The sequence below is a fragment of the Pieris rapae genome, chromosome 18 (genome assembly GCF_905147795.1).
Source record: "Pieris rapae chromosome 18, ilPieRapa1.1, whole genome shotgun sequence".
In the NCBI taxonomy this organism is placed as follows: domain Eukaryota; kingdom Metazoa; phylum Arthropoda; class Insecta; order Lepidoptera; family Pieridae; genus Pieris; species Pieris rapae.
The window spans coordinates 4866839-5011017 of NC_059526.1; the positions used below are offsets into that span (position 1 = coordinate 4866839).

A 144179-nucleotide genomic window follows, 5' to 3' on the forward strand; every position below is an offset into this window, starting at 1 on the left:
CATGAACACTCGGACTGCCAGAACACTCGCAAGTGCGCTGCCGGCTTTTTAAAAATTGGTACGCTCTTTTCTTGAAGGGTGTTTTTTTTAATAAGTTTAACGTTACGGGTCGGTATTACAATATACCATCATTATTAATTAATATGTTAGAATGTACCTACTTACTTAAATACGTTTTTGGCGGTCTATCGATAATTCTTGTTACTCGAAAACACATAATGCTCTGTTTACATGAGAATTTATTAGCTATAATTCACACTTGGTTACACTATTTCCTTTAATTTATATCCCAATCGCGCAGCATATGCGGATTTCCACTTACGAAGATCTGGGTCAAATAATCAATTACATATATACAGAAATGTGTATTTATAGTCTACTTTGGTTTCCGTTAATTTCTAAGTTGGTTTCTCTGTGATGTATTTGGTTTTTTTATTATTATTTTGCTACGTAGGTTTTTAGCCACAGAGGTGCAAATTTTCTTACCTTAATATATTTTTAAAAAGACTCAAACAACTTTGGAAGAACGGATAAAGGGGTGCTGCAAGTAGAAGTCTGCCTTGTTGTTCAATAATTAAAATAAGACGTAGGCAGCTGTGTTATTAATCCAACCATTCCATAAGCTCGCTGGAATTTTTTGTACAAATATGAAATGGTTTAAATCTATACGATCCAATATAAAGTGTAACAGTTATCAACGAATACATGTTGATTTATTTAAAATGTTTGTAAACGACAAGATTATAGTGCAAATATACCAGATGTGGAAATGGACACCAATTATGTTACCATATAATATTTGTATCGCAATATGAAATGTAGTATGTATATTATGAGAGGATGCAATTTCAAGTTCATTTATTGATGAGAAAAGAAATATTGAAAATAATTATTTTTGTTGTTTTGTTCGTTGCCTAGTCGTCAGTGACGTCATTCTTTTTAGATTATCACCACTATCGTACGTCTCGAAAGAACAAGAACAAGAAGAACAAGACTCAGAAATGTGTCTTCCCTGTACCTCATTGGATGGGGCAAATATACCATCATGTTTAAAAGTAATAGTACTGAAATATTCAAATGATAAATGCATCAGTTTATATAAAGTATTTTGCTCCTAAAGTATTGTAATTTAAACATCTTTAAAAATGAAGTTAAAAGGTTCCACGATGTAGTTCAGAGAAGCTGGACGCACATTGAGCTCCCCTCCCAACCACTCTATTTCAAAGTTTTCTATGGTCTTCGAGAGAAAGGTTTCTATTTCTAACTCCGCTATACGCCGACCTAGAAAAATCAATTAAGCCATAAATAAAACGAAAACATCTTTTATAGTTCAATTGGTATGCAAATTATATAAAGCAGGTGTTATACATATTAATAATAATTAAATTATATAAAGATACTGAATTTAAAAAAAAATAAGCTAAACTAGACAAAGAAAAGAAACAAGGAAAGACAAAGTTGTGTAAGCCAATCATGAAAATACGAAGAATATGTATATATACATATAATATTTAATAATATATGTTATGGTGTTCTTGCACTTCTTACAAAGTTAAAAATAATTTAATAAGGTGCTTATTTATTTATTTTTTCATTTAAAGGTTGCCTGGAAGAGATCGCTCGAAAGTAGTAAGGCCACCCTTATTTTATAACTATTATACATATTTTATACCAATTTTTGCATTAAAATCGTAAGTACGTAATATGTACGTACGTAAATATATTATTTCACAAAACACCACCCGTAATTAAAGGTGACAAATAAAAATTTTAGATACCTATACAACTTCTGACTCCAAAGCCGAATGGGTTATATGCAAACGGATGGGCGTTTCTATAGTGAAGTGGGTCTGTCTTATCAACAAGCCAACGTTCTGGAATGTATTCCTTCGCTCTCGGGAAATGATCCTCAGATATTGATAGGAATTGGTGTCCAAATGTCACATACATCTGGAAGTTAAAGATATAATTCTTTTTTGCTATCCTTTTTAGGTCTGGAACTCAAAACTTATGTATCATTTGTCATGATAAATAGCACAAGCTAAATAGATTATCATAGTCAAATAATATCCGATTCCAATGTCAAAATATCGCGTGCACATTGGTCAATTTGATAATAATTTACAAATCAGGTAAAAGGACAAAGTAACCAGAAATGCAAAAAAAGTGGATTGGGAAGCCAATGGGCCAACCTAATGTAAAGTGATACACTCGAGTTGGACACTCTAAATACCATAGGGCCTGAGAGTGCGTTGCCGGCCGTTAAAGAATTGGTCCGATCTTTTCTGGAAGGCCCCTAAGCCGAAAACTGCCTTAGAGCGAAGCTCAGTTGCGAATCGATGGACGTCGAGGTGATACGGATGGTATTTGAATATAATATTTAATATAATAATATAATATTTTAATACTCTCTCTCTTTAGTTGGCAGCTCATGTCTGAGCGTCGTGGTCAGCAACGAAGCATCTAGAGCGGACTATCTGCTTCCATCGGATTCTGTCCAACGCTTCCCTTACGCATACTAATACTAATTTAAATCTATTAAATATGTAATGTATCTTTAGGAATTCTATATCCCAAAATATCATACTCCTTTGATGTTGCCCTCAAATTTCCAGAAACTACGGGCTTAACTCTGAGCGATTCTTTAATGCAAGCTTTCAAGTATGGTTTTTGTTCTGAACGGGATAAAATTTCTTCTCTTAATTTGCTTTGCTTCTCGGGATTTTTCGCAAGTAGATAGAACGTCGCTAGCATTGTGTTCGCGGCCTTTTATAGAAAAAATTGAGGGTATTTTTAAAATGCAATAACAAATTCAATTCAATAATTGATAAACACACTCCAAGGAATAAAAAAAGGCCAAATGCAAAATGGAGGAATTCTATTGTGTTCTAAGTACAATTTATTTTTATATTTACAAGAGATTTTTTTACCCATTTTGAGGCATATCTGAAAGTTCTGCGGAATACGCGAAAAGCGGGCCTCGCCACTTATCCGATAATATTAAATATTTACAGGCAAATTCACAATTTCTCGCCGCTCTCGTTTCACCCTACTATTAATACATTTTACGAATTTAACCATTTTTTTTGGCAAAAACCTTCAACATGCGTACCTGGACGTCTTTAAAAATCAAATAGCAAGTTATCCTTGTTATTAATAAAATCTACCTTCTCCCCACACTTACCGTATCAACACCAGCGAGTAACATGTCACCCGCCATTATAGTAGCAACATTCTCGTCAATTTCTAGAAGCTTCTCAAGAATTCCTTTTTCATCATTCGATTTATGGTCCTTAGTTTTATATTGTTCTCGTGCTTGATTGATAAAGTATCGACTCAAACTGAAATCATTAATATATTGAACAAGTTTGTCGAAATCATATTTCGTCATGAAGGTGGATGAAGCGAGAGTGGTTTGTTAGGAGAAAGGAGAGCACGCGAACCTCGGGACCAAGTGAATCTTCCTATAATTGAATAGAACTATTTTGTTTTTTGCTACACTGAAAAGATTGCTTAAAACGGTAAATAATCTCATTGTAAGTAATGCAATGAATTGAAAGATTGCAATCTTACTAAGTACCTAATATAAAATTGCGCGATTTAAAGTATAAACAAGGGTTTTTCGTAAATTACGTGATTAAAGGTCACTAAACATTAACAGTATCTCTTCAAAGGAATCCGAAGAATGCTCGTGTGCTCCTTTTTTGTAGGGAAACTGGCTGAAGGACAGCATTGACAGCTCAGCTCTGGCTGTTTTGGTGAGCGCAGGCCAGCCGCAATGGACTTTTTCCAGCGACAAGGGCAAGGACGTCTCCTGCGAGACTCGGACCTCAGTTTGGGCCGTTGCGCGGTGGAGGACAGGACGGAGCTCACTGGAGTGAGCGAAGTACGAACCCTTACGGTCCCGGTGAAAGCTGTTTTTTACCCAAATCTGGCTTGGATTCACCGCGCAGGTGGCTTTTGATTTGTCATTAGCTATCGTTATTCGGTCATACGGATCCGATTTTTGTTGGGATGTATTACCCTTTTTAGCATTCATTATTGGCATATGGTAGGAACCTCGTGCGCAAGTGCGACATCTAGCTGTATCCTATTTCCTACTCCCGCTAAACCACTTCGAAAACCTACCAAAGTTTAGATATATAATTAGATGATTTTTTAATTTTGTATCAAAGACTCTATAGAACAACGTCTGTCAATTCTAATAGCATTAGTATAAAAATACACGAAAACTTACTTTGTTTGATCTTCATAGCACTTCATGGCTTTATAGTAGTTTGGAGTACCAATGTACCGCCACAAACTTGGCTTAAAGTCTAATTTGTCAGCCATTTTGAAAATATCATGAACAGTCTGTATGAGTCTTCTTGCTGGTGAGTCTTCAGGTAAATTTGGATCGAAGCAATTTAGCCGACCTCCTAAAGCAACCACGCCAATAGATTCTAATGCCCAAAGATTCATTTCAATATCGAGTTTTCCATCTATAGTATTATCTGGTTTACGTAAGTGTTTCATTCTGTAAGACGAAGAAAATATAATAAATATTGTTAGAGTCTTTTGTATGAGCTATATCTTTTGTTTAAGCGTTAATTTGGTAGGAAATATATCCTAAGGTAAAAAACAGTATTTTTAAAGATACAATAAAGAACAGACCTGGTGACCATGTCTTCAGCGACTTCTTCTAGAATTTTGCTATACAATTTTATTGTTTTTGTATGCAGCAAAATCGGATTCACCGTTGTTCGGAACTTCCTCCAAGCCTCTCCGTGACTAAAAGAAATATTTATCAAGCGCCTTGTACTGTACATATTTTCGTATTGATTGACTGATAAGTCGACATTCGTTGGAATGTTTTCTTTCTCTCAACAAAAAAAAGCATTATTTTGCAGTTTTAGGGTGATAAGAAAAATAGAAAATTACGTCAATCTTAAGGTTCATAAATGCATTAAATAAATAGGTGAATTGTCATTTGTTAAATGTATGATGAATTTAGTAAATACTCTGTCAAAAGGCCGGTCGGCTCGTCCGGATTATTCTTGTTCTTCCGCTTTCTGTAGTGTTCAAAACTGGCAAACCCCGGGCGAGCAGGCATCCAATTTTCATTCCGTAAAATCTGTTTAAGAAAGTCTTAATTGTAATTGTATAAATATTTGAATAAGTTAATCATCACTACATAGTATAAAACAAAGTCGCTTTCTCTGGCCCTATGTCCCTTTGTATGCTTAAATCTTTGAAACTACGATTTTAATGCAGTTTTTTAATAGATAGAGTGATTCAAGAGAAAGGTTTATATATATAATAACATCCATTAAATAGTGGAGAAGTACTATTATTTTTGAGGATTCTAATGTGATGTCGTAAATAATTTCATTTTTACGCTTACATTGCAAACGCAGGCTGAACCCTACGAGTTTTATAAAAATAATGTACTAAGTATTGTACACATTGAAAAGGTCTACAGAAAAGTACGTGATGGTATATGTCTATCTCTTATGGAAAACCCACAATAACTTTTTTGTCATTTACTTTTTACGACAAATAAGGCTAATTTTCGAAGCGATTTTAACCAATACAGCATCAATCCTTAACCAATTAAATACCTTGAATACATTGTTCATTTAATATAGATCTATACAGCCTATTACAGCTCATTTAGCAGCGATCGAACGCGTATATTATCGGAGCTTTCCAGCGACGGAAATAATAATACATAATAAAAACCTGCTTTTCATCAGCATTGCACCCGTGCGAAGCTGGTGCGGGTCAGTAGTTGATTTATAAGTAACAACTATTGCGACTTAAGGCAATTACGCCCTCTACACTTTAGGTTTAATAATTACTAGCGACCCGCCCCGGCTTCGCACGGGTGCAATGCTGATACTAAATACACTACAGAAAATCTGTGAACGTTGTATATAAAAATGTGGGTTATCCATAAGAGATAGACATATATCATCACGGACTTTTCTGTAGACCTTTTCAATGTGTACAATACTTAGTACATTATTTTGATAAAACTCGTAGGATTCAGCCTGCGTTTGCAATGTAAGCGGAAAAAATGTAATTATTTACGACATCACATTAGAAACCTCAAAAATAACAGTACTTCTCCACTATTTAATGGATGTTATTATATATATAAGCCTTCCTCTTGAATCACTCTATCTATAAAAAAAAACCGCATGAAAATCCGTTGCGTAGTTTCAAAGATGTAAGTATAAATGTCTGTGATCAGCCATCATCGAAGATACCTAAACATCATCACCATCACCATCACCACCACCAACAATTTTTTTTTACAAAAATAAAAGAAGATGAGAATACTAGATGGCACATTTCGTAAGGAATAGTTGTCCTTTTGTGTTTTTTAAAGAACTCTTCTCGTGTCTTCGAGTCGAATTGGTTCGGAAACACTTTAACGGGTATTCATGTCATATTTATCGTACATTATGTTGTTAAAAAAAGCTTATCGATAACGTCTGTTATCTGAAAGTGTGTGTATCAGGATAATAAATGTATTTATGTAAATAAATAAATAAATAAAATATAAGATGACATTTGCATGCCTATTTATATGTGGCGGATTTTTGTAATTTATGTAACTAATTGTAAGACTATTCTAGCAAATAAACGATTTGATTTGATTTGTATTCTTTGAAGTAGTTGTATTCACTATGATACGCTCTACGCCTTTGACTTGCGAACTGGTAGTGAACGTAAATTTACAATTTTTTTTGACGTTTACAAGTGTACTTGTTTACCTATAAGAATAAATATTTTTTGATTTGATTTGATATAATTCAGTTAGAAGTTTAAAATATGGTTTACTAGGAAATATAACGTGGGGAATAAATGCTTGCTTGTACATATCGTTAGGAAACTTTCATGTCTAACACAAAAAATGTGTCATTCAGCTAAACAATGGACGGGACAAAAATTCTTGACAACCCTATTTCTAGAATGTTTTTTTTTTTGGTTTTATGTAGAACAATCTGCAAATTGAAGTAAATACGATCCTTTTCAACTTAGGGTCCCTGAAGAAAACAGAGTACCAATTCTTAAAAGGCCGGCCACAGACTCGCAAGCCTGTGGGTATCGCTTAAAATCAGGTGACCCTCCTGCCAGTTTGCCTTCTGTTCTATTAGTATTAAAAAACTCAATCACTAGAAAATCTTTTAACCGACTATGCAGTCGTAATCGTTATATTGGTACAAACATTACAATACAATAATACCTGGGCAGAAGCTTCGGCATCCAGTAAGAAAATGAGGGTTGGTGAACCAAATTTTCCTTCGAACTTCACAATTGGACCGAACTTTTCGTAAAGCACCTCTGGCATTTTTATTGGATCAGCGAGCATTCCTGAAAAGGATGAATATGGGTTTTATAGAGATTATCATTAGTGAGCACTTATTTGGATAAAATGTGGTATGGAGGTAACAGCACTGAGGACATAAAAGTTTCTAGGATTGTTTTATTTGGATTAGTAAGCCTTTAGATAAGTAATAAAGTGTATCGCGCTAGACAGTTGTTATATATATAGTTATATTCAATAATCAAATCAAAATGTTTAAGCAAAATATTTTTTCTATGTAAGCCTACAAAGTTTTCAGCTCACTTTAAAATAATACTTAAAATGTACTTATTTTTTGTATGTATGATATAAGACCATACAGTGACACAAAGTAATTAATTATATCAAAGAATGAGGTAATGAGTTAAATATTAACGTAATAATGCATTAACATACGGTATAAAAGTATCGTGTTGTACTTTATGTTGTATAAATAGATAAAAATATTTAGTAAAATGCTAATTCAATGGCAAAAGTTCACGATATTTCCAACGCCTGCAACAAATCAAACAATCACTCGCTTCGCAGTAACTTTTCTTTTCCCATATTGTATTGTACGGGAATATCTTTATAAATAAAAATGAATCGTAAACTATGTTGCTAAGCGTGAACCACGAAGAAGGGAATTCAACTTTAAGTATTAACAAAATTATTCCTTGAACTCTGACGGATTTTTGTGAATTAAAAAATAATATATATAAAAAATATGAAAACTTTAATTTTATCTAGTAGTTGCAGTCTCTTTGGGGTAGCATCGCAAAATGTTCCATATATTGGTACCAGGCTACTTAAGCCTACCTCGGCTAAGTAAAAAAAATATATAAGGGCGAAACGAAGTTCGCAGCTAGTATTAAAATAAAATAAGATATGGTCATATCAGGTACGGTAGCAGGGCCTCTTTATGCTCAAGGACTGACGTCACGCACATACACTTGTAAATAGTAATTATGCATAATTGAAATGATACCTAATAATCTGCGCAACAGGATATACAGTCGGACAACTATTATCATTATTATCTAAGTACAGGTGATCTTGATAATAGATAGCAAAAGTAATATGTTGATTAAATTATAAACATACTTTATTAGGATTTATTACTGGACTAATTTTGATACATAATACTATCGTGTAAACAACAAAGATTGTTGACAGAAATATAGTCTTCGCAGTATGTAAGACGTATTTGTTGGTACCACTTTCATCAAATCCAAATAAAATAATGGCATCGGCCAGCCAGTACCTTTAAAAAATTGTTTATGACCTACAAAAAACACAGAAATTTCATGCAGATTATATATCTATCAAATTAATTGACCGTTCAATATATAATAAATCGATCTAGAGGCAAAATGTAATAATCAATAAAGAGTTTTACCTCCAGGCAAGAAATGGGGTAGTTGCCCCACAATGGGCCAAGGTTTTGGCCCCGGTATTGACGTCCATGGCTTTGATTGCGCATTCTCTGTACTTATCGCACTGTTAACTGTCACTGTCCTGAAATCAGTAAAATTATATTGTTTTCGTAATGGATAAATGTACCACGGAAGAACTGTCTTGTTAGTACATACAGCATGGTGTGGGGATTATCAGATGAATTTCGTCTCAGGCATATTCTGTTATTAATTAATATAAAATAAATAATTGGTACAATCTTTTTAGGTCTGGAACTCAGACTTATGAATGTGTACACAATCATTTGTCTTATGAGCAAGTAGGTGATCAGACTCCCGTGCCTGACACAGGCCGTCGACTTTTTGGGTTAAGGCAAACTGGTTTTCTCACGTTGTTTAATGAAAGGAATGATTTTTATCCACCGTTCGGGTGAATGTGAAATTAAAATCCACTGGTGCATAGCAGAGGATCGAATCTGCGACCTCAGAGATGCGAGTCGTACGCTGAAGCCGCTAGACCAACACTGATTTTTTCTGTTATGAATGTTGAAGTAAAAAATCCATCATTTATTGTTCCATTTAGTTAACATGGCAGAATACATAATGCTACAAAAAACATTATATTTTAATATATATTTTTAATTTTTTTTGACTCAACCACACACAACATATTCATGTTCGTTCAATATTTTTCCTTGTGTAGTTTCTGAGTAACAATAAATTAAATAAACACTATATGCAGAAAAAGACTAATATATTTTAATATTTTTTTCTATGAGATTGTTTTTTCTGTTACGCATAAAATTAATCTTTTTGATATCTATTAACATAAAGATGACGCTGGGCATAAAGTTAAAAGTATTGCCATTAAAAATATCTAATGCTGACAGTTATCCTTACTAGTAAGAATAAAAAAAACCATACCTGTTGAAATTCTTTGTAACAGCGACACACGCAGATTTTCGTATAGACTGCATGTTTACATCACAATTCACAACTGACGCGCAATTCACTTCACTTATCAACTTTATCTGATATCTGACAAAAAACTCACAGATTATAAACAAATCGGTATTTTAGTGGATAATTTTTATATATTTCATTCACAAATGTAAAATCACGTATTAGAACCTATTTTAAATTATTGAACTTACCTTTTCGAACAATGTTATGCTCCTTCCTCTAACTCCGAACTAACTCTGAGGCGCTCCTAAATAAAATGACCTTCACTCATAGGAATTTAAATAAAGCTGTTTATCGCAATATCGCATTTGATTACATTCGTTTAAACTATTAAAAAGGTATATCTGTTCATAGATAATTTATTTTTCACTCAAAATATATCAAAAAATCAATATAAACAATATTATAATCATGATTGAAATTATTATTCTGTTACAATATACCAAATGCCGTTTTTCAAGCGTTAGTAATTAAAGATATCGAATCATTGAGAAACAAAAGACAAACGTTTAATAAACAATAACTTATAGACGCAGACTTCATTTTAAAAATGGAACTATATTATAATGCTTGCATTTCAAATGCACGCTTTTGTATTTTTAATGGTAATGTGTTCATAGAAGAGTTCCATTTTCGAATTTTACAAAATATGAATATAGCTACAAGTCTTCGAAAAGAAAATAGTATGGTCCAACGACGTAGTTGATCCCGTATACTTTGGTTTTAGCAGGTGGTCCTATCCAATCCACTCTGAAGTTCTTTAGTATATTTGAAATTAGAATCTCCAGTTCTAACTCAGCAATTCGGCGACCTTAAACATCAACTAATATATACGTCTGTAGCTCGTAAAAACTATGAAGCGCAAATAGTCACGGATAATTTTAGAATAAAACATAGAGTGTGTTTTTTTCGTTTCATTATATGTAAATTGTTATAACTGTAATTTTATGTGTGACTGAATACTGTTGAATTGTTTCTCGCGTAGCTTATGTTGTGTATTTATATTTTTTCTTTTTTGCTTATAGATCTGGATATCGTTAGCCGATAAAAATAAAAACATCACCTTAACGGTTGCACGTCATATTTCTGTATTAAACATCTTAAATTGTACTCACCTAAGCAGCTCCTAACACCGAAGCCAAACGGGTTACACGCAAATGGGTGTGCCCTTCCATAATGTAAGGGATCAGTTTTATCAACCAGCCAACGTTCAGGAATAAATTCTTTTGAACGTAAAAAATGTTGCTCACTAGTTGACAAAAATTGGTGAGCAAATGTTACTAATGTCTGTAATATTAGACAACTATATTAAAAAAAATTCTGACTTCTACGAAATAAATGTGATTTAAATTTGGAACTTCGATCACCAAAGAGATCAATTACTAAATTGTATGAATACGTTACTGGCTGAAAACTATAATCTGTGCAAACCAAAAAAAACTAAAAAGAATGCGCGAAAGGCATTCTTTTGTTCTGCTTGGTTCATACATTTAAGTGGTAGTGATAACTGATAAGTATTGTATTAATGTCAGAGAAATTAGTATCTTTTTTTTAGTTCCAGTAGGGTATAAAAAACTATTTCAAGTCATTATCATTAATAATATTATAAAAGTATCTACGTGCGATGACGTACAAAATACAAAGGTAGAACAACAGACATTGCAAGGTATATTTGTAAACAAAGCAAATATGTTAATGTACTGTATATACTATTTAAACGAGTTAATTTATCAAATTCTAAATCAACGATCCCTCTCTTATTGCAACTCTCCTCGTTATTTCAAATTCTTTGCATTAAGTTTAATAAGCTTATGTGCCAATTATAGGCATACTTACGTTCTTCGGTAAATTATAACCTAAAATATTGTAATCTTTGGTGGTCATTCTTAGATTTCCAGCTACAATAGGCATTACACGTAAGGATTCTTTAATACAGGCTTTCAAGTAGGGTTTCTTCTCATCCTGAGACAATATTTCCTCTCTTAGTTTTTCTTGCTTTTCTTTATTTTTTGCTAGTAAGTATAATGTTGCTAACATAGTGTGTGCAGACTGGAAATAAAAAAAGGTCGTAATAAATGATAAGTGTATGGAAATTAATCAGGTGCTATGGAAAGCATCAAGTAAAGATGAAATATATGATGGCCTCATGTACCTTTTATTTACTATACTTTAACACTTTGGAACTCTTATATAAACATGTCGAAAGAAAAGCCTGCCCTAAAGAATGCGGTCAATATTTTATATTTAAAATATCGTCTGGTTACTATCATTCCACTAGCAAGATACGCCAGGCCAAAAAGTGATAGGCATTGCAAGGATTAATATGTATGTGGGTATAATATTGTTACGAAGACGGGTCAACTGCAATGTTTTTAGATTTTTCCACTACTTAGAGAACTTTTCAGCAGGCTGAAATATGATTTATGACCGTTTCAGGAGAGGGTCAATCACATATTAGAAAATCGAAATTTACATAATGTTGCCGTAGTTTTCAGGAGGCTGAAACATTTTTCCAGTCGGTTTCAGAACACGTATAGATGAATGGTACACTTTTCAGCAGACCCGTTTTCAGGCGTTTTCAGGCCTGGTTATAACCCTTTGATGAAGGAATATTCTAGAACGAATTTTCTAGGTGTGGGACAAGCACTGTTTGATACGCGAAAGAGAGAAAAGATAAGAACCTTCTCGAAGCTAGACCGAGAACTCTAGAACGTCGTACGACAAGCACGTAGCAATGTGCGAAAGAGATAGCAAGTACGCGCGTTCTAGAATTAGGCGATCGCTACTCAGTAGCGCTCCCGCCTAGAAAGTTCTCGTAAACATCGGAAACATCGTTCGAGATTCTTCCCAGGGATATATAAGCGAGCCAAAACGCGATCACTCAGTTCAGTTTTGAATGCGATTCCAAGCGATAAACAGCGAAGAGAAAAAGTGCGAACAAGTGCGATACCAGTGATAAAGTACTGAGTGATTTAAGTGATTAGTGCTTTTCTGTGCGTAATTTCCAGATATTAGTGTATACGAATTCCTCGTAGATTTTATTGAAATAAACCCTTGAAGAAATCGACGGCAGTTCCTATCCGATCCCCTAGCTCGTAACATTTTGGTGTCAGAATTGGGGATAGAAAAATGCCAATTACTCCAAGGGAGAATCCAGAGGAGTTTGTAGCAGAGTCTCCAGCTGCGGAGGGAGTGCAGACAAGGGCACAAGCAGCACGTGACGCCGCCCGGAGACAGAGTTTTGATGCGAACCGCGGAATGGGCGAAAGCAGCGACGCCAACATCCTCCTTGCTCTGCGCCAAATGATGGAAGAACAGGCAAGACGACAAGAGGAACAGGCACGACAAATGATGGATGAACAGGCACAGGCACGCCGATTGATAGAGGAACAGGCCCGTCGCCAGGAAGAACAAGTTCGGCGATTGATGGAGGAACAGGCACGCCGTCAGGAGGAACAGGCACGCCGTCAGGAGGAACAGGCCCGGCATCAGGAGGAACAAGTTCGACAAATGGTGGAAGAACAGACACGACGTCAAGAGGAACAGACACGCCAAATGGTGGAAGAACAGGCTCAGACACGTCGTATGATGGAGGAACAGGCTCGTCATATAGGAGAAAAATTAGGAGATCTTAAACAAGAAGTTGATAAAAAAATTGAAAATTTGGAATCTGACGTGGATAGCAAGCTATCGAAACAGGACAAACGGATTCTCGGATTGGAACATGAAATGCAGTGCTTGAAGACCACGGGTGTCGTAACGTCTGTAGCACCATCTGGAAATCTAAAAGTGCCTCCCTTTGATGGTAAATCTTCTTGGGGCGCGTACAAGGTACAGTTTGAGACTGTAGTAGAGTCAAACGGGTGGAATGACGATCAAGCTGTCACCGCCCTTATTATGGGACTGCGAGATGAAGCCCTCACCATACTAGATACCAAGACAGGTAAAGTGACGTTGAAGCAACTGCTGGATGCCCTGGAATCACGGTACGGAGATGCACACTTGGAGCACGTCTATAGGGCTCAATTAAAGGATAGGATACAGCAATCAAATGAAAGCTTGCAAAAATGGGGAGTAGAAATAGAGACGCTGGTTAGGAAAGCCTACGCATCCTCACCAGACGTTGCAGACAAGATGCTGGTTCAAGCTTTCGTCGACGGTATTCGTGACCGTGAAATTCGAATGGCTGTGAACCTAGGACATCATAAGGACCTCAAGAATGCTCTTGCCCATGCGTTGGAAGTGGAAACATTTTGCAAGGATTCTCGACCTAACCGTATTAGGGTTGTCACGGAAAGACGTACTTCCCAACGTGGACCCACTTGTTACCTCTGTGGAGAAGTAGGGCATATGAGGTTTTCATGCCCTAAGAGAAATCTCCAAAGTGAAATGAAGACAAGACGTGGGGAGCCCGAAGAAGTGGATGTGACTGCCGCTGAACAGCGGCAGGGAAACGAATAGAAGCCAGGACCACGGGGCGGGTGCTGGCCGGATCTGTAAGGAAGGCCCCAAAAGTTATGATCTCTCAAACTCAGGATGGGAATACCATTGTCATCGACGGAGAAGTTAACGGAACTAGGTGTGAGTTAACCCTTGATACTGGAGCTTCCCGGACAGTTATCAGATACCAACTTCTGAAATCATTTTACAAAAGTCTTTCTGGTGGAAATGTACAGCTCCTTACAGCTACTGGCCAGCACATAACCGTTCGAGGAGAAGGTATCGCTACCTTCAAGATTGGTGGGAGATCATACAGACACAAGGTGGTAATTGCTGACATTGTGGATGACTGTATTATCGGCTTAGACTTCATGAAGCATTACAACTGTAAGATTGATCTGAAGAACGGCACATTCAAGTGTAGAGATGAGGTAGTTTCTCTAAAGGGCAACACGTTGAAAAGTGGGTACGACGTCTATAGAGCTATCACTGCAGATGATACAGTCAGTAAACAACGCGAGATAGTTCAAGCAGTATTGGAGGACTGTAAGGAAACTTTGACGAAAGAAGAAATTGCGAAAGCAAAGAAACTATTGAATACATTTTCAAACATGTTTGCTACACACGATGGAGATTTAGGAAGAACAGGGGTAGTCAAACATCAAATTGAGACTGGAAGTGAATCACCAATACGTTTGCGACCGCGACGAGTACCTGTCGCATATGAAAAGAATATAGACAAGATGATTGCGGAAATGTCAAACCATAATGTCATTGAATCATCTTCTAGCCCTTGGTGTTCTCCAGTAGTTTTAGTCAAGAAAAAGGATAACAGTTTAAGGTTCTGCGTCGACTACCGTCGTCTTAATGATATCACGAAGAAGGACAGTTATCCCTTACCTAGAATAGATGACACCTTGGATACTTTAAGTGGGGCCAAATGGTTTACAACTTTAGACTTGAAAAGTGGCTACTGGCAAGTGGAGATAGACCCAAGTCATAAAGAGAAGACAGCGTTCTCAACTGGAAAAGGACTATGGCAATTTAAAGTTATGCCGTTTGGGCTTTGCAATGCACCTGCCACTTTCGAAAGACTAATGGAGAAAGTACTGTCAGGGCTGATAGGAGAAGCCTGCTTGGTGTACTTGGATGATGTAGTCATCGTTGGGAAAGACTTCGATGATCACATACGGAATCTTCAACGGGTGCTCACCAGACTGCAGGGAGCCAACCTGAAACTTAGTGCTAAGAAATGTTTATTTTTCAAAAGAGAAGTCAGCTACTTGGGTCACATTATATCGCAGGATGGTGTTCGAACAGACCCCAATAAGATAGTTGCGGTAAAGGAGTGGCCAGTACCTAAAGATAAAACTGAAGTCCGCGCTTTCTTAGGCTTATGTTCTTACTACCGACGATTCGTGAAAAATTTCGCGGATATTGCAAAACCACTTCACAGACTCACCGAAGAAAAGAGGCGATTCACATGGGACAAAGAGTGCGAAGATGCGTTCAATGAGCTCAAGAACCACCTATGTGAGACTCCGATACTAGGCTACCCGGATCCAGATGGCGAATTTGTGGTAGATACAGATGCCAGTGGAATTGGCATTGGAGGTGTACTATCACAAGTAAAAGGTGAGCACGAGCAAGTAATAGCCTACTTCAGCAAGTCGTTGTCGAAACCAGAACGGAACTACTGTGTCACTCGGAGGGAACTACTGGCTGTTGTGAAGACGCTGCAGCACTTCAGCAAATACTTGTTAGGTCGGAAGTTCCGTCTTAGAACAGATCATGCTGCATTAAAATGGCTACTTCAGTTCAAGAATCCGGAAGGACAAGTGGCTCGATGGATCGAACAACTGCAAGAGTATGACTTTGCTACCGAACATCGCAAGGGCAGAGCCCACGGAAACGCAGATGCATTGTCTCGAAGGCCATGTGAGGACGATTGCAAACATTGTACAAGACACGAAGGTAGAGAGGTTGCCCATATAAGGATACTAAGGACAGACACCATTAGTCCAGATTGGTGTGGGAAATTAATTCAGGAAGAGCAACAACAAGATTCTGACATTAAACCAATTCTGGACTGGATGCAATCTTCAACTATCAAGCCGCGATGGAATGACATTGCATCTACTAGCACCACGACCAAGAGTTACTGGGCTCAATGGGATAGCTTAGTTCTTCACAATGGAGTATTATGTCGCAAATGGGAAAATACTCGAGGGGATGCATCTCATCTGCAGTTAGTTGTGCCAAGATCCAAGGTTCGCAACATATTGGAAATGTATCATGATGGCTCATCAGGCGGGCACTTAGGAGTGAAAAGGACTCTTCTGAAAATTAAAGAGAGATTTTATTGGATACATTGCCGCGAAGATGTAGAAGACTGGATTCGGAAATGTAAAGCTTGTGCAGCTGTTAAAGGCCCACAGACGAGAACTAGAGCGAGTATGAAGCAATACAATGTCGGAGCACCATGGGAGAGGATAGCAGTTGACATAGCCGGACCATTTCCATTAACAGAAAAAGGAAATAAGTACATCATGGTTGTTATGGATTATTTTACAAAGTGGCCCGAAGTATTCGCTATTCCTAATCAAGAGGCAGCTACAGTAGCTGAGATACTTGTAAATGACGTATTCTCTAGATTTGGAGTACCCTTGGAGATGCACAGTGATCAGGGTAGAAATTTTGAGTCTCAACTGTTTCAAGAAGTATGCCGGTTAATGGGAATTCATAAGACGCGGACTACTCCATATCACCCACAGTCAGATGGAATGGTGGAACGTTTTAATCAAACCTTGGAAAGGCATTTGGCAAAATTGGTGGACAGCCAACAAAAGGACTGGGACAAGTATATTCCGTTATTTCTAATGTCATACCGGTCTGCGGTTCATGAAACAACGAACGTTACACCTGCTTTAGCCATGTTTGGGAGACAACTTAGATTACCAGCTGATATTGTAACTGGACGACCACCTGACACCCCGGAGAGTGTTACAGAATATGCGGCGGATCTGCGTAATAGACTGTATGAAATCCATGAACACGTACGAGCATCACAGAGCAAAATAAGTGAGACTACGAAGATAAGGTATGACAGGAAGACGAATCACATAGAATTTAAAGAAGGCTCGCAGGTATGGCTCCATAACCCGACAAAACGCAAAGGAAAATCACCAAAGCTTCAAGCCGACTGGGACGGTCCATACACGATAGTCACGAAGATTAATGACGTTACTTACCGGATAAAGAAAATGAGTGGTTTAAGGAGCAAACCGAAAGTCGTTCACATAAATCGATTGGCGCCCTATAAAGGAAGTAATGATGCTCGGGACGAGCATGTCTAAGGAGAGGGTAGTGTTACGAAGACGGGTCAACTGCAATGTTTTTAGATTTTTCCACTACTTAGAGAACTTTTCAGCAGGCTGAAATATGATTTATGACCGTTTCAGGAGAGGGTCAATCACATATTAGAAAATCGAAATTTACATAATGTTGCCGTAGTTTTCAGGAGGCTGAAACATTTTTCCAGTCGGTTTCAGAACACGTATAGATGAATGGTACACTTTTCAGCAGACCCGTTTTCAGGCGTTTTCAGGCCTGGTTATAACCCTTTGATGAAGGAATATTCTAGAACGAATTTTCTAGGTGTGGGACAAGCACTGTTTGATACGCGAAAGAGAGAAAAGATAAGAACCTTCTCGAAGCTAGACCGAGAACTCTAGAACGTCGTACGACAAGCACGTAGCAATGTGCGAAAGAGATAGCAAGTACGCGCGTTCTAGAATTAGGCGATCGCTACTCAGTAGCGCTCCCGCCTAGAAAGTTCTCGTAAACATCGGAAACATCGTTCGAGATTCTTCCCAGGGATATATAAGCGAGCCAAAACGCGATCACTCAGTTCAGTTTTGAATGCGATTCCAAGCGATAAACAGCGAAGAGAAAAAGTGCGAACAAGTGCGATACCAGTGATAAAGTACTGAGTGATTTAAGTGATTAGTGACAGTGTTTCATTGTGTGTGTTATTAGTGCTTTTCTGTGCGTAATTTCCAGATATTAGTGTATACGAATTCCTCGTAGATTTTATTGAAATAAACCCTTGAAGAAATCGACGGCAGTTCCTATCCGATCCCCTAGCTCGTAACAATATAATGAAAGACACACAAAACGAAACCATGCATTTGATTGTGATTGGACAAACGGACGTTCTTGATGTATACACGTGTAGAAGTAGGTAAGACTAAAGCTATTGACCAATCAGAATCAAAAAGAGCGCTCCGTATGAAACTCTCAAGAAAAGTGGAAGCGATGACTTTTAGATTATGGTTGGTTTGTTAAAAATATATAATAGAAGGAACCGATTTAATAATCGAAATAAAAAATATCTAATATCAGCTAGAAAACAAGAGAAAAATGATTTGAGTGAGTTAGACAACGGTTTATAGTTGTGTCTTGCTTTCATTCATCAACAAGATTTATAACATATTATGTTTTCAAATTTATTTTCTGTTCGAAACTTTAGCCACCATCAGCATACCATATTAGCATATTAATCATAATACATACTGTGTCCACACCAGCAAATAGCAAGTCCGTGGCCATGATGACGGCCACTTTCTCATCTATTTCTAAAAGTTTCTCAAGAACGCTTTTCTCTTCATCATCTTTCCTTTCCTTCGATTTATATTCTTCCATCGCCTTTTTAATGAAGTACTCGCTGATGCTGAAACATTTTTATATTTTGGTATAATAGCGAATATAAAAAACTTAAATCTTCATCACTCAGACTTATATGTCGTGTATGCGGTGATATTAGTTGTTTATACTACGTATTTGCGTGTTGTTCTCACGAGTATGTAAGTGCGTGCTCCTATTTCACTATGCCTCCTGCTGATAGAGGACAAATCTTTGTTTTTAATTTATTTTTTTATTCTTTATTACTCAATATGTCATATGGAACATGGTGTAGTGGTTGCAGCTCCTTACAAGCATTGTGTAAAAAAACTTGGGGATTAAAAAGAGTGGCGGAGAGTTTATTGCTAGTTCTTCTCTTCCGTTCTACGCCCTTGATTTGAGAACTGGCAGTAAATGTAAAATTAAATTCATTTAATATTTCTTTTTTTGACGTTCATAAGTGTACATTGTTACCTACATGAATAAATAAATTTTGAATTTGAATTTGAATATAATCCGTATTCTAGAACGCCGAACTAGTTTCCACAGCATTCAAAACATTTTTCTGTATGAAGTTTGCCATACTTAAAAACCAGACCAACCATACTAAAACTGAAGACCAGATTGCGATTTTAGATACGTATTGGAATGCAGGGCTAAATAAGAAATTGATTAGGTACATTATTTAAAAATAACTTTTTGAATGTATTTTTAGCCCCTGACTATTCACATGTTTTGACAATCTTCAGCTTGAGCATATACCAAGTCAAAATGAGACTTAATAGTGAAATGGGTCAGCCAACACATTTTAGATTTACACAGTAACTTACATATTTAATCATGCTTTGTTATATAAGGACTAGATGCAGACCAAATTATACGCTGACACAGCCTGTGATATACGAATAGATATAATACATTATTTTGGACACCAGTAATGGTCGATTTACTGCAGCCGAACTTTGAATGAGCGTCTGTAAGCACCCAGACTTAGCACGGTGTAGTCCGCCCCAAAGACCATGAAAATTCTGTTGGACTCTTGACGTAATCTAAATGCGATGTTAAAATTTTATGAAAGATAGAAACATAAAAGTGTAATAATAATAAAAAGAGATCCAAATAAATGTTACTGTACCTTTTTTGCTCAGCATAACAATTCATTAGCTTTCTATAGTTCCGTGTTGAAATGTATCGCCATAAACTAGGTCTAAAGTCCAATTTGTTTATCAGAACAAATATATCATGGGCAATTTGAATGAGTCTTCGGGCGGGAGAATCTTCTGGTAGATTTAGATCAAGACAGTTTATTCGACCACCCAGAGCCACTACACCAATCGTTTCCAAAGCCCATAACGAAATTACATCATCGATATTTTCAATAGCATTTTTGTCATTACGTTCGTATTTCATTCTAAAAATATTCAATAACTTATTTTAATATTTGTCGTTTAGGTCAATTGCTACATATTTATGGTATTATTTTAAGACTTCTCTATAGTTTTATTGAATTTTATTATTATTTAATTTATCGGTTAAAGAAAGAGAGGTATGAACATTTTTGAGAAATTTTAGATCATCAGATTTTAATTCATCAGGTGTCATTTGGAGTGATTTTTAATTATTAGTTTTAACTTATGAATTTTGATACTATTTATTACTTGTTTTTACTAATGAATTCTGATATAATTTTTTATTTATTATTATTTATTTATGTTCAATTGATAACTAGATGAATCCACATCTTGAAAGGAAAATATTACCTTGTAACTGTATCATCTGACACTTCGTTTAATATTTTGCTGTAGAGTTTAATAGTTTTCGAATGCATCATTATTGGGTTTACTATTGACCGGAATTTTTTCCATGGTTCACCATGACTGCAAAATTGTTCATTATTATTTTTTTGTCTCCCAGTGGGCGGCGATTCAATTCTAGATTTAATTCAACGTGGTAAATAATGTGTTTTCAATTTAGAACTTTAAATTGCTTCCTAAGGTCTTGCATTCGAATCTAGGCAATGCAAAAATGGGATCTACGAAACAAACTAATGTAGGAATCGTACGGTGAAGAAATTCAGTATCCCTACCTAACTACTACTAGTTAACTCTCAAATGGAAACAATTTTAAAGTTATTAATTGACTTAATTATATATCGTCTTAGCTGCTTAAATAGATGGAGACAGACAACGCTGACATGTGTCACGTTAGCATTAGCTATGTATAGATAATTAACAAGATTCAGCAGAAATTAATAATTTTATGTCATACCCGCATACCCTCTAGGTAACGGGACTATGAATAAAATATTAATCTTGTACTTTAATTAAGCTAGGTTACATCAGTATCTGGTTATATATACAAGTGCAGACAAACTTCATGTCCAATGAAGTTTAAGCTGTAAAGAATTGTAACTATTTATGGTTCTTACTCAGTTAAAAGGCCCGTTAATTGATCAGGACTGTAGGGAATAACTTTCTTTCTGTAGTACTCCAAACTCTTAAATCCAGGACGAACGGGCATCCAGTTTTCGCTTCGTAGAATCTATAAAATATTTCAAATGTAAATTTTGTCGGTCTTCAATAAACGTGTAACCCGACAACAATAATTTAAACTTGTATTGTTGTTTTTATTTATTTAATAATAAGTAATCCAACAGCTATTTAACACATATTATTATACAAAACACAAATACAATACACAAAGCCAAAACAGATTACACAGATTAAATAAAAAACAGAAAACAAGCATTAAAAGACAAAGTGTCATTTAAAAGAAAAACAAAAGAATAAAATTCTTAAACATTATGCACATCTCTCTTCTTGTGGTAGAAAAGATCAATGTCTTGAAAATGGTTGTCATAGTTCGACAAAACCCTAAACATTGGAGAATTACGCAGATAATTCGACTTCGTACGAGGCATACTGTTTTGTTGTTGTTAAGTTTGGTAAAAATATATCAAACATTATTGCGCCACTTTCTAAGCCAAATTTCGCGTCATCGCATTTAATAAGTTTTTATTAAATTTAGATTTATTAAAAAGGCTTTACTGTGGTTTTTTTTTTTATTATTATACTTTCTAGCTGTAGGCTTTAGGGGTGTACACCTGTATACTATGTTATGGAGGCTAAAATTGTAACTAATGATTTCAAAACAGTTCACCATTAAATGTGTCACAAATATTAATTATAAGAGTAGATATAAGTAAGAATTAAATGGAGGAGGTTTTTTTATTTATATATGTTTTTGTATATAAATTCCAATTGAGCTGAACTTACATGCGCAGCGGCATCTGCATCTAAAATGAATATCAGTGTTGGCGCACCCAATTTTCCTTCTAATCGTACAATAGGTCCAAATTTATCATAAAGTGTATTCAACATTTTTTCACGATTAGCGAGTGATCCTACAATTATGTTATTTTGTTAGTATGTTACCTATTCATGACGATTCGATAAGCTCGTCTTTCTTTATGTAGGGGGTAACAGAACAAAATTTGGATTATTTCTCATTACAAACCAATACTGTGTCTTTAAAATATTAAATGAAAGGCTTGTTGCTTTTATGAAGTAATATTTCCATTAAAATTGATAATTAAGACTACGATATTAAGAGTAGAAATTATGTCCGTCATATCTGCTATTCTAGAATAAGTTTAAAATCACATCTGACAGTTCATCACACAGTTCTGGACCAAATTCATACATTAACAATGAGGTCCAGAACTTAACAGTTATTGAAAAAATATATTACAATTAAAAAAAAATCCTTTAAAAATAGGCAACAATTATTGCTTACCTCCAGGCAAAAAATGCAAAGTCTGTCCAATAATTGGTAATGAGTAAGGTCCAGGAATCTGTTTCCATGATTTAAAATTTGAATGAACAGTCTCATTTCCCTTTAATGAACAAAATCTGGAAATACTTTTACTGTATTTTGTTTAATTAGAAAAAATCTATCCAGCTTAAAATTATTACTGTTTTATCGGCAATAGAACCAGTGGCTATTTAATAACCAAGCTTATAGCCAAGCGCCATAATGGCGATCTTCAAATATTAAGAACTATATTATATACTAGTAAAAATAAAACTTGTAAAAGTAACAATAAAATGGCTTAAAACTATTAAATAACATGTTAATTATGAGTTTCAAAGCCATATTTAATAGACTAAAAAAGCCATTGTCAGCTTTTAAAATATATGTGAAAAGGACATAAAAAGTGACTTTCGATTTCATTTAAATTATCTATTGGGCAATTTGTGTAATGTTCATATTTGATTATGCCATTTGTAGAACTATAATGTAAGAACTTGAAAGAGACTGGCTTAGACATACCCGTAATATGCATTACAATTAAATTTTAAACGTTTTACAGCACAAAGAGCGTTGTGTTACTTAACATTAATACGTATCAATAATATTTTTAAAAGTAAACTTAAACCTAGTCTTATAGGTAATATTTCATAATCTGTATAAATACTTTAAAATACACTACGTGTTTACATTTAGGTGAAGAATATCTAATCATAACAATCAGAGATAACACTTTAAAAATTGATAGCGTTTTGTATCAGCTGTTCACCTTGACATTGAAAACTACTATGTGCGTGACCTTTGAAATATGTCGCCATTGAAATACGTGTTGGTGTATTATTCTCATTGTCTGTGCGTACTTCTATATCGACAGCTAATGCTAAGCGTTTCCTACTTTATTATTAAAATATAGGTGATAGTTGGGGTAATAATTGCAGTTCCTTATGTTTTCCTTGTGATTAAAAAGGGTATTATTGTTTCTTAATACAAACGAATGCTGGTAAGCGCAAAACTCGAAGATGGCTGGACTAATTCGAGTAATTTTTTGCTATTCACTCCTACTGAGAACTCTTCTCTTGTTATGAAAGTAAATATGAAAATAAATTGCAGGTAGTCTTAGTAAAAAAGGCGTAAAAAGGGTAGAAGTTTGCGGGGGCTGTTGTGAAGAATGGAGTAGATAAAATATAAACGTATATATCATATATAAACGTATAATGTATATAGGTATCGGTAGCCCAATGTTCATCTCGCTTCGTTCTTTATTACATTCATAAGTGTATATAGTTACTCATATGATTTAAAAGTTTTGATTGGATTACGCGATGAAACAAACATCTAATGTTTAACCGCGTTTCAATTCTATGTGTATTTTTTAACAATATAAATCAATAACTCATATCGGTAAAATCATTAATTTTTACATCATATAAACCGTACTGAAGGACTTTGCGGAGTATAGTTATAATTGAAATTTGTCACGACTATTATTATTAAGTACCACGTTGGCTTCCATGCTTATTAATAATAAAGCTGTTACAGTAGGAAGGCCTATTTAAAAACACAGAGAATTTTAATTACTTAATATTTTGTAGCAAAACATAAGTTAGCGGTCATACTATTGCACCATTGTCATCATATTGCAGCCCTGTTTTTTTTAATTGCTAATAATTTATTGAAATGCTAAGAGAGAGTCTATACGTATCCTATTATTTATACTAAATATGTATACAGAAGTATTTGATCGAATCATTTAGCATGAATTGTAATGTAGTATGAATTGAAAATAACATACCTGCAAATTACTTGCCTAGCTTTAAATTTTTTGCTACAATAGATTTATTTATACACAATGTGTAAAAAGAAATATAATACTGTAATGCTATGCTTCTAAAATAAGTATTCTTACCTTAAACAATTTTTAGATGAACGTAAGACTTCCGATAATTTTCCTAAAGGATGCATATTTTTAACAACTATAATGTGTTTTAATTAATATAGTTTCTTGCTGATACTTAAAACTACACGTAAACAATAAAATATATTCCAATACTTTCAGCGAATAATAGACAATGTAGGGCTTAAGTTGTTAAGTACGTGTTTTGGCGCGCTTACAGATTTATGGATGACAGTACTGTTCTCAATAGACAATTCTGTTGTCTATGGGTTCCTCTGTCGGTAGACGATCTCTCACCTATATTCTTTATACTGTTTTCTTTTATATCTAGATTTTTTTACTTTTAAATTAATTTGGCATTCGACGCTTGTAAACTAAATCGATATATGCACAGAGCATGCTTTTCTTGTAACGCGCGAAATATAAAAAAATAAATTGTATTTGGTATGTTAGATTCTAACACTGCTATATAGTTTAATTACACTTTTAGCTAACTTTTGATGTAAACAGACAGCAAACTGTGATTTGATAAGATAAGAAAAGGAAGGTAGTAATAAAATATGTTTACTTTACCTAACTTCGGTTTCGATTAGTTTCAAGCGAGAAATATTATACAGCTTTTGTCTAAGACAAAATTTAAAATATTTGTTACCTCAATAACGTAATTAAAAAAAAATACGTAAAGTTCATTTAAGGGGTTCATAGTGATCATCTAAAATAAAACTGTTGTTTAGAGAATAAATTTAATTCATGTAAACATTTTTAAAAACAAATGGCAAGTCCCCTTTAATGTATATACTTATGGCAACTTCTACTTCAGCTGGAGGTCCATCCCAGGACACTTCGAAGTTTTTTATCATTTGTGATGTAAATGACTCCAGTTGTAACTGGGCTATTCTTCTTCCTGAAAATATTTTTTTTTACTAGAGATACTAAAGTTCGTAAGTTTGATTACTGGCGAAAAAATGCTTACGTGGTAAACAGATTATGTGCATATACCCACCCCACGCGGAGGAAACCGTCAAACATACTAACGCCATTAAAATGATTTTAGGTAAGTAAAAAAATAACTTATTAAATTATTTCTAAATACGATATTTAATTTATTAATAAATTTAATCCACAGTTGTCTAATTTGTTTCGTTATTAATTAATTATAACTTATTCTTAAATAATCTTTTAATATAATACAGCTTTAAAATACGTAATGTCGAATTATTAAACACAAGTTTAAGACAATTTCATTGAGGCTTAAAAGGCATTTAAAATTTAGATTATGTGGAAAAGTGTAATTTAAATGACAGTGCTAATCTAATATAGCGTATGCGCTAATTTCGCATATATCTACGACATCGTGTAAAATTATTTTCAATGTATTTGCTTATTTACTAGGATTATGAAACTTACCAATACAACTTCTAGTTCCAAAACCAAATGGATTATATACAAATGGATGAGCATTTCCATAATACAGGGGGTCAGTCTTATCAACAATCCATCTTTCTGGAATAAACTCGTTCGGTCTTGGGAAATGTTGCTCAGTCTTACCGAGAACTTCATGGTTTAATATTACAAAACTCTGGAAACGATTTTAATTTTAACAGTACGTAGCACGCATTATTAATCAATACACGATAACAATATTCGCGAATCTGTCCCCTGGTATTTTATATTAATCATGGCCTTAGTTGAACGGGGGCCGGACAAAATATTTTTTTATTTAAGTACTATTTGATATTTTAATTTCGAGGTCGATTCATTCAAAATATTAAAAAAATAACATTATGCATTTCAAGACAGATCTTAAAATCTGTAAGAATAAAGATAAAAATATTATACAAAGATAATTAAATGGTTTATTGGCGTACGAACCTCAGCTCAATTCACGGCTACACCAATAAAGTGATATATTATATGTATTAGTTATTTCTGTGTGTTTTTAGCACTTGCTTCTAAGGAGAAGGCAAGTATTGTGAAGTACGCATATCGCAAACAAAAATCCGAAAGACATAGAAAGCTGATCACTTACTTGTCTAGAAAATAAAAATCTTCAAAGAAACGTATGAAATCTGAGGACAAGACTCAAATATGACTGTAACACTGGATTTTTACTATTACTTACATCTTTAGGTATCCTGTATCCAAGTACATCATAATCTTTCGAAACTTTTCTTAGATTCGCTGGTACTACTGGTATAATTCTTAATGTTTCTTTTATGCAAGCTTTTAGGTAAGTTTCTTTTGGGTTTTCCGATAACAGCTCCTCTCTTAGCTTTTTCTGTTTATCTGGATTTCGAGCTAAGAGGTACAAAATTGAAGTCACTACGTTTGCCGCCTGAGGTAAAAATTAATAAATAAAATTATGATTATGAAGTAAAATTATGTAATTACCACATCACAGCTTTGTTTAGGAAGTACTGTATATACCAATATGTCCCATTATATCATAGGTCGAAGTGATCCTACGAAAAACTTTTATGAAACAATCTGTATGCAAACAATCTACTTGCTTACGACTTTGTTCGCACGAAAAATGACCTATTCCAGAGAACAATCTACCATAACGTTGAATAGTATAGTTTCACCTTGAATGTATATACGTTTAAATGGAATTTAATGACTATATTGTTATGATGTGTGTATCATTGGCCTTAGTATAGAGTTAATTATTTAAGTCTGCTCGACGTTCTGGTGGACAGAAAAACTGTGTCCAGTTTGTTTCCACCACATTGTTATAAAATTACACACACAACAAATTAGAGTAATTTTGTCATACTTTGACAAACAAACGCCTAGAACTTGTTTGACTCAATTATTTCAACTATCCGAATTATTATTACCGTATCTACTCCAGCAAATAGAGAATCACCAGCCATAAGAACGGCAGTTCGTTCATCAATGTTCACCAGTTTCTCCAGAATACTTTTTTCGTCATCAGGTCTATTTGTTTCCTTTTTAAGCTTTTCCATACTTTGTTGCACAAAATATTTGCTAAGTCTGTAAGTTTTGAAAACAGTTTTACTACTGCGGGGAGCCATTGCATTTCTAGTAGAATGTCAAACACATCGATAAAGAAATCAATCATTTGTAGGGCCTCGGCCGTTAGTTTTAATCCTCAAACAAATAGAATGCGTATCTTTACTCACTCCCATTGTTCAGCATAGGTCTTCATTGCCTTTTTAAACAGCGGCGTAGAGATGTATCTCCACAGACTTGGTTTCAAGTCCAAGTTTTCCGCTAAATAAAAAACGTCATGTATATTCTTCGTGAGTTTTCGTGCTGGGGAATCCTCGGGTAAATTAGGGTCGAAAAGGTTCAATCGTTGTCCTAGAGAAACTACCGCTACCGATTCTAAAGACCACATCGTAATTTCATGCCTTACATTATTGACCATATGTTTTTCATCAAGTAGAAATTGTATTCTAAAACAACAGCAAAATGTCAATGGCAAGTTTGTATAGGCAAAAACCTACCTCGTTGCAGTGAGATAACCCTAATTGTAATATGTTTAATAAAAAAACAATAGTTTCACTCTATTATTATTAAATCAACACCACCTGCTCGTTGGATTCAATGTAATGGTAATTTGGGTTCCTAGATATTAAGACTGCATGCATTACATTATGCAAGTGAATTCTATGGCGGTTCACATCGCCATATATATTAATCATTAAAATACGAGTTACCTGGAAACCATATCTTCCGCTACTTGATATAATGGTTTACTATAAACTTTTACGCCCTTAGGCTGCAGCATTATTGAATTGACTTTAGATCTTAAACTCTTCCAATTCTGTCCATATCTAGAAAGTTATTAAAACATTGTTAATAATACATATTATGGTATTTAATTATGTTTTATTATTGAATTTGAAACCACGGGCTTCAAAGTTTTAGTCTTATTAAGTTTATTTGTTTCCAACAAAACTTTGTTATATAGCCATTTAAGTATAATATTTTGTGAATTTTGTGTATGAAAGCAGCTTCATCATTTCCTTTAAGAAATTAAAGTATATTAAAAGGACAATTTTTAAAAAGTCGGCAACGATCAGATGAGCCTCTGGCCCGTATTTTCTAGAATAAAAGACAAATATTATTATATACATATTTGAAAATAGATTTTTACTTAATTATTGTGTATTTACTCTGTAATAAGGCCAGTAGACTCAGATTCAGAATTTGGATTATCACTTTTAAGGTAATTCTTTCTATAATATTGTAGGGATTGAAAAGCTGGTCGGTCAGGAAGAATATCTTCCTCACGTAGAATCTGGAAAATAGATCTGGCATTTATATAACGAATCTTTAAAAATTATAATAGGATTTGTAATTTGTTTACGGGCCTTAAAATACAAACATTATAAAAAGGATTTGATTTTATTGTAACAATAACAGCGAAAATCTTATTAATACATCTTTAGGTATTTTTAAGTGTGTCAGTGTCGAGACTTACTGCGAATTATGGTTAATCCCGTATACAAAAAATTAATTTATTGGTCAGATAACAGGAGATACTTACTACATTAACATGAAAATACTAAAGCTAACAAAACTTTGAAAAAACTTCATAGTTTCATAAAACATCGACGAATGTGCGACAAGGAAAGAGGACATAATATGTAAGCATTTTGTTAATTGTGTTGCTCTAATATTATATCTGTCTTACAAACTACCACTTTCCTAAGAAATTAGTTTTTAGTTACAGTAGAAAGCGAAAACATTACCTTTTCTATAGCGCTAGGATCGTATAGATTTATTATTAGAAATGGAACACCTAATATCTTCATTTTCACTATTGGACCGTACTTTTTATACAGTGTTTCGTATAAAGCATGTTTCACGTTATACAAGGAGCCTGAAAAACTGTATTTCTTAAGTTACCTACTACCACACACTATCTACACTTTACAAGAAATTTTATTACTAGTTGTTTTAATTGGTTATTATTACATATAAACAACAGTTAATAGAAAGTCCACTTCCTATTTATTAATTATTTTAGTACTGTTATTTCGTTTCTTAGCAAACATATATTATTTTTAAATGCAACGATAATAATAAAACTACGGCGTGACTTCGACACAGAATGGAAACATATTTAAAAAATACCGAAAAGTGGCTACATATATGTATGTATATAAGGCCAAATATTTATTACAGACCAAATATTTATTATTTTTGCACACCACGAAAAAATAAAACAAATTATGATTTTTTTACAAAAACATTCGCTGGATAAAACATAAATTAAATACGAACGGTAATAAAAGACTAGTCGTCCTTAAATACCGGCTTTTAATAAAATCATAGATAAGTTTTAAATAAATAAACGACCTGGTTGAAGGACGATGCTGTTCAAACGAATCAGATATTTAAGTATATACGTACCACCAGGTAGAAAGTGATGCAGTTGTCCTATGATAGGTAATGAAGATGGACCTGGTATTTCTTGCCATGTTTTGATATAGTTTCTTTTATCGACGAGAGTCGAACTCACACCTAACAACCTGATAAGCAAATAATAATGGCTTAAAACTATTTGGTATCCATATCTAGGTTTATTCGATTCCAAATTTAAATTTTGAAGTATATTATAGACAACAGTAGTAATAAACAAGAACTAAAGTGTCTCACGTTTTAACAAAGTAATTGAATATTAATCCTTAACACTTAGAACAAATATTAAAACAAAAGAAATTCTAACCGATAATGATGTTTTCGTTTTTAGTATTCAAAACAAAAGAATAACCCAACTTTTGTCTTTAAACTAATACCTTAATAATTCTATCTAATAATATTTTGCTCTTAAAGATAAATTAAAATTGATTACCTTGTGCTTCTTGCATTGAAAATGTAAATTGTATTTATCCCTCTTCGCAGAGATAGCATTTTATATTTTATAGTCTACTGCACGACCGCTCACACACAATTTACTTCGTAAATGATAAAATTCCGAGGCCAATTTATTTTCAGTCGAAATCTTTGATATGAGTCATAACCGTATATTAAAAGGTTTTTATTCGCACTCGCATCTAAATTCACATATAAACACATTACAATATTTAATTAATAATTAAATTAAATATTAATTTAATCTTAATTTATGTATATAAGTAAAATTATTAATTATGTGTGCCAAGTCCTAAAGCAATTTAGTCGGTAAGATCGAAAAATATTATTCATATTTCATCATTTTATTACTATGTAATTCGTACTTTTTTATAGATATATTGAACAAAAATACTATTTAAGATCTAACAACGGCTGAGATGTAAGGAAATAGTTGGTGGTACAAGTTAGAAAGTGCAGTGCAGACAGGAATGCCGGGATATGGAGGAGGATTTTGCCAAAAAATTATTGTACATTTAATTTCTTTATCACATTGTTGTATGTTGTAAAAATATTTCCCTCTTGAAAATATAACCACATTACTAGGTAATAACTTATTATTGGCGCTTTGTTTGGTGTATATATTTTAAAATGTATGCATTTATTCAATAATTAATTCACGGGCATTCCTCTGCGCAGAATAAACATGACTTCATAGACTTACATTTCTGAACCAAGACGCTTTGAACATATGTTAAATTTGTTAAGTATTCAATGTAGCATGTTTGTGTGCGGTGCATATATTAAATGCCTTTAATTTATTTCTTCCGTTCCAATTTCGACTCTAGGCTGGAGATTGGCAGCTGGAAGCAGGCTACTAGTTTTGGTATAAAAACCAAAACTAGGTAATTGTATGCCATTTTTGCCTATAAGTGTTGGTTACATTAAAAATAGTATTTTGTGATTTTTTTAGTGATGTTAGTGTTTGTTATGTTTTTTTATCAATAATAATTACTTTACTTGATATAATGAATTAATTTACATTATATAAAATTCATATAAACAAAGTGAAAATATATTTTTGACATTATCAATAATCCATATTGAATGGGCAAGAGATTATAACAGCATAATATTCACTCAGACTATATAATGTATTTAGTAGATAGTGCTATCAACGATTATGTTGATTTCTGCGAAGGTTAATAGGTATGTTATTTATTAAGGGTATTATGATATAATATGTTTCTAAATATGGTAAAAATAGACAATAAACCTATCATTTCTGTTTATCTTATTGCAATATTTTGTGTACAAATGATAACTAGCAATTTTCAAAATTACCTGTATAAGCCGATGGTGGTATAAAATTCTGGCATCTATGTTTAGATTGTAAATAAGGTGAAACCGGCAAAACTTGGAGTAAGATCACAAGCGAAGTCGAAGCGTTCTTCAGGGAACGTCATATGACAATAAAGTTAAGGCCCTTTAACTATTATTATATTATGTTAATATTTTTTAAAGAACAAGGAGCAAACGGGCAGGAGGCTCATCTGATGATAAGTGGTACCACCGCCCACCGACACTCAATGCCAGAGGGGTTGCGAGTGCTTTGCCGGCCTTTTAAGAATTGGTACGCTCTTTTCTTGAAGGACCCTAAGTCGAATTGGTTCGAAAATAATTTTCCTATTACATTAAATAGCTTTATAATAGTAGATAAGTTTTGATGTGAAACATCTATAGCCGCACGTAAACCCGATTTCTGGCGTGGCGACGCATGCCGTGGCGACGCGTCGCCACGCTATATGATATACAGTCTAAATGCAGTAGTAAATTTCACATTAAAAATATTTAATGAAAATAATGTTTATTCAACAAATAGTCATCGTTATCTGGAAAAAAATCGTAATATTTTATTTTATCATTATGTCATATTTACCTTTACATACTTTTACTAAAAAACTCAAACAATATCTTGTTAAGCTGTCCTATACTGATACAGAAAACATTCTTATTGTACAAAATTAGTATAGATATAAATTTGTTAAGTAAAATTAATTATTAATGATGTAAAAGGAAGAGACTGGCTGCCCACAACACAGGGAATCCTAGTGTGGGGGCCAGTGCACTCTACTTTATAGAAACATTAATGTATTTTGTGTCTAATAAAGTTCTTTCTTTCTTTCTTCTTTCTTTCTTTCAACTGGTTCCTATCACAGTCTATTCTTTTCTGCATATTACTTTTACAAAATAATGTCGATGTTTCACATCTGCCAGGCGTCCCGTTACGGCTCACATTTTTATTGTAAGTCTTCTCACGTTTAAATCAAGACTCGATTTAATTCGTAACATTTTCCATTTTGCAAATATGTATAATTACATTACTACTGAGTATTAACTTATCATCATTTGTACTTTGTTCTTAAAATGTCATTTTCATTTTAGAAAAGAACACCGGTACAACCACTTTCTGAATTTTCTGTATCTGTTTCAAGATCATTGGTTTTATCAATAGGCAGGTAGGCGATCAGCCTTCGAATCTTTTGGGACATGCCACGTACTCCTTCACCATACGATCGAGTGCTCATTGCACTGTTAGACAGTCTTTTGGGCCACAGCCGGGGTTCGAATCTACGACCTCAAGGATGAGATTCACACGCTCATTTACATTTAGAATGGGAAATCTATTGCACGACAGATATTAAATGCAAATAACTGCGAGCAAACTCAATGTAAACTGAAGAAATAAATAGATAGTACTAATACATATAGTCAGAGATCGTCCGCTAAGATTAATGACGTTCTTTGTCGGGAAAATGTAAGGGATTTACTCCACTAATTAGTTGGACATTTGGAGGTAATCTTTCTAAATCCAGAGAAATGGACTAACCGTTAGTAATGTATATGCGATAAAGGCAAATGTTTATCATTTATCTGTAGTTTCATTACTATAAATTATAATATATATTATAAGTCTAGAAAAAGATGCAATCATACGATACTCAGAAATTCCTATATTTAAGCATTCCAACCTAGACTGGCCACTTCTGCAGAAGCGACACGTTCTGGAAATTTAAGCTGAATTTAGTATGAATATTATCGGGTTTCTTCAAGCATCCCACTAAGTTTCAATACTCGTCTAATTTGAATAGATATGGTTGTGAAATTCATATCCGGTTTCGCAATGGCTTTGTGAAATTGAAATTTAGATATAGCGGAAACCTTTTAGTGATATTGTAAGGGATCTTAGCTTTACGTAAATTTCATAATGTTTCATGTGAATCTGACAGGAAATGTGTGGTTTGGTAATTGGTTAATTGAATAGTTTTTACATTAGATAATTAAACCTGTAGAATAGTTAGCAAATAGGTAGTGGGTTTGTGAGATACATTTAAACATACTTACTTATTTGTTCTTCTACTGAGGTCATAATTTTAACTAGCTGTGCGTAAACTTTATTGAGTGCTAAGAGCGAACATAGAAATGTCAAAGATTCAGAGTTTCATGACATTTCATACCGCTAATCACAGCATAACATAAAAGTTATAATAACAGATTATACCTTGACTTGATTTGTGAAATAAAAAAATCCTGTGTTTTTTATTAAGTATTAAAGAATTTCATTCGCGTTTTTTTCCTTTAGAGTTTGTGTAGTAAAAATATAAAACATCGTGAGTATGCTATGTATGGAAACTTGTTTAATGCTAGTTTATTGATTTTTTGTTCATCTACAAACTTCCACTCCATTCTCACCTTATCGTAAATTTTAATTGAGGCTGTTGATCTCAAGATACTTGATATAGAAAATGCCATTAAATGACTATTACTGTCCGCTGTCGCGAATTACTAAGTTAGTAGTTAGTTAGTAAGTCCCGATAAGTTCCAATTAATAAGCTATTTATTACTTATTGGTAGGATAAACAGTATTTTTGCGTTTCACGACTGTCAGATAGCGCTGTTCGTCATGAAACGCAAAATATCTCATTCGGAACTTTTATCTTTCGAATAATTTATGTGTTGCATAGCTATTTGGTACCATATCCGTAATTAAGTAAATTGTGAAACAGGCCCTCAGACAGACTTTATTAATAATGGGTTTGTTATTCTTCTTTTATATTAAATATTTATTGTAATTATCAATGAATCTCAGAATTTAGAATTTAGAATTTAGTATGAATTTGTGCTTTGTTATATTTTTTTTATTAATAGGTAAAACTGTGCTGTATGGCTATGTTTGAATGTGTATTCCGTTTTTGGCTTTTGAGTATAATATAATTGTTTGAATATTGTTTAATGAGTAGCTGTATACTTTAATGAAATAAATAAATAAAGAAAGATCTGAAATAAAGTTAATAACTTCAAACTTGTTAAGTTTTATTTCATACAGTTTTCATGGAAGCATTCAACTATTCCCTCGAGAAACTGACTCGGGTTTTGATGTGGTGTGGCGCCTGAAGCCTTTTGTTGTGCAGATTTAAACTTTCCTGTTTTGCTCTAGGATTTATTGACATAGATAAAACAAAGATATTAAAGAAGAAAATACAACGATTTTTTTAATTTGATTTCAGTGCAATGGTCTTGATAAAATGTGCTTTGTTTTATACTTTATTGTTCTTTATTTTTTAATTATCTGATCAAATAATTAAAGAAAAAACTTCATCTTAAAGGTTCTTTTTAAATTTATTTATACTCTTACATGTTCGACCTTACTGTTTATAGCCTATATTTATGTAAGCCCAAACATTCAGTCTCCGTGGCTTAGTGATTAACGTACGTGTTATAACGAGGTGTTATATTTATTACTGTAGAAAATAAAGTAGTCAAAGATCATTGATATTATTATACTATTAGGTATACTGGAATCAATACAGCTTGTGTAATAAAGTCCTGCGAAGATCAAACATTTTTTTATTTTGTTTACCATTGTATATTTAACTTTATTTGTTTAAATTTTGAACCGTTTTAAATACTTAGCGTATACTAAATATTTAAAATCTTTAAAGATGACAGTGTATGTACGAAACTGATTTCTTAAGTCTGACCTTGGAGTTCGTCGAATATTAAATGAGCCTGAAACAATTTAAAATCATATTGCCAGAAGGACCGGTTTCCAAATTGTCGTTATTGAAACTTTATGAGCCGTATCTACGATTTAACCCTTTCGCTTTGAACTCGATGAGTATCATTCATATTTCATACTATCAGTTATACAGTATATTTCGTACAGTAGGTAAATTTAAATAAGTATGCCGAAAAAAATATTCGGAAAAAAATATAAAAAGGTTCGGGCACAAGATTGTATTTCGGTACCACAGAATAATCAGTATTCGATAAAAGGGATCCATGGACATTTTCGATGATGCGTTGGAGCCATTCTTGTTTTTGAGTGCTGTTGGACTTTTCTGCAAGCAGTTATATTAACAGATACTATTGCGAATACAAGAATTTAATTCACTGAAGAGTGACTGGTTATATTATACTATGTCAAAACTCATACGCCAGATGTCGTTAGTTCTGCATCGTTACGCGACTCATCCATGTCATTTGCCTTTAATATTTCTAAAATGACATTATTATATGAAGACTTTTAATACTAACTAACTTATATGAAATATTTTGCGCATTTGAATTAAGGAAGCTTTGCTTGTCTTCTATTTAAGGCGTTTACTAGTGCATATCTTTTACAATACGTTACAAATGTATAATGGAGATTTTTTATACCATCATATTTATTTAAGAATTATTTTTCTTAAGACGTCACCATGCTACAAACAGCTTTCAGATAGTATTTTGGATATCCGAAAGTTGTTGATGATACCGTAGTGACCCAATACACACCCTTTTTGGAATGTGCTTAATGGTGTAAGATATATGTAAGATATAAGAGATCATAATCTAATGAAGCTTTCATTTCATAACAAAAGCCTTTATATAATCTCATTCTGTTTCGATATCTGTATGCTCAATTAAATTCTTATTTCTATTTCATAATATTCGTTTAGCTGTGGCCGGAAGTGCTGTAGTCCCACGATTATCATAACATTTTTCACCCATGACCTGTAAACAAACATATTTTACTTTAAAAATTTTCGCCGCCGGACATCTAACAAATAAAGAAGTTCTACAAATTTATTTAATAAAAAATTAAACTTTTAATTTAATTATGAAATGTCGTAAGCACGTTATGGTTCTTACATGTCTACATTACATCAAAATTCTAAGTAAATTACAATAAAGTGTCCCACGGTTTATAATACGCCCAATTGCACAATTTAACACTTGGGAACCTAGAATTGGTACAAACAATTGATGGTTGTTGTTTATACCAAGGTAAACCATTTTCGATTAATATTCTTTATGCATAAGGTAGCAACTTATACTAAATTGACCCATGGTAAGTACGCCGCAAATACACCATTTGAGGGAAATATTGGTACTTAGTATAACTAGGTCTAGACATAACAAACAATTGATTATTGTTGTTGCTGCTTGGTTAATACCAAGGTAAACCATTTTCGATTAATATTCTTTATGCATAAGGTAGCAACTCTTACTAAATTGACCCATGGTTAGCACGCCGAGAATACACAATTTGACACCAGAGAACCACTGGTACTTAGTTTAACTAGGTCTACAGATAAAAAACAATTGATTGTTGTTGTTGCTTGTTGTTAGTAAAAGGCGAATCATTTCGATTAATATTCTTATTGCATGATAAACTGACGAACAACGAATAAATCGATGTATTGATCCCGTTTGATTTATAACAAAGCTTATAGTTATTTGAGTATCGTTCGTAAATCAAGATCATATTCTGTGTATCCGTCCCACATGTAATTTAATATTTGAAAAAAATCTCTTTGAAAAATTTGGCTTTTATAATATGATTTACAAAAGTTAGTAGCACTTAACAAGGTGAAGAGCTTTTAATATTGAATAAGGAGATTTCTTCTAAAAGCTAAAAGTAGATTATTAAATATCTTTTTACTTGACAAATGAAAAATTATTTTTTAGTCTACCTCTACTTTAGCATTGCACGTGTTATGAGGTAATAGTATTTGTTCCATAATTGAGCCTTTGGAGGTATTAATACTTCAATTGTTGCTTTGGCACGCAAACTAGCGTTAATTTGTTGAATCGATACAGCTTGGTAATATAAGCCCTATATTTGAAATAATTGCTATGCAGTAGATTCTGATTATGGGTTCATGTATAAAAAAAGAGTGTGTGTACTTATGTACACGCGTTAGAAGTTATACTTCTTTGGCGTATGGAAAAAATAACAAAAATATATTAAACAATTAAAAATAACAGTAATCATTGACGATAAATCATAATAAATAAATTATACATACCGACAATAAACCTCAAATCTAAATGCAGTCAAAACAAATACACACGATATATACAAATAAATTATGAGTAAATACTATCACCGTCGTATATAAAATTGATTTAATAAAAACACCAAAATAATATTGATTTATTCATACTGTTCAATTGTACTGTTACACGTGTTCTAAATATAAAAATACTAGGATAAAACTTGAACATAGTTATCGATTTTCATGCCACCTAGAACGAACTTTACGATGTTGAATTCGTAAAAATTCGCTCTCATCATTCACGTCATCATGACGATCGCGCTAAAAGAAGTATAACTTCAATAATCTAATAATTATTATAAGTTTCAAGAATATGTAACAATACTATTATATGGTTACAATTTCAACTTATTATATAAACGCAAATTCTGCCATATGCCACGTTCAAATTTGTCTTACATAATTAAAAGTAGTAGTTTTACATGGTAGTTTCTTATCACATTACACTACATTATTACATTATTTAAATGAATAACAATGTTTCACTCAATTAATCTATTCTTATATGTTTTATAAACAGGAAATATTTGTTTGTGATTTGCTTTTTTAAAAGAGTACCGTGAGTTTTTTACGCCGGCTTTTTATCTCGGCCGACACCATCTTTGCTATGCTACATGTTCAAATTTAATTTTTTTGATGTTTATATTGGTATTATAAAATATAAATATAAATAGTACATAATGCCATTTCAAATCGTTTTAGTTAAAACTCCGTATAAGTATTAAATTTAATATTGAAAACACGAATCAAAGATATTTCAAAGTCATCGTTTCTGCGCTCTGCAACATATTCCGAATCAATTGGAAACTTGAAAGCTTTTGTAATACATTTTTCGTAGAACGTGCAATTCCGGGCCAAGAATACTTTTGCATCCAAACTTTGCATTGTTTCAGACAGCGCTATCATTATTTTCCTAACTTTAAACTTGTGATTTAGAGCTTTTCCAATAGTTTGTAGTGTTTTAGTGTAAAAGTATAGTATGAAAGTGTTTTTCTTTTAATATAGAATAATAAAGAGCAAATACTTCTCATGTTTTTTTTAAATTAAATCTTCTTAAGAATTCTTGGTAGACTATATTAACTAGTTTCCCTAAAGTAATAAAATTTTACTCGTATGTTATTACTAAGTAATCAATGGCGAGGTATATCAACGGATATATCAGCAATAACATAAGATACAGCAGCCCAAAATGCAGCACAGTTAACGACATCATCAATATTCTCCACATCCATTGTATCGGCTTCTGAATGATGATAGCGAAAATATTTATCATTTTTATTCATCAACGACGCACCAGGTATACCTTTATTGATAAACAGTACTATATCGGAACCAGGATTTTTAGATACCTTCAACTTATCGATTGGTGTAAATAACTTCAATATCTCAGCAATTATGCACACCGCATCTTTTGACCCACCTACTTCTAAACCTAATGGCTCAAATGTTCCTTCATCAGATTCCATAATAAAATTTATTTTATCCAGTTCTTTAATATGACGTTTTAAATATTGGGCAGCACCTACTAAACCCGGCTCCTCAGCAGTCCATAAAATAGCACGAACAGTTCTTTTGGGACGAAGTTGAAAGTGGTTTAGTATGACCGGAGCAAACCAACTTATCATCATACCACCACCATCGTCCATTGCACCCTGCCCGACATCCCAGCTATCTATATGTCCAGAAACTATAACATACTTATCAGGATCTACAGCCCCTTTCAAATCTATGATCGTATTTCGAGACTTTTGCGTATCATATGTACTTTCCATCTTTAACTTTAAAACAATCTTATTCTTACTAATGAATAATCTTCTAAGTAAGTGCGAATCCTCCACCGTTATAGCTGCTGTTGGTATTCTGGGGACATCATTGTCATAATGTTGGGAACCAGTGTGGGTGGTGTATAAGGAATATGGAGTGACGCTTCGTATGAGGGAAGCAACCGCACCCTTACGGGCGGCTTTTGATGCAGCTTGTACCCTGTAAATAACGGTTTCCCCATATGAAGTATAGTGCTCATCAAACAAAATGATTTTGCCTTGAACGTCTTCTTCATTTAAACTATCCAGTTCTTTGAATGTTTTGACTACCAGTAATTCAGCTGTAATGCCTTTACTTGGTGTAGAAATTGATGGACCTAGGCCGATGATTGCAAGTTTTTTGTAACGAGGTTGTAGCATCTCTAAGGTCTCAATACCTCGCACCCAGTGTGGTACCTGCAAAGTAACGTTATAAGGTTGCTATTAAGAATATTTCTGATTTCCAAGATAGTCCTGTATTTTACCTCTACTTCTTCGGTAGTAACATCGTTAAGTCCGGACCCAATAGTAATGTTAACCATGTGATCTATTGAATCTTCCAAAACCTTACTACCGGATAGTCGTGCTCCGTATTTGTCAATAAATTCTGAAAACCTGTTCCAATGAACACAACACTTTATTTGTTTGTTGTAACACTTATCTATAGTCAAAAAACTTACGAATTATACATTCTTGATCCAAATTCATTCTTAATGTCCTTGATAATTTTGTCTGTAATATTTTTATAACTTGCAATTTCTTTAACTAATGCGTCGTCCAAATCACAATTGTCATTATGTATTAAATAAGAACAAACAGAAGTACAATAAACAATTATTATTATGTAAATTTTATATTTATTCGTCATTGTTGCGCGTTTGTTATTGAGATCACTTGTATTAACTATGACAAATGTGTAATGAGTGTGGCTATTATCTCTTCTTATCTCTAGTCACTCAATTTCGAACCCGTTATGCTTACATAAAAGGTCAAATAGTATTATAACTAGTTGTAATATATTAGTAATGTCAATGCGTTATAGGCATAATGAGAATAAATTTTTTTTTTTTTTTTTTTTTTTCTATATACATGTGTCTTCACTGAGACATCATGGAACATTACGATCTAGCCTAACTTAAGACTAATAAGTAATTTAAGTCTAACCTAATTTACTAAAAAGGATTATTATATAAGTGAGTGTCCAATAACACTACTTACAGTCTCTATTAAAGGGAAGAAGACACTCTGTTCTTGTGTTCTATGTTGCAGACACTCTTTAGCACTTGATATTTACGTACATTATCACTAAATCACTAGTTCAAATGGTTTTGTCCTTTTCAGTCTTCTCACTAAGTCCGTGGTGTCAAGGAGTTGGATAGCCTCGACATTCACGTGATGGTGGAGCCTATGTTCGTGTGCTCCAGCAGTCTTTTTTATTACTGTAGCGACGTCCTCAACATTAAGGTCCCGGTGGAGGTCGTAATTGCGAATGTACCAGGGAGCATTGACTATTCCCCTGAGCACTTTGTTTTGGAAACGTTGGATCACTTGGATGTTACTATTACTGGTGCAGCCCCACAGCTGGCAACCATAAGTCCATACAGGTGTCAGGACTTGTTTGTATATCAATAATTTATTTTGTACTGATAAGGTGGAATGCCTTCCGAGCAACCAGTACAATTTAGTGTAACGGAGATCCAACTCTTCGCGCTTCTTTTTAACATGGACCTTCCATCGTAGTTTAGTGTCCAGCGTCATACCTAGGTACTTAGCTGAATTTTCGAACGGCACTTTGTCGTTATCAATGTATACTGGCAGGTAATTTGATGTCTTGTTGGAAAAGTTAATGTGAACTGATTTCGACTGATTTAGTCTTATCCGCCACTTCTTGGTCCACAAGCCAACAATATTTATAGCTCTTTGTAGTTTTACTACCGCTTCCTTTTCAGTAGCTGCCGTAGACATGATAGCAGTATCATCGGCAAAGGTCGCGATTATGTTATCTTCTAGTTCAGGGATATCGCACGTGTATAAGAGGTACAGGACCGGACCTAATACACTCCCTTGCGGCACCCCAGCTTTTATTTGTTTCAGTTCTGAATAATCATCTTCTTGTCGTACCCTAAACGTTCTTTGTGTTAAATATGACTCGAGGATATTTGAAAATTGACGAGGCAGTAGTTTCTTCAATTTGTAAACAAGTCCTCGGTGCCACACTTTGTCAAAAGCCTGAGCTACATCCAGAAAGACCGTGGAGCAGACTTTTTGTTCTTCTAGTGCTATTTCAATATTATTTGTAATTCTATGGACCTGCTCTATGGTAGAATGTTTATCTCTGAAACCGAATTGGTAATCCGGTATGAGCTGCTTTTTGGCAATAATGGGGTTAAGACGTTTGAGAAAGAGTTTCTCAAATAGTTTTGCTATAACAGGTAACAGTGAGATTGGCCGGTAAGATGTTACTTCGTGTGGTGGTTTTCCTGGCTTGGGAATCATTATAACTTCCGCAACTTTCCACATACTGGGAACATATTGAAGTCGAAATGTGGCATTAATTAAGGTTGTCATTTTAACTACGGCTTTACGGGGGAGATGCTGTAGTATCTCACCCGTAATTAAATCAAAACCTGGCGCCTTTTTCTTAGTTAAACATTTAATTTCTCTTATAACTTCTTTCGGTGTGACTAGACGGATGTTTAACTCTTCTAACGATGTTTCTTCGAAGTCAAGTGAATCTTCTTCATCGATTTGAAATATATTTTCTAGGTGATCAGCAAACCTCCTAACTTTTTGTATGTTACTTGCAGCCCAATTCCCATTAGACTCTCGTAAGGGAGGAATATGTGTTGTAGGTTTTTTGATATTTCTTATCGCTTTCCAGATGGAGTAGTTGGTGGAACCATCAGATGTTAATTGGCTTAGGTATTTATTTATTGAGGTATCTTTATATATTTTTATCTCTCTCCTTAGTTGTTTAGTAAGATTATTCAGATGTTTTTTGTCTTCAGGACATCTTGTGGAATGCCACCTTTTTCTTTGAGCTCGTTTTGTCTGTATGAGATTTATAATCTCTTTTGGAAAGTAGTTGTTTTGTACCTTTTTCTTAAATTTAGGAGTATTGCTCCAAGCAGCTTGTTGGATGTTCTTTGTAAATTTATTTACTTCAAATTCTAATTGTTCCTCAGTCTTTAAAGGTACTCTTAGGTCTATCATATTCTCAAGATAAATTTTGAAGCTGTCCCAGTCCGTATGCGGGTTTACGAGAGATGGATTCTGTTTTCGCTTTATAGGGTCTTCGCCAATTGTGAGTAAGATTGGTGAGTGATCTGAGTTCATATCATTGGCTTCCTCTATTTGGAGAACATTTGGTGATACTTCTCTAAATATGAAGAAATCTATAAGATCTGGTATTTTATTCTTGTCTGTTGGCCAGTAGGTAGGCTTTCCTGTCGAAATAGTATCACATCTCAAATCTTTCATAGCATTGAACAGTTCTTTTCCTTTAGTCGATATTAATCTTGATCCCCAGTAGGTATGTTTTGCATTGAAATCGCCTCCCAACACAAATCTATTTCCAAGACTTTCTAGTAGGCTTTTGTACTGATCATACTTAAGTGCATGTCTAGGTGGGCAGTAGATAGATGAAATTGTTAATGGACACTGTTTCATTGCTACGCTTACAGCCACAGCTTGAATATGCTCTTTTTCATATTTAAATGTCTCATGGTGTTTTAAACTGTCCTTTATTATAACTGTACTTCCCCCACTGGATTTATTACTGGGATGAAGGGCATGGTAGGCTTGATATCCTTTAAGTTGAATGTATGACTCCCTGGTAAAATGTGTTTCCGATACCAAGCAGATGTCAATGTTTTCATGTTTAAGAATAATATGAAGTTCTCTTTGGTGTTTTAATAACCCATTAGCATTCCATGCCATTATTTTTAAAGACATCATTGCTTCAGACGTTTAGAAGCTGCTATTATGGTGCCGCTTTCTAGTTTTTTAAGTCTTTCATCAAAAGATGTCAATAATGAAAGTATGGTGTTAATCTTTTCATCTATGCCTGTGTTAGCTTTCTCATGTTGTTGTGTTGAGGATTTAGCCTTTGGTCCTTTAGTGACCTGAGCAAAAGAAACAGTCTTGGAAACTAGTTTTTCTGGTTTTACAGATTTGACCGGTTCTGTATTTGATTTTGATTTTAAGACGTTTCTCATTTTTTGCAGTTCTTTTGCAACTACACAGCCTCTATAGTTAGCTGGATGTGACTCACCACAGTGAACGCACTTCGGTTTCGCGTCTCGAGGCTTGTTACAGTCTACTGTGAGGTGCTTTGCAGTACATTTTACACACCTCGGCTCCTTGGAGCAGTATTTCTGTGTGTGCCCATATGCCTGACACCTCTTGCATTGAGGAATCAATTTTGGTGATTTCAGTGGCTGTACATCAATTTTGCAGCCAAGTATCGATTTGATTTGATAAATGTTCTTTATGTTTTCCTCATGATGGAAAGAGAGAATGAACATGTTCAGCGGTTCCTTGTTTTTCCAGCTATATTTAACGGCTGCGTCTAAAATTTTAAATCCTTGGAGGATGAGGTCTTCAACTATCCTATCAGGCTTGCAAGAAGCATGCAGATTTTTTGCCATAACTCTTATTGGTCTGTTCTGCTTGTTTTCGTAAGAGAACCACGAGGCTTCTTCTTCTTTTAGATGTTTTGTGATACATCTATAGGTAGCTTCGCTATTGGTATTGATCTTCACCGATCCATTTCTGAGCATTTTTACTGTAAAGGAGTCTTTATTTAATTCTTTTTTCATTAAAGTGTCGTAAAATGATTGGTATTCAATCACATTTTCGACGATAATCGGGGGTGGAAGGGGTTCCTTTTTGGACTTTTGTTTGGCTACTTCACAACAAGTAACTTCTTTCATGGGGGAAGGGGAGGTGTTTAGTTTCCTTTTCTTTCTGCTTTTTTGTCGCACCCATTCCGTTTCTTTAGCCAGTTCTTCTTCGTCCGTCTCATACTGGATAGGTTCAGCGGCTGCCGCATCCCTTTGTGTTAAGGGTTGATTTTGCTCGAGCTGAGCTATCCGTTCCTTTAGTTCATGGACAATAGTTTCCAGGTCTGAGCATCGGGCTCTTTCCTTTTTCAATTCAGCTATTAATAAGTGGGTTTTAATTTCACTGACAATTGGAGATGCCATGATAAATTTAAAATAATTAAAATTATAAAATCAAAACCTTGCCTTAATTCATTACACAGTAACAATTAGGTCAACGATTCATCGTAGCGCGACCGCAGCGCTGCGTCAGCGCGTTGCACTTTTTCGATTACAATAATAAATACGCGTCGTTTCTAACCGAAATGGAAACTACGACTGACATAATGAGAATAAATTGATATAAAAGTCAGACACGTATGAGAAAAGGTAAACAATTTATGTGTTTACATACAAAATGGTTTGTATTCGCGGTTATTTTTATAAAAAATGACATGACAGTTACAGAAATATCGCAAGGAGGTGACCACAAGCACCACCCACAAAACACAAAAGTGGTTCAACCTAAATGTAAATTTGCATTTATATTTAGCATTTATATATTTATTTAAGTTGTACTGACTAAAATGGGTCTGCGTTATTAAAATTCAGTTATTCATTATTATTACCGTTAAACACAAAGCAAGAAAAGAAATAAAAACGGACTCATTACAATTAACAAGAATTTGGTAATATACAGGTTGTCATATTGTAGGATATTTTTCTGAAAGAAGACTTAATTATATTATGAAAAGTAAGAATTCTATACATTTTTTTAAAATCATATGTCTTAAACACCCCTTATTTTTTTGATGCCAATATATATATCGGCGATACATTATTCTTCTTAAGTAACACAGTCTTTAAAAAAAAAAAGATGAGTGTTTCGATGACGATTTGTCAAGTGAATCAGTTTGAAATAGAGGCAGATCATGCCACTATGACATGAAGAACGCGACTAAAGAAGAAAGTGTTAATACTAAACAGTTATTTTCTGGTAAAGTTGAAAACACATAGTGCAGGTGTATTTTTCATTCGTCATATGGGTGAAATTTATATTCAAAACAGATACAGGAATGTACCTGCCATCTGGTTTGATCACTTAACATCCAATGTTATTGGCTCTAAAATATTATTCATATTTCTAGACGATATAGTACACATATAGATACAGATACATTTCAAAGTAGCATTTCCAAGAATTGATCCGTTTTTCGATTAAGATTTTCAAAATTCGTGGCACGTAAGACAAAATAGCATGTATTTGCGAGCAAATTGCGGGTGTTTTAACCTACGATCGATATGTCTATGCTCTCCAGATGATGATAAATTGTGTTTTATATTTCGTCAATATTGCGGTAAAAATATATAACTTAATAGTGAAAACGATACCATGATTTTATTACTATTGCGATTTCAATTTCTTTTAAGTTCATCTAGTTTTATTTACCCCGAATGAAGGATATACATTTAAACATGAAATAAGTGTCTATGTAATGTTTAAATCTAATTTAAGAAATCAAAAGGCACAGTAATATTTAGAAACTATTTTTAACTCAGAATGTGTCCTTGAATGCGGAGCGAAACTAATCACTCGAAACTAAGACTAATTATGATTTATTCGCGTCTGTTATTTTTTATTACTAACCATTCATTAGCCGTAGTCTGTATAATATACGTTAGTTTTTTTAAATGTTACTATTGAAATTAAGATCCTCCTAATAATTCTCCTACCCCGAATCACACCTAGGACTTTCAGGTTTTACACCATAAAGCGTTAGAAGCCCTATACGGAATTCATATTTGATTCTCAACGATAAACTTATTCAGGTTTAACACTAATGGGGTAAATACCCTTGAATGCCTTAACTTATTACAGCTTAATGTTTGTTTGATTGTGTATTCCAAACTCATAGCGAAGAAGGTTACGATTTAAACCTGGAAGAAATGTCTAAAATGTATGATATGTGAGACAAAAAGGTAAACAGAACATAATTAGATTTGTATAGCAATCGGTTTCTAGTATTATTGTAATTTGAAATATATACATTAGAAATAGTTAATATTTCTTGTTAAAACTTGGCGCATGCAACCTGAAGCTAAGATAAATCACCGTTCCTTTTTTAGCTGTAAAAATTGTTTTTCAGTACAATAATACTGAATACCGCTTGCTTATTTATGATACAGCGCACAATCGCAACGGATATACGCGATTCTTCCATTGAATGCTTGAATTAATGTTAACTACGAACCATTGTACGAGCAAATGGAGTTTTTATTGTTATTGCCGTTCATATGACATCGTTTACGCATTGATTTTAATTTCCAATGGCAATGGCCTCGATCGTTTTATATGTAGAGCAGTGGAGTGTTGGCGAGATAAACAAATATTGAAATTGTAAGATTTGATATCATTACATTATAAAATTAACTTCAAAACTACTTTTCAAATTCGTTGCGTCACCTACTTTGATTCAATACGTACGTAGTGACGTCATACCATAAATTTTCTTAGTGTTTCTTAACGCAACATCTCGACATCAGCCTCTAGTTTTTAACAGAGCCGAATAAATGGAGCTTAGCTATTAATGCCTTGCAGGCCAAGAACGAGCCTTCTAAAAAAATCACCCATCAGGGCCTTCGAACCGGCCAGTCACTGGTTAGACTGGTCCAGAATCCTCCCTTTACCGACATTATGTAATAGGATGGATTTAAAATGCAGTTAAATAATCACGATCACATTACCATGCGATAGATTAATTAGATTAAGTGGCAATTGGTATAATACCAGTAAATGGTTCGATTAAATTAGAATTCAGTTTATAATTTACTTTATAATCAAAGGTAAGATGTAATATTAGCTTGGTTAGAATTTGGTAGTAAATATTGTGGGCCCATCATTCTCCTACGCTGCGTCTATCAACACATGCTACGTATCACTTTACTTTTAAATATAATTCAAAGAAAATATTGTTGTAATATATATTTAAAGTCTAACATAAAGTAAAAAGTGCATATAATGTTCAATGCAAATACCTTATGTAAGTAAAAGACTGTATCAACTACATTATAATTATATCAATAAATTAGAACAACAAACAGTTTTTAAATTTATAAATTATCAATTATTATTCTATAACAAGTTAATCTTTATATGAACTACACTTTAATGTATCTTCGTAGAGAAACATCAATTTAAGTAATAATATTTTGAATATGGATCTTGTTAAATAAACAGCTCACACTGTTTTAACAGTCTAATTGAGCAATTCGTTTTGGAATTAATTAACGCAAAATATACAAATTAACACAAAGCCATAATCTTCTTATAAAGAGAACCGGTTCCATCACGAGTACACCGAACAATCGAAATTTCTACGTAAATATATATTATCTTCAATTAACCTATTGTTAAGCGATTTGATCAATTGAGAATTCTTGACCTACGGATAGAGTATTATTTACAACTCAAAGTAAGGACGTGTTTAAAGGTTAAAATGTATTCATTGTGCAAAGTACTGTTTATAATTATCATTAGTCAAGTGCATAGTTCACCAAGGAAAAAATCTTATTCGGAAATAAAATCGTGTAATATTGGCAATTTAGTGGAATAAATTGTTTCTTATGATAGCGTAGTAAGAGATATTATGGACTATGGTGTCCGGCCCGTTCAAAAGGAAGGCCTATGATGAGTCAGTGTCTTCGACTTTCTGTTGAATATTTATTTTTATTCTAAAATTTTTAAATACTAAGATGCTTCATAGATATTAAAACGTTACTGCTATCGCTAGTGCCGCTAATCGCTAAGAAAATATATATCAGGATGCTTATGGATATGTGTAAGGTAGTGACCATAGTGTTTTTTTATTCTAGTCATGAAAGGATAATAGTAGCAAATATTAATGATATAACCCACAAACTTTGCTTGTTATCGTCAGTTACGTATTTTAATTTAGAACACGGAAAAAAGGAAAAAAAAATCGCTATACATGTATTACTCGTATTCCATAGATTATTCTTATCTATTGCGGATTTTATGATATCTTATTATATTAGATCTTATTCCACTCATATCCATCTCAGAATGGCGATATACGGTTCCTTCAAAAACGTCTAGATAACAAATGTCTTTCTATGATAAGATACAGCAACAAAAAGGACTCGACTGTTATCACGATATCACAATATCTTTGGGGCAGCGGCGAAATGTATTCCGTCGGTTGCTTCCTTATACTCTTTATTATAACTATATGTGAGCCAAAATTCCTACCGAAAACTTCTGATAAATGTCGGGCTCTTTTGGGCGATGATTTAATAAACGAGATATCATCTTACCAAAATATAAAGGAAGATATATTCAAATATGTCCTGGAAGGAGAGTTTAAAAGTAAAACTTATGATGAGTAAGTGATTTCTTTCGTTAAACATATTTTAAAGAAAAATTGTAAAAGATCTCTTTTGTTAACACATTTCTCATGGTTTTAAGAAAATGTGTCCGATTTGATAGAACCTCTATTATAAGTTACTTGTACTTGAGTTTTTACGAAGGGTTCGTAACTTTAAAAAGTAGGGATAGATTTCTTGTGTTGTGTGTATGTTGTAAATAAGAATATAATTATTTTTAGACTCGAAGTATTTGTGGACAAGTTTGGATCACGGATGTCGGGGTCGCAGGTTTTGGAAGATTCTATTGATTATATGATCAAGCTGACCCAGGATGAGGATTTGAATGATATAGTTACTGAGGAGCTGGAGGTAAAATATACTCGAAGTTTTACGGTCTTGATTAATATTAATTTGTTTTTCAAAACGAGATAGCTACACAGTTTCTCTATATTTCATTTTGACATCCTTTTTGGCCTTTGACCATGCTATCTAAGGATTATAATTTAATAAGTTTTTTTATATATTTAAAGTGAGAAACAATATAACAAGAACTATGTGTATATGAAACACATCGGTCGCAACAGTTTGACCGTATTCAACGAAGAGCGATTCGAATCGTCGACGAGCCGTGGCGCTGCGTAGAGATGGGGTGACACTCTGCATCTTCTACCACATTTACTATGGAGAGTGTTCAGAGGTTGATCGGATTAATACCTGCAGCTGTGTTACCGGATTTTTAATAATTGGTACGCTCTTTTCTTAAAGGGCCCTAAGTCGAACCACGTCGTTCCACATAGTGGTGGTGCGCGGCAAAAACTACCTTATAAACGCAGTTGTCAACTGCCAGACGTAGAGGTGATACAGGTAAAATTTTGTAATCCCCCTCGACGTCCGCTGATGATGAAACTCAGCACCATGTAATAAACCGAACAATTGCTGTGAATAATCTCCGTGGTACGAATACGGTATAAAATGTGGAGAGGCCCCACATCTAGCAATGAATGTTGCTAAGTTATCACATATCATCAATGGGAACAGCATCAAGGATAGGTTCCCACACGGTGCTATAGGGCCGATTTGTGGGACCCCAGCGTTCGTGGTTAAAGGTCGTAACATGATCCGTCGATGACGACCTTGATGCCCCCATCGTCCGCAAAACTGGAGATCCAAATCCAGAAGAATTTTCAAGAGTAGCACTAAATTCACTTAAAATTTTCCAGTTTTATGCCACTGAAGCCTCGTAAATCAAAGACAATATCAACTCAATTAATAAGTAAAATAAGTGAATAGCAATAATAAGATGTTTATCATTTCAGGTACCTCATTGGGTTAGAGAACAAGAAAAAATTACTATGTTGGAACCCAGGTCAAAGAATATTGCAGTATTAGGGCTTGGGAGAAGCATAAGCACTCCACCCGAAGGCGTAACATCCGAGGTTGTCGTGTTTTCCAGCTTTGAAGAGTTCGATGATGCTCCTATTGAAGATGTTGAAGGAAAAATAGTTCTATTTAATGCAATCTATACCACATATGGCGAAACTGCTTCATACAGAACGCAAGGAGCTGCAAGAGCAGCTGAAAAGGGAGCTGTTGCATCATTAGTTAGATCGATAACTCCATTTTCCATTAATTCACCTCACACTGGTTCACAGTACTATTCTGAAAATGTCACCAAAATCCCTACCGCGGCCATTACGTTAGAAGACGCAGATTTGATAAATAGATTCTATAACAGAGGCGAGAAAGTTGTACTCAATATAAAAATGCAAAGCTCCTTTGAGACCAAAACATCTCGGAATACTCTTATAGACTTAAAAGGAACAAAGAACCCAGAAAAGCTCGTAATTGTTTCGGGTCACATTGATAGTTGGGACGTAGGCCAGGGTGCCATGGATGACGGTGGTGGCCTTTTTGTAAGTTGGGCTGCTCCTATCATTTTGAAAAGACTAAATTTAAGACCAAAAAGAACTGTTAGAGCAATATTTTGGACTGCTGAAGAATTGGGATTAATAGGTGCTTCTGCCTATGCCGAGAAACATAAAAACGAAAGCCACAATATAAACTTTATTATGGAGTCTGATGAAGGAACATTTGCGCCACGAGGGCTTGCTGTAGCTGGAACTCCAGAGGCTCGTTGTATCATTGCTGAAATTTTAAAATTATTTGAATCAATAAATGCATCTACTCTCGTTGAAACTGACAGTCCTGGGTCTGATATAACTGTGATAGTTAAAGATGGTGTCCCAGGAGCCAGTCTCCACAATGCAAATGAAAACTACTTTTGGTTTCATCATACGGAAGGCGATACAATGAACGTAGAGAACCCTGAAGAACTTGATTTATGTACAGCATTTTGGACTACAGTTGCCTACATTATAGCTGACATTTCTGTTGATATACCACGATAAAAATTATTAAGTAAATTTTGATTAAACATTTATGGTCAAATTGATATTAACTTAGTTTTTATTTAGTAAGCCCATGATGACCAAAAAAGGATATCGTGTCTCTCATCACGAGGTATCATGACAAACGTCACTAAAATGTTAGGTAAACTACTGTTAGTATGCAATCTTTTATGGAGATTTTCAATACGTCTCGTGTACGGTACTGAAAATATGATTTTTAAAATTGAAGTTTATTATAATTATTTTTTTAATCAGAAATAAAAAAAAGGAATCAATGAATGAAAGAAAAAATATAGTTTCAATATTTTTTCTAAAGTATCTTTATCTCCATAAAGTGACGTGTGCATATAGTTTTTAGTGCTAATACCTACAAAAAATTTCACATATCTATATATATAAAAGAAAGTCGTGTTAGTTACACCACTTATAACTCAAGAACGAAAGAACAGATTTGAGTGAAAATTGGTATGGAGGTAGCTTAGAGCCAGGAGACGGACATAGGATACTTTTTATCCCGTTCGACAGCGTTCCCGTGGGACTTGACATGAAACGTCAGTCACTATAAAAAGTGGTATAACAAATAAGAATCAGACTTGGAATAATAAAACGCAAATGATAGCTATGTAATTGACGTATAATGACAGCTATGTAATGACGTATATATGACAATTTGATATTTGTAAGAAATCAATATTCAAAATATTTCTATTAAATAAATACGTTTAATTATTTTTACAATTTACAATTTAATTATAATGATAGTGCTATTGCCCATTCGTATAAACAGTGAAGAGAACTATAAAACTCGGTATTGTCGTATGTATACAGTTCATCCAAAGAATGATGAATGTTTCTATTTGTTGTTGTTGTCGAATGACGCATTTAATCGAGTATTGGAACGGGAACGTGAATATGATCACCAGGAATTAGATTTAGTAGTTCAAACGAATGTACCCCTGTTGAAATACCAACAAAAGGAAGTTTATGATACTTTAATGAAGGCAAACGATGATGAAAATGGTGGTTTATATTTCCTAGATGCTCTTGGTGGAACTGGCAAGACATTCCTCATGTCATTAGTTTTAGCAACTGTTCGGGCGAGATCCAACATAGCGGTTGCAGTTGCTTCTTCTGAAATAGCAGCCACATTGTTAGAAGGATGCCGTACGGCTCATTCAGAATTAAAATTACCGTTAAATCTTCAAACTATTGGAGAACCAACGTGTAATATTGCAAAACACTCAGCAATGGCCAAAGTTTTAGCGGCATCGAAAATCATCATCTGGGACGAATGCACAATGGCGCATAAACGTGCATTGGAAGCACTTAACCGAACATTAAAAGATTTACGCAATGAATCGAGATGTTTTGGAGGAGCAATGATTTTACTGTCTGGCGATTTCCGCCAAATACTGCCAGTAATTCCAAGATCTACGGCTGTCGACGAAATAAACGCTTGCCTCAAATCGTCAAATCTATGGCGCTATGTGACGAAACTGCAGCTGACAACAAACATGAGAGTTACATTGCTTACTGATAAAAAAGAAGAAAAAGAATAAAGATGTAGATGACCTGAACTACATAATGGTATGCGTTTGGTGGTTAGAAAATTGAAGAACAATGTAATTTACGCTACGATAATGATAGGAAAATTCAAAGGTGAGGAAGTTCTTATTCCGAGGATCCCGATGATCCCAACCGATATGCCGTTTGAATTTAAAAGACTTCAATTTCCGATACGTCTTGCATTTGCCATGACCATCAACAAATCACAAGGCCAATCCTTAAAAGTTTGTGGTTTAAATCTAGAACATTCATGTTTTTCCCATGGTCAATTATACGTGGCATGTTCACGGGTCGGAAGACCATCAGCGTTGTTTGTTTTTGCGCCTGATAATAAAACAAAAAATGAAAAAATGTGTATCACAAGGTACTTAAGTGAAGAGCAACCTATGTACTAAAATACAGAAATAATAATGAATGATTAATGTAGGTATTTAATTTTTTTGTATTTTTTCCAATAAAAAAACCCAAACTGCTTATTTATTGCCATTAAGGCGGAACAAAGTTCGCCGGGTCAGCTAGTAAATTATAACTATAACAATAAAATGTATAATTTGTAAATTGTTAACTAATATATAATAAGTTAATTTAAATACGAAAACCACAATATAATGGATGTTCAATAACAATAGTTTTTTAATGTTAACAGTCGCGGAAACCAGCTATACAATTTAACAGCGGAATTTAACAATTAGTTTTAAAATTATTTAAACTGACAATTTTTGCGTGAATACACAACTAAAGAAATACAGCTAAGTATATCTCGTTAACAGTACTTGTTCCATAACGAGTACACCAAATAATTGAAGTTTCTACAAAAATATATATTATAAACAATTCTGGACCTACGGATAGAGTATTATTTAAGTGTATAAAGGTTAAAAATGTATTCATTGTGCAAAGTACTGTTTATAATTCTCACAAGTCAAGTGTATGCTTCACCAAGGAAGAAATCTTATTTGGAAATAAAATCGTGTAATATCGGTCATTTAGCGGAAGAAATTGCGTCTTATGATAGCGTAGTACGAGATATAATGGACTACGTTGTGTCCGGCCCGTTCAAAAGGAAAACCTATGATGAGTGAGTTTCCTTAACTTTCTTGTGTTTAATATTCATCCTTAGTTCTTAGCTTTTATTATCTAATATTAAGAGGCTCTTATCTTATTCATCTAGCTATATATAAGATGTATATATCAAAAACGAAATATCTTATCGAAATATAGAAGAAGATATAAAATGTGTCTGGGAAGGATTTAAAAGTAAAACTTATGACGAGTAACTGATTTCGTTCGTTATAAATATATTAAGAAAAATTGTAAGAGGTCTCTAATGTTAAGGCTTTTTCTTGGTTTTAAGAAAATGTGTCCTTAAACGATCAAACTTCATTTAAGTGTATGCTTCGTAACTTACGGCTAGTGTGTATGTTGTAAATAGGAATATAACTATTTTTAGACTCGAGAAATTTGTGGACAAGTTTGGATCTCGGATCTCGGGGTCGCAGGTGTTGGAAGATTCTATTGATTATATGATCAAGTTAACCCAGGATGAGGATTTCAATGATATAGTTACTGAGGAGCTGGAGGTAAAATATACTGAAAATTTTACGGTCTTGATAGATTTGTTTTCCAAAACAAGATTGACAAGGCGTCACGGTTATCCCATATATTTAATGTATTTTGTTCCTTTTATTTAAGAAAGATTTGTTTATTGTAAATTTAAAACATAAATTTCAGTTATACGACCTTTATATGAAATGAACTTTACATGTGTGAATATATGGAAATTTTGATAAATAGGACATTATATTGCACAAAGTATTTCAATGAATAAACCAATAAGTAACTGCAACAAACAACCGTAAAACTAGTAAATTAAAAGCGATATAAGATTAACAACTTAATATGTAAGTTTCTTTCAGGTTCCTTACTGGGTAAGAGAACAAGAAAAAATTACTATGTTGAAACCCAGGCCAAAGAATATTGCAGTATTAGGTCTCGGTAAAAGCATAAGCACTCCCCCCGAAGGTATAACAGCTGACATTGTCGTGTTTTCGAATTTTGAGAGATCGATAATGCTTCTATTGAAGAGGTGAAAGGAAAAATAGTTCTGTTTAATCCAATCTATACAACATATTATGAAACAGCTTCATACAGAAAACATGGAGCTGCGAGGGCAGCGAAAAAGGGAGCTGTTGCGTCATTAGTTAGATCAATAACTCCATTTTCCATTAATTCACCTCATACTGGTATACAGTATTATTCTGATAATGTCACTAAAATCCCTACCGCGGCCATTACGTTAGAAGACGCAGATTTGATAAATAGATTTGTTACGGACAACGAACAATGCAACTTAGAAAGCTGGTAAACGAAGCTGCCAGCCAGATGTTGTTCTACGAAACGGTCGGCGGCTACGCAGGTATCAAAAGGGACGGTCGGCCCCTTTTACCAGCGTGTAGTTTTAAGGCTTAGTTTTAAGTTATTATTTGTAATACTTTAGATAGATTTACGCAGCCGTGCCGGACGGACGTTAGTCATAAGCTTGCTTCGCATTATAATTGTGTTTGACCATCGAAAACGTTCGACCAATATACGGAACAATTAATACTCCATTTCGAGTTTCATTTCCACTATAGAGGCGGTGCTTCAGATCGAGGCGCCGTACGCTTATAGTTTTGGTCCTTCGAGAAGCCGGATAACCAGAAGAAATATACTCAACGCATCGACGCCGAGAAGAAGGAAGATTTTACCTGCGATCCCAGGAAGATTTTCATCGGCAGTACTACCTGCGATCCCAGGAGTACGTGCAGAGGGTTGACTTCATTGCCTGTACAAAGTGACTCACCGCATCGACGCACTGCTGTCGTGGGTCGCCGACGGAAAGCATTATCCACCAGTTCATCGAAGCGAAGAATACAATCGACTTCAAAATGAACACAAGAAGCCGACAAGCGAGGAGGGCAGATGAAATCGATGAAGCTGTACGGACAGAAAACGTGCCGTTACAATCACCATCGAAAGTCCTAGAACGTGGACTAGCTGATGTTACACACGACAGGGAGTCAGTTCAGACCTCTAGAAATAAGATGAGGTCAAAGGCGTCCCGTGTAAAGCAAATTGAGTACGAAGCCCAAGAACGCTTAGTCGCATTGAAAAAAGAATATATAAGGAAACAGTTCGAATTAAAGATGCAGGAGATGGAACAAGAGATGGAGCTTGAAATAAAATTGTTAAATGAGCGATTCGCCATTGACTTAAGCAGAGCCGACGAAGAGAGAATCGTCAAATGCTTGCCAGAACAGCGGAACGGAAACAAGTCCGCTGCAATGGTAGATAGATGGCTAAGAAGTCATAGCGAGGTGAATAATCTATCTCAAGGTGATAGACAAGAAGACACAGCGCTCCCAGAACGCGTGGAGACATTGAAACACAATGTGTGTCGGGAAATAGAGCGTCCCATATCACCTATCGAAGAGGTCTCCGTACCGAAAACGATATCCCAAGGGATAGAACGGCTTATCGGAGCCTTTGAAAAAATAGTTACAGACGAACCCCCTGTACGACATGCTCAAGATCTGACGCAGTTTGATAAAGCGCTGGAAGAAATAAATAGATTACCCAGACCGGGATATACAGCTGTTGAAATAAACCAGTTTGCAATAAAAGTGCCAAACATCACGTGGCCATTGAAAAGTGTAAACGATCGTAGCTATACGAGTAACGGAGCCTTAGTCCAAGAAATAGTGTCTAAACGGAAGCTGCACTATCAGACTAGATGGACAGACTACGGTAAGGCTAATAGTAATGAGAAAGAACCAATTCTCACTACGCTCTCAAAATACCTCTTAGAAGAAGCGAGCTTACAACTCACTTTCAACTATAGCCAAAGAATTAGCGCGGATAATTTGCGCTACAACAATGTGGTTAAGTTACCACTCCAAGAAATGATCGGCGAAGTTAAACCACAATTATTAATTGGAGCAGACAATTGGCATCTCATCGTTTCAAGAAAATTATACTGTGGGAAGAATAATAAACCGTCTGCATCTTTAACACGATTAGGCTGGATTTTACATGGAACAGCGCCTAATCGAAGTTTAATGGAACACAATGAACGTGTCTTGCACTGCATGAAAAAGGCGGCAGAAAACGACGTTTACAAAGAGACAATAAATGAGCGTATAGAGGCAATTTTAAAACAAAGTCTTGCAACAGATGCCTTAGGTATAAATAATAAAAAAAGTTTAACAAGCGCCGACGCACGTGCAGTTCAATTGTTCAATAAAACAATAGAGAAACGAGAATGGCGTTACTACCTGGGATTGCCATGGAAGACCGATAACACGAAATTCCCAGAAAGTTATAATATGGCATTTAAGCGGCTTAAAAGCATTGAACGGAAAATGGATCAGTCGTATGAGTTTAAACAGTCATATACGAGACAAATAAATAACCTGTTGGAGAAGCATTACGCCCGCCCTATTGAAAGACCCGAAATACCGACATCAAAGGATTGGTACTTACCTCATTTTGCTGTTACAAACCCTAATAAGCCGGGAAAAGTTCGTCTAGTATTTGATGCAGCGGCAAGATCAAATGAAGTATGCTTAAACGATGAGTTGCTAGACGAGCCAGACTTATTGCAATCATTGCCTGGTATCTTGTATTATGAGAAGACATTAGGAATAATTTGGGAAGCCACTGAAGACGTACTTTCTTTTAACACAAGCCTCCACAGAGTTCCTCAAGAAGTTAAACAGGGAATTAGGCAGCCAACTAAAAGAGAAGCTATAGGAGCCGTTATGTCGATTTTTGATCCGCTAGGATTAATAAGTTATTATACCGTAACGGCGAAGATAATTCTACAACAGTTATGGAGATTAAAGACAGGGTGGGATGAAGAAATTCCTACTGACCAAGCTACTGAGTTTAAACAGTGGTTGAGCCAGTTAGGAAATCTAAAAACACTGAAGATGCCTAGATGGTATAATTACACGAGGGGAGCTGAGCTACAATTGCATGTGTTTTATGACGCATCTGAACAAGCAAAGGCAAGAGTGGCATATTGGCGAATTGGAACCGATGTAATTGACGTCAGACTCACAGCGAAAGCATGGGTGGCACCTATTAAGCCACAGATTATACCGCGGCTAAAGCAGGCAGCCCTAATCGGAGCGAGATTAGCCCTGGCCATTACAGAAGGTTACAGTATTGAACCAAACAAGATCGTGCTTTGGACGGATTCAACGACGGTATTACAGTGGATCAGAATTGTAAAGAAATCGCATAAAGGTCCTGATGGAGAAACCCGATTAGTAGAACTGGAATTGAAACATCATAAGCTAAGACGACTGGTATGCGCATCGTTGTCCTACCTACGGAAAGCTTCACATCATAGGAAGGTTTCGCTGAGGGGAGACTGTTACGGACAACGAACAATGCAACTTAGAAAGCTGGTAAACGAAGCTGCCAGCCAGATGTTGTTCTACGAAACGGTCGGCGGCTACGCAGGTATCAAAAGGGACGGTCGGCCCCTTTTACCAGCGTGTAGTTTTAAGGCTTAGTTTTAAGTTATTATTTGTAATACTTTAGATAGATTTACGCAGCCGTGCCGGACGGACGTTAGTCATAAGCTTGCTTCGCATTATAATTGTGTTTGACCATCGAAAACGTTCGACCAATATACGGAACAATTAATACTCCATTTCGAGTTTCATTTCCACTATAGCGGCGGTGCTTCAGATCGAGGCGCCGTACGCTTATAAGATTCTATAAAAAAGGCGAGAAAGTTGTACTCAATAGAAAAATGCAAAGCTCCTTAGAGACTAAAAAATCTCGGAATACTCTAATAGATTTAAAAGGAACTAAGAACCCAGAAAAGCTTGTAATTGTTTCCGGGCACATTGATAGTTGGGACGTAGGCCTGGGCGCCATGGACGACGGTGGTGGCCTATTTGTAAGTTGGGCTGCTCCTATCATTTTGAAAAGACTAAATTTAAGACCAAAAAGAACTGTTAGAGCCATATTTTGGACAGCTGAAGAGTTGGGATTTATAGGTGCTTCTGCCTATGCCGAGAAACATAAAAACGAAAGCCACAATATAAACTTTATTATGGAGTCTGATGAAGGAACATTTGCGCCACGAGGGCTTGCTGTAGCTGGAACTCAAGAGGCTCGTTGCATCATAGCTGAAATTTTAAAACTATTTGAATCAATAAATGCTTCTACTCTCGTTGAAAGTGACAGACCTGGGTCTGATGTAGCTTTGATTATTAAAAATGGTGTCCCAGGAGCCAGTCTCCATAATGCAAATGAAAAGTACTTTTGGTTTCATCATACGGAAGGCGATACAATGAACGTCGAGAACCCTGAAGAACTTGATTTATGTACAGCATTTTGGACTGCAGTTGCCTACATTATAGCTGATATTTCTGTTGATATACCTCGTTAGAAATGATTGCTATAACTTATGATTAAATTTTATTGTCAAAATTAGATATTAATTTATGTTTTTTTTTTATAAATTAAGCCCAAGTTCAATCTTTACTTCGGTATATACATACATATATTTCTAATAATCGAACTCAATTCAAAGAATATGAATAATATCATGAACATACTAAAACTCAGTTATCACGTACAATATTTCAAAGTGCCATTTTTCATAACTTGTTCACTTAAAGTGTTCCAGTTACTTTGTAGGATAAAGTTATGATGTATCAATTTCATATCTTGGCGCAGCTGCTGGATAGTTTGCGTAAAACACTGCACATTTACGGAATATTATAACTAAATCTACTAATAGGCAATTAAAATGTGTATAACACAAAATGTCTCTTATTTTTAAAGTAGTTAATAGATATAATTATCGTTAAACGCCTTTTGACAATGTAACTTTTTTAACGAAATTCTAAATCTTTTTAATCTAACATTATTTGAAACGTTATTTTTATTGAAGAGAAAATTACAGTGTGAACATTGCTATGAAGCGCTATCAATAACTATGTGTTCGTATAAGTGTGAGAGTTTTTAGAGGGGTTGTTCGGACTACCGGTATCTGAGTTTCACTATCGGATGTCAAGGCAGAATACAAAATACGTCGTCGTCGTTCCACAATTGAGTGTTTCTATGGGCAGTTTTAGCCGCGCACTATCGAAAGCACGAAGCATTACCAAACTAATTAGAGGTTTTTATTTTCATACAACAGAGCGTACCAATTCTTAAAGGCCCGCAATGCACTTGCGAGCTTCCTGGCAATGTCAGTGTACACATAGGCGGCTGTAGTTCTTAACATCAGATGAGCCTTCTGTCCATGTCCAAATGTGTCCAAATGTGTGTGTACTTATGTACACGCGTTAGAAGTTATACTTCTTTCGCGTAACAAGATAAAAATCTTTTCAAAATTTTATTCTACGTTTGTAGAAAAAACGACACTAACAATAGAGTAAAAGGTAAATACCTTTTTTTGAAACGCATTATCTAGTTAAATAAAGTTTATTTAAATATTACAAAAAAAATAAATGTCGGTTCTGTGTGACTGCGCATACATAAAAATTTACTCTCCTCATTTTTCCCTAATGCACCAAAAGAAGTATAACTTCAAAAAATATATCGAGGAAAAAGCAAAAGTATTTCGTTATTTCATAAAATGGTGTAAGAAAATTTAAGTAAATAAATAAATTTCCTTCTATGGTGCGTTGCAATAACTACAATATTTTAATTTATCTAACCACATACAAGTTCAGAAAAATAAAAACATAATTCAGCATGTAACTTTGTTTTACTCAATATAAAATAAAGCAATTTCTCACAATTTACGACAGTCTTTTTGTATGCATCTTTTTATTTACATTTTCTCTGCAGGACTTACAAAACTTTACTTACTCCAAGGCACTTAGGCAGTACACTCAGCTTTAAGTTTCACACTTTCAGTACGCGAGGAGCTTTCAAGTCGAGAGCGCGTCTCATCGCGAGCCTTTACGACATACGTAACTGAAATATTGAGTGAACTATTGTTAGTATGCAATCTTTTTCGGAGATTTTCAACTCTTCACGTTTAAGGTAAAGGGAATTAAATGTTTACCAATAAGATAGTATTGTTGAAATTTTTAAAGTCAGGAATGAGAAAAAAATATACTGTTATCTATTACTAAATATACTCAAGCGAATAGTAAGTATTTACTTTATTTATAAATTAAACATATTGAGAAGTCATAGTTTTTTTGACGCTGCCTTTTAAATAATAATTGCTTGTTTTAGCATATTTATTGCGTGAATTTCAGTCCTAATTATAATGTTTTTAAAATAATTACTTATGTAATGATAAAAATTTAATACGTCATGGGGCCGTTTAAGTAAAAAGATATTGGAATTTTTTAATTAATATGATAATTACTTTTTTTCCTCCGTAAATTAAAATGTTATTACCTTTTAAAGTATTTTAAAATGAAATAAGTAAGTAAGCAAACAATTTCAAACAGTGTTTAACAAAATAGCATATTATTTAGTTCTTTTAATAATATATTATTTAGTTCTTGTAGATAACTATGCTAGATAAAATTAAGTATTGAGAAAAATTTATGTATATTTACGGAAAACACTTTTGTTAATTAATTGGGTAGGTATAATAAAAATTAATTTAAAATGATCTACTAGTAATTTAAATCTTGTTTGGTGGGATGTACGAGGTTTTCTTAAGAAATACTGGTTCGCATTCAGAACATAATTATTTCAATAATTTTATTGAAGACCGCTATTTAACAATTCTATTACAAACAAGAGCGAAGCATCAATAATTATACTTTATTAAAAGCTGTGTTTCAATGAAACTGTGTGTTAAAAAATGCGTGTTATTCGTAAACGACAAAAATATCAGTTGCCCAAAGTGTATTTGTACCTAAGACCTGAACTTTTATAAACGATAATATCTGGCATTGAGAGTGTCCATGGGCGGCGGTATCATTTAACATCAGGTGAGCCTCCTGCCCGTTTGCCCCCTATTCTATAAAAAAACACAATACTGATATTTTTATAAACAAGATATAAATTCAAATGAATATTCATGTAAATTATTTAATTTCGAACTAAATTGACTTAAACATAATTTGATCTTAGTTTTAAAATAACTTCAAAACCACGCGTACCTTTCTGACATATTTTGTTTAATTGTATGTAAATATACAATCCCTTGAACATAAATTTTTTTTCAATTGTTTTCATAAATTATAGATGAAAGCGTGGACTACTCACGATCAAGATACGACGCTGTTCTGCTGTCGGACATTACATGTCAAGCATGCTGCTTACGCCAGTGCTTTGTATACCTTGGTAAGTATTTTGTGACTTTAATATTAGATTTTTTTTATAGAACAGGGGGCAAACGGGTAGGAGGCTCACCTGATATTAAGTGATATCGATGATAATTAATTAATATAATTTGATGCAAGAAATATGTATTAGTAGAAAGTGTACTACGACGAGTGTTTGGGATGATCCCTCCTGCCTCGTTTCAGCATCGTACGAGCCGCATGAAGGCTGAATTGCACCATCGCCTTGATGGCTGGAAATCTTTCACGGTCCGGTATCGGTTCACAAGGCATTTTCTTTTGCAAACTAGCGAACTGTGGAATCGACTACCGGCGGGGGTCTTCCCTGAGAGATACCACCTCCAACAATTCAAAATACGAGCGTACTCCTCCCTTAATGGCCGGCAACACATACTAAAAATGGGTGTCCATGGGCTGCGACGACAGACTTTTTGGCGTTCCGCAGGCACGTTTTCCCCCCTAGTATATAATTTTTTTTTTAAAGAATTTCTAAAAAAAGTCAATCTTCTTATAAAAAATGTATTATACCTCTTGAGCTGAAGGACCAACAATGTTTTGCAGCTGATTTCCCCATTTAACCCCTACTTGCGTTTGATCCACGACTTTTTGGCCACTCTGTACATATATAAGAAGTATAACATTCAACCATCATCCAGCGCGTATAAAATCATCAAAAAAACACAAAAATTAACGATTTTCGATCTGAAGTACCTCAATATCCCAAAGTTGTACGTTGTGCGACACAATAATTTTACGTAGAACGCTTTTACAAAAAATAAATAGTGTGTAGTTTTACAAAAAAAAACCTTGTATGTATTCTAAGAAACTTGATTTGTAGCGATTCTCGTCAATCATAAATAAAAACTTTTGTCTTCTTCATCAAACTTGGCTCGTTTGCTTCACCTCTGGAGTTTTGTTATTCTTACGAATTGAACAACGCCAAGTCTTAAGAGAACTCAACAAAGTTAAATAAAATTATTTTTGTATGAAAACGGCAAAACAGTGAAAATTTATATTTCCGCTTCTATTGTTTTACAATTTACTTAGGTTTTGTAACTTTGACTTACAGTATTCGATCCTGTGATCGTCAAAATCAGTTTAAAAATTTATTCATTCTTTAAATTCATAGGTTTATTCAAAAGTAACTACTATATTATAGCATATTTGTTTATGCTCAAGAAATAAACACTGAGTGAATCGACAGCTCACAACAGTTGCATTATCCATTAATTATTATAAAAATATTTCAATTCTTAATTGTTCTAATGCATTAGTAAATATAATGCAAAAGTTATGTAAAGTAAAAGTGTGAGATTACTATACTTAAAACTCTTGTAAGTTCAAGGGCCATATAAAAAAGGACGTCCGTCGCCTTTAAAAAACTAGTTATGAGTCAAACTGCCTCAATTCGACGAATTTAATACTCACAATTTCACTCCAGTTTCTAATAGTTTTTTAAGCTAATGTAGTGGTATACTAATTATCATAAAATATTATAAGCAAGCAATATTTTAATTCAAGAAAAGCCTTCGATATCAAAAAGCTTTATTAAACGCGCCGGATAAGTTATTATCAGTTCGTTTTCAATTTATTTCGAATGGGAGTATATTTTGTGAGCAATTTACAAAAACGTTCTGTAAACGTTTTAATAGAATTATTTATTATGATAATTATCTATCTGATAGTAATTTAAATCTATTGTATATTTTATACTTGAAGTAAAATACAGATTAAATATTTATGTTTAGTGATTTTGTGATATTGTAGGATAATTGGCGTAAACCTAGACTTAATGTTTAACTACTAAGTTAAATAGAGATGGAAATTGATATAAACGTTGTTAAATGATTCTCGTTGAAGATATTCATTTTGAGCTAGATATCTTAAACTCAGGTATACTTTGTATCCTCAAAAGTAAAGGAATGTAATGTTGAATAATTAATATACTATAAGCATATAGGCATTTAACCCATGTCTAAAACAACATTTTTATTTAGGTTATTATATAAAATAATATATATTCATTTTCCATTTATTTATTGTGCCATATCATAACTTTTTACATGTTTATGTAGTATAAATGTTACCTACTTCAGCTAGCTACATTAATTAACAGGTAACTATATTGTTAAGGAGGCAAAGGCCGAATTTATCGCTAATAAGCCATGTCTGCCAGGCAAGTGTATAAAAGTGGACAAAATGAACAAAAATAAAATTACAAGTAACAGTGTAATTTAATTACTAAATTAAAATCTTAAATAAAACTAAGAGTTCTATAGTTCATGTGTCACTATTAACAAAAAATATATACTTATACTAAAATTATAATATGATTATAAAAATACTTAAGGTAATATAAACATTTATTTTCTATTACATTAATTATTCATTATTAATTGACTTGCACGGTCTATTTATATTTACAAATACGCTATGTATCCATTTTATACTGTCAAAGAATTCCAAACGTCTCTTAAAGTCACCTAAGATGGCTCTTTTGATCGAACAAACAAACAAAAAATAATTGCTACTCGTAATCCTTAACCCTATTCTTTAATCAATCAAATCGCAGTTTCCACTTCAAGGATTACAGTTTTAGCTATTAACTTCTACATTCAGAAATGACACTGCTCCATTAGTCATGTCCCAATAAAGCTGAAGAAAGACCAAGAAAGCTGTCTCGACAACATCGATTTCAAAATCTAAAACATAACTAAGCGAAAATGGCCGTAAATTGTATATATAGTTCAGTTTTTACCTTATATTTTACCATCATAAAGTATAATGTCAGCCTAGTGGCTTTGTGCTTCTCACATACCTGAGGTTGTAAGTTCGATCCCAGACTGTGCACCAAAGGTTTTTGTTTCAATGTGCGCATTTAACATTTGCTTGAACGGTGAACGAAAACATTGTGATGGAACCAGCTTGTTTTAGACTTAAAAAGTCGGTGTATGTCAGGCACAGAAGGCTGATCACCTTGCCCTATTAGATTGGCAATTAATCATAAAACATCTGAGGCCTAGACCTAAAAAAGGTTGTGGCGCCACTGATTTATTTAAATTTTTGTCAGTTCACACAAAGATTTTTAGTAGGCACTAATTTACTTGACGTTTTACGAACACAGCCTTTGACAAATTATCGGGTTTCAGTCAGAGTAAAGTGTGAAAGGGTTCTTTTTATATTCAGCACAGTTTTGTGCGTTGAAAGCGCTTTGCGATTCTTATTAGTACTTTGCTTTCGTTTAAAGGATTTTATAAACCCCGATGTCGTATGTTCGAACTTTGGCATATAAATAATCCGTATGGATTATTTAAGTTGTCATTGGTTGAAAAGGTAACAAAAAGAGGAAACCATCATATAATATAAATATAGTCTAACGTCAGTTACAAACAAGGCTCTATTAAGTAAAATTCATGTATTCGAAATCTTTCATTTATTCCATAAAATAAATTAATAAAATAATTTTAGCACTTGACAATTCTAAATTGATCGCCAATAAAGTTACTTGTGACTGAATACATTTTGAGAGACGGAGTTATTCATTGGAAATTGAGTTTGAAACGAATTAATTAATTTGTCTAGCTTAGCGTATTTGCAGGAGAAGGTTCTGTAAATGGAGATAATTTAAATCTTATTTACTCAGGGATTTTTAATTGTATAATATAATAATATTGTTATAAAATAAATATTAAATTGAGCTAGTATGCACTACTAGTAATTGATTCTTTACATTCTTTTTACAAGTGCTCAAAGGAAATTTTCTACGCAATTAACATTTATATCATATTTTATACACCATTAATGCAAATACGTATTTTTATCCATAACTACATTTATTATATGACTGATACTAGCAAACTTACCTCAACAATTAGATAGATGAAAATCATATAGTTTCGATAACGCATTCGAATCAAACAAACATACATGATCAGCACGTCTAAAGGTATATACAGAAACGAGATATAACAGACGAACTATGACTGCCGTATAGCATTATTTACTTTATTGTATTCAATCGCTCGAAGTAAGGCTTAGTTTACGCCAAGAGGTTGAACACGGCCACTTAATATTAATAGCTGCGAATCATTTGATTAATAATACTGATAATAATGATTTTTAAGACATTACACAAATACAATTTGAAAATAATACGCTACGATGACTAAATTAATGAATTTTTAGTATCAAATACGACAAATAAGTACATTTCTTGCAGTTTCAGATGATATTAAGTAATATGTTTTTGCCATTTAATTTATAAACGTTCTCTGTAATCATACAAAAACAATAGAAACCTGACAAGTTTGAAAAGAACAATGTTTATGAATGCGATTATATAAACTTGGCTTGCCTTAGCCAGGACTTACAATAACATCTCTGAATTTAAGCCCTTAAAGTTAGCGGCATATTTTATGTATATAATATCGATCATCAGCTATATTATAGTATAGTTATTAAGGAAACCGAAATCTGAAGCCTAGTTTTCTATTCCCATGTTTTGTGACAAATACAGCTTAAATTAAATCTTAATATATATATTTCTTGTGTGCGTGTGTATGTGACTGAACTCCTCCTAAACGACTGGACCGATTTTGACGAAATTTTTTGTGTGTGTTCAAGGGGATCTGAGAATGGTTTAGATTCACAATTTTGTCCGCTGGACAATGTTTTTTTAATTAATTTTTAATTTATTAGTAGTTGTTGATTTTGGAATGATTTACATTGGATCCGACAGACGGCGCTACCATCGCAGTGTCAAATTTTAAATAATATTCGAATTTTAGTCTGTCCCGACAGTTAGCGCTGCGATCAAATTAAAAAAAAGTTTTGTTATCATTGTATTATTGTAGACCATGGGCTGGATCGTTAGATATTGTCATAACATTTGAATTATAATTTTCATCAAAATGGTCCAGAATGTTTTAGCTTATTAAAAAAAGTTTGAAATTTTCAAATTAAAGACGTGTAGACAGGACAACGTCTGTCAGGTCCGCTAGTAATAAATGTAAAATTTCATATTTGAGTATCAAAGTGTTGTTACACGAGAGACAACTTAATTAGTTAAACTGCTTAGGCCAAAAAAAATTAAATTTTTTATGACATAAGGGGGTAGACTATGGGACGGTCAAAAAGAGCAGTAGTATCAGCCCAAGTGTTTTAAATATTAGATGATAATGTAAGGTACGTATTAAATTAATGTTTCGACGTCTTTCAACAGTCGGTTGTAATGGTATATTGCTTGCTGGGGTTTCGTGGATCTACCAAAATAGGGGGTAACTTTAATTATACGTACGTTTCAATATTACAAATTACAATATATTTGTCAGGCTTACGCAGTTATAGTTACAGACTATTATTTATTATAGTAAATAAATTAAAATAGATTTGAATTTAAAGCTATTGCGCATAATATTCTTCATTTACCTATATATAAATAATAAGTAAATGAAGTATAATATATTATGTAATTATTTAATTTTATTAGTATATATATAATTTAGATGACTGGAAAAACATGTATATATTGATTGTTTTTGCTTAATAACGTATTAGAAAACATAAATGCTGAATAAAGTCGATCAAAAGATATAAAATAGAGATTACAGAGTTGGTTGGTATGGAAGTTGATTTGATATGTCAAGGAGGTCATTAGTACGGCTGAATTGGTGTGGTTCCATCTTTGTGACGTCATCGTTTTGTCCAGTCTGACGTTTTGCAGGCAGTCAAGATTTATTTGCAGCCACACAACACACCTTAATTAAGTCGGGATTAATAGAAGCTCTAGTATGATTTGTCTTCTCTATACAAATAATTTGATAGTTTATTCTTATATGCCTATAAAAATATAAATTTTTATGGGCATATAAAAGAGCGTACAAATTCTTAAAAGGCTGGCAACGCACTCGCGAGCTCTGTTCCATCGAGAGTGTCCATGGGCGGCGGTATCACTTAACATCAGGTGAGCCTCCTGCCCGTTTGCCCCCTGTTCTATACAAAAAAAACTCATTTCTTTTTTTTCTGTATTTTGGCGAAGATGACGATTACACAGGTTTGAGATAGCTGCGCTCAGCATGTGTATTGTAATTGATTTTCGTGTAATAATCTTGATAACTAATTAACCTATTTTGTTACAGAATATATCAATATTAGTGGTACTATTGTACAGTTGGAGGATCGGAGTTAATGCCAAGAAGTATAAGGAACTTGACGATGTTTATTATGGTAAGTTTAGTATCTTAAATAAAATGCCAGTAGCGCTGAAATCCTATAGATCTGGGCTTCAGAATTGTGTTTCTGTTTCGTGACGATAATATAAACGGAATAGTATACCGTTTTATATTATCGTCGTATATAAGTATTAACACATTGAATGCTTTTAACAATGGGTACATAGTAATAGCCGAAAACCAAAACTTTTTATAGCGAATTAAGTAAATATGAATGTTTGACAATATGTTTGCATGTTTTTTATTATTTTGATTAAAAAAATCATTTTTCGGATCCGAGTGGTTGGCATGTAGCACATTGTGTGCCGAATACTCGGATGTGAGAGCTAGGGATAGAAATTAAAAAAAAAAAAGAACGTTCGCACGGATCTGAGTGTGCGGCACCGCTACTAACCCCGCTCCACTCGGATCCGAGAAAAGAGCACTTAATGTGTTATCAAAAACATATATTTTCCAAGACAAGAACGTGTGAACAAGTCTAAAATTATTACAGTTCTTTGCCTCCGGATTATATATATAAAACCACTCAGACATATAAAATGTTATTAACAAGTTAATATAAATAGTCATTCTATATGTATCTAGAGCATTTATTTACATTCAGTGATTATTTCCCTTGGGAATATAAGATGGATGAATCGTACTCGACTGTAAAGATTCGTAAAATCCAAACAATTTATTTGTGTAAATCTAGATCTTACATTTCCCGAATTACCCCAGGGGCGCCGTTTATATGAAGTGGTATTTTAGACATAATATGTTTGGGGAACATATATTTATATTTGATCAATATCACGGGCTAATCGATTGCGAAGTTACTTGGATCTCGATAGCGTTGGGCCTGATTCGTAAGTTGTCTGTCATTTTCACATGTATATTTATAAAACATAAGTGTTTGATTATCCTCGTTTCAAAATTAAAAAAAATTAAAACAAGTGAACTTCTGGAACTTCTGTGATACTGATGCTGATTGAAATAAAGAGCGTCATCAGCGCTACGTCTATAAGGAGAACAACATCTAAATTTCATACAAAAACGAAGGAATCGATATCGACATTGGCCTTTACAGAGTATCCTAACGAAATGAAACTAATTTGTCGTATATTATGTCCTACAGCAACTACAAGGCTGGTTAGTATTTAAAAAACAGCTATTTATAATTTGAGCGAAATATCGTAGCAAAAAAGATTTAGGAATGAATATTTCCTATAAAAACATGTATATGTCGGAGAAATGGTGCTGGCTGGTATCAGCTGCAATTTTCATTATAATGTAATAACATCAAAGTCATATTCGTTCAAACCTTTATATGGTTTATGTGATTTGCCAATGATAATAGATCAACAAATTTTTAGTAGTAACTTAGTAAACGTAACTTACTAACGTAACTTTTAGTAGTCTGTAATAATAATAACTTGAATATTATGAATAATGGCATTACTGTTAGCTGTCATTGTCATTATATTTTTATAACGTAGAAGTCAGATAAAATTCGCACACCAGTTTAGTTTAGGTCCGTGTCGTGGTACCAACGTTTCACATAAGTTCTCCTACGGTTTCCCTTCATTAATTTACTACTATGTAATATAACAAAAACCTTAGCCACAGTAACGCTTGGCCGAGTCTGCTAGTATTTTATATAACGTTTATATGACGTTTGCCAGGTCAGCTAGTAATTTAATAAAATCAAATTTTTTCAATTGCTAGATCTATAAATTAACGACTATTCAACGGTCGATCAAAAGTAATTGATCATAAATTTTAACATTTAAAACTAACCAATCAATAATAAAGTAATCTTGCCACTCGTTTCTATGACTGCCGTTCGATTCTGTAGTCGATTTGGGTTCGGTTGTGAAACAAGTACACGAAATGTCATGAAACTTGTTTATTAAAAATTCGGGATGTCATAAATACAGGAAATGGTTGGTGTGACTCTCAGTTTAATTCAGCGAACCGAGCAGAAGCCTTTGAAAAGTAGACTTTAATTTCGAAATTAAATGCCTTATGCTAACAAACTAATCAAGGACGACAGAATTTCTGACGTCATTATCTTCAATAATTTATCGGCAGGTCCTGTATTTGTTAAAATTCAGGTCGTGCTATTGTTTGCTGTTGTGTCAACAATCTTTCTGGATCGCTCTCCTCTCCTCTCTTCCGTCCTTCCTGTAGACGACCATATCCCTATCGTTCATAGCTCGCTTCCCATTCAGTTTCTATCTTAGCAAATCCTTACGCACATCTTCCTGCACCATAACTTTAGTGCTATCCTCGTTCTTCGCTCATTCTACAACTCTCTCTTTCATAATATAAGTTCTAAGCAAATTCTTATTTCATACAAAACTAACAGCGAATAAATCAGTTAGGAAAAAATTAGTCAAAGTCACATTTGCTTTGTTGTACGCAGTATTCAGCGTTATTACACTCAAACAAAGTTAGATTGCCACAAAACTTTTCAATTCGTTATATTCTCTAACTTTTTAAACGATTTATCCACGATTTTGTGAGTTGTTTTACCGCTTAATTAAAAACATTAGGAAAAGTTAGAATCAAAAAACCTTGGTACGCATTTGTTAAATTCAAATTATTGTACGTATATAAACTGTTATACTTAAAATAAGCTGTTTTACTTGTAAAATATTATTCACCGTGCTAATTCGAAATTTTCAGGAGACATTTTATATATATATATATTTTTTATATATATATTAATATAATACTTTGTGTCGTTTTTTATATTGTTATATTTCAGTGGCATCGATGGCAGGGCCGTTAACAATTCTAAATCAAAAAATTTGCACATTATTTAAACCTCAGAAGATAGATATTTCAGGTTGATTTTGGAGTAAAAAACCATTGAAGTATCAGAAAAAAAATATCACGCGATCGTCGAAGAAATTTTTGTTTTCTAACTGAATTTGCTTACAAAGGTTATACGGGTTCAAAGAAAATTTAAAGAGAATCCTCTTTTTTTCATAAAATGTAACTCGTACACTACTAATAGTAGAAGAGGTAAATTTATAATATCGATTCGAGTTGGTGTCAGTTATGAGTGGATTTGTTTAATTTTTTTATATTTATTTTAGAAGTAATCGGGCAGGAGGCTCGGCTGATATGAAGTGATACCGCCGCCCATGGACACACATAATTCTGATTGTAAAAATTTGCGCATTATTTAAACCTAAGAAGATTCTTAGAGGTAAACATTTTTCATTTAATAATCAGCTCAAAATATAACTAATCATCACTTAGAGGTAAGGGTCCTTACTATCACAATATTTTTTTAAGTCCTTAGAGGTAAAATATATAATGCGGAAATGTTGGAGAGACTAGGGCTGCGTGTGCCAAATATTCATAGTCGGTGTGGTAAGGGGTCGCAATTGCTTGCAGTGCCTCGGGCGTGTACAAATTTATTTGTCTTGCGCACCCTAAATTATTGCTTGAGAAACGGATTTACTTATTAAGTTGATTCGAGGTCCTTGACAACTCCCACCGACGCAGCCTGGGTCTACCGGGTCTTCACTTGCCAGCAGACTGTGAGTTAAGTAAGGAACTTGCGGTTCTGTCGCCCACCATTCGGTGTCATATGCCAACCACTTGAGTCTGTTGTATTTAATTCATATTTCAGATAGAACTGAAGACGAGATTGTGACTTGATATACGTATTAGACAATGGACCTAAAAACTAAAAAATCAGCTCTACGTTAGAATATGTTTGGCCCCGTCGCCCAAATTAACCTAAATAAAAAATATCGTAAACAAAAAATATTGTTGAATCCACACCAATCCATACATTTGGTGTGGATTCTATTTTAAGGAATTTATTTAACGCTTTTGACTCATAGTGTGTATACTGTAATAATTTTAAATTAAACGAGAATTTTAATTATAATAGTTAAGTATTTGAGAGCCATGTATGTAACTTAGAATTAATGTTACGTAAGTAAAATTTTTCGTTTAATTCATAAATAAATTATTACTTATTATCATAATCAGTACCTGTGCAGATATTGTTAGGCGTATTATAATGTATGGAAGGTGATATTCAGGTAATATAACAAACGTGTTTTGATAGGTTAAAAATATATGTAAGACGTAAAACAAAGAAGGATCTAAAATACAAATTCCATTTCTAAATGGTGTCACTTTATTTGGGCCTAAGATATCTGTCCCATAAATTAGGTTTAAGCGGTTGTAAATATTGTACATTCCAAGAGGCATTTTCGGATTTACACAAGGCAATTGAATTGGAAACGGGAATAAGGTAATGCGACAATTTCTTATACAATCAAGAAGATTGCGTATTTTCATAAACCGATTTGCCTAAATTTATTGTATTTCATGTAATTACAATAATTTAAAATTTATGTAAAATATTATATATTTTGAAATAAAAGCGTGGTTCCTCAAGTATTGCTTACAAACTGTTAAACAGTTTTGATAAAAAATGTAGTTAAAACATACATAATATTTGTAATTTTGAAAAGAGACTATAAAATGATGTGGTTGCGAATCAGAAGTTTGACGTTAATAATGTATATATATATACGGAATATATGAATATATTTTTTTATAGAACAGGGGGCAAACGGGCAGGAGGCTCACCTGATGTTGCGTGATACGGCCGCCCATGGACACTCTCAATGCCATAGGGCTCGCGAGTGCGTTGCCGGCCTTTTAAGAACTGGTACGCTCTTTTCTTGAAGGACCCTAAGTCGAATTGGTTACACTAAGTCTTGTTTCTGAGTCTCAGCTCCTGACTTTGAATCTTGGCCTTGGATAGCTTCTAAATCAATTAATAGTTTAATTTTCCCTAAAAGTGAGAACTTAGTGTTAAAAGCTGCTCTAGCAATAAGCATCTATTATAATTAATTTTGCATTTACAGTCAGTACATAGTTATTATCAAAATAATAATAATAATAATATTTATTTTATTTCTCACAAAAACATATACAATAATTGTCATTCTTCTTTGGAGCACTGCTATTGCTTAAGTGAGACTGATGCCTGTTAAAGGTTGTGCACCTGTGTTACAGGTCATCAGGCCTCCACCACTTCGGATCGATAAAATGATAATATGTAAAGAATAGACAATTATATTAATTATAAGGAAACCACATGGTGTATGCGTGTGTGTTTGTGTATGTGTGTGTTTGTGTATGTGTGTGTTTGTGTATGTGTGTCTGTGTAATAGTTAATTTAAATGCTCATTTTATAACAGTAGCAAAAATTCTAGACAGAGCATATTTTATCATGGGAGCTTATTTTAAAGTCAAATTTAAAATGAAATTTTCTTTGAAAGCGTTGTTAAAATGAGTGCTCAGGCATTTTAAACGAACGTTTCTTAGAATGAAGTCAACGGAATATTAATGTACTGACTCACTGGACTAGACACGATGTGGCTGGCATACTTTTTCACAATTCTCATATACATTTAGAGAAACTGTTTGGTATAAATATAATATATTTATTAACTTTTTACTATGTAGTAGGTTGCTGTATGCATTTATAAGATTCAGGTTATAATATAAATAAATTATAATTAAAAAAATTGAAGTACCAAATAAAAATTTGGTACTTAAATTTTACATGTTTTGGTATGTTGTGAAAAGGCTACTTAAAAGGTTGGCTTAGTACAAAAATCATATTATTACGAAACCAATTTCGCGCTGGAAGCTTATGAAAAATTGGTTTATCTTTATCGTTTATACACAAGTTCACACAGAAGACCACACAGTTTATCGCAGAGTAAACACAATTTGACAGAAATATAATTAATTTAAACTTAAATTAAACTGATTTAGTTTCCTTATGAATATTACAATATATATTATATATACAATATTACATTACATTCGGTATCGTGCTAAAGCGATGGACTGAAAACATCATAAATGTTTCAGATCCAAATGGAAACTTCAGAAGGAGGCAAATGAGATTCATACCACGGAACACAGAATTAGTGGCAATAATAAAAACTAACGTAGTCTAAGTGTATAATAACAAAACCTACACGCTTTGGTTTCCGATTGTTTATAGTATGGAATTAAAGTCGCTTTATTATTATATAACATTTGAATGTTTACATAACTCTCTCTTATATTATAATTCCCATTTCCGGATTCACGCACGTGCACATCTTCATATGGCATTCAGAATTTCATTATGACCCTTGAGGAATGTCCTTTGCGCGCATCATTTCACAAGCTACGGCTTTATTCTCCTTGTCTGTTATGATAAACATTCTTAATTTATGATCACTATTTGTAATTGCAATGGGTCGTTGTTAACTATTACTCTCTTAGTACAAGTTAAGCTTAGGCAAATCACATTACTCAAATTTGTAAAAATCATAATCTTGGATTCCTAATGCAGGCCAGAACTACTTCACAAGTATTCCCACCATTCGAATCAGTGAAGTAACTTGGAACATAATTGTGAAATCTGGGTTCCCCATGAAAGAAAGTGTAGGATGATGCTGGAGCGGGCACAGCTTAGGTATTCAACGCTATTCTGAGAACTACAACAAACTCAGAGTGTAGTGTAGAAATTTCGATTATAACAAGTATTGCGACTCTCTGCAGGTACTGAGGTGAAGCTCTGATTTTTTTGATATTCGCAACCTTGCTTGCCTCTTATTGGCTCACTCACTCCGCCAGCACAGTGATTGGATGATTACGCTTAAGAGATGGGTGAAGTGACTTCGATTCTAAAGCTATTCGACAGGCAGACATACATTTATTACTAACGATACACACAAAATAAGAATAATTATTATCAAATGGCAGTCTAGCAATATTTAAATTAAGATTAAAAGACCATCTATTGAGTGATCCCAAACTACGGAAATGAAAGTTCATCCAAGTTCTACCAAGTTTTTTTTTTCTTTTGTTTTTCAAATTGTAACGTTAGCATATAAGTGTTCTCATTTAAGTGGCTAATGTCTATTATGAGAATAAATGTCTTTAAACCTAAAAAATAGCAAAAGAAATAAGGTACATTTTAAGTATGTAATGTGAGTGTGGTGGTGGTAACTAGCCCTGGCTCAGCATTATGCTGTGGAGCAGACGTGGTCTACTGCGCTGGTAATTCTTCTACAACAGTAACTTATCGCCTCAGACGCAAAAAGAGAAAAATAATGTGATAAAAATAGTAGATTTAAGTAGAAGATTTTTCAGCAAATCTTTTGTATAAAGGAAAGCTCTCGAACAAAAACATGGTATTTCCTTAATCTTCCTTAGCTTAAAAATTATTTTTGTTTCAGGTGTACAGATAGCATACTTCGCGATAATAGGAACGCAAATGTTCATGATTGTCCTTAGTATATTTCTTTTCTATGGGATTTATAAAGTAAGTCAATTATTTATTATGCATATTTTGAATTATTAATACAGTTATATTAAATAAGATGAGAGAGAGACGAGACTATGAGGGTACCGCGGCACAGTTAACATTAGCTCTGTATATTTATTTAAAATTAAAATAGAATCGGTGCGTAAAAAAGGTTAAAAAAACGGGAACTATGATATTTTAAACAACATTTTTACACAGCAAATGTGAATAATTATTACAGTGCATTAAATAGTGTTTAGTTAGCCGTGATCAAACAATTTGCTATCCGCCATACCGCGTTGGATATTTCTCGTTCGGTTATGGTTAAAAATTACAAATGCTGCAAAAAACTGACGAAGTGTAGTGAAGTGACTTTTAAGAGTGTCTTGTGCAAATCAAGTACTTTAATCTAAAATCCTAAGCACTGTTTTAAATAAATCACAATATCATATGTGTTATATACGATTTATTTGCGAGCTAAGTAATTAGTCGATTGGCACTTGCGACGAGTCGTTGGGAACATCGAACACATTGAGGCTTCCGGATCGAATCCTGCCGCTTTCATACCTACGAAACGGCGTTTACTTTTATTTTATTTTATTTTTTTATTTTTACCACTAAACAACAATGGAAGACCAATTTCAATTGTTGTTTGAGAAAATGAGAATTGAAATGAAGGAACAAAATACAAAATTGGAAGAATCGTTAACTAACAAAATAATAAATAGAATTGATGAGAAATTAAAACCTATCTTAGCAGAAAATGAAAACCTAAAATTAAAAGTCGCAACCTTAGAAAACGAAGTCGAATATTTAAGAAGAGAAAAAAAGGAAAACAATTTAGTCATTTTTAACTTGAAAGAAGAGGAATGTAGTAGTACCGAGTTATTGCAGAATGTCCAAAGGCAATGTCTGGCGGATTTAAATATAACACTCGAAAAAACAGAGGTAAATAAAATATACCGTATCGGAAAACCGACAAAACAGGAAGGAAAACCAAGGCCCATTTTAATATCCTTCGTTAATAGTTGGAAGAAACAGGAAATCTTAAAAAATAAGAGAAAGTTCAAGCAATTGTTTATTTCTGAAGACTTTTCCAAAGAAGTGTTAGAAAAAAGAAAATTATTGAAATTAAAATTAATAGAAGAACTAAAGAATGGCAAGATTGCATATTTAAAATACGACCAACTTATAGTCAAGGAAAATGTTTCTAACACAGACAAAAGGAAGAGAGAACTATCAGCTTCTCCACAAACTGAACATATGGCTCAACCAAAAAAACAACAGGCACTTCTTTCGTCTAAAACTAACCGAACAAATGCTTTTGACATGATGAGGGCCAGATCGAACTCTCTTTCTAAACCTACTTCCTCTGATAAAAGATCATAGCAACCATGTGTTGGTACCCAGAAAACAAATAAAATAATAAGAACAATCTCCCCCAATACGGCTGGTCCCCGTGGGGGCAGTAGACCACCACCCTCCACCCAAAAAATAGAAAAACACTCTCGCCTTATTCAAGGCACACGAATTTGTACAATGAATGTAAGGTCGCTCGTAGGCAACGGCCGTCAAGAGGAATTAGAACATGCTCTGCAAACCATAAAGTGGGATATTCTTGGTCTCTCTGATATAAGAAAAGAGGGAACACACATTATTGAATACGAAGACTACATCTTTTTATACACCGGAAAGAAAAGTGGAAGAAATGGTGTAGGATTTATGGTTAAAAAGGAGTTGAAATCAAATATTGTAGATTTCGAGGTTCTATCAGACAGAGTAGCAAAACTTGAAATGTCCTTTAATAATTATAAGATTAACATAATTCAAGTCTATGCCCCCACAGCGAAGTCAAGCCAAGAAGACATAGATATTTTTTATGATAGCTTAAATAATGCACTAGTAAATTCTCTGCCATACACAATTGTGCTTGGAGATTTTAACGCACAAATAGGCCGAGCCACTCCAGATGAAAAGTTGGTTATGGGTTTATGGGGACACGGTAAGAGAAGCGAGCGAGGCAAACGACTTATTGACTTTTGTTTAGAAAAACAACTGTTTATTGTGAACTCTTATTTCAAGAAAAACACCAAAAATAAATGGACATGGTTATCACCAGATACTCGAACCGCAAATGAAATAGACTTTTTTATTATTAAAAGACCCTATCATCATACCGTCGAAAATATAGATATAATTAATACCACCCACCCAACAGACCACCGTATGGTTCGCGCAACAGTGAAAATTTCAGCAAAAATTAAAAGTAGAAAACACTTTAAAGGCAGACAATCAGGACTGAACCCACTAGAACAAGAAACACTTAAGAATATTTTTTCGGTTCAACACATTGAAAAATCTAAGAATATACAAGAACAATATAATAATATTATACATCGAATTAAAACCAGTGTCGAAAAGTTACCAACAATACCAGGGATAAAGAGAAATAACTATATTATAACTGAAAAAATAAGAGATATGATAAGTGAAAGATCTGAACTAAAAAATAAACCTACCAAATCAGAAAGTGAAAAGAAGCGTCTTAAGCATCTGTATGGAAAAATTAGAAAAAATATAAAAAGAAATAAAGAATATTATCAACTCAAAATATTAGAAGAAGAAATAGATAAAAATCTATCAGTTAAACGAGGAAACAAACGCATAAATAATACGAAACAATGGGTACAAACACTAAAAAGTCGTACAAACGCAACAATAACAAACAGAGATAATATACTAAATATAGCCACTAATTTCTACAAAGAACTGTACAGTTTGCAAAATCAACCACTAGATATTAGCAATAATGGTATATTAGAAAGTTATAAAAATGAAGAAACCCCTTTGCTACTGGAAAGTGAAATCAGGCATGCCATTATGAAACTTAAATCTGCAAAAAGCCCTGGAGATGATTACATAACTAATGATATACTTAAAGCAATAGTAGAACCTCTAACATCACCTCTCACGGAACTACTCAATGAAATTTTAAAACAAGAAAAAATACCTAAACAGTGGGAAACATCTGTAATAACATTACTATATAAAAAGGGAGACCCAATGAACATCAATAACTACCGACCTATAAGTTTATTGCAATCCACTTACAAACTTTTTACAAATATCATCCTTACCAGAATGAAGATGGAGCTAGAGTTCCAACAACCAAGAGAGCAAGCTGGTTTTAGAAGTAAATACTCAACTCTAGATCATATATTCACACTTAGACAAGTCATTGAAAAATACATGGAGTACAAAAAGACAGTATATATAGCCTATGTGGACTACTCCAAAGCCTTTGACACAATCTTACATAACAAACTCTGGTTAGCTTTACGAGAACAAGGAATACAAAATAAATATGTTAACTTATTAGAAAAGATATACCAAAGAAGTAAAGCCACAGTGAAGTTGGAGAAGAAAGGTAACATGTTTCCACTGAAAAGGGGTGTTCGGCAGGGCGATCCCGTGTCGCCAAACTTATTCATCGCACTTCTGGAATTTATCTTCAGAAAGCTGGATTGGTCAGGGTTAGGAGTAAATATCAATGGCGAAAATTTAAGCCATCTTCGATTCGCAGATGATATTGTTCTAATAACTGAAAGGCATGAAGACTTACAATGCATGCTGCGTACCCTAGAAGACATAAGTAAAGAGTGTGGGCTGGAAATGAACCCTGAAAAAACATGTATAATGACAAATGGCATAAAATATAGTATAACCGTCAACAATAGAAATATAGAATACGTCGACCAGTATGTCTACCTTGGCCAAAATATTTCGTTTAAAAGCCATTATATAGAGGAGGTAGAGAGAAGAATTAAAAAAGCCTGGATTTCATATTGGTCACACAAGCATATTTTTAAGTCACAAATGAGTCTATCACTGAAGAAAAAAGTGATGGACTCAGTTGTGACACCTACACTGTTGTACGGCTGCCAATCATGGCCTATCACAGTTGAATTAATAAAGAAAATTCAAATATTTCAACGATCAGCCGAAAGAAGTATGTTAGGCTTAAGTCTCAGAAACAGGGTAAAGAGTACAGCGATACGACAAAGAACAAAAATAATAGACGCGGCAAAAATGGTGTGCCGCCTGAAATGGCGTTGGGCAGGGCACACAGCAAGAACAAGTGACAACAGATGGAGCGAGAGAGTGCTGCACTGGTACCCGCGCGGCACGAGCCGGCCGCAGGGGCGCCCACGCCGACGCTGGGCAGATGACATCATCGCAGTCGCCGGGGTTACCTGGCCGCGCCTGGCCCGCGACAGACGCGAGTGGAACCGGAAGGAGGAGGCCTATGTCCAACGGTGGACAAACCAAAACTTAAGTGAATGACGTTTTATTGTCCCCTAATTTTAAAGTTTTTTGGAAATAAAGGCTATTACTATTACTATTACTATTAAATAAGATCAAAGCGTATCTTGATCCTAACTACCTCATCTGTATTAATTTTACCCTGATAATTGCATTAGTAAAAGTCGAGCGATTTTTTTAATGAAATCAGATTTCCTTAGAAGAACAAACCAAACAAACAAAACCAATAAAATCATTTGGGCAGCTATTCATTAATCACCAACATCTTATAGTTTCGGCTGTATTATAATGTTATGCTAAAGCAACCTTCGTTCACAGTTATCATTCCTTACAAAATATATTTAATAAATCACGTGTTGATATAAACTCAATAGGTAATTGTTTCGTAAATGAAAAAGTTGAAAATTGCCGGCATGTGTAAATATTGCTTATGAGTCATGTCTATGAGAACTTAAATCAGAAGGTACGTGTTTTAATTTAAATGATATTTTGCAGTAATTATAAATTGCCTGACAATGTTTCATAAAATCTTCTACTGGTTGGGTAATCTCGCAATTTTGATTAAATTGGCGACACTGAGACGACACGGTCACTCAATGACGTCATTCGTTCCTATGTGGCATCTTTTAGAAATGACCGTTAAGAAAAAATTACATCAGACTTCTGTATTTGTTTCATGATCATATGACAATGGAATAGGCAACTAGATTAATGGTCAAAGCACACATATCAAGTGTGAAGTATCTGGCCTTACGTCACACCGTGCTACCGATCGTCATCCTAAGTAGTGTTGCCCAAATGCAAGACCAAGACGAGACTTAGACCAGTCTTGGTATTGGTCTTGCGTCAATACACCTGGTCTTGGTCTTGGTATTGGTATTGCGCTCTCAGTCTTGGTCTTGGTCTTGATCTTGCAGCAAGAGTCTCGCAAGTCTCGCAAGACTTGTAAATACCTATTAGCCTATTGCTATTTGTTCGTCACTCATGTCAAATTGTAAACATTCACTCCGAAAGCAATAAGAATTTAGAGTACCTAGCTAGGTAAATGGGCGAGAATAATAAATAAGATAGACTCGAAGCGAAACTCAATTAGAAATGACTGAAATTGAAATAAAAACTCATATTTATAAGCACACAAGCCGAAGACCGACAAAGAAAAATGCGGCATTCTTTGATAGATAGAATAAATCTTTGAAAGATTAAAAAACAGAAGTATCAGAATCAAAATCAAATAGGTTTTGTGCCTACGCAAAAATAAAGTGTAGATAATTATGCAAATAATATTGTTTATTATGTTCCTTTTTTATTGGAACTATACGTTGCCTGCTGTTTTTATGGAGGTTACTAGCTACTAGAGTAGATACGATAGAAGTTGATAAACCGACACTGCAAATCTCGATTTTTGGAAATGTGTGATTTTAAAACCAAATGCGTAAAGCAATATGACGTCGCTCATATTTGGAGTTTTTCCACGTTTCAAATTTGTTTAAATCACCCACTATCGAGACAGCGTGTCAAATGCTGTGATACACTTGTTGCAAACCGCGGCGTCTTTGTTCGTAAATTATCAAATATGTAGGTATATAATACACCGACCGACCAACAGTTTATTCGCAGAACGTCACATTTTCCCAATCAACCTTGAACCTTATTTCTCTAGTGATAAAGTTGAAAATTTGATAACGCCCAAATCTCAGTTTGTCCTAACTGCAAGACGCAAGAGTATTGCAGGCTTAAGTATTGTCTTGCTCAAGTCTTGCAGGCTTCAGTCTTGGTATTGGTCTTGCTACGATAAGGTGGTCTTGGTATTGGTATTGGTCTTGCAAAAATGCAAGAACAAGACCAAGACTGCAAGACCAAGACCGATTTTGGGCAACACTAATCCTAAGGCATGCACGTAAGCAAAGCGTATCAGCAGCTGTTGTATCAACCCTGTGTGACCTGTTACCTTAAGTCTACGCCGTTGACTTATCGAATCTTAGGCAAGCTGGTTTCATCACCATGTTGTCCTTTAACATGCGAGCGAACATTAAACGCACACATTGACAAAAAGTCCATTAGTGCACTGCCGGCGATCGAACCCTTGACCACGGTAGACCAAGGTATGAGAGTCGCCCACTGTAGTAAATGTAAAATTAGAATCATTTAACTTAATATATATTCCTTTTTTTTTTTTGACTTTCATAAGTGTACATTATGTTACCTATATGAATAAATGATTTTTGTTATTTTGTAGGCAACACTGATCTCGCAATGCGATAAAACGCAATAATATGTTAAGAATTAATTGATATAAATGTAATTTTTTTTTCAGGAAAACGTCGCTTTCTTGGTGCCGTGGGTTGTTGGTTGTATGACTTTCATGGCTTTGGAGGCAATGGCTATGGTTTATTCAAATATTTTAAGGGATCACGTTAACAAGGTATCTTTCATATTTATTATCTTTACTTTAGGTGTGCATGTGTGCAGCCACCTATTTAAGCAGTGTGTTTGAAATTAAACATATTCAATAAATAATATAATATTTATTGCGCGCGGGAAGAACGACCGGCGCAAACAATTGAACGCCTACTGTCGCTATACAGAAACTTGTGGTTTACATAAACCCTTACATACTAAAATTATAAAGAGGTTAATAAGTTACAGTTGAAAATCCGGGGATCGTTGCAGAAAAACTTTTTAAGTTAATAATTAATAATAATTCACGAATTTGTTTTCATTGTATAGAAAAGTATACTTTTTCTAGTGCCCACTGTAACTACATACTCTTAAACAACGTGACCCTGAGACTCGAATGTATTTACGGTACTCGTTCGGTGATAGAAAAAATTATAGTACCGGCAACTCTTAGGCCAAAATTGACGGGCTGTTATAAAAATATCCGAACAGCACAAAAAACCCAACAACTAGAGTTTACTATGTATATTATATTTAATACGAAAATACAAGAACAAGTATCCCGTTTGATGTATTGAGATAAAGTGACTGTATACCACGATAAAAATTGTCTTAAGCAGTTAACACATTTATTAGAATATGAAATTTGCATACTACTATGATATGGCTGATTGATATGGATGTCCCGCTTGCCGGCTAATAAAGGATATATTTATTTTATATTTTAGACAGTCGTAGAAAGGGTTTTTAGTTTTTTAACCAAAACTTAACTTCTTCAGGATATATATCGATGTTGCGATTACCTTGACCTGCTTAGTGGGGCGAACAAATTGATCATAACCTAGGAGCATCAACTGGTGACACATGTGACCTACCCAATTAATATTTAAACAAAATTACGTTCAGAAAGTCATTATACGTAAAAGTTCCAGACATAATAATTTAATTATACTAATTTTCTCCTTCGAATTGTTTGAATTTCATAAGTAAAGACGGAATATCGTTGCCGCTAAATGTAGAGAATAATTAACAACGTAATGTAAAAGCCACAGGCTCAAAAATGGAATCCTAGCGAAACGATAATTCTTTAAAATGTGAAAATGATTATATAGAAATTATGAGGTATCTCATATTGTTTGTTTAGATATGATTTGTTTATTAACAAATATATTATAATATAATAAGGTACAAGACTTGGCTTCGCTGGCAGTAAGTCGTTTAATTTATTATTCATTTAAAAATATTTACCTTTTATAAGCATCCTCATCCCTAAGGTCATACGTTCGAATCCCGGCTGTGCAGGAATACGTAACGAAATAGCATGACTTTCGACTTGACTATCACGAACCAGAAAAAATCTAAGGCCATATATATTAGATACCAAGAGTTGTATCGCCAATTACCTATTAATTACATACTAAAATTACTTTAATGTCTTTTTCTGTCATATTGTTGAGGATGTAAAATTATAAGAGAGTATTTTTGTACTAACTGACCCATGCCCGCTTCATTAGCTACTTTTGTGACTTAAATATACAGATATAGACTGACTTTTTGTAGTATTTCTATATATTTTATCTAGTACGCAATTAAATATCATCTTTAAAGCAACATTCATAAGAAACGTTTTCGTTTGACCGTTTTACTCCGACTTAGTTTTTTTCGGCCACCTCATTCGACAAACTATGTTCAAAATCGGATCATTAAAGAAGTGTCAATGTTTTTTTTTTATAGAACAGGGGGCAAACGGGTAGGAGGCTCACCTGATGTTAAATGACACCGCCGCCCATGGACATTCTCAATGCCAGAGGGCTCGCGTGTGCGTTGCCTTTAAGAATTGTTATACATATACACATTACTGGTGGCGTGTCAGCTAATACTAATAGCGGGTAAGTTCAAGACCTTCTGACGTAGGTTTATGGCTCTCCTATCATAAACAAAGCTGTGAAGAGTTTTGTTTGATATACATCATAGTGAGCTAGAGCTTGTAGACAAGATACTGAATTTAATTAACAATAGGATTAGTCTATTATGAAAGGTAATTCAATTAAAATTTAAAGTGTTTGCGCTAATTTTAGGAACTTCTGGTTCCAAGTGTAAATTTCCGTTTTGTCCATTTATTAAGATACTAAATATGTGTGTTGTCGTAGGTAGGTAGGTAACGAATAAAGTCAAATGGTTTAACTTTTTATTTCAAAAATATATGTGAAGCCGGGAGTGGCCAATAGTAGTCTATAGTATAGGGTAGTATAGGTCACCCATTACCAAACTAACATGGGTAAAATCAGAGTTTAGAGCTTATAACTAAAATCTTCTGAAGCACCCAAAGTTTACATGGAACTTAAACTATTCGAAATGAATTTGCTTACACAGCCTTGGCAGAATTGTTTTCGTTACACGTGCGACCTTGTAAATACAATGTCATTCCCAGGGACGTACTTACTACTTATTATTAATCGAGTTTCTCTAAAGAATGAGCGCGATTTATTTTTACCTTTAATGTTTCAACATATCACACAGAAAAATAGTGAAATTTGCATAAAAAAGTACATGTTTTTTTTTTTCAAAATCATACTTTGGGATCGGATAATGGCAAAAAAGGACGTTTATTAGTTGCTACTGTACCCAGGCTATATGCGACTAGAAAACGTTTAATAGGTTATCAGATAAGTATGGTGCGAAGATCCATAATCCATTATATTTTTTAAAAGATTCTCAACATTCTTTCTTATCATGCATCTACAAACTATATGTTGTGCGGAGCGCTGGGGTACATATTACTAGCAAATTAGGAAAAAAATCATATTCATTTGGAAAAATAGGTACCCGCAATGACTTCCCTATCCAAGTTAAAATGCTTTTAAACACTCAGTCAAACGTGTTTCGCTATCGGCAAATTACTTATGTCGACTTTAAAACTTTATTCAACTTAAGAACAATACATAGAAAATGAATGGAAGATTTTCTTTTAAATTTTCATCTGTCCCGGATGTACGACCGCCGAATTGCACTGCCGCAAATATGTAAAAATAACTTGATTTAGGAGGCCGTTAAATTACATTTTGATTCGATCGACAGACCGTGGACTTTTCAGATTTTTCTTTTTGAGGTTTGAGACTGCAAAACATCTCCCTTCTCGAAATAAAAGCTGATGAATGAATTGAATGCTGGATTTAACCAGCTAATATGATATATAATATTATTTCAGTAAAACAAAACTATAATTATAGTACAGAATAATATAATTTAAAATGTCTCATAATTCAAGACTAATACTAAGTTGCATACATTTTATTCATTTTTTCACAAACTTCATATGTTAATTATATTTCCAATTTTGGTGTGTCTTATTTTTTTAATATTTCTTATATTCAATATACGTTCTATACCCCGCTGACATGCAATAATTTTATCTTTTGTTTTATATGTAAAAACTTTACCCACTATAGTAACCCTCTGGCGTCATTAAATCGTTTCATGACATATGACATTAAAGTTCCGATTGTATATGTGTATGTGTTCCATAATTATATCCAAATAATATTTTCATAAAAATCAAAAGCGTCTTATAATTAATATTATGTTCTTTAATTTTTTAAAGAATTACTTTTACTGGTAAAATGTTATAGACATCAATCCCGCCACACAAAAACAATTTATACAAGTTAATGTATTAAACCAAAAACCGTTGTTATAATGTAAAATGCTCCAGAGACGAGGACTTATACGGCATTTTCTTTGTTCTTGAGAGAATATAAAAGTATTTATTTCAATTTACTGAAATTCGTTGATAGGTTTGATGGAAGAAAAATGCTCTTAGGATATCCAATTACCAGTAAGAGACGTTCTTCGGCACTTGTAATGTACTTATTTGAGTGACTTGTGTTCGATTTCGCTAAAAACAATGGGGTTAGGCAAATCATTAATGTACCTTAAAACAGACGCAATCCCCTTTTTCCCCGGCCATATACGCGTGGGTGAGACTACTACTACTATAATACTAATTCGTATCTTACTTCAAACTGCGTTTGCACTGTGATGAAAATATTCTTTAGTTATAACAGAGCAATTAGACTAATTAAAAAAAGAATAAAAATAAAGTATACATTAAAATAGCAAGAGCTTTAACAAAAACCGTATACATTAGTACAACATTTTCATTAGTATAATTTATAATTGAAACATTTCAATATTTATTCTCTTAGTAAACATTTAATTATTTTGAGTCAAAGCATCCTACCATAATATATGAGTTATTATTTGCCATGTTCGCAATTTAATATGTTTAAATTGGTTTATGGTAAATTCGTATCAAGAGTCATAATTTATGTAATCATCTCATATCTATTCGCATCTCCTATTAAAGTCGCGTAACCCTAAGTATAATATAGTGAAAAGTGTATTTCTAAGACAAGTACCTTTTTTAATAAAAATATGACCCAATTCAAAATGCACTAATTGGTTTTGTGAATGACATGTATTACGTGATAATTAGTTTATCAGACAATTTTTGAAAGACGGCGACATGTCATAATATTAAAATGTTCCGCGTTTTCTTTAGAGGTGGCTTCGAATCCAAAGCAGTGTTGGTCCAGTGGGTTCACCGTTTAATTAGTGGGTCTCATTTTAGAGGTTGTAGGTTTGAACCCCGTCTCGTGGACGTACGATCTCATGGATGATTATCGCGTTTTGACAGAAACGATTTATTTATAACTAAATTTAAAATATTGTATTTAAAGTTTTATATTGGTGTAGTAAATATTTATTTATTTAGTATATATTAAATCGTAATTTATGGATTTTTTATACAAGAAGCAGGAGGCACACTCATAGTGCCTCCTGCTTCGCGATGTAGCTGGTACAACATAGTAATGGTACGCGCATAAAACTACCTCACACAAAACTGAACATTACTCGATCTTAACTGAAATCTTAGAAGAGCGTCTTCGAAAAGAGTTGCGACAAAGGGTTTTTTTTAAGAATCATAAGAAGTTCAAGTAATTAACAATTATTTACCCTTAGAAAGCGTTTGCCCCTATCTATCAAAATATGTATATATAAAACACCAAGCACACTTTGCTTTTCACAATAATAACATAAAATATATTTTGTTTTGATTATTTTATCATTTAATTTAAAAAAAAATTTGTTTCAGCAATTCGACGCGATGTGTAAAGCAGAAATATCTTTTTTAATTCCGAGAATATTGTTAAATGTAAGTATTTAAAACAAAATAATATTAAAATGTGGGCAAATTGATATTCCAAGTACATTATTGTACAAATTGTACGGGTTGAATAATTTAATTTGATTTAACTGTTCTCATACAGGTTGTAAATTTAGATTTATATGCTTATTATAAACAAACACATTGAAGTTCACACATCAAAAACTGTTTCACATTGAAAGAGGTCTAAGTTTTACCCAATTTGTCTACAATTTTATAGACAAAATTTTCTTGTCTTGGAATAAGTTGGGAAACATTAGGAATGTTTTAATATACAAATGAGGGATCAGGTTCCTATCGTCATTATATTTTCCTATACCTCCAAGTTCGGTATTTGTTAGGAATTTAACGTACTGTAAGCGATTCCTATGCCATCTGGGGGATTAGATACTCCGATTATGGACCTAATTTTATTTAAATAATTTGAATCTTCTTAAAAAAAATCACAGAAACTGTAAGAATAATTTCTACAATATTGTTACAGTGTTTATGCATTTGGTGCGTCCTGCGACTTTATCACCTCCTAAGAGCAGGTGTAACTTGGAAAGGGGCGGCCCCGATTGAGCTGTGACTATTACCCAAAGAATCAAAGGACTCCACAGTTCCTTGCGAATCGAGCCTGTTGCTAGGCAACGTCGAAAGTGATACAGACGCTAGTATGCATTCTCTATGACACACTGTGTATGTGTTAAACTCGTATTACGTTGTGATAAATTGAGTATATGTGTACAAAGAAAATAGCGTTATTAAATTGTTATGTTTCATTATGACTACGTTGAGTCTTATATGTTTGTAAATTGATATTGTAAAAGCTATGCGAAGCCATGTTTATTTTATTTACACTTAGTATAGAACGTAGAACCGCTTACGACCAGAAGAAGCTTATAATTAATTTCATATAAAATGTTATTCTTGATAAGATTGTGATTCTATCATTACAATAAACTTAGTACTCCAATAGCGAAACATGGTCCGAACTGACGACCTTGGCTTATCGTGGCGTTTAACCACTGGGTAACACTGCTCTGTTTATATTAATATTAACATACCAATGAAATTAAGAGGATATCTTTGAGTTAAGACTAAAACCTAAAGGCCTGTTTCACAATGTATGGATAAAGTACCATACATTATACATTAGCTATGCAACACATAAATTATTTGGAACATAAAAATTCCAAATAAGATACTTCGCGTTTGATGACGAATAGCACTAAATGACAGTCGTGAAACGCAAAAATATTGTTTATCCTACCAATAACTGATAAATAGCTTATTTGGAACTTATCCGGATATTGTGAAACAGGCCCTAAGTCTGTAGGAATGTTAATGACTGCGTTTTGATTGGTCAAACGGATAAACTTTATGTCACGTATCAACACGAGTTTGCCTAGAAGCACCTTTGATAATCAGAATAGAACGGAACGCGTGTCCATTTCCTCTTTTATTTTACAATGCCTTTTACAAGCCTGAATCATACTTCTATACTCCTTTACAAATACCTATACATACTCACATACCACGAGCGTAGAGACAGTCATTTTGTGGTATTCGACGAGAGTTCTTGACAGTAGAACTAATGTTACTCATTTTTGTTTTGTTGTTAATCATCATCTGTTACTAATAATTGTTGAAAGTAGTTTGTATAGTATAAAACATTGTAAATATTGTAGTAAAATATTTTTGTGATATAGCCTTACATTGCTTTGAGCGTTATATTTAATGGAAATGTCAGTTTGTATATAAACATATGTGTATATGTCCTGTCGTATGTAAAATAAATTATTAAATGTTCTTTCTTGTTTTTTTTATTTTACACACCATCCTCACAATACTAAGCCAATACGATAATCTGGAACAAAAACACTGCGAATATATAAAGATGTCGATAGTGTCGAAGATAGCACGTAGAAGGTTCAACAACTTTGTTTACAAGGATCTGTACAGCAGACTGGTTCAAACAACCTTGGCCTTGGCTTGGGAATCCAAGTTCTTGAAAAACACTTGGCTTGCTCACCCCCCAAGACTTTAAGTAAGTAGTAGGCCAACCGTATGTCCCATTTTGTTTCCAATTTATTATACCCCACCATCCTTAAGACAAATAATGTTGGGTACATTAAGGATAAATGACTGTAATGAACAACAGAAGTTCATACTTGCGATTGTTCTTACAGAAGTCATGAAATCAAGGCATCATGGTCGAATAAGACATCTTGCTTTAAGTAAACTAAACAAAAGACACAGAAACTACTCCCAACCCCTAGAGGGTTACGTGTCGTCTGACATTCTGTCTGTCTGTATTCTGACTGTCGATCATCATAGCTATGTCCACGCTTCAACTCGTTAAACGAATTGTTAATAGTCGCACGAGATGGGGCTTCATTAAGAAATGCTAATCGCAGCCTATCATAGGTTTGTTGTTCAGCTCAAAAAGAAAGTCATAATAAATCTTTGTCCGAAAATATTCTCTTGTTACGTTCATTTTCACGGGTAACAAGAGTTTTAGATTTGCCGCCAATTCACAAAAACAATTGACAAATGAATGCAATATTACATTAGGTTTCCAAAGAGTTCCAAAATTGAAATTGAAAAAGTTTTTCATTGGCAATGTTTCTAACTGGCCAGTTCTAAAAATATTCAGTGTTACCCACGTACACCAGAATACTATAAAAATAATGGTCGCATTATTTGTATGTCAAGTACGTAACGTGGCATGAGACATTACGTAATTTTCTTCCTGCCTAGAACAGAACAATAATTCCCTCTGGTAAAGATTTTAATAGTTACTACAATTTCTTTGTATAGTGGGATGTTTTGTCTTAAGGAACAATTACAACGAAGACTTCGGTTAACCTAGATAAGCTTGAAGATAATAATGATAGTTTAAACTTAATTGCATAGAAAGAATGGAGACTAGTAAAATAGGCTTTGTATGTATGTCGCAGCCAACTACCTTAATTAGCCGTTGATTTAAACGCCTATTCTCTTTACTAAACTGCGCCGTTAAACTGATTGATATTCAGCCATTTGATCAAACAGCTAAGCAAATGACTTGAATCGATGACGTTACATTACTTGCCTATTCTGTTCATTCAAATTTAGTTCCAATTTCTGCCACCTACTCCCAACCGTCAATGAAGCGTCGGCAAGCAACAAATTTAATAATATTTTCTCAAAGAGTATATAGTAAGCGTAACTAACTAAATAGTTTCATTAAAAATATATTATAGAAATAATTTTTTTTGTGCCACGTGATTATACAAATTGTCTAAACATTAGCCAGCCAGTTTATTAAATGTTGTAACAAATGCTACGGATGTAATATACGGCTTCTAATTCAGGCCGCTAGTTAAACGGCGCTGATTAGTAAAGAGGCAGGTTTTGATTGAATGACTAATTAAGCGAGTTGACTGCGACATAATATATACCGTAGAAATGTATCTAAGTTACGCTCAGCTCCTTGTTTTGCATTACTTTAAAATAGTTCAATGTTTTGTAATAATCTAAAAAAAATTGTATTAATTATTCAGTAACAATTAAATAACAATTATTGATTTAGTAAAGTTTATTCATAACATCATATTAGGTAATAATATTTAGTTTAGGGTTTAACACAATAAGTGCTCTTTTCTCGGATCCGAGTGGAGTGGTCATAGTAGCGAGCCGCCCATTCGGATCCGTGCGAACATCCCTTTCATTTTTCTAAACCATTGCTATCCCTAGCTCTCGGATCCGAGTATTAAGCACCTAATGTGTTGTATGCCGACCACTCGGATCCGATTTTTTTAATAAAAATAATAGTATATACAGTCATTCATATTTTTAAACATATTTACATAATCAAAATTCGCAATAAAAATTTTTGGTGTCCGGCTATTCGTATCCATTGTTTAAGCATTCAATGTGTTAAAAAATATTAATTAAACCCTCTCGAACTGTTTGCTAGATTTCATATACTGAACCACTCAGAGATCTGAGATGCAAGTTACGTAAGATTCGCGCAAATATTTGCTTTTATTTGTGAAAGAAACTCGTGGGAACCAATCTCAGTGTGCCTCGTTACGACCACTTAGCTTTTTACTTCGTTACTAAAAGGTTTTATCTCATGTTCTTGAATTTCAAATGCCGCCTTAAATATACACGAGATTCTACGTAAGTAATTGCAGAGTCATTTTTTATTTCAGGGCTTACAGGCGAAGTGCGTATCGCCTGGATGTTATAGGTTCTGTTGACAGTAAAAATCTGTACATCTTCTGTGCATGTCTTTAATACATTTTCGTAACTATTTATCTAAAATCAATGTTTAGCAGGTGGCTTAGTTTTCTGTTTTTTTTTATTTATTTAAAATAATGTCAAATTTAGTTCATCCAGAGTTTTTAACTCTTCATGTCTTAATCTAGGTGTTTATCAACTATAAGCACTTGCTTGTGCTGAAAAAATAATCTAGTTATCAATCCAGGCCAAAATCATACCTAAAACAGGCGCAGAAGCTATGAAGTGCCTAATTACATATACCAGTTATAGCATTGTATCAGAATCAATTTAATACTTGTACTTGGTTACGTACATATTATACAAAATTAAGATTTAAATACGGATCTCTGATACCGCGAAACACTTAAGAGTTATACTTAACTCACGTCCTTACTGTAACACAAAATTGAATGCAGACATTATCCTTAATAGTCTACGTTCTCGGTTTCTTGAGGCGTCATTATTTTATCCGTCCCTTTTGATTTTTCAACGAGGATTTAACTGAGTAATCCTGTGAAGTTTCTCACATGTGAAAAAGAAATTGAAAAGGTCTACGTCTCTATAAATAAGCCTTCAAAGCCTACGAGGGCCGAGGGCTATTAAATGTGCTTTAGCTATCCTTTGTCACTGATACCAATTTGCCTGCAAATCCGGAATGTCGCGTACCATTTACGACTCGACGTTCCGAGTTATCACTAAGGAAATCTTTTGCCGCAACCGGCACGAATGGCTTTCATTTCATCACAGATAAAGATGTATTGTTTCAATAGAAAATAGTGTTTATGATTAAAATATTCTTACTTGTTAAATGTATTTATTTTTATAAACAAAACAAAACAGTTGTGTCAAAACAAAACAGCTTAATAAATACCATGGGGTCCTAGCGCGATAAGGCTTTTTAGGGAAATATCAAAAAGGTTAGTCGAAATCACAGGACAACGAAGAGCTAACAGCTACCTCGCACAAAGATTTAGTCTAGATATTCAAAGGGGAACGGTGCCAGCATCTTCGGAACCTTGCCTAAAGGGACTCCTTTTAATAATATATGTATTTTAATTATTAAATTTTAAGGTTAGTTATTAGGTATATTAGAATTACTATATGTACAAACAAAAATATATAAAAAATAGCTTAAATTTGCAATTTGCGCTGTAGCACTTAAAAGTATCACGAGAGACTCTCATAAATTTTTGCTTCTGTTCAATCAATAAAAGTATATACATACCCGGCCTCCAAAGTCAGTGAATATAAAATAGAAGCCTCTAAACCGCGTACAATGGAAGCCGCTAAAATATAACCTATTTCGAATGAATAGTGGAAGCCGCTAATTAAATTCTATGTACATCACCTAGTTCCAATATAAATGCTCGTAAATTATTTCCGGCTGTCGCGAGCACTACTGAGCGATTTGACGTGTCATAAAGCAAATGAGTTGCATACAGCCTTGCGGGAATTCAAAGTTGGCCGAACTTTGATCGCAATTTAAATGAAATATGTGCTGTGAGTTTGAAAGGAGTTGAAGTATGCCTCGCTGATTAAATGCTCTATAAAATTTTGCATCGAGAATTTGTATGGAAAATTTAGGATAGGTTTATCCAATAATTCGTTGACTTAAAATATTATGTGTGTGGTTTGATGTTCACACTATAGATTCTATAAGGCCGAGATTCTCTAGTCAATTTATTTTATTATGCCCCTGCACACTACCAGTCGATGTTCTTTTTGAATAGCCATGGCGCGGTTCGCAACCTTGTGGTCGCGCTTAACAGGTGTTATTAGGATCGAAATGGCTATTGATAGGTTCAGAGTGAGGGCACAGAAGCATTCCAAGGCTAAGATACTTGAAAAGGACAACCATTGTGCTACGGAGATATTACTTACTGCACAATTTGGAACGAGAAAGCCATATTGAACTTGTATTCAAATTTTTATATTATGGTGTCTTTTGTTGTGACGTTCGCATATCTGATAAATTCGATTCTAAATCGTATACATATAATGTTTTGTCTTACTTATGTGGATGCCATAAAAATAAAATGTCATGCTGTATAATATTTCGAAGTAGTTAAAGGAGGGAAAATATGAAAATATGGCTACTTATTTTTTGTATAAAATTAAAATAATTTAAATAGCTGAAATGAAATTAATAATTGGATATAAAATGAGCTGCATAATGTTTTTTTTAATCTTTTGCATAATACTGGCGCCTGATATTGAAATGAGTTAACCGCTTTTAATACGAAAAATCATAATTCAATATTTCGTACTATCTACTAGCGTAAAACTTTTAGTTATAAGTTTTTATCTTTCAATATTTTTGTAATGTGTGTAGAAATTGATCTCTTAAGTGAAGTGACTAATATTATAAAGAGAAAAGATTTGTATGTTAGTATATTTGTTAAAAGAGTATAAGAAAAGAGCATACCAATTCTTAAAAGGTCAGCAACGCACTCCCGAGCCCTCTGGCATTGAGAGTGTCCATGGGCGGCGGTATCACTTAACATCAGGTGAGCCTCCTGCCCATTTGCCCCTGTTCTATTAAAAAAAAAAACTAGCAGTCGGTCTTTCACATTTTGGCATAAGTATTTAGTAAGTATAAGTATTTACAAAATCTCTTTTCTTTTCTTTTTAATAAACTGTCGTTAACAATAATTTTGTTCAACAGAGAGATTTTAAAGTCATCAATTTTTATCACTGTCATACACACAGTCGTTCGTTAAGAGTTAGAAGTTTTAGGGACAGTCAATAGTTTCCTCAGTTATTTAAAATATCGCTAATATCTATATCTATATATAATATCTTTTATATTAGTGAAACCTATTGTGGATACATCCAATGTGTTTATGTTTTATTTTTAACTTTATTTTAATTATATAACGTTACAGAAAAATAATAATGTCATGAAATGTAATAAAAAACATTATAGCATATAATGGCAATTGATATATAATGATCACGTCATAATAACTCATCAAGTTTTACGGCCCGCCGCCCGTGCGAGCTTTTCACTGTTTTCCTCGATATTTTCCCATTAAGCTCCAATTGAGAGGTTTATTATGAACGACGTTATCGTCTATTTAGATCAATGTAAATATAATAACGCACAACGCAATTACTTTTTATCGTTATCATTGGGTTTTGTGTTGTTAATGATATATTTCGGCTTACTTTCACTGTATTTTCCTTAATACAAAGTCTACTAACTAATTTCATAATTCTATTATAAACTAAAGAGTTGTGAAGAAAAGCTATTGTGGGGGACCAGACTATCGTTCTTTCGTGATGCATGATATATTTGTTGTGTAAATTTAACGCAAACGAAATAGTTATAATATAAAAAATTAAATTAAATATTAATCGTCAAGTAAAAGTAATTTAAAATTATAACTTGTCAAGTTTTTAAGACCTTTAGGGTGCGTCAATGTATATTGTATGTATATATGTGACAGAGAGATATTATAAGCATGCATTTTGTCTAAGTTTTCAAATCAGTGTAGTTTATATATAAATTACACTGATACATAAATATATCTATATATATAAAAGAAAGTCGTGTTAGTTACACCACTTATAACTCAAGAACGAAAGAACAGATTTGAGTGAAAATTGGTATGGAGGTAGCTTAGAGCCAGGAGACGGACATAGGATACTTTTTATCCCGTTCGACAGCGTTCCCGTGGGACTTGACATGAAACGTCAGTCACTATAAAAAGTGGTATAACAAATAAGAATCAGACTTGGAATAATAAAACGCAAATGATAGCTATGTAATTGACGTATAATGACAGCTATGTAATGACGTATATATGACAATTTGATATTTGTAAGAAATCAATATTCAAAATATTTCTATTAAATAAATACGTTTAATTATTTTTACAATTTACAATTTAATTATAATGATAGTGCTATTGCCCATTCGTATAAACAGTGAAGAGAACTATAAAACTCGGTATGGTCGTATGTATACAGTTCATCCAAAGAATGATGAATGTTTCTATTTGTTGTTGTTGTCGAATGACGCATTTAATCGAGTAAAGGAAGTTTATGATACTTTAATGAAGGCAAACGATGATGAAAATGGTGGTTTATATTTCCTAGGTGCCCTTGGTGGAACTGGCAAGACATTCCTCATGTCATTAGTTTTAGCAACTGTTCGGGCGAGATCCAACATAGCGGTTGCAGTTGCTTCTTCTGAAATAGCAGCCACATTGTTAGAAGGATGCCGTACGGCTCATTCAGAATTAAAATTACCGTTAAATCTTCAAACTATTGGAGAACCAACGTGTAATATTGCAAAACACTCAGCAATGGCCAAAGTTTTAGCGGCATCGAAAATCATCATCTGGGACGAATGCACAATGGCGCATAAACGTGCATTGGAAGCACTTAACCGAACATTAAAAGATTTACGCAATGAATCGAGATGTTTTGGAGGAGCAATGATTTTACTGTCTGGCGATTTCCGCCAAATACTGCCAGTAATTCCAAGATCTACGGCTGTCGACGAAATAAACGCTTGCCTCAAATCGTCAAATCTATGGCGCTATGTGACGAAACTGCAGCTGACAACAAACATGAGAGTTACATTGCTTACTGATAAAAAAGAAGAAAAAGAATAAAGATGTAGATGACCTGAACTACATAATGGTATGCGTTTGGTGGTTAGAAAATTGAAGAACAATGTAATTTACGCTACGATAATGATAGGAAAATTCAAAGGTGAGGAAGTTCTTATTCCGAGGATCCCGATGATCCCAACCGATATGCCGTTTGAATTTAAAAGACTTCAATTTCCGATACGTCTTGCATTTGCCATGACCATCAACAAATCACAAGGCCAATCCTTAAAAGTTTGTGGTTTAAATCTAGAACATTCATGTTTTTCCCATGGTCAATTATACGTGGCATGTTCACGGGTCGGAAGACCATCAATCAGCGTTGTTTGTTTTTGCGCCTGATAATAAAACAAAAAATGAAAAAATGTGTATCACAAGGTACTTAAGTGAAGAGCAACCTATGTACTAAAATACAGAAATAATAATGAATGATTAATGTAGGTATTTAATTTTTTTGTATTTTTTCCAATAAAAAAACCCAAACTGCTTATTTATTGCCATTAAGGCGGAACAAAGTTCGCCGGGTCAGCTAGTATTAATATATAAGAAAATAACCAAGGATTCACAAAGCTAATTTAAACTTTCAATTTTCTATATGATTGTCTTATAAAGGATTTTCTAAAAGTAAAGTGGAATTATTTTTACTCTTAAGACATAGATATAATTTTTTTAGTGACATATAACACAGAAACATACAAAATAACAATAATAATAAAAAATAAAAAGAATAGAGAGATAACATTTTTTTTGAAGAACGTTTTAAATTTGTAATGCGTGTTTGCTGTGGTCCTGGCTCAAGATTATGCTGAGGAGCAGATTGTTCCACATCGCTGGTCATTCTGCCAGAGACCACAGCAGCGAGTTTACTTAAGCATAACAGTATAATTAGCAGTAATAGCTGCTACGACGTATAATATATGGAAAGGGCCTTTTGAAGCCCAAATTGATAGACAGAATTTACATTTACCGCATAATAATTAATTATACGAGGAAAATTACTTAATAATTTTCACTCAGAACTCTCGCATGTCTTAATGGAGTTCGTTAGTCTTCCATTTATGTCTGGATTTCAGGCTTGAACACAATCATTACACTAATTTACACAGAAAATTAATTAACTTCACAAACAAAATGATATTATGAAATGGAAGTTGGTGCGACATCGTCTGTGTTGAATTAAATGATGTTAAATAAAATAAATCAGTGGCACTACAACCTCGGTAGGTCTTGGCCTCAGATTTCTGAATCTATTTTATGATCGATTTTTAAATCTAATAGGCAAGTAGGTGCTCAGCCTCCAGTGCCTGATACACGATTTTTTGGGTATGAGACATGTCGGTTTCCTCACGATGTTTTCCTTCACCGTTCGAGCAAATGTTAATTGCGCACATAGAAAGAAAGTCCATTGGTGCACAGCCGGAGATCGAACCTACGACCTCAGGTATGAGAGTCGCACGCTGGAGCCACTAGGCCAACACTGCTCTAATCCACATTTAAAGTACTTTTAAATTAATAAACAATTTTTATTTTTTATTGAAGTTATAATTCTTTTGGCGCGTTAAAGAAAAATGTTGAGAGTAAATTATACGATACTCGAGGTGTGCTTATGAAAATCTGACACCCTAAAGTCAGCTATAATCAACATTTTAGGTTTTTGTGATATTTAAATAAACTTCATTTAACTAGATATTGCATTATACTAAAACGTTCAATCTATTTAACCTTTCTATTGTTAGAGTCGTTTTCTCTATAAACAATTTTTTTTTGAAAACAGATTTATTTCGTTACGCCAAAGGATTTTTTATATGACAAGCACTTATAGGCAAACATAAAATACATACATGATTTGATTTGATTTACACGATAATACAATATTAAACAAAAAAACTGTTAAATAATTTTAAAGTATGAGAGAAGCAACTATGGATAACCAGACCTAGCTCGTTTGTCAGAATGCTCAATGTGGCCATCGGTGATTGACCAAAACGCTTTCTTCGGAAAGGAGGGACAAATGGAATAATATCTCGAGCGGTTACGACATTTAAATTTTGATACAAGGTTGGGACATACCTGATTGTTAAATAGATAAATTCAAACGATACAATTAATTTTGACTGTTACAGCTGTTACGTCATAGCATTTACGTTAATTCGTAAAGCTTCTAATATACATGCAATGCTTAATTTTTTTTTATAGAACAGGGGGTAAACGAGCAGGAGGCTCACCTGATGTTAAGTATATAACGCCGCCCATGGGCACTCTGAATGTCAGAGAACTCGAGAGTGTGTTGCTGGTTTAAGGGTTGGTATGCTGTGAGTTGGTATTCTTGAAGGACCCTAAGTCAAATTGGTTCGTAAATACTTAATTTAGTTGTTTAGCGAATTTAATCTTAAAGTATATTTACGTTCTTGTAATACTTTATAAATTCTTCTTTCTCTAAGTTAAGAACTTATAAACATGGCAGAACGATTGGCGTTGAAAAGTAACCACCAAGAAATCCCTAAGCTTCGTTCTAAACCGCACGTAAATACTGGACAGTAATTACCTGCGTTGGTTAGCTGCAGCAGAGCATTATTTGGGTAAATTGGTCGGAACACGAGGATTTGAGGTTGACGTTACTGTGGTGTGTTTATTTCTAATCTCTTTGTGTATTTCGCAGCTAGAGGTTAATATTTATTTATTTATATTGTACTCCTACAGCTAACACAAAATACATATAATAACAAACAAATACACCGAGAACATAGCCACAAACGGAATACATGATACATTATAATAAAAAGATTTAAAAAAGGGAACAAACAAACAAGGTATTTAATACAATGAACTGATTAAATTTAATTAATTAAACCTAAATTGGTTGTGTTGTGTAGTGGTGTGTGTGTGTACGTGATGGTGTGTATGTGGGTCGTGCTTATGATGTAGATGATGACTGCTTATTTCTGACATAATAACCTCTGACTACGAAATCTACCTTAGACATCAATATCTTCCCAGCGGGGGCCTTACTGGGTGGTGAATATGGCAATTGCCCAGCGCCTTGCTCTTGCAGGGAGGTTATTAAAACATATCCGAGGAATTTCATGATACTAGATCAGCATTCAGCCCTTGCTATTCTTTCAATTGAAAATGATGAAGCTCATTCATTAGAATATGCTTTAATTATATATAAGCCTTATCAAGCCGCATACATCAATTTTAAAATGTATCATCTTTGTACTTGTCAATTTTGTAAACCTTTAAAAAATAAATATTTTAAAAGTCAAATTTGTTTTATTTGTATAACTTGAGCATTTCGCCTCGAACATGACAAAATACCTGAAACAAACAAATTAAACCTAATTTCACATCATATACTTTACACGAAGGACAAAGGGTAAAGACCTGCCGCCCGGAGCCTCGCAAAGAGTAAGGCTGCCTCTTTACCTACCTTACACATTTTATATGTTTAAAAACAGCAGTGTTTGTTAAGTACTTAATCATGTGTTTCTCACTTCAACTCTGAAGTGCGTCCGAATTACGGCTGTGTACTACTTGAATTTTCTTTCCATGGACACAACACATGAAAAACATCGTAGGGAAACGAGCATACGGTAGCCTTAAAATCAACGTGTCAGGCCAACCAAACCATTCAATTCTTCAACAGGTTTTAAAGTTAAATAGTTTATTTACTAAGATAGTGATACAATTAGATATATTATTTATAAACCACAATCCGCCATATATAAATAGGCATGGAAATGTCATATAATACAAACATTAACATAATGTCATAATAATAGGCAAGTAAAGTTATTTAGAATTGGTATCAAACTTATGATCTAGATACCCGCCCACGCTATAAAAGCACCTTTGGTTGTATTACTTAATGTATAAGCCATAAGCACTGCGGAAGCATTCTCTATTTAAATTAAACGGTATTTAAATAATTTCCTATAAGTTCCTCTTTATGTAATACCAGCCACAGACAAAAAAAAGTCTTTCTATATGGATTTTTTATATATATTTTCTAGAATATGCTATTATTACAATTTGTCCTGTTTACAAAAACAGGGTTTACCTTAAGATTAGGAATTAAATTATTGTGATAAATGATAGTGTAATAATGTAAAATTTAATTGAAAACTATATTGCTTAAGATAAATTTTATACAAAATGTATATTATTTATCGATTGAAAAATTCGCACGGCATTGTGTAAAAATAGCCTTTATTATACGATTATAAATTAAATAACATTAAGTTTATGTTGTTCTTATGTGTAATGGTAATACTCGGTATCTGAAATACTGAGGGCCTTTTAAAAAAGCTTACAAATGGATATCATCTGATTCACAAAATTGGGGCAAATTAATTATTATTCATTTTACCGTAAGTACACCTTAATAAAGTAAAATTTAAATAATACTCCTTAGCTTATACATTGCATTTGTAAACATGGTTTATTCAAATAATAATTAATAATAGAAATGCATGACTGAACCATATACAAGGCCCGCTATGGAATCAAAATCCATTATCGTTTATTTAATAGTCTACAAATTACATATGTCCCTGATTTACTGTTGTGCTTCAGGTTTCAAGTAACCCCAATTAGTGCTGCTAAAACTTGTCATACAGATTTATTGAGTATCCGGAGTCATTAAATCCCATAGACCAAAGCCTTAACCTTGGTCAAAGGTCAATAACGGGGTGAAGGTGAAGTTCAGATTTATGATTCGTAATGACCACTCCAATTTTGTTCGAGTCGTTCAGGATTTTCTAATTCCCGTGATTTCCTTTAAGCACGCGATTTGCTTATGAAAAGGGGATTTCCGTCTTGTAATGGCCTTAGTTTTGGATCATTATGCTATCTTTAACGCTTCTGTGACTCAGTGTATTCTTTTAAATTTCCCAATGAAGAACACGAAACGTGGAAATATGGTGACGTATTAAAAGAGGTTTTATTTATTAGTGAGTTATAAAATTAAATTATTACGTATTATTTGTTAGTTTTATTATAGGTACCAAATAGCAAACAATATATCATTTTAAAAGAAACGTTTTTCCTTAGTTAAATACAATAATAATAATCAACATATTAAATCATAGATGCAATAAGTCTTATTTTTATTTCTGTGTAAATTCATATCTAAACAGATGAACATAAAACACAATATTGATCATTTTAAATTCCATACATCACGCAGGTAATTGCTTAGTATTACTATTCTAGTAAAATATCTATGTAAAAAGACATAGTGACTCAAATTGTCTGGCTTCTAACGCTGCATGTTATGTCGTGTATGTCTTTAATCATTCATGAGCCTGTTTGGTCAGAGATAATTTATCTAATGCGCCATATCTACGTTACGATTATGGGAGTGGCTTCCATGGCCACAAGTTTTTATATTTTTAACATTTCATGGTGTCACACAGAGGTTGCGTATTTATGGAAACTCACCCCTAAAATAAATAACCTTGACATATTGCGGAAAACCATTGGAAGAGTTCATCTGATGCCACACAGATGTCATCTGTCAGTCGTCGTCTGTAAAGTTGGTGTGTTAATTCGAATGTCCGTTATTATGCCATTAACTATGAAATATACGAAAGATAATTCATTTAAAACATAAAGAAGTATTTACTGAAAGAAATTCAATAGGGCTAAATGAATGATGGGTCAAAAGTCATGCCAATTTATATGTATAGTTAGTGTTGCTATAATCATTTATTTTTAATTATAACTGCGTCAACAAGGCCACATAAGAAAAACAGGATAGAAGAAGTCATAAATTTTGCAAGCAATGTGTGTCTTCGATAATAGGTGCGGACAGCACAAACATAATACTTATAACATACAAATGTTTACATTCAATAACTCTACACAGACAAACATTATTAGAGATCACAAAACAAAACCTAAATTACAAGTTACCGGGTTAGGTAACAGAATGCCCTACATAAAGAAATATCAGAATGCCCTGCCCAGAATGCCTTAATCCTGTAGTCGGATGGCCGGGGCAAGAAAATATCAAGTTAATTATTAATGCCCCCATTAGCTATATCACTACATAGTATAAAACAAAGTCGCTTTCTCTGTCCCTATGTCCCTTTGTATGCTTAAATCTTTGAAACTACGCAACGGATTTTGATGCAGTCTTTTTAATAGATAGAGATTCAAGAGGAAGGTTTATATGTATAATAACATCCATTAAATAGTACAGAAGTACTGTTATTTTTGAGGTTTCTAATGTGATGTCGTAAATAATTACATTTTTTCCGCTTACATTGCAAACGCAGGCTGAACCCTACGAGTTTTATCAAAAAAATGTACTAAGTATTGTACACATTGAAAAGGTCTACAGAGTCCGTGATGGTATATGTCTATCTCTTATGGATAACCCACATTTTTATATACAACGTTCACAGATTTTCTGTAGTGTCAGTTTAGTATCAGCATTGCACCCGTGCGAAGCCGGGGCAGGTCGCTAGTAAATATATATATATAATCAGTTGAAGCAAACTTTCCGTTTTTTGAAAAAGTTATTAAGTAAAAGCTCTACCACAGCATATGTTCCGACACACCGCATCGCCTGATATTTTGCCAATTTTCAAAGGCACCATGCCAAGAGAGTATCACCGGTCGCGTGATGTATTGCATACAAAATCTTTACATACTAGGCAGTCACTTCGGAACTTAAATGAATCTTCAAGCTATAATAAGATGTGAATTATACCCAGTTCCTATATCCAAACCACTATTAATTGAGCTGAGACATATACGAGCCTTTTATGGATTACCGAGACTGCGGACTGCATAGGCTAGTGAGGACTTTACTACATAGTAGTAGTAGTATATAGTTACGTCTTTGGTTTCTTAAATATTTATCTATAAAGTAGTATGTATTATTGTAGTGCTAAGCTGACAGGTTTTGAGATACCATTGCACGGTTTTCATTCGTGGTAAATTACGTATAATTCATACGTTTTATCTGTTTTAGTTAAATAAAATGTATATTTAAAAAAATAATCTAAACATACCTTTTTTAAATATAAAAATTAGGCATATCTATGGACTCCGAGGTAAAGAGCCAACAATTCAACATTAACACAGCCAACTCAATAGAATTTAAACAGCTTAAATAATTTTTGGTTTAGTGTCCCTTCATATGCGCATTCAATACATTGTTACAATCCTTTGTAAAATTTAACGATTACGATTTAACGATTTTACAAGTAATTGGTATTAATTAGGGGGCGTCTATAAATTACGTGAGGTGTTTTTTTTAATTTTCTGCAATGTCAGATATAACTGTGTTTTTGACAGATATAACTGTGTTTTTGACAGTATAAATTTCCGTTAAGTCTGAATAAGTTACGATTAACTGTCTAAGTGTAGGTTTAATTGCAGTAAGATTTAACATTTATAATAAGCTAAAATACGGTACTTTCTTAAGCAACTGAAGTCTAAATAAGAACCTTGTATACGACTGTAATAATGATTTCTCATTTCAAGAGGACGAATCATAAATTAAAAGAAAACATATTTTATATTAATCCAGAAATCTAATTTTATTTATTTTTGGATTAATATATTTTATTGGTAACAAACGTTAAAATTAAGGTTTTAATGTACATTTTTACTACGACCGAAAAATAATTTCACTCTTTATATATTTATATATTATTTAAAGTACATAATTAAAAGGAATAAATCCCTTTTATCTCACGCATTCGTGTATTTTATTTCTCGAGCAACGACGAGCCAATGTTAAATATTATTAATATATGTAATTTTTCAACATTGTAAACAGGAGTGTTGTTGGAATATCATTATTTCGAATACAAATTAGATCTTGTCATAGCGTTTGAATTATGACAACACGTGCGTATATAATATTTACAATTTTATTAAATATTCACTCATTTATGAGATCATAGTTAATGTCATAATTTTTGATTTATGCAAAGCTTTACCGAAGTCTTTTGGTCAAAATACTTTTAAAAAAACTTTAAAAAATATTTAAATTACCTTCTCTGAGTACTAGGCGTAATTTGATAGATTGTGTCACTGTGAGAAAAAATATGCGTATATGAAATAAGTTGTTCAGATCTTCTTGAACTCATAACATTTAATGTTCCTGCCAGGTCTCTACGCTCACATAGAACTTTTGACTTTCCGACTCCCAGAACCAATATTGGGTTCCGCGAGCCTCTTCACAGGATGTGTTCTTTAGATTCTATCAAAAACTTTTTCGCACTCCTCTACTGCTTTATTTAAAAATAAAATAAAACAACTGTTAATGTCCTAACTCTGTATATGTGTCGTTGTCATGTTTTGTTTTGTTTGTATCATATAGTGAAACCTATTGTGGATACATCTAATGTGTTTATTTTATGTTTTATTTTTATTGTATAGATGTATCTGTTTTGTTTCCAAATAAATAAATAAAATGCTTGTTTGATCCTGTCGAAATTATAACAATTTAAATACCTTACAATTATTTTGAAAATAGAAAAAAAATCCTTTATTATATTCTTTTTAGTTAGTTAAGTTTTATTATGTAGTTTTTACACTGCTTGCTCTTGCTTCTTATTTATTTTTTTATAATAAAAGGAAGCGAACCCGTTGCCCTCCTTATTATGTAATTAATATAATTTCTGCAGAATTTTACAAGGAGATATTAAATATGTAAATAATATATATAAAAGTTGTTATAGGTTTCTTACGCCATTTCTAAACGCTACAGTAGTAACTATATTGCAATAATCGGCGACCTATAACTTGGAGGTACGTGCAAAACAATAATTATATCGGGTTAAAAAGCTGATCAGAGAACAAAAGCTTATAAAACAGATGTACAGACTACGTTTAGAGACAAGTTTAAAAAAGTTTATGCTATAAATTTATAAACACATTTTAACTCTTTACAGTATGGAGTCTGCGATAATAAAAATATAGCTGGATGCCTCGCTCTCCTCAATAAAAATGCACTCAGAGCTGCATTCAGTAAAAGTACTCCAACACATAAGTAGCAGTGAATGGAGATATTTTAAAAAGAATTTCATTTCAATGAAAAATACGTGGAAAATGGGTTTAATAATAATGAAGAAAGCTTTGCCTAGTGGTTTAACGAGCTTCTCAATCGTGATGTCGCGGGTTCGTACTGCGATTTGGCACCGCTGGATTTGATAAGGAATGGTGAAAGAAATCGCTACAACACATACACAGACTCTGAAGACTGATTACTTTCTTGCCTCAGCGCTAAATCATCTAACATACGTAAATCATTTGTATAAATCATGAGTCTATAGACATGCTACATAAATATACTTTGCTTGAGGAGAGATTTTATTGTGAGAAAAGTCTTCACAGAAAGTTCTCTGAAACCACACAGAACCCGATAAAACACATCTGATCCATTCAGTCTCCTTAATCGAATTTCGTCCAACTCTCAAGAGAATACCTAGACTGCGAGGATAAGTTAAAGCTTTTCATTTTAATTTCGATTTCGTATATAATCTAATACAGTTAACAATATTCTCGAGTGAATTCTAAATACCTAGGTAGCACTGAAAATGTTTAGAAAATGAAAAATCATTTTACCTACGGCTTGATGTAGAAAGTTGCCAATACTTCTATTGTTTTTTAAAGTAATCTCCGTTCCTCTCTACATAACGTCGCATTCGATGGAACCACTGAGAAAAGCAGTGGGCCCATCAGGGGTCTCTTCTATGGCAGTTTCGTATGCTTTCATCTCAGCTTCAGGGCTCTTATAGCGAATACCTGGAATTTTATCTTTAGCTCTTGGGAATAAATGAATGTCGCAGGGCGCCAGGTTGGCGACTGTTTGGCGGATGATCCCAACACTTGCCATTGTTAAATACTCAACAGTCCGTTTTGCACAGTGCGCTGAAGCATTATCCTGGTGAAAGAGGATCTTCGAGAGTGCTGATGTAGAGCTTTTTCCAAGACAACAGGCAAACAGCGATTGACATACCAGTCTGCAGTAACTGTAACTTCTAGCACAACCAAAGAATGAGGCAATCTTCTTTTTTCCTTGACTTCCTCCTTTCTTTATCTTAGTTGGCCGATCCTCGAAAGGAAACACCCACTGAGCTCATTGTCTTTTGGTTTCGGGTGGTTTGAAAATTTATCTTATTAGTTTTTCATGTTATTAACTGGTGGCACCCCTAATTTATGAGCCTGAGTTAAGAGGCTTTTTGTGGGTAGAATTACAATAGCGAGTTCCACACTCGGTGCCGAAGGACATTTCATTACAATTTGTATGTCGAAGTAAATATATATCTCGTGCAAATATTCGTTACAAATTACTGTGAATTTCGCAGAAATGTAATTCGAAGTTTTCAGGATGTGGCGATTGGGAGCGCTCTATTTGCCGAGGTAAATATAAAATATGGTTTAACTAGGACAGAGATTATTTTTATTATTATTAATCATACAATCACAAAACGTATGTACTTATAGTCTTTACGACTATAAGGACTAGAAGTACATACGTTGAGTACTTTTTTAAAATTATTTTTAACATTTTCAAGGAAGCAGTTTCTAAAATTAATTTTTATTTTTCTACTGTTAATATGTTTTTATTACGGTTTAACATAAAGAACTTAAATGTACTTATTGTATATATTACATTCAAAAGCACAATATGATTTTTAAAATATTATTTAATAAATATGAAAAGACAAATGAGTTCTTTATAAATAAATGAACTCTCTTCTCATATTTACATGCAAGCAATTTAAGCGAAATACTCTATACCATTATAGAAAGTACACAATCACTATATAGTCGGTATTTTAATTATCTCTTATTAGAAAGATATATTTTTTAAACTTCACTAGATAAAATAATATTCAAACGTATCCTTGGATAATCGGATCAATTTCTAAAGCAAACTTTGTTGTCGACTTTGTGATTACTTTACTTTACTATGCGCTACTTCGAAACCACAATAAAACAACAAGAATAATGTCCCTATATTTCCTCCATTTTGTATGATAATAATATTTTTCAGTTCAGTATGGGTGAGTGTATAATGAAGACCAGTTCAGTTAATATACTGGTCTTCAATATCGTCTCGTCGTCGTTTCGTAATCTTATCTGAAATATCTATCTCTAAAAAGACATCAGTAATAAATAAGCTGAAAGAGAAGATTTATTAAAATGTTGTACTCGTAAACCAAAGACAAATATTATTAAAGTACATATTGTGATAAAAGCTATGTACTAGAATTTAGTATAATAGAATAATTCTTCGACATTATGAGACAATGTGGGCGGGAAGAGTGCGGTTTTAGTGGTCTTCTGATGCGGCTTTTTCAGTAACAGAGAGAATTTCAGAAGTGTGTTGAGGCCTGAGTAAATAGTATAGGATACTTCATTGCATTCGGGTCTCAGGGGTTCGCATTTAAAGTAATATATGCTGAATAATAATTTAAAATACTAAAAATGTTAAAATTAATATGCAACCTGGATAAAAATATATTTTAAAAGTAAAGTTTACCTGTTTATCCGTGTTAGTTCATTATTTTATTAATTCAAATCGGACTTATAAAGATCTTTTAGGCTACAGATAATATTATATTTTAATTTTATATTTAACAAAATTTATATTTACTCCATGTACGAGCCCTGTTTATTGACAAAAGTTGCTATCGTTTCTATTCTATACAAAAATTAAAGCACCGAACGTTGCAGTAGTTTTAAACGAATAATTTGATCGCGGACAGTTGGAATATCGTTGAATTTAATCCTTAAATCTGCTTTCCGAATTTGCAAGCGGTCGGGTAACTCAGTATTTCGGAGCCACTCGCTTTATTAATAGTTATTACAAGCCGCTATATATTTCCACAATGGCCTTAAAACAAAATGGATTTTATTTAATGTGTCACGTCTGAAACATTTGATTGAATAAAAAACTTCTTCAATAGTAACAACCTTAAACGAATAAGGGGCCTTTAATATAATATAAACGAAGCATGGGTATTAAAAATAGTTCATAAACCAATTACTCAAAGTAAAATATTCACTCTTTTATATGGAAGATTACTTTTTTAGAACAGTGTGCAGGGTTGTTATTGTTTGATACCGTCGCCGCCGACACTCTCAATGACAGTAGACTCTCGAGTTGCTGGCATTTTAAAAATTGGCACGCTCTTTTCTTCAAAGATCCTAAATTCGTATAGAAATGTGTATAAACATTATATATATAACGCTTTTACGTACATTTGACAGGCGTACCTATATCAAGTATCAAAGTGATTTAAAGCACCATCCAAATGCCATTTCCATGCACGTTCGGATGATATTTGACAAGTGGAAATGACATGTACATGGCAACATAGGATTAGATAGAGAACACTTAAGTTGTATGGATATTGTTAGCCTTTGAGGATTATTTGATATACAAAATAAAAATACGTCATAATATAACAAAATGCAAGTGCATTTTGTTTCCTGATTATTTATCTTCATATATAAATAATCAGGGCTTACTTCCTTAATAAATAAAAAACAATATAAATATATGTGTGTTGCGTAGCTAACCGCTATTACAAAGCATAGTTTATAGAAAACCTTTTCTTTCTACCTGGACGATCTTTATATACGTTATATAAACCCTGTCAGAAAATCGGAAACTGGAAACATGATTTAGCAACTTTCCTCGAGGTGAGAAATGATTACTTCATAGCTTGTATTATACCAAGGCGATTGATTATACTGAAACCATAATATTTATATTATCAGAATCACAAGTACAGCGTAAAGGTCATATTCAATTTAAAAATGATTTGGCTTCACCCAACACATTTTTATATATATTTGGATAAAAACATAACAATTTGTAACAATTGTATGAATATAAATACCACAACTGTTGTATAATAACATACACATACTGGTAGTAATAGTCCCGGTGACCCAAGAGTTGGTGAATTTTCTTTCTTCGCTCAACGGATGCAATACAGCAGGGAAATGCTGTCCGCGTTCAAAGCACATTGCCACGCGGACCAAACATTTTTTTTTCATATTTAATTATGTTTATTACTACAATGTAGGTTAAGAAAAATGTAAACACTATATATTTGATTGTTATTAAATATGTTTTACACTTTGAAATAAAAAATATTTATATGTTTGCGAACGTATCTCTATCATCAATGTAGACTATGGTAACTGCGCAACGTGTTCGTTTTTAGAAGGATATTTTAAGTAAGACGTGCTCACGCGAAAATAAAGTCAATAAATTCTTATGACTTGCTGGAAATTGGCAGGGTCACAGCCGTAGAATGTGGTTGTGTTAAGAGGAACGTAAGCGGGCGCGAATCCATTTGAAATTTTGACGTATCACGAGACTAAAGTAATATCGAAACTTATTTTGTTTACATAATTGTAACAATAAAACTAGTATTGACTTTTTTTATTATAAGTGTATTTATTTTTATAGAACAGGGGGCAAACGGGCAGGAGGCCCGGCCCACCTCAATGAGCGAGTGCGTTGCCGGCCTTTTAAGAATTGGTACGCTCTTTTCTTGAAGGACCAAGAAAAGAGCGTAACAATTCTAATTCTAAACTTTAGTATTCGCTTCATTTCTTCGGAAAGCCTCTGAGTCCTTTAATCTTTCTTATATAATTTTTTTAATTCACAGGTACTAGAAAATAGATTACGCCACTTACAACGGCCGATTATACGAGTATGAGATGACCATAGACAAACTATAGCATGGTTACAATAATTTTTTCTATGTGCAATTTCTATGACAATGATTTAAAGCTAAAAGCAAAGGTGAAAACTGATCTTAGTTTCTACGCTTCGCTCAAGTTGAAGTAATAGCCTTACGGTAAAGAACGTGACCGCGCTTATGTTCTTATGAATTTCACGAGCCTTTTATTGAACTGAATAATGGAGTCCTACAAATGGAGTTGAACAAATATACAGGGTCATTTTACAAAGCTTTCGACAAAGACAAAGAAAACAGGGGTTTTATTTCAGTCGTGATTATGTTTACTTAAAGGCTTTATTCAAATTTAGAATTTTATGTAAAATTAAAAAAAAATTGTGAAATTGGTTTTGAAATATATTTGATTTCAAATCTGTTACGAAGTTATAAATTTGAAAAGTTTAGCATCCTTCGGGCCTTTTGAAGTTGTCTCAAAACTATTTAGGAATAAACTGCCTATTTCTAGAGTCTAAGTCTAAGCCTAAGTCTATTTAGAATAGAAATAAGTTATCATGTTAAAACCTAGTGGCTTTAAAATTGTTTATGGTAATATTGATACACGGAGAGGAAATGTTTGGTGTTTGAACGCCCCTAATAGAAATCTGAATAGGTCATACATATAACCCTGAATTTTCACCCCTCTATGATCAAGCCCTATTTTTTATTATAAATGATATACATGGCAAAACGGCGTTTGCCAGGTCAGCTAGTGTTAATATATAAACAAAGATAAGTTTATTTTTACATAGCAAATACTTCCTAATTCATTATTTTGTTATTCCATATAAAAAAGTCACAGCCCCTCAAAGTAAGAGTGCAAGGTTTATTTCATAATACGTACTTAGAAATGCAGCATGTGTTGTAGAAATGTTATAAATGCTTTAAGTTCTTATTGCAAGCTTTTACGTACTTTATTTTTGCTCTCACGTTATTTCATTGTAATCTCTCTCGCTGGAGGAATCTTAAAATGGAATGAATTGTGAGAATAGGATTTAAATTTTCGTTATTTTGCTATACATTTGGCATTGTATAGTTTATGGACTCTATAAATAAACTTAATGTATGATTAAGTAGTGGAAGTGATAGAGCCGCGAAATTTCAGCGACAATAATGTAAAACCGTTTCACTGGGTGTGTAAGACAAGATCTCCGAGTTTCTTGAACAAAGAGAGAGAAGGGTATTGGTTGTTTTGTAACTTTTATTAGATTTTATACATATCACATATATATTTATTCTTTACAGGCAAATTTGTGATTAGTTTTGTACGTCATAATTTCTCACGATCTTGTCCTTCACAAGTCGATTACACTTGTTAAGCGCGAAATGTACAACAATCGTTTTCATCACACACCTAACTACTAGTAATAGATAGTGCAGGTAAATTAAAAACAAGTCATTATTTATTTCATAAACATTATGACCATAATATTCCCTTTGAATTTAAGCGTTGTTTTCACTGTGAATGGTACTTAACAGATTATTAAGAGGTATTTGTGGTAACAGCGTGAATATATGTTTATTTATAAACAACGGTGACATTTAATGTTTGTCAATATTACAGGTATTCAAATATACAGAGAAGTTATTAAATATACAGCTAGGTATTAAAATATACAGCTTGTGACACAAAAAGCGATCAGCTGTGCGCTGTGAGCAGTGTTTAGTGTTTTAGTTTTTATAGAACAGGGGGCAAACGGGCAGGAGGCTCACCTGATGTTAAGTGATACCGCCGCCCATGGATACTCTCAATGCCAGAGTACTTACTTTAATTTATCGTGTGGCGATTTCTATATTGATAGATGTTGTTCGATTCTCACCTCTCACCTAACCAATACGCACACAAAATTTCATGAGAATCGGTCGAGCCGTTTCGGAGGAGTTCGGTTACTAACCCCGTGACACAAGAATTTTATATATTAGATATGGACATAGTAATAGGCCGTTAATGCTTATATTTTATCTTTAATCATCTTGTTAAAAACATAATTTCAACCTTCCGATTGCATTATAAATCATATATTTATAGTTAACTCATAAACTTAAACTAAAACTCTTAATCTAAAATTGAATTAAAATTTAAAATGCAACATAATTTTATGACTGAAAACAGTGTCATGAATAAAACGCATCGTGGATTTTTTCTTTAGATGACGTCATATTTATAATGACGTCTGTATATTTGAAAATAATACATTTATGGAGTACGTTAGACGAAAATTATCGTGTCTCTGCTATGAAAAATAGACAAAATTTTTGTAAGGAATTTAATAGTGCCTTTTCAGAAGAAATCATTAAATTATTGTTTAATTAACCACTAGCAAAACCAAACGCTACAGCTTTGAAAGGAATTTTTAATAGTTTTGGCGAAGCTCCAAGTTAAATAAATTTTTATCAAACTCTTTTTAGAATTTTCACTTAGGTACGTAGTTTCAGTTTTATTAAATTTATTTTATATAGTTAATATAACTGTAACAATTTCGTATAAAAGTTTTCATATATTTTAAAAACACTTCCTTAGTGTGTGCACATTTTATTAAAGCTTTATTACTTCTCCTGGAAGAGACTGCTCAGATTCAATTTATAATATGTTTTTCATGTGAAATTCTTTAAAACTAAATTAGTCTAGTCCATTGTTTTTACTTTTGTACTGTTTTTCTACTGTTAACTCCTCTCATCACACTGTCTACCTAATTTGACAGAAAGAGACGATAGTTTTACGATGTAAGATTTTTATTAAGGTTACTTTAATTTTTTTTAATGTTTGTTATGTGATAGTGCTTTAGCAAACGTAAAAAATAATATAAACAAAATTATTAAAAACCTACATTGCACGTCAACAACTTTTAATAATTTTTAAATTTGTAATATTCAACACATAACTATAATGCCAGTAGTATAATTCAATACCTAACCTAACTGACATATTATATTATAATATTCCAATCGTGTTAATTATCTCTCCTATAATCTCCATAGTCCATAGGAGAATAGACTTCAAAAAAATAAACTACTATTTATACGTGGGCATTGAAATGGAAAAGCTTGATAATGCGCTGCCAGCACAATTTAGCCATGCTCACTGAACTTTAAGCTCATGGACAGAACAGAAATAAATGAATTCTTATTTTACCGATAATTAATTATAAGGCCAAGGGCTATAACGTATGAATGGTTCCATTTAAATTAAAATAATCTTAATATCCGTTAGATATAAGGAATTTACTTAATTGGATATATAATATCTGTAAGAAAATGTAAAAAAACACTTTTGACGTTTTGTATTCAGTATTAGAAAATGATATGCAAACTAAAAAAAATCAATGGCGCTACAATCTCTTTAAGTCTTAGCCTCAGATTTTTGTATCTGTTTCATGATAATTTTTGAAATCTAATAGGCAAGGTGCCTCCACAGTGCCTGACACACGTCGACTTTTTGGATCTAATAGATGTCGGTTTCCTCACGATATATTCCTTCACCGTTCGAGCAAATGTTAAATGCGCACATAGAAAGAAAGTCCATTGGTACACAGCCGGGGATCGAACCTACGACCTCAGGTATGAGAGTCGCACGCTGAAGCCACTAGTCCAATACTGCTCTATATGCAATGTATCATTAACATATGAATACATGACAAAATATAGAACAAAATCTTTAATAGCCATGTTAGGTACTAACTATATTTTGTATGTATTTAATTTGCTAGGCACATAAGCCTCTTAAAAGTTAAACCGACAAATGAGGTAAACAAAACTTGTAATCTCCTTTGTATAGAATACAGCGAAACGTAGGAACAGTGTACACAAACTTGTATTTAGTAACTTGTGGGGATCTTTAACTTGCACTTAGCTAATTAGATGCATGTGTTTAATGAAAAATGTGTTTAATGTGAAAGATACAACAGTGTTTTTCAATAGTGTTCTCGTCAAGTCGATAAACTCAAGAAACATTTTAATTTTTATATCGCTCATAAACAAGAAGCTATTACAAAATATTAATGTTGCCAACTGTTAGAAGGATGATCTATTCATGTTTGCTATGCTAAAAGCTTCTCCATAACCATTTTTTATTTTTCCTTTAGATTGCTTTTACGAAATGGAGGATTCAGGAAATTGCTCACAGATAGAAGCATTGTTTATATGATATATAATGTGTCTAACAAATCCGTTTTATAGTTTGAAAACCAAAGGTATACAACATATAATAATAAATTTACAGGCATGCACGAGAATGATGACATTTGGATGAAGGGATTTTTAAAATGTAATGTTTTTTTTTAAATGGTTACCTTTTACGTAGATAACTAAATAATAACAAAAAAAATCATACTGTTTATAATTTTATTTTTATTATATTTTTCAGTTCAAACTTATGAGAAATTTTCAGTCTATTGGTGAATCATGTCATTTTCTAAGTTGATTGACCTACAATTATAAATTAAAGTTTTTAATTGATTCTTTTCATGATCAGGATAGCGTAAAACTTTGAAGCGAACTTTTTTTAATCTAATTTTAATCTTAAACAATATTGGATCTCGATGTTTTTAATTAAACGTTTTGATGGAGAAGATGGATATTTTAAAAATCCGAGTAATTGATGAGTTCCGACATAAAAACCGCTCCCAATATTAATTCTGCGTTCTTAGGGAAGAATGCTAATGAAGGCCCAGTTTGTTTTTAGTTTAGGCTTTTTGCTAATGTTAACTTCGACGTGAAAGATCAGTCCACACTGGAGAATATCGCTGAATTGAAGTTGATGGTGGAAGTTAATCCACCTAGACACTAACGGAATAGTTCAACGTTACTATACCTACAATAGTTAAGTGTGATTTTAAAATCTTACAAAGTTTTACGTATAAAGGTATAAATGAATAGCCTATGGATAGCAGTGATGTAATAGATAATAATGGTAAATATTTTTATCTTTTCTATTTCGACTTTAAGCGTTTGCCTCTTGAGAGTGTTGAAATAATTCGGCTACATTTCCCGGAAACCTCACGACAACCTTAAAAAAGTATACTAACCGGAAAATGGAGGGGAAGGGGATGTACCGCATCATACCTCCCGACGACGCCATTTGCCTATCTGGAGATCACCAGAGGTAGAAGCAGCAGTGACCTTGGATCCTACGGTATCTGCCACGGTAGAGTCAAAGTATGGGCTTCGTACTAATTTCATTTAATGCCAGGCCAAAACTACAGTGATTAGATATTTGATAAAAGCAGTAAAAAATGTTGATCATAAAAAAATTAAAAAACCATTGTAGGGAAAATCGTTATGTTCATTGTTAGTAGTTAGTAACCTGTCGAATGGGTGCATTTCTTTTTCGTTGATATCTTTAACCTAACAAACGAAGTTGCGTTGACCTTGGCTAAGATAAATTATCAATCTAACAGGTGAGGTAAATAGTAAAGCATATGCAACTCAGACATTACAAAACCTATTCACGTATACTTATTCAAAATAACTAATACATTTTAAGACAAAATACAGAAGTAAACAATCGATATATTACGTGATGAAACCAAGTCAATAAAACCGTGTAAAACGTATTAAAGTAGCGACCATTATTCTTCACGGAAGCTAATGAAGGAAAAAGTTAAGCGTATTTGAAAAAATACCTAAGTAGTCGTGTCCCGAGAATTATTCACGACCGTCTGGAAATGTTCCTGCATAATTCAAACGAGTGAATATTCAGCGCATCGCAAATTAACTTTGAATATATAAATCATTGTTATTGTTGGGCTCAAGAAAACAAAGACTTTAGTGTACTACTTAAGTCGGTCGTGTTTTAAACGACAATTTAATTTTTTCCGGATTTTATTCAGCAGTTTTATAGTTATAATATTAAGAAAAAAAAGTTGTGTGGTTTTATGAAACCACGGTAAAACTGAAACTTTTTTTCACATTATGGACATTTAACTAAAAATTTTGTATGTCAAGATATTTTGTATGGATATATATAGATATGGAATAAATGGAAAACACAATTGAATTGATCAAGTTACATTTGTACTCATAAATACAATTATGTCAATTTTTTAACAAACGAACGCTTTGCCTCTTTATCGCTCGTTCCGCGCTCTCGCTTGCACTTCAAGCCTTAAATTGAACAGAGGTAATACTATATAGAGGTATACTGAAATAAAAACCCAGAGTTCAAAAGCCCGACTCCATTATTGAAAGATACATTGCTTAAATAGATTGTACATTATAAGATATAAGTTTTTTCAAATAAGTTATGTACTTGATGCTAGCTGATTTTTGTCTGATATATTCAAGGGGTTGGGCTCTCTCTGTATGCTGAAATACTATACTAGCGCAATTAGATATAAGCTTTTCCTGTGAAACAAACTTGAAATAAATTCTTATCATTATTATTATTACTGTTATTAGTTTTTGTTTCTGAGCCAGCAAAATAGCTTATAATCTATATTAACCTATCGTATAAATGTTATTTTATTTAAGTTCAGATGAAAATCATAAAATGTACAAGATATATTATTTTAGAGTCTATCTTTTGATCTCCCTTAGAAGATAAAATCTAGACTTTATTTTGTGGTGCCAAATGTCACTGACATAAAACGAAATCCTATAAAAGGTTTGTCGATTCAATCGTTCAGTTAAATGTTATCAACTATTCAAATGGCCCTGCACAAATATTTCGTTGATATTGGGGTGTTTTCAAAATAAAAGTTTAATGTTTAATTTAAAGAACGTATATAACTAAGATTAGGACTGACTTTTATGATGAAATGGAAAATAATTTTCAATAAGAAAACTCGGGTCTAATTTAACTTTATAGTTACTTTTCTTAGATCTACTGTGACCATTTTTAAAATTGAACATTGATAGCTCGCAGTCTAATATAACTTTTGACTCAACTTTTGAAACTTTTTTGACCTTTGGCAGACTAGACCGATTCAAATTTGATAATATTCATACTTAGATCATGTACCACACCCTCCGTTCCATAACTCTTATAATTTCCTTTAATAAAATAAATAAAACAGTGGCGCTACAACCTCTTTAGGTCTTGGCCTCAGATTTCTGAATGCGTTTCATGATCATTTTTAAATCTAATAGGCAAGTAGGTGATCAGCCTCCAGTGCCTGATACACGTCGTCGACTTTTTGGGTCTGAGACATATCGGTTTTCTCACGATGGTTTCCTTTCTCCGTTCGAGCAAATGGTCAATGTGCACATAGAAAGAAAGTCCATTGGTGCACAGTCCAGGATCGAACCTACGACCTCAGGTATGAGAATCGCACGCTGAAGCCACTAGGCCCACACTGCTCAATTTCCTTTAGTATAATTATAATTAGACTATTGCCTCAGACGACGGAGTGAAGAACGGTGTACTCAGCCTCGGAAGCGACACGCTTCATCCTGCTTAGCATTTCCGTAGGGCGAGATATATTTGTATACAGACAACACTAAATATATCCTGACCTATTGGAGAGTGGCCCATAGACTAATGAGTCTAATAAATAAATAATATAATGATATGCAGTAGTAAATTTTTCCAAATATCTCTAACATAAAACACGAGATTATGGAGAACGTACGACTTTTGTGCAGTTCTTAGTCGCTACCTTGAAATGTCAGCAATTAGTCTCAACTGCGTAGTAATTACACTGTAGCTTCTTGAGGTTCTAATTACATAATAACTAGCACTGGTGCATAGAAAGATATATCAGTTTTTTTTATGTATGATTTTTTTTTCTTCTAAAATTGTTAATAGTTAGTAATTAATTTAGAAATAATTGCTAGCATTATAGAAACTTTCTTTATATATAATTTTCAAGCCTGAACATCGTATATTTTTCTTTACCTCTTCAAAAGACATCTGTTTTCCTACTTCACCCTACGTACTTGGAATTGTAATCGAATTTTCGGTAAAAGTGAGTACTATTATAGTGTGTCCATATGTCACAGGAAACGGCTTTGTATGAAACCTTATTTATTCTTATCTGTATTTTCTCATTCTATCACCCTCTAACAAAAATAAAAGGACAACAAGTTATACATAGCAACTCTAAATACCAGAATCTTTATTAGAACTTGAAGAAGCATAAAAGGAACTAAAATGGGATATTTTTGGAATTAAGGGATGCTAGAGACGGTACAATGGAAATTGTTAGAGGAGGTCTTTGCCAAGACGCACACTGTACTCAGAGATATTTTATAAATAAACAAACACCACTATACAAAGAATGAAGAAAGCAGTTCAGGATAAGAGGCTTATTATTATTATTTTCTTTGCGTCCAATAAACAAAAACACACCGTCATGGCCAAAGATGCCGGAGGGCAAGGTCGCATAAAATGTACGATTAAATATCTACGAGTAAAAATAAAATTTTTACTCGTAGATATTTAATAATATACCGAAAATCCAAAAAAAAAAGCCTCGGAAAAATTCTTTAAAATATGTCCTATATGAAAGCATACAATTTTAATAATTTTGTAAAACTTCAAATACATAATGCTACCATAACGGTTGCCATATTCTCGCATATAATAAAACTGGCAACACTGAATTACAGTTTATGATATAAATCTACGTTTTTTAAGAAGATTCGCGGTGGTGGGTACTTTAATGATGTTATTTCTGAATTACGTGCTGCCTCGGAACCCTTTAAGAAACTCATTTATCTGAATTAGCCTCAGTCACATCGCTGAGAAACTTCAAGCCAAATAAATTTTGTTTTAGAAAAAATATTCCCAAACGTTGTTTATACTACTATTTAAAATGTGATTCAAATGGAATCAGCCTTTTGAAACTAGAATGAAAGTCAGTTACGATTTGCTGTCAAAGATGCTATTTTCTTTTTTATAATATACTGTTTGGACTGGTTACCAAGGTATGGAACCTATATATATTTGATATTTTTTTGTAATGTAAATTATACTTTAGTCTACGCTAAAGACGTCTTAGTATTTTGACTGAAAGAACAACTTTTGATTCACTAATTTGTCGATAAGAAAATGGATTTAAGGGCATTTCTTTGAACTGTTGTTTTTAGCATTTATTTAAACATACTATAATTAAAATAAAGCATTGAGCTTTTTGGAAGCCCTATGCGTTTGCAAAAATTCAATCACTTTTCATAACGATATATATACGGCAATAATTTTGTACGTTGTACGTAACCAATGAATGGATAAACACTTATATAATTGAGAATTAGTGTCAAATAACTGCACGCAAAAAACGGGAAAGGCGTCGAAATGTGTTCTATATGTTTCTAATACCTATTACCTACAGTTTCTTATATCTGTCTATAACTATAAAGCTCAATATTATTCTTGTATACACGAAAAGCTGTACTGAATAAGAATGTCGCCTGAAGCAATCGTCAACACAATATTGTATACGTCTCGAATCGCGAATTTATTACGTGCTCTGTGAACCCTCCGAGGTTTTGTTGGCGTAATATATTTCCATGTGTTTAAGCGTCTATGTGCCTCATTTAATTGCAATGTTGGTTTCACCATATGTAGAATTGGCCTTATGTAAAATCAAGCTCTCTGAACCATATAGTATTTATTTATTTAGTACTCCTACAGCTAACATAAACTATATATCATTACAAACAAATACACTGAAAATATAACAAAAGATGGAATACATGATACATTTTACAACAAAAATATTTATAAAAGGGAACAAACAAACAAAAAGTATTTAATACAATTAACTAATTGTTAAATTAGTAAGTTTGTATAGTTCTGTATTTCTTTCTGATAGAAAAAAAGTACAGAAATGTTCTCTCAAATGTATTTTTCTAGTAAAACCAACAAATTCTCGATACACTTAAGTGGTACCTTGGGAAGTGGTATGTGCTTATTTGAAAACAACAAGAAGATTTCTTCTGTAACCTTTAAATATTAAATTATTAGTATGAAAAAGTTAATTTCGTAAAGGTTTGAGGATTTCATCTTTGCCTATATCTTTATTAGCCGTTTGATTACAAAATAAATATATAACCTGTCAAATCCTGAATATTAAATTGAAATACAAGGTGTATTAGTAGAATGGGAAAACATACCGAGAGACTCTGTGACGCCGACGGGTACGAAATCAAATTTCTGTGGTTTGATATTTTACTTATTACCCAAGACATTGTTCCTTATTTTCAGTTATTCTTTGTGTCCGTATGATAATAATAGCTAATCACATACCAAGCCTATAACACTGCTCTAAAAAACTATTTGGCTGCATTAAAACTTTATCCGTTAATAAGTTTCTTAAAGATACAGTTGTACTGTACCAGATACGGGGCGTTAAATAAGAGAGTTTTGTAACACGTTTCGTTTCTACTTGATAGTTTAAACCCGTGAAACTTCTAAATATTGCTTAGTTATTTGTAAATAAATCCAATTGTTTTAAACTTATCCCATCTATTTTTAAATTATATACATATATTTTAATAGGTAAGTTGCTTGGTTGCTGATTACGACGCTCAGACATGAGCTGCCGATTAAAGAGAAATCATGAATACTTTTATTTAATCATGTTGATGTGCTCGACCGATCGTTATGATACTTTGTTTTTTTTTTCGGTTGCGTAGATAGCGTAGGCGTTCCCTTGTGATGAAAGTGGGAAGGAAAAGCTGAAAGCCAATATCAAAATTGCATTTAACATTGATATTTCACGTCACATAATGATGGCACAAAATGTTTAAAACATGCCAGGTGTAAGTTAAAATCTTAACATAGGATATTGGCACTGACATTTTCATACAAAGGTCAATCCACATACACCGATCTGACCTCTCAATCCGTCGATTGTTTTTTGGCATATTTTTATCAATGTTTGGATTAAGATGTCTATGTCAGACGGTCAAAAAGGGTTTGAGATAGGTTATTGGTTGGGGCGTTATACCTGCAATATGCAATATCAAAAAAGATTCTATTTACGATACGTCTTCAATAATATCTTATCAAGACCAGGGATTATAGATAGGTAGTCAATGCGACCGGAACTAGGCACGTAATCGATTCTGAAGTGTACAAACAAATCGAGCGAATCGATCACATTGATCGCTTGAGGCTGTTGGGATTTGATGAAATACAGCGTTCAAGGTAATCACTATGATACATATCTGATCTTTAGAGAGAACATGCTTTTTTTGGATTGTGCAGAGGTAAAAAATGGTCAATTAACAAAATTTTGTTTTAATTCAATTTTTAATTCATTTCTTATATATGGTTATCGTCATAACAATTTTTTTTCAATTAAGTTTTTATAAATCAACAGAATACTGATATATATCTACTATAGTTATTAAACGTACAAATGAAGTCTGAAATCAAAAAAAAGAGAAGAAAGAATAAGTAAGTACCGATTTTAATTCTTTAAATAAACATAACAAATAAATATCCGGTGCCCTAAACATTTAACAAAAAGACAATAAACAAAAGAAGACAAGACAACAAAAGTTCATCATATTATAAATAAAAGTATCTACTAGCTAACATTTCTGAAAACTCTGTTTACAATGTGTCACTCAGTATAATTTTCCATTGGAATTTTAGGAGATGTTCTAAGGCTGTGTTTATGTAAAGGTATCCCCTCGAGCCTCAAGTGAATATTTAGGAATCATCCATTGTATGTTGTTTTATCATTTCACATTGTTTATAATATTCAAAGGTTTTCTAGTATACAAAGCCTTCCTGTAAGAAATAAATTAATACAGTAGAAAGTGTTAATACAATTCCGGAATTTTATTATACGAGCTCTGAGGACAGACGCTTCAATTCGTATTTAAAAGTTAAACTTATTTCACATAGATGCTATGGGCTGACATTTTATACTAAGCAGCAAATACTTAAATAGTATGTCATGCAACATTTATCAAAATAGAATAATTTTTGTACGTGGGTAACATTGAAAATGTTTAGAACTGGCCAGTTTAAAACATTGCAAATGCAGTTTTTTTTTAATTAAAAGAACTCTTTGGTAACCGGGGTCATTTGTTTTTGTGAATTGGCGGTAAATCGAAACCTCTATTTACACATGATAATGAACCTAACCCTTTTTTTTAATTTTCTGAACATTTTCAGTGTTACCTAGGTATTACAACAACCGTATGTATTCATTCATAGAATTATATCCAACATAGTTTTCATCATATGTCTACCAGATGATATAAGGATAACAACTAAAGGAGCAATAAAAATCTTTCTCAATAAGTTTTCTACATTATCCTTGATACACAGGCTATTAAATAATAATTAAACAAAAATAGGATTCTGTATAAGAACTTCGATGGGTAATATAACCCAAATTGTGGAAACATCCCTAAATCACGTACGCTGCGCAAACTATTGACTATAGAGCAAAGTTAATTACTACCGTTTTATAGAAGACATCAAAACCTATTTACAAAAAATATCATTTTACCATATTTCTAATTATTACATATTTAATCAATTTATTACTGTTATTATTACAGTTGTATATTTTTTGATAAAAACATATTTACTTACTAATATAATCTTTCACTTTATATATTGTTGAATTAATTAATATTTTATTGAATGTGTTTATTTTTTTTATTTCTATAATAAAAATTATAAAGTTACACGCTAACGAAGTTATACACATTACAGTACCTTTTGTGTTGTAAATTAAGTACGCGGAAGCAAAAAATGTATTTAAGTCCTAAATAAATATTGTAATGATATTTACATTTCCCCTAAATCCACACATACGCTGCCAAGCATGGAGAATATAAAAAAGGTTCATAAATCTACGTACGATAAATTTATGACGCCCGCGGTTCCAATATTTTAACTGACCCGAGAGAGCTGTTAAAACAACGAAAAATGCGCCGAGAAAACTATACATTAATCCGTATAAAACGAAATAAACGAAAAGTATTCATGAGGATCGGATAAACTAAGCTCGTTAATAATGCCTATTAGCGACGGTGTAATTTATCCGATAAAGATGACTACGGTAGCCCATTAACACCTGCAGTTCCGAAGAGTTTGTTGTCTGTTAATGATGTATTCTAGGTATTATTATAGTCTACTCGAAGTCCTGCACTATATTACAGAGTATAAACTTACTAGGTAATATTACTTTATACCTTCACAATACGAGAAGCCTGCGAGAACATTTTTATAATCATCATTTAATATTTTTTTTAGTATAGTCGTTTAGCAATAGTTGACAGAACGAGTAAATTACAAATACGTAAGATTTGAACAATTGTGAACTGAAAAACACTTGTAATAATTAAAGATTTGTCCGAAATACTAACTTAAGTTTCCTTTTCTCAAGCACTTTTTTGTTCTTTTGCATACGTCATAGGTCGATAAACCCAGATCTCAAACGCTTTCAGTTTTTCGTACATCTTCTCTGTAAAAATTCTTCGCCGTAGAGCAGCACCGAGAAGACGTAATAATCTAAGAGCTAGCAACGTTTTTGAGAGAGAATTTCAGGTAGGCCAATTTTTAGATATTCTATCTCTCTCACTCTCCTGCACGTCAAATGGACTATCTAAAAACTGGCCTACCTGAAATGCTTGTTTTCCTGACGTTGATAGCTCTCGTACTATAAGCTGTAAACTTAGGCGCTTGTCACAAAGTATTTAGCTTAAAAAAAAAATCCACGCTTGTTCTATTCTGCAGCGGATTTTAATGCTATGGTCACCCTTTTGATCAATCACAGTAACTAGATATCGATTTTCGAGACACGTTCCAAGGTCTACTTGTTGGGATGTATAAGTTGCGTGAAAAGCTCCGGTGTTCGGCTTATTGTCATATATTTTTACATTTTTCGCGTTGACGCGGTCTGTAGACCATCGAACCTGTGATTAAGAACGTGTCCTCAGCATATTTTAAATTATGCACTATGCACTTAATTGTTATGCCATGTGTTCAATTATCTAGGGCTTCTGAAAATATTGCATCGCCATACAAGTTAAATAGTCAATTGATAAAATGCAACCTTGACGCACACCTCTCTGTAAGTGAGATAGTCCGATAGTCGTTGCACTTTTTGGGATTATTTGATTTGGGAATAGGGATAAATGTTGACTTAAAGTCAGAAGGAATGGTTTCTGGGTCCTATATATAAAAAATATATATATATATATAACATTTTTATTAATAAATAAAATTTCTAAATAAATACCGCTAAATACACAAATCCTTAAATCCAAGAGAATAAAGAAATTGATATTTATATCTGTATAGTTTTTGTTTATAACAACAAAAGCAATTCATCTTCATCCGTTGAAGCGCGGACAGCAAGATTGACGACCGTAATTGTATGGAAGAACTTGAAAACACTTTGTTGTCGCTCCGTTAGTTACACAATAAGGAAAAACTATTTTTTCCAATTGAATATTACCCAATATACCATCATGTATACGGTGTAAAGTTCAATGTATAATATTAAAACAATGGGGAAGACCACCATACAACCTTCTTAGACTTTGGGTCATAGATTTATAAATTCGTTTAGTTTTTTTTGTAATTGATGTATGTTATATTATATATCTGAACCTGTCTTATCCAGACGATTTTTTGAGTCTAAGACATGCTGATTGGTCACGATGTTTTACTTTAACGTCGAAATAATTAAATTAATAATTTATATTCGGGCAAAAGCGAGTGTTAAACGCACTTTAAAAAGTTTTTGTTGCACAGCCTAGGGATTAGAGGGATGTTAGAGATGGGAGTCGTACGCTGAAACTACTGAATACTACTTAACCTTGAGTTTTAGAAAATTAATACCCACATTTCTAGTTATACACAATGTTGACACGTTTTTTATAACACACAAAATGGGTGAAATATTAATTATTAAAGTAAAAAATCTAGTCTATCCGTACAGAGTAATCGGTTTATGTAGGTACTTCAAAGCATGATTCGCAAATAACCCAACTGGCAACGTCTGGCAGCTTGTTTATTGCGATAAGATTAAACATTTTGTTTTAATTTTATTATTGCATACACCTATTACAATAATTCATGCACACAATCAGGTGTGATGATAACGGTTTAACAAGTAAAAAATAAAAAGGAAATGAACTGGATAAATTATTTTATGTAATTAACTTTGTTATGGAAGAGCTGGGAACCCTAACACAGGTATATTTACTTAAAAGGGTTCCCAAATCTTACACTATCAAAAGAAAAATGTACCAACTTAAATGAATAAAGACTTATTATTAAGAATATTATTATTATTAAGAATTTAGCGTCTACAACAAAAATATTTATATTAGTAATTACATCACTAAATATGTAAAGCGTTTGCTTATAATACACGATTAGAGATCTTCATATTATGGTACAAACATTAAAATTAGATACATTCACGAAAAAAGATTGTAGATGAAAACTCCTACTCCCTATTATAGAAAATAAAATCGCTCTTATTACATCACTAATTCTCCATTTTCTAATTCGAAATCAAAACTTTATCATGTACGCGACTTGAGAACTTTTAAGATACATAAGGAATCGGCACCTGCGCACACATACATAATATATGAGCAATTTCTTAAACTGTCAAAAAGTATAGACTAAGGTCATCCATCTTAGAAGTCAAAAGGTGAGCTAGGGGTGAGATTTGCTAGCAGGTAACGGCAATCCTCTTATCCCTGCGTTAATTTATTTGTCTATATTAAAGTGGACAATATTTACGAAGGAAAACTTCGTTAATAAACCTCTAATTCTATAGCCCTATGTATCAACATCATAAAGAAAAAGGAATAAAGTAACATATATAGAAACCTGTCCAATTATTGAAAAATAAATTTTAATAATTAATTAAACAAACATAAATTCTTATAGTGAAAAGTTTACAGTTTACTCGCCATAGGAAAAATTTGCTTTGATAACGAGGTATTAAATTCCTAACGAACTAAATTCAACAAAGCATTATTTAGCACTGTTCTTTTCCGCTTAAAACGTTCATAGTTCACTGAAACCAGAAGCATCTAATTGGTATTTAATTGCTCCCGGGGGAAATGATCTTGAAAACAAAACGAGTTTCGTTTAACTTAATTACGCAGTAAATTCTTAAAACAGACTTTAAAGTCTGTGATAAAAGAATATTGAACGAGACCCTTATCCTTGATCGTGCGTTTAAATAACGGCTGTGCAGCAATGGATGTTTTTATATTGGGACCTACTCCTAAAATGAAAGCCAATATTGTAAGGAAACCGGCATGGCTCAAGGCCAACATTTTATTACATGACAGACACACAACATCACTTACTTATAAAAATGATCGAAGAAATGGATGCAATCTGAACCCCAGGCCTATACAGGACCGTAGTGCAACTGGATTATTGTTATTATTGATAAAAGAATCGAGAATATTCTTACTGACTTCAAAGTATGCATAGGTCACTTCAATCAACGTAAGTACTATAATGATACGTTTTGCGTTCCATTTTCAAACTATTTCCACGCTAAGGGCCTGTTTCACAATGTATGGATAAAGCTATATATACCAAATATACCAAATAGCTATGCAACACATAAATTATTCGACAGATAAAAGTTCCGAATAAGATACTTTGCGTTTGATGACGAAAAGCACTATCTAACAGTCGTGAAACGCAAAAATATTGTTTACACAAAATTATTGTGTAATAAATAGCTGATTTGGAACTTATCCGGACCTTGTGATACAGACCCTATATCGAATAGCTATCCTAATACGGATTTATATATAATACAACTGATTTTAATATGAAAATCTTGAGGTACGTTAACGTAGGTGCATATCAAATTAAATGGTAGAAATAAACCCGCATTGTATTGATTGCGAATCGATAAACCCGGTATGCCCAATTGTTCAATCACAATCAACGCATATTTCACTCTTAGATCATCATTCCCGAGGCCCGTTTCGTAGCATACATATATTCGGTTTACATACGGTGTGTCAGCTGAAGTCGCAGAACAAAGTAAAAGGAATATGTAGGCCCCAACTTGAATAAGAAATTGATCGATACAAAGTCTTTGTCGAACACAGCAAGTGTTTTCACAAACAATAAAGTGAACCTTAAATTTAGCACACAGGGGTGCCAATGTAGCTTCAGTGTTTTGTTTTGTTTGTGTTTGTGCTTGTTTGGCTTATAAGTTATGCATGTGTGTCTCGCATAACTTAAATGATTGAATGTTACAATACAACTTAAAAGAAGTTCCAAAATAGTTGGGTAATTTTTTGTAAAAACCATAAACTTTGAATATCATTTAACAGACAATCTGTCTATTAATATCTATTTGAAATGTTCAGAAAAACAAAATTATTACCCTGTTATAAAGTTACATAGTATTTAATCGTTAATCGGTATAAGGCTTTACGAAAAGAAAAGTAACGCGTTATTTACTTTTATTTAAAAGACACATCCGTCTCAATCCTCTTATCAAATAGGATTACTTCATCATGAAACACTAGTGTATAGAAGCTTCGGTATCAACGCTGACAGTGTACAAAAAGGGAAATAATACGGCTACCCAAAGTGTTATCCTTATATCATATTTCCTGTCCTGTAACGAGAAAGCTTGGGAAAGGCCGTGTATTTACGGTTTTTAAAAATGGAACACAATTTGGCAATTAGTAGAGGGTTCGGAATATTTTCGTACTTTTAATATAAATAGTGTGAACGTTGAACACCAATACTATAATTTTAAAGAAAGTTGTTTTCAATGCATTAACAAATGAAAACAATACCAGGAGTATTGTTTTTCTATCGTGCTATTCGTGGTTAATCTGCATAATTGCACACCTCAATTATTAGTCTACAAGCGGAGTGAACACTACTCTTGCTATTGATGTTTAAAAATGACGAAAATAATAATTATTATAACAACTTAAATAGATACTATAATCATAATATCTTGGGTTTTGCTTCTTAAAATTTAAAGTACAATTTCAGTCGGGCTGTCTCCAATACATTTTGATTCGTATTGTTTGTGAGTTGACCTATGGACCCAACAGTATGTCCCCAAAATGTCTGGGCTCAAGAGACGTTTCAAATACAACTATCCGGTTGCCGATTGGGCCAGCCATTATTGAGATAGACTTTACTATATTTCCACTTTGGCTGACCACAACACGATGATATGATATTATCTTGACCAAATATCATTTCAATATTATAATTATACTAGCGGATCCGACAGACGTTGTCCTGTCTACACGTCTTTAATTTCAAAATTTCAATTTTTAATAAGCCATTTTGATGGAAATTATTATTCAAATGTTATGACAATATCTAACGATCCAGCACATGGTCACACACGATATAACACAATGATAACAAAACTTTTTTTAAATTTCGGGACAGACTAAAATTAAAATTCGAATATTATTTAAAATTTGACACTGCGATGGTAGCGCCGTCTGTCGGATCCAATGTAAAACATTCCAAAATCAACAACAACTAATAAATTGAAAATTAATTAAAAAAACATTGTCCAGCGGACAAAATTGTGAATCTAAACCATTCCCAGATCCCCTTGAACACACACAAAAAAATTCGTCTAAATCGGTCCAGTCGTTTAGGAGGAGTTCAGTCACATACACACGCACACAAGAAATATATATATTAAGATAAGAGAGAATGTGTTGCTTGGGAAGTGAAACGATTACTAATAATGTTAGGTAGAAATACAACATTTTGAACGATATTCATAAACATAAAGTTTATAATTAAATTTTTTTTCGTTCGCGTGGAAATATGTAGTGCCTAATTGATTTTCTAACTCTCATCCCTGATGTCGTAGGTTTGATCCCGGCGGTGTACCTTTTTACACGCCCGGACTTTCTGTCTACGTCCGCATTTACACTGACTCGTACGGTAAAGGAAAACATAGTGAGGACACCGGTATTTATAAGACCCTAAAATTCCGCCGAGTGTGTTGGGCCCTGATCACCAATTCAGACCTAGAATACTGTAGCACCACTAGTTTGTTTACTCTTTAATATACGAAGTAACAATTAATAAAAGATCAAGAGGACTTATGAGCCGTTTGGCATTGTAAGTATTCTTGGGTGCCAGAATCTCTTTATATCAAATTAGCCTCCTGCTCTTTCTGCTGCTAAGACTAGACGTAAACATTTCTTCAAGATATCCCAAAGATGTAAATGTTATTTTAAAGCGATTTGTGTCGCATTGTTTGATTCGGCAACCGTTGAATTAAGTTTAGAAATTTAGTATTACTTACTTATTACATAGCAGTAGTAGTGGTTGTCTGGAAGAAATCTTTCGAAAGCGATAAGGCCGCCAGTTTTCATTTAATTATGTTCAATTCTTATATTGTAATGTAACGTGGTGGTTATGAATAAATAAATAAAGTAGTAAAGTGCAACAGTCAAAGCATTATTTTAAGATTGAGATTTGTAAAAGTATTTTATAAGATAATTTTCAAACTTCAAAGCTCGCCTAAAGAATTGTTATGGTTTTTCGAAGTTCGATTAAAATAACGTTCAGTTAATTTAAGTTCTTTGATTGCTTCCTTTGCATAATATGAAGAGTATTTTTTTTATATTTTTCAATATTTTCTTTTAGTTCTACTTTCAATCTGCTTTCTTTTAAGACAAATCTGTAACTATTGTATGAATTGTGAACTATTTCGCGCTTTTTTCAACAAAATTAAATAGTCTAAAATGACCTCTATTTTATTCCTTTTATTTATATCCCAATTATGATAATATTTAATAAAAGAGGTTTAATTAAAAATAATTATTTGTCACAAACCTTTTCCGTACCAGATTTCGGCGTCACTGCTAAAAAAAATTTCTTTTTTTTAAATTAACAGATTTATTAAAATTTACCCTTTATAATTGTTTAATAACAGCATTTAATAATTTAATATATCTACGTAGAAAATGCATTTACATAGTAGCATGGAATCTTATTGAATCATTCATAATGACGTAATCACAAGCGAGTAGCCAATTAGAACTAATAATGGGATTTTAAAGTACTTACTTGGAAGTTCATGTAACATATTTAATCGAAGTGTTTTATTTACCCGTCAGCCAGCCAGATAAGCAAATATTGTATTAGTATTTCCATATGCACAATTATAAGCATGTTTCATACCAAAAATAAACAACTCATGACATAGAAATTTGATATTATATTTAAAAAAAATTGCACAAATCTTTTAATTCAAGTTTAATTGTGTTCAAAACTAACAAAATGTATTAAAAAACTCAATGCTGAAGGTTGCACAATTTACTAGTCTTTGAATATGAACGTATTTGAGCAGAATATCATTAGTAAATTGCTGGAGGAATTCTTAAGATTTCTGTAAAAGATAGCTTCCCTTTTCCCGTACAATTGAAAATAATTGGAATCGTAATGCTTTGACTGGTTCTGAAACGTTTTTTTCTATTCACACCGCCACTAAATCTCTCTTTAATGGATTTCTCAAGAAAGATTACAGATAAAAAATGGAACTAAAAAGATTTAACATGGAATGTGACTGAATTCTTTTTTCGTTCAAATTTTATGAAAAATAACATTTTATTAAGAAAAGCGTTGTATTTTTTTAGGATCAAACGTAAAACAAAAGAAACTCGCTAAATCCTATGTTTCAGAAGCATTAGTCGTAACACTGAATATAATTTGAACAATACAATTTTATGAATCAGTTTGGCCATACCTTATTCTTTTGTTAACAACTGCAGGAACACTATTAGCCTAATCAATAGTTGTCCGTAAACCAAAGAACTCAAATATTATAGTAAAATAAGTTTGCAAAATATAATCACTATTAGTGATATGCATGACAGTGATGACATTGTTAAGGTACATTATTATTAATAATGTCATTAATTCGTGTCTAAATTTAATAAAGAAGGTATCGAAGACTAATACAAAACGTTTATATATATAAATAAGTTTTAATTAAACATAGATGTTAATGTTCTCTATTACATTCCAACTGCAATTATCAGTTCAAACAATTTAGGAATACACCGAAAAATAATACGAAATATCATGAAAAGGGTATAATTAATTGAATTCGTTTTGAATTATAGAAAGGTTTTGTTAGTCGAGACACGTAGCACTTGAATTCGGTTTCAGCCGTTTCAATTTGCGCCGTCCACTTCGTTCTGTTTGAGTTACACTCCATTCATTGCTACTTCAAAGTGGGACAATATAGAATTTGACACAACTTATTGACAATGTACGCTTATTAGTAAGTATGGACTGTATTTACTTGAGATATCCTTCAATCTATGCTTATTACAAGAATTTTACTTACCACGCATGAATGACAGAATAACATTTTATAGCGGTAGTCTACCATAAAGAAAAATCATGCATGATAGTCCCGTACGTTTTTAGCATTGACCTGTCTTGATTTGTCCTGAAGGTTCTGTGATTGATTCTTGGCAAAGTAATAGTTGTTTCCAGGCAATGTCGAAAGAAAAGCTATATACATGGCTGTTATATATTGGGTGTAATGAGACTCAAAACAACACACAATAATGTCAACGCTTACTATAATAACCGAGACAATAATTGAAAAGGACAAGACAATCTGATATATGGAGACAAATATTTTTCATTTAAAATACAAATTGAAATCTTTATTCATTCCCATTCAGCAATGTGGCATTCAAAATTTAAATCATCAGAATAATAAGTACAAAGCGTAAAATGCTTCGGAAACGGGGATAATTTCAAATTATGAGCATTTTCATAAATCGATTTGAAATCCGGTCGTTTACGCATACTTTAATATAATTAATTCTTTTCCATGATATCTTTCTTTGTACTTAACTAATTATTGCTTGGTTGTAAAATAGTGTAGTGGGTTTCACTATTTATGCATCTGAAGTACGATAGCCAAGATCGTGAGGAAATATATATACACATTATACATAATAGTTATACACAAGGCATCAACTTACTTGCATTTATCTAAAATTATCAAAGCAACTTACGTTACGTACCTACTTGTATCGATACTGACTTCAAAAATCAACAAAAACTTTTCGTCATAACAATTTATTTCTCTCATTTATTTTAAGTTAAAAAAAATGTTGTGTGTTTTTATGAAATCACGGTAAAAGTGAAACCTTTTTTCACATTTTTGACCTTTAACTAAAAAAATTTGGAATAATATTCCATTAAGGCTATAAAATCGCTTTATCAATCTTAATTTGAAAGACGAAGAATTTAAAAGACGGGAGCTAGTTTTGTATTTGTATCCATTTTAATTAATGAAGAAAATACATTATTTATATAAAGACATATACCTAGGTAACACTGAAAATGTTTAGACAATGAAAAAAGGCTTAAATTAGAAAGTCGATACTTTTATTATTTTACCAAGTAATCTCCGTTCATTTCCTATACATTCGATAGAACCACTGACAAAATCAGTTGGCCGATTCTTTCTTCGGTGGCTCTTCTATGATAAATAAACACGTTTATAGCGAATTATTTCAGGTATAAAATATTGCAGTAAATTCTAAAATTTAAACTTGTTTACAATGAGAAAAAGAACATGGGTCTCATCAAAACAAACACCAATTAATTCTCAATAAACATTTTGAAACTAATTTGAAATTTTCCATTACAAAAACAACGAACTTGTAAGGGAATTTCATCTTTAAGAAACGGTTTCCTTGACCAAAATGTTTGTATAAGGATTTTCCTTGAAATGGCTTGACCTACATTTTAAAAATCGGAAATTTGGTATCAATAAGAAGTGAACTATGGTTCACCCTCATCAACGGCCTGATATATTTGAGGATTATATTTATAAAAATATCTTACGAAACCCAATGTTATAAATATTTTACAGTCAAAATCTAACAAAAACATCGAAGGGACTATTCATATTTAGTTTAACAACCGATGACGTGGTTATGAAGTACCTAATACAATGGCTAAGACCTTTAAAAATAACCGGTATGTCGATGTAGTTGTAAATGGTTTTGATTGTATGTATATATTTCTTATAAAATAGGGATGCAAAGAAGCCTATGGGACGCCTAAAAAAAGTAGTCCAAAAATAATTAACGATAAAAATATAAAAGCCGTTCCTATAATTTTGATTTTGTTCTCCTTGGAGTAGAGGCTCTAAGGCCCGTGTTTCAAGTGCACAGGCGACAATTAAAGATTCAAGTTCGTGCCTGATAGATAGCACCGGTGTCTTCAGCTGGTTCTTTTCTTTGCGAGGAAATTCTGGCATAAAAGATGCCACAGGAACAAAACATTTTTAATTTATTTAATTTTCTATTTATACATTTTTTATTATTAGGACCTGGATGACCGAGCTTAGCTCGGTATTTTTTTTTATAAATCGTGTTTTTTGAAAATTTTATTTAAGTACGAATTACATACTAATAAAATTATGTAATATGAATATAATTATCGAATAAAGATAATTATATTCATATTTAAGTTTTTATTTGACTGACATCTTTAAACGAGAAATTCTATGTTTAAGTTGATAAAACACAAATTAAATGACATTTTCTAGAAATGATTCCTAGCTTAATCGATTTATCGCCCCCGAAACCCTCTGTATACTAAATTTCATGAAAATCGTTGGAGCCGATTCCGAGATTCCAATTATATATATATATATATACAAGAATTGCTCGTTTAAAGATATAAGATTAATACTATATAGGTGAATAATGTTGTTAAAGTATTAACTACTACTAAACTAAACTTACTAAAATAGTAATTTTAAATAAATAAAGGATGTCATAATCTTACTTAAGTTCGATATGCATAATTCAGAGTGAAAAGTGTTTATTGAAGAAAAATTACAAGTTAAAGTCGTTAATAATATTTTGTTATAAATGAAATTCTAGCTGTATCCCGATAAAAACATACTTTTTAATTATCATTCATGTGGCTTCAATATCATTTGTTAGTGACATTTCTGCAATAATAACTGAAGTCTAATAATAATTGTACTAGGTACAATTATTATTGCTCTCAGAGATCTTGAGACGACAGATACTCTAGGCTGACTGTAATTAATTTGTGTTAATTAATACGTACCTTGTACGATACTATATCGATTTGTTAACGAAGATTCAAATTATATTGAATTGAGTAATGTGTATACTTATAAAAACTAATCAAAATGACATTTCTTCATAAGAAATATGCACTGCGACTGTTAGTAAGAAACTGCTAAATTTACATTTTGAATTTAAGGCTTTAGAACGGACAAGGGGAGCTGGCAATAAATTCTCCGTCAGTCTTTTCTTCAGGACTGGTTACACCCCTTTATATGCTAGAATCTAGGAGTAGACCAAAAACTGAATGATTGGCGAAGAAGGAGAAACTCCTTCTCGAAGCCAGTATGAACATTTTAGAACACTGTACGACAAGGTTGAAGTAATTCTCGAATGAGATAAAGATCACGTTTTACGTATATTTAAGATGCTTCTTTCCATAGCATGCTGGCAAGACAGGATTTTTGTTCATCAGTCCATTGGTAGCCGGGGACTGAACCTACGCCGTCAGCCATTATTAATAAACGTTGAGGAAAAAAGTATGTCAATACGATTTGATGAAAAGAGACAATTGAGTATTATTTTAGTTAAAACGATTCAAACGATTCAACTGTTTGGTTTTTATAAATAATATAAATATTTATGCTTAATGAACACCAACAAAATAACGATATTTTTAACAGATACTGAGTTGTTCTTCACATGTTTTTCAAGAAAAACTGATTCAAATAAGTGGTTATTTGCATTTGGAAATCAGAGTTTTCCCTCTATTCAAGCGGCGGGCTTGTGACAACTTGAATGGACCTTATTTGCTTTCAAAGCAAATGCAATATTTTACCATTTCATTTGAAATTTTCAATTTGTATATAAAAAATACAGAACTCACACTGCGCTATTTTTTACACTTGGCAGAAATATCTGCAATTGTTTAAATCACCAATAAAAATATTGCTTTATAGAAAAGCCTTCCTGATAAACTTTACTTAAAATAATAAGCCTAAAATCTTGATGAATTAAATTTCCTTGGATTTAACGATGGCTGTATTTTTACAATACGTTAGAGTAGGTAATGACCACCACCTGTACACATGTATCCCATGCTCCTAATGATTTGGAATTAAATATCATTGATACATATATATATAACTAGTATAGTCATGTTGTATCTAAATTTGCATGCCTTAGTTATGGTCGGGACTCAACCAAGAGATGGAACGAGAACTGACAAAAACTATGTATTAATTAATACAATTAATTTCTTCAGTTCAACATATATGTTTTAGATTTTTTACAACATTTATTAATAAAATAATATTATGAATAATACTAAAAACTATTGTAGAAATTACTTGAAAATTTAAGATAGGCGAGGATATAAATGGAGGGCGGTAGGCGGCTCGGAATTAAATATTTGTCGTCGTATACATATTAACGTAACCCGGGTCGCCAACTGGCAGCCTAAGTGAAAAAACCCCTGTAAATGAAAATAAATTATGAACCAAGATGACCCTTACAGGCATAGTTAAGAAATATTCTTTTTAAAGAACACCAACGATAGAACAAAATGTTCGTATCTGTTCATCTATAATGATGAACTGATTTTAGATTTTTTTCATAGGTAAACTCTCCATAGGGTTTGGTTATTGGGATACAGATAGGAGATCGATTATTATTTAATCTTGTTTTTTGATTTTTGATTGTGGATTAATTGTGGGGTTCGGGCGTTAAACAACAAAATTCCGATGTTTATGACACTTATTAGACAAGTATGTTCTTCTGGTAACAAAAGTAATTTCAAGGAATTAACGAATGTACCTAAATTGGAGTAATGTAGAGTAATAAATTTTACCCGTTGCTGGACGAGTTCATATTATATGCGTTATAATTTTTATATAAAGTATGGTGAGAATATTTAACTCAATCTTAAATTGGAAGGTTTCGCTGTTGTTACATTTTTTACTCGATATAGGTTTTTCCAGTTATATAATATTTTTTTTAACAGCCTTGTATCACTCATAAGACTATAGATTCCTGAAGATTATGCACATTAGTCTCATAAATATACAGTTTACTCTCAGAGTGGCGCTACAACCTTTTTAAGTCCTGGCCTCAGATTTCGGAATTTGTGTCATGATCATTTTTAAATCTTATAGGCAAGTAGGTGATCAGCCTCCAGTGCCTGACACACGTCGTCGACTTTTTTTTGGGTCTAAGACATGACGGTTTCCTCACGATGTTTTCTTTCACCGTTCGAGCAAATGTGAAATGCGCACATAGAAAGAAAGTCCATTGGTGCACAGCCCGGGATCGAACCAACGACCTCAGGTATGAGAGCCGCACGCTGAAGCCACTAAGCCAACACTATTCTCCATGTCCTTGTGGCTACTATATTACCATAATGGCTTCACTTTATTTAACGATGTTAAGTGACACTCGTAAATAACCTTCTCATAAAATATATGTAGCAAAATCTTATCGCAATTACCATTAACCCAACCTTTTAACTTTGTCGTCGTAAATTATTGTCTTAATTATATACGTAAAAGCTATGTTTTTACATAATGTACACTTATGAACGTCAAAAAAAAGGAAATATACCTTAAATGATTCTAATACAGATTAGGCTAATTTATTCAATGTCTGTGAAAATTGTCAAAACTGAGAAAATTATTGGATTTATGGTAGACAATGTGGCCTGTATAAAATAATATTATTGAGTAAACCACGATCCGGTTTTATAGTCCAAAAAATAGTTCCTTTTGAACATTGTTTAGAGGTTGAGAGATTTTTAGTTACGAACTCTTTCAATGAGTAACTAAGCATTTTTCATTCGTTTGACCGAATCGGAAACTCATATCCTCTTACTTAAATATCTTATAAAACATAAATCAGTTCAGAAGAACTTCTATATCTTTTACTGTTAAATTGTGTTTACACTGTAAATGCACAGAATCGTCTCATACAATTATCTCATAAGACAAATGAGTTATTAGTATATTCATTTATTTTACTACCTACGTTGGGCCAAATAAGAGGTTATGGATGGTTTGTTTTAGTACAATATTCTAAGTTCACAATTCGTATCGATCGAAATCCTTTTATTTTCACAAGAAAATTAATAGCAAAATTACTTTATTAGAACTTGATTTGTCACCAAAATTTCAGTGGAAACTGATGAAATTCAGCTGAAACTATAAAAAAACGAAGCCTTATTTGTAACCAAAGGAAAACTATTTGTCAACCCAATCAAATATGTGACGAGAGTGTAAACAGAGCGCGCATGAGGCGAGGGTGTGATCAAATTCAATTTCGCACGATGGCGTCACCGATCATGTGTATGTTGGTTGGGGCGAGCAAAATATTATCGTTGTTGGGAAGCTCACAGTCACGCTTTCACGTCACGTTAATCATTATAACCTTGTATGTATATGTGAGAGAATAAAGATTATTATTATTATTTTTAATCATTGTTTCATTGTATTTAAGTTCGTAGGGAGAAATTGTAAAGAAAATGGCATAGACGGGTATAATGTGTTTCGACACTTTTTTGTACAAAAAAATACGCTTAAATAATTTTTTTTTAATAGAACAGGGGGCAAACGGGCAGGAGGCTCACTTGTTGTGAAGTGATGCCGCCGCAAAAAACACAAGTGTGTCTTTAATATTAATTTATATAAATAACTCATATAAAATAGGAATGCGATGTCACTGAATAGAAATATTTGATAATATCTATAAGCATTTCTATATTAAATAGAGTTAATGTTAGTTTACTGATATTCGTCAGGCTTCGATTGGACGTGATTTTCAAAGCTTACGAAAGCTCAAAGCTAAAGCCACGGCTGCAGACTGTCCCTAACGAAGCATTGCTAATGCACGGCATTACATAATTTGCAGTCACTTTGATAAGTAAATGGGCACTTAGATGCTCTAAGTATGTCGTATGTCTATCACATGTGACTTATGCATATGATCTCTGTGATATAATATAATTTTTATATAGCTTGGACGAGACTTTATCCCACCAAGACTTACTTAATTAATATGACGAAACAAAAATAACGACACATTAAGATTAATAAGAATTATTGACAATATTATATTCCGAAGTTATTAGCACAAATGTAATGTAAACACAATACATTTTTAAAATATATACACTCGGAAGTCTTAGGCTTTTGAAATAAATAGTTAAATTTGTATTTTTTTGTTAACTATAATCTTGTACAGTACAATGAATTCCTTTTAGACGTTTTTATAAATATTAAATCTTTGTACTGACATTACAAAAAATCGGAATACGAAATTATTTATAATTCAGTTTCCCGTTAATAATAAAAGTGCCTTCGAATTTAACATGAAAGACAGCCTCATTAATGGCTCCCAAATTTTTAAGAACATCCTTGACATTCCATTACACGATTTATATTCTTTTTTTACCGATCACAAATAATCCGGGGTGGAGTTTTTATACTTATTTATACATATTAATATGTGTAACTAACACACAGTAGTTTACATATATTTGTCTCATTTCCCCTTTTATGAATTTATTTCTATTTCCAAGATTTTTAGCGGTAGGTTCAGAAACTGCAGTTTTATTTTATTCATTACGTCTTAATGATATCTAATTAAATGTATATTCAAGATATATGATATGATAGGTAAACCATTTCTTTACTACGAGGCTTAAATATTTAATTTATTTGTAATATAATACGAATACGGTATATGTAATTAGCGATTTAAAGCGTGGCAAATTATGCTAGTTTTGGTTCATTTTACGCCCTTGATTTAATAACTGGCAGTACATTTCAGTAATTTTTAAATTTAAGTGTAAAGTTACCCTCACGAATAAATAGATTTCAACTTTGACTTTGTTTTAAAGACACGTGATAAATACATATATTACTCGCATTAGAACAATAAAATCAATTTATGTACCTCTTACGAATTCACAAATCCATCCATATCAAGTAGGCCCTTAGAATCCCCGTTCCTTTGTTGACTGCTCGCCAAACATTAGAGGAATATCCATCTCATATACGCCTTTATGTAGGCCTGACTGGGCCGAATCTTAATACAGAATTTTCTGTTACCGAGTGAATATGAGTTTACTTACTAAGTATTATGCTACAATAATCTTAGTTTTGGCTAATTGATAGTCTGTATTTATAAACTACTATTGAATAAAGACATGTTAATTTTATATATATATATATACTAGCTGACCTGGCGAACTTTGTTCCGCCTTAATGGCAATAAATAAGCAGTTTGGGTTTTTTTATTGGAAAAAATACAAAAAAATTAAATACCTACATTAATCATTCATTATTATTTCTGTATTTTAGTACATAGGTTGCTCTTCACTTAAGTACCTTGTGATACACATTTTTTCATTTTTTGTTTTATTATCAGGCGCAAAAACAAACAACGCTGATGGTCTTCCGACCCGTGAACATGCCACGTATAATTGACCATGGGAAAAACATGAATGTTCTAGATTTAAACCACAAACTTTTAAGGATTGGCCTTGTGATTTGTTGATGGTCATGGCAAATGCAAGACGTATCGGAAATTGAAGTCTTTTAAATTCAAACGGCATATCGGTTGGGATCATCGGGATCCTCGGAATAAGAACTTCCTCACCTTTGAATTTTCCTATCATTATCGTAGCGTAAATTACATTGTTCTTCAATTTTCTAACCACCAAACGCATACCATTATGTAGTTCAGGTCATCTACATCTTTATTCTTTTTCTTCTTTTTTATCAGTAAGCAATGTAACTCTCATGTTTGTTGTCAGCTGCAGTTTCGTCACATAGCGCCATAGATTTGACGATTTGAGGCAAGGGTTTATTTCGTCGACAGCCGTAGATCTTGGAATTACTGGCAGTATTTGGCGGAAATCGCCAGACAGTAAAATCATTGCTCCTCCAAAACATCTCGATTCATTGCGTAAATCTTTTAATGTTCGGTTAAGTGCTTCCAATGCACGTTTATGCGCCATTGTGCATTCGTCCCAGATGATGATTTTCGATGCCGCTAAAACTTTGGCCATTGCTGAGTGTTTTGCAATATTACATGTTGGTTCTCCAATAGTTTGAAGATTTAACGGTAATTTTAATTCTGAATGAGCCGTACGGCATCCTTCTTACAATGTGGCTGCTATTTCAGAAGAAGCAACTGCAACCGCTATGTTGGATCTCGCCCGAACAGTTGCTAAAACTAATGACATGAGGAATGTCTTGCCAGTTCCACCAAGGGCATCTAGGAAATATAAACCACCATTTTCATCATCGTTTGCCTTCATTAAAGTATCATAAACTTCCTTTTGTTGGTATTTCAACAGGGGTACATTCGTTTGAACTACTAAATCTAATTCCTGGTGATCATATTCACGTTCCCGTTCCAATACTCGATTAAATGCGTCATTCGACAACAACAACAAATAGAAACATTCATCATTCTTTGGATGAACTGTATACATACGACAATACCGAGTTTTATAGTTCTCTTCACTGTTTATACGAATGGGCAATAGCACTATCATTATAATTAAATTGTAAATTGTAAAAATAATTAAACGTATTTATTTAATAGAAATATTTTGAATACTAGCTGACCTGGCGAACTTTGTTCCGCCTTAATGGCAATAAATAAGCAGTTTGGGTTTTTTTATTGGAAAAAATACAAAAAAATTAAATACCTACATTAATCATTCATTATTATTTCTGTATTTTAGTACATAGGTTGCTCTTCACTTAAGTACCTTGTGATACACATTTTTTCATTTTTTGTTTTATTATCAGGCGCAAAAACAAACAACGCTGATGGTCTTCCGACCCGTGAACATGCCACGTATAATTGACCATGGGAAAAACATGAATGTTCTAGATTTAAACCACAAACTTTTAAGGATTGGCCTTGTGATTTGTTGATGGTCATGGCAAATGCAAGACGTATCGGAAATTGAAGTCTTTTAAATTCAAACGGCATATCGGTTGGGATCATCGGGATCCTCGGAATAAGAACTTCCTCACCTTTGAATTTTCCTATCATTATCGTAGCGTAAATTACATTGTTCTTCAATTTTCTAACCACCAAACGCATACCATTATGTAGTTCAGGTCATCTACATCTTTATTCTTTTTCTTCTTTTTTATCAGTAAGCAATGTAACTCTCATGTTTGTTGTCAGCTGCAGTTTCGTCACATAGCGCCATAGATTTGACGATTTGAGGCAAGGGTTTATTTCGTCGACAGCCGTAGATCTTGGAATTACTGGCAGTATTTGGCGGAAATCGCCAGACAGTAAAATCATTGCTCCTCCAAAACATCTCGATTCATTGCGTAAATCTTTTAATGTTCGGTTAAGTGCTTCCAATGCACGTTTATGCGCCATTGTGCATTCGTCCCAGATGATGATTTTCGATGCCGCTAAAACTTTGGCCATTGCTGAGTGTTTTGCAATATTACATGTTGGTTCTCCAATAGTTTGAAGATTTAACGGTAATTTTAATTCTGAATGAGCCGTACGGCATCCTTCTTACAATGTGGCTGCTATTTCAGAAGAAGCAACTGCAACCGCTATGTTGGATCTCGCCCGAACAGTTGCTAAAACTAATGACATGAGGAATGTCTTGCCAGTTCCACCAAGGGCATCTAGGAAATATAAACCACCATTTTCATCATCGTTTGCCTTCATTAAAGTATCATAAACTTCCTTTTGTTGGTATTTCAACAGGGGTACATTCGTTTGAACTACTAAATCTAATTCCTGGTGATCATATTCACGTTCCCGTTCCAATACTCGATTAAATGCGTCATTCGACAACAACAACAAATAGAAACATTCATCATTCTTTGGATGAACTGTATACATACGACAATACCGAGTTTTATAGTTCTCTTCACTGTTTATACGAATGGGCAATAGCACTATCATTATAATTAAATTGTAAATTGTAAAAATAATTAAACGTATTTATTTAATAGAAATATTTTGAATACTAGCTGACCTGGCGAACTTTGTTCCGCCTTAATGGCAATAAATAAGCAGTTTGGGTTTTTTTATTGGAAAAAATACAAAAAAATTAAATACCTACATTAATCATTCATTATTATTTCTGTATTTTAGTACATAGGTTGCTCTTCACTTAAGTACCTTGTGATACACATTTTTTCATTTTTTGTTTTATTATCAGGCGCAAAAACAAACAACGCTGATGGTCTTCCGACCCGTGAACATGCCACGTATAATTGACCATGGGAAAAACATGAATGTTCTAGATTTAAACCACAAACTTTTAAGGATTGGCCTTGTGATTTGTTGATGGTCATGGCAAATGCAAGACGTATCGGAAATTGAAGTCTTTTAAATTCAAACGGCATATCGGTTGGGATCATCGGGATCCTCGGAATAAGAACTTCCTCACCTTTGAATTTTCCTATCATTATCGTAGCGTAAATTACATTGTTCTTCAATTTTCTAACCACCAAACGCATACCATTATGTAGTTCAGGTCATCTACATCTTTATTCTTTTTCTTCTTTTTTATCAGTAAGCAATGTAACTCTCATGTTTGTTGTCAGCTGCAGTTTCGTCACATAGCGCCATAGATTTGACGATTTGAGGCAAGGGTTTATTTCGTCGACAGCCGTAGATCTTGGAATTACTGGCAGTATTTGGCGGAAATCGCCAGACAGTAAAATCATTGCTCCTCCAAAACATCTCGATTCATTGCGTAAATCTTTTAATGTTCGGTTAAGTGCTTCCAATGCACGTTTATGCGCCATTGTGCATTCGTCCCAGATGATGATTTTCGATGCCGCTAAAACTTTGGCCATTGCTGAGTGTTTTGCAATATTACATGTTGGTTCTCCAATAGTTTGAAGATTTAACGGTAATTTTAATTCTGAATGAGCCGTACGGCATCCTTCTTACAATGTGGCTGCTATTTCAGAAGAAGCAACTGCAACCGCTATGTTGGATCTCGCCCGAACAGTTGCTAAAACTAATGACATGAGGAATGTCTTGCCAGTTCCACCAAGGGCATCTAGGAAATATAAACCACCATTTTCATCATCGTTTGCCTTCATTAAAGTATCATAAACTTCCTTTTGTTGGTATTTCAACAGGGGTACATTCGTTTGAACTACTAAATCTAATTCCTGGTGATCATATTCACGTTCCCGTTCCAATACTCGATTAAATGCGTCATTCGACAACAACAACAAATAGAAACATTCATCATTCTTTGGATGAACTGTATACATACGACAATACCGAGTTTTATAGTTCTCTTCACTGTTTATACGAATGGGCAATAGCACTATCATTATAATTAAATTGTAAATTGTAAAAATAATTAAACGTATTTATTTAATAGAAATATTTTGAATATTGATATCTTACAAATATCAAATTGTCATATATACGTCATTACATAGCTGTCATTATACGTCAATTACATAGCTATCATTTGCGTTTTATTATTCCAAGTCTGATTCTTATTTGTTATACCACTTTTTATAGTGACTGACGTTTCATGTCAAGTCCCACGGGAACGCTGTCGAACGGGATAAAAAGTATCCTATGTCCGTCTCCTGGCTCTAAGCTACCTCCATACCAATTTTCACTCAAATCTGTTCTTTCGTTCTTGAGTTATAAGTGGTGTAACTAACACGACTTTCTTTTATATATATAGATTGATATCTTACAAATATCAAATTGTCATATATACGTCATTACATAGCTGTCATTATACGTCAATTACATAGCTATCATTTGCGTTTTATTA

At 33.2% G+C, this 144179-nt stretch overlaps 8 protein-coding genes across 9 annotated transcripts; 4 read left to right on the forward strand and 4 right to left on the reverse strand.

Annotated features, from left to right (window-relative positions):
- Positions 1-221: 221 nt before the first annotated feature.
- LOC110994500 (cytochrome P450 CYP12A2) lies at positions 222-10025 on the reverse strand. 2 transcript variants are annotated; one of them, XM_022261168.2, is made up of 11 exons: positions 9903-10025; positions 9673-9786; positions 8733-8851; positions 7235-7362; positions 5001-5113; positions 4654-4770; positions 4238-4516; positions 3185-3341; positions 2554-2766; positions 1779-1950; positions 222-1281 (listed from the first exon to the last, which is right to left on the reverse strand). In XM_022261168.2, exons 2-11 carry the CDS (start codon positions 9723-9725, stop codon positions 1130-1132), a joined length of 1503 nt encoding a protein of 500 aa, XP_022116860.2. In that variant the 5' UTR covers positions 9726-9786; positions 9903-10025; the 3' UTR covers positions 222-1129. The 2 variants fall into 2 exon arrangements, with proteins under 2 accessions (XP_022116860.2, XP_045488162.1); XM_045632206.1 differs by having other exon boundaries at positions 9673-9779; positions 9903-9957.
- A 29-nt stretch (positions 10026-10054) lies between these two features.
- Positions 10055-25170, reverse strand: LOC110994501 (cytochrome P450 CYP12A2). Its single transcript, XM_022261169.2, has 10 exons — positions 24551-25170; positions 22630-22745; positions 22110-22237; positions 21263-21375; positions 20595-20711; positions 19970-20245; positions 18727-18883; positions 11548-11760; positions 10827-10998; positions 10055-10522 (listed from the first exon to the last, which is right to left on the reverse strand). Exons 1-10 carry the CDS (start codon positions 24604-24606, stop codon positions 10371-10373), a joined length of 1500 nt encoding a protein of 499 aa, XP_022116861.2. The 5' UTR covers positions 24607-25170; the 3' UTR covers positions 10055-10370.
- Positions 25171-25266: 96 nt separating this feature from the next.
- LOC110994502 (cytochrome P450 CYP12A2) lies at positions 25267-30498 on the reverse strand. The gene is made up of 10 exons (XM_022261170.2): positions 30369-30498; positions 29927-30045; positions 29263-29393; positions 28684-28808; positions 28225-28341; positions 27685-27960; positions 27379-27535; positions 26661-26873; positions 25946-26117; positions 25267-25442 (listed from the first exon to the last, which is right to left on the reverse strand). Exons 1-10 carry the CDS (start codon positions 30425-30427, stop codon positions 25282-25284), a joined length of 1530 nt encoding a protein of 509 aa, XP_022116862.2. The 5' UTR covers positions 30428-30498; the 3' UTR covers positions 25267-25281.
- An 8275-nt stretch (positions 30499-38773) lies between these two features.
- LOC110994513 (carboxypeptidase Q) lies at positions 38774-40456 on the reverse strand. Its single transcript, XM_022261184.2, has 3 exons — positions 40235-40456; positions 40040-40169; positions 38774-39971 (listed from the first exon to the last, which is right to left on the reverse strand). Exons 1-3 carry the CDS (start codon positions 40420-40422, stop codon positions 38883-38885), a joined length of 1407 nt encoding a protein of 468 aa, XP_022116876.2. The 5' UTR covers positions 40423-40456; the 3' UTR covers positions 38774-38882.
- Positions 40457-48756: 8300 nt separating this feature from the next.
- LOC110994510 (carboxypeptidase Q) lies at positions 48757-51440 on the forward strand. Its single transcript, XM_022261180.2, has 3 exons — positions 48757-48999; positions 49222-49351; positions 50299-51440. The coding sequence occupies exons 1-3, from the start codon at positions 48803-48805 to the stop codon at positions 51388-51390; spliced, it is 1419 nt and encodes a 472-aa protein (XP_022116872.2). The 5' UTR covers positions 48757-48802; the 3' UTR covers positions 51391-51440.
- Positions 51441-53837: 2397 nt separating this feature from the next.
- Positions 53838-55321, forward strand: LOC110994504 (carboxypeptidase Q). Its single transcript, XM_045632053.1, has 4 exons — positions 53838-54034; positions 54407-54536; positions 54873-54978; positions 55098-55321. The coding sequence occupies exons 1-4, from the start codon at positions 53838-53840 to the stop codon at positions 55319-55321; spliced, it is 657 nt and encodes a 218-aa protein (XP_045488009.1).
- On the forward strand, positions 54892-59426 carry LOC123689978 (carboxypeptidase Q-like). The gene is made up of 2 exons (XM_045632240.1): positions 54892-55278; positions 58720-59426. The coding sequence occupies exon 2, from the start codon at positions 58760-58762 to the stop codon at positions 59402-59404; it is 645 nt and encodes a 214-aa protein (XP_045488196.1). The 5' UTR covers positions 54892-55278; positions 58720-58759; the 3' UTR covers positions 59405-59426.
- A 1355-nt stretch (positions 59427-60781) lies between these two features.
- Positions 60782-88927, forward strand: LOC110994514. The gene is made up of 7 exons (XM_022261185.2): positions 60782-61014; positions 62182-62280; positions 68417-68504; positions 75775-75860; positions 82480-82587; positions 87718-87777; positions 88274-88927. The coding sequence occupies exons 2-7, from the start codon at positions 62182-62184 to the stop codon at positions 88358-88360; spliced, it is 528 nt and encodes a 175-aa protein (XP_022116877.1). The 5' UTR covers positions 60782-61014; the 3' UTR covers positions 88361-88927.
- The last annotated feature ends 55252 nt before the right edge of the window (positions 88928-144179 follow it).

Excerpts from the sequence above, each read along its gene's own strand:
- LOC110994510 (XM_022261180.2), top strand. The coding sequence starts at position 48,803 with ATGTATTCCGTCGGTTGCTTCCTTATACTCTTTATTATAACTATATGT. Across the intron at positions 49,000-49,221 it reads AAAAGTAAAACTTATGATGA|ACTCGAAGTATTTGTGGACA; the intron begins GTAAGTGATTTC and ends AATTATTTTTAG. Across the intron at positions 49,352-50,298 it reads TAGTTACTGAGGAGCTGGAG|GTACCTCATTGGGTTAGAGA; the intron begins GTAAAATATACT and ends TTATCATTTCAG.
- LOC110994513 (XM_022261184.2), bottom strand. The coding sequence starts at position 40,422 with ATGACGAATAAATATAAAATTTACATAATAATAATTGTTTATTGTACT. Across the intron at positions 40,170-40,234 it reads GGATCAAGAATGTATAATTC|GTTTTCAGAATTTATTGACA; the intron begins GTAAGTTTTTTG and ends TCATTGGAACAG. Across the intron at positions 39,972-40,039 it reads TTACTACCGAAGAAGTAGAG|GTACCACACTGGGTGCGAGG; the intron begins GTAAAATACAGG and ends GTTACTTTGCAG.
- LOC110994504 (XM_045632053.1), top strand. The coding sequence starts at position 53,838 with ATGTATTCATTGTGCAAAGTACTGTTTATAATTCTCACAAGTCAAGTG. Across the intron at positions 54,035-54,406 it reads AAAAGGAAAACCTATGATGA|ACTCGAGAAATTTGTGGACA; the intron begins GTGAGTTTCCTT and ends AACTATTTTTAG. Across the intron at positions 54,979-55,097 it reads CATAAGCACTCCCCCCGAAG|CTTCATACAGAAAACATGGA; the intron begins GTATAACAGCTG and ends ATTATGAAACAG.
- LOC110994500 (XM_022261168.2), bottom strand. The coding sequence starts at position 9,725 with ATGCAGTCTATACGAAAATCTGCGTGTGTCGCTGTTACAAAGAATTTC. Across the intron at positions 3,342-4,237 it reads TGCTATGAAGATCAAACAAA|TTTGAGTCGATACTTTATCA; the intron begins GTAAGTTTTCGT and ends TAATGATTTCAG. Across the intron at positions 2,767-3,184 it reads TACTCGCTGGTGTTGATACG|GCCGCGAACACAATGCTAGC; the intron begins GTAAGTGTGGGG and ends TTTCTATAAAAG.
- LOC110994514 (XM_022261185.2), top strand. The coding sequence starts at position 62,182 with ATGAAAGCGTGGACTACTCACGATCAAGATACGACGCTGTTCTGCTGT. Across the intron at positions 62,281-68,416 it reads CCAGTGCTTTGTATACCTTG|AATATATCAATATTAGTGGT; the intron begins GTAAGTATTTTG and ends ATTTTGTTACAG. Across the intron at positions 75,861-82,479 it reads TTTTCTATGGGATTTATAAA|GAAAACGTCGCTTTCTTGGT; the intron begins GTAAGTCAATTA and ends TTTTTTTTTCAG.
- LOC123689978 (XM_045632240.1), top strand. The coding sequence starts at position 58,760 with ATGCAAAGCTCCTTAGAGACTAAAAAATCTCGGAATACTCTAATAGAT.
- LOC110994502 (XM_022261170.2), bottom strand. The coding sequence starts at position 30,427 with ATGCTATCTCTGCGAAGAGGGATAAATACAATTTACATTTTCAATGCA. Across the intron at positions 29,394-29,926 it reads GCATCACTTTCTACCTGGTG|GCTCCTTGTATAACGTGAAA; the intron begins GTACGTATATAC and ends ACAGTTTTTCAG. Across the intron at positions 27,536-27,684 it reads ACCTATGCTGAACAATGGGA|ACTTAGCAAATATTTTGTGC; the intron begins GTGAGTAAAGAT and ends CAAAACTTACAG.
- LOC110994501 (XM_022261169.2), bottom strand. The coding sequence starts at position 24,606 with ATGCATCCTTTAGGAAAATTATCGGAAGTCTTACGTTCATCTAAAAAT. Across the intron at positions 11,761-18,726 it reads TATTTGCTGGTGTGGACACA|TCTGCACACACTATGTTAGC; the intron begins GTATGTATTATG and ends TTTTATTTCCAG. Across the intron at positions 10,523-10,826 it reads CGGTGTTAGGAGCTGCTTAG|GTCGCCGAATTGCTGAGTTA; the intron begins GTGAGTACAATT and ends TTGATGTTTAAG.